This window comes from Rissa tridactyla, chromosome 2, assembly GCF_028500815.1.
Source record: "Rissa tridactyla isolate bRisTri1 chromosome 2, bRisTri1.patW.cur.20221130, whole genome shotgun sequence".
Lineage (NCBI taxonomy): Eukaryota > Metazoa > Chordata > Aves > Charadriiformes > Laridae > Rissa > Rissa tridactyla.
In genome coordinates, this window is record NC_071467.1 from 135173770 (window position 1) to 135317948 (window position 144179).

General features: G+C 38.4%; 1 protein-coding gene across 1 annotated transcript; it reads right to left on the reverse strand.

Moving 5' to 3' along the window:
• Positions 1 to 14547: 14547 nt before the first annotated feature.
• AHR (aryl hydrocarbon receptor) lies at positions 14548 to 86192 on the reverse strand. Its single transcript, XM_054191576.1, has 11 exons — positions 85653 to 86192; positions 77370 to 77557; positions 43159 to 43274; positions 39373 to 39462; positions 37462 to 37585; positions 32379 to 32509; positions 31285 to 31487; positions 29473 to 29582; positions 27847 to 27988; positions 25770 to 27033; positions 14548 to 21766 (listed from the first exon to the last, which is right to left on the reverse strand). Exons 1-11 carry the CDS (start codon positions 85706 to 85708, stop codon positions 21611 to 21613), a joined length of 2580 nt encoding a protein of 859 aa, XP_054047551.1. The 5' UTR covers positions 85709 to 86192; the 3' UTR covers positions 14548 to 21610.
• Positions 86193 to 144179: the final 57987 nt, after the last annotated feature.

Below are 144179 nucleotides of genomic sequence, written 5' to 3' on the forward strand. Positions count from 1 at the left end.
CTTTATTAAGTGTTTCCTTCCTGGAAGTCTTCTCTGTGAAGGGACGGCAGGTAAAGCACAGCCGTGCATTGCGTAACCTGGTGCAATTATGTGTTTGCTCAGGCAAACAAACAGGGCACAGAGCCCGGCCCGTTCCCAGATTTCATACTTTCCCCAAATGTTTTCACAGGAAAGAATTCACATTTCGCTTCCTCTGTTGTTGCAAAGGTTCAAAGCATTCATACTTGGCATATGGTTTTTATTTTATTTTGAGTTTTATTTATCCTTGTTTTCCCTGAATATAGAAGCCACCATAACTAAACTGTACTGTAATTCAAATATGTGTTTAACTACGTAGTAAAACAATGAAAAAAAGTAAATGAACTTGCCACTAAACCACAGCATATTTCCAAATGGAACCATTACTGCCCCACAGAATCATTACATTACCTGCATGTCAGAAAAAAATGATAATTACCTCTGTGAACATTTTTCAGCAAAACGACAATGGAGACTATACAAATATATGTATATATACATACCTATGTATAACAACATTGGCTAATATCACTTGAACTTTATTTCTCTCTATGATACCCTTGATTACACAGCCGTTGCCTTTGATTTATGTCAGTACAAGTCAGAGAAGGACTATGCCTTCCTTACCACTTACAGGCAATCGTACCACCATGTTCTCAAATGTAACCCCTCTAACAAGCATGTTGTTGATGCTGTACTTCGTATTTATCTCTGTTGTGATTTTTTTTTCTTCTGAAAAAATGATTCCTTTGTGGGAAGAAGGATTGAATTGATTTAAACAGCTGTTGAAATTTTCAAAAGTAGAAAAAACATTTATTTTCTATCATTTTCTAGTGTAAATTTATACTAAACAGATAATTTTGTCCAAAAGTGGTACTTCTGAATTGTTTGGAAACAAAGTGTACATGGCATAAAACCACCCAAACAAGATCAGAATACATAATCCAACATTTTATTCCACATGAGACTCTAAAAAATGAAAAAGGGCAATCTTCTTTATGAGAAGGGTGAATTCCATACATTAGGAAGATAATACTTTTCTAGCTAAAATAGCATTAGACATGGGATTTATTAGTGCAGGCAGATGTCAGTCATTCATCCTATTTGTTATTACTCCTTTGAAGCCAAATGCTCAATGTAGGTTAACAGAATTCCTACCAGTCACAAAAAAACACTGTTCCAACTGGAGAAGAAGACGTTGGCAAAAATATGGGAGAGTCATAGTTAATCTCATGGAGAACAATGAGCTCTTCAATAAAAAAAACAATGGGAGTTTCTGCACTGCAGTAATTTTATATCCCCCATTTAAAATGAAATAATGATCAAACAATTTGCTGTGCAGATGCATTCTCGTTGCATTAATTGTGGCAGGGTGAACAAGTTCTAACATTATGGTGATTAAAACCGATCATATTTCAATCTAGAGCTAAAAAGACTGGAAGGTTTCAGTAGATAAGTATTGTGAGACAGTGTCTTTCATCTTTCTATAGTTGGCCTGAAGCAGCCCAGGTTAGTAGTAACCAAAAGTTTTTATTGTCCTTGATAAAGATCTTCCGAAGTCTGTTTTCTAAGTGAAATGAAGCAGCAGTTTCAGTTCCATGGACCAGTAAATCTCTCATTGTCGTCAGGGGCTTTGCGGGCTGTCCCAGCACACCGAGCAGGAGTTCGGCGTTCAGGACTGTGCACTTCTCACTCCGAGAAATATTCCCCTGGAGGACAGGTTTGGGAGAGCTTGCTGTGGGAACGTCTGAAGGACAGACAGCATTAAAGTCACCCATACTAAATTAACATGTAAAACATACAAATTGTTTCAAATAATTATGCTTTTTCATTTGACATGTTGAGACCTGCTACAGACCTGTTAGAGACCTGCTGAGCATCTTCAGAGCCTGCAGGAAATGTACTGAAAGTCACACGCTGAATGATCTTACCATGAAACCAGAGAGCGTAGGAAGACTTTATCTTCACCTTCTGCACTATTTCTGTTGGTTGGTCTTTTACAAGTGAGTTATATTAACACTCAGTGAGAACCTTATACTGCTCGTTTCTGAATTTGAACCAGTCAGGAAAAAGTCTGCATTAACTTTAGAGAGTAAGCTTTGCCTTCTTTCTTTATTAGTGTAAATGATTTTGCTCTGAGTCAATACAAACCTCAAAGCTGCAAGACTTACGGGAAATGATAAGTAGGCCTCTGTTTTGCATGTAGGAGAAAAAGGTGGGAGGGAAACTCCCTCCGATTTATTTGAATGAATGATAGTATTTCTCTGTTGCCACGTTGCGCAGTGCTTGAGGTACCCTTGTTGAGGAGCTGATGCTCTAGTTGTGGAAATGACACCCTGTAGTGAATCTGAGTAGATGTACAAAAACAGTGGCAAAGAGAGGAGGGTAGGAGCAGTGCACATCCCTGTACAAATAGGCACAGGACTCTTGCCTGAGTAAAATATAGCCTTCGACATGGCAGACTGGCTGAAACAATTTTTTCACCTCGTCTGGAATCGCTCAGCCCTATCTAGATGTTATTCCTCCTACTGAGAGCTACTCTGTGGGACTGCTTAGGTAATAGCTGAGTTAGCGAGCTAAATTTGTGACGCTGGAGCATATAGCTGATACCACAGAGATATCTCAGGTCAGACTCATCCTGCCTCTTTCAGTAGTCTAGACAGATATGTAAAAGTAATTTGGGGTGACAAGGAATTATTTTCTAATTGTCCGGGAATTAATCAGTTAAATTTTTGGACAGCAGATTGGACTGCATGCCTGATACTCATTTATTGTCTTCTAACTTCAGATTCTGTAAATATCTTGCCAATCAAAACCAGCCCGTATTCCCAGAGATCTCAGGATGCTTTCGAAGAATCACTGAAAACATCACTGGTGGCCAGGATTGCTTATGACCCTCCGCCCTCCAATTACAGCCTCAATACGACCCCTGAGGAATTTCCCATGTGCTGAGAAAACCGAAATGTTCTAGAGCAGACTGGCAATTTGCCCGCTTGCTTCAATGTCCCCGTCACATCATATGCCCGGGGGACCAAAAAGAGGAGACCATATGAAGTTAACTCTGTACATTATATGTCTCTTGCAAGTATCACAGGCAGGAGCCTTAGAGGCAGATTTTTGCTTTTGCTCTTGAATAGAGGTAAAAGAATATGTTGGACAAGAGGATCTTCTTGACTATTTTTGAAGCGCAAAATGTATTTGTGGAGAGCTGGAAAAAGAAGAGTAATAATTCTAGATTCAGGAAATTTAATCTTTTAGAGTATGGGCAAAGCCCTGAAAGTCTTGAAAAACAAGGAGGTTTAAGAAAATAAGCCATATAGATACATAAACATTTTTTGAAAGTCGCTGCTCATGCTACCAAGGAAGATGAGAAACTCAGAGAGTCACTTTGCACACATGCCAATGTCACTTTCTCGTCAGAAATTGCAACTCGCTGAAGGCTTTTCACTTTGAAGGCAGGAGCCTGAAGATGTTTTTCTGTGGTGCTCACAAATAAGCTTAAGCTTGGGCAAGAATAAATTTCATTACAAGAAAGCTGACTAGAAGGCAATCAGAGAAATTAAAAGGACTCACATTAGAAGCGTTCGTTCTGCAAATGAACTCCATTTTGAATTCTAATGGATTCTGTTTTGGCTATAGGGTTGTGTGCAAGCTTGATTTGTAATGTTTTATGTACATGTAATGGTAGGTTAAAGTTACATGTTTATTAAAAGAAAAGCTACAGGGCTTAGCCAATATATGATCATCCTAGATAAAAGCTGATTCATTTTGGCCCAAGGGCAGAATCACTGGAATAAATCCTACTAAGCGCTAAAATCAGAGAGAATCAAAGCTACAAATCTGGCATGCAAGAGCTTTAATCTAGAAGCACTATATACATTGTATTATAGTTTGGATTTTAATGTACTCATTGCTTCAGGAAAAACCATCTGCTTTATATTATGCCTGCAGTGCAGAGTACATTGATTTCATCACATCTCTGTACAGAATAACAATAAATGGACTGTGAACCATTCTTCAAATAACTCCTTTAAGAATATAACAACTGGTATAATATGTCAAGGTATGAAAACATAAAGAGAATGAAATAGAATAACTGTAAAAATGCACTGGGAGAGCATGTTTCAGAACTGTATCGGTCATCTTCCATTTATTTTATTCTCCCTTTTGACAGTTGGCTATCTTCAGCTGTCACTGAAGAAATTGATTCAAAACTTTCACTTTGTTCTTATTTTAGAGATACTGTATTATATTAGGAAGAGATATTGATCTGCAACATGAAAGCTGCAGGACATGTCCTGTGCCCTTTTTTTTTTTAAGAGAAAGTTATTACTTACAACAGTAAAGAAAAATTTAGCAGAACTTCAGATTTTCAAGAATAGATTAAGGCAGAAAACATTTACAAAGCTTTATAAATTGCTGAGTTTAGAAAAAGCGGATGTCGGGTTGCTTTCTGGACCTTCCAAGGCAAAATAAAAACCCAAAAGCACAGTGCTTGCAAGTGTTTTGCAGAAGTCACTAACATGTTTTGACACAGAAGCAAATCTAACTATCTAGAACTTTCAGAAAAGGCAGAATAGACGTGACAATGGGCATAATGTTACACAAGGTGTATCACTATGCAAACATTATCTACAACACAGGGCGACATACATGGTTATTATGGTCACCGACCAGCACACAGGAAGTTCAAAGGATGAGGTAAAGTGATGAAAGTAAATACAGACAACAGCACAGTTTTCCACTGCTTTGATGAAGAATGTGTGTTGCTCCGTGCAGTGCAAGGCAATGGTATTACAGCAGGAACTCATCCCGAAAATATTGTCGGATCAGAGCCCGAAATTTCTGTAGTAGCCAAAACTGTCAAAACTTAGTCAAAACTAAGATGGACCTAAGTGACTGCATGATGTCAGGGGCAAGCCCTTAAGTCCTGTTGTTCTATCACTGTATGATCTGGGTTCTCCTACTTTGGAGGATAAATAATCATTGACAAACCATGATTAGGCCAGTAATTAGAAAATTTATCCTAGCTGTCAGAAAAATTCAATGGTGCTTGATAACTTTGCGCGTGGGTGTTATGACCAGGTTCCTTTAACACTGAAGGGCCAGCTCTGGTGACCCAGAAGTCCTTCTTAACTGGATCTGTTTATACTAGACCAGGCTCCAATATCTGAATCACTCTCCAGACTTCATCGACTGTAGGTCAAGATCTTTGCTGGCAATAACAATTGCAGCACTCACACCAAGCTCACATGTAGATTTCTAAAATTAGGCGTCTTCACGTGGTGCTTGACTCCCCACCCTTTCACTCTGCTGTTCTTTCTGTTGTGCTTTTTCAATCGTATGAGTCAGGACAGCAGTAAGTTATGACCATGCAGACTGGCTGGCACGGATCATTCTGATTCATCCATGGATCTGTAAATCAAAAGAAGTTTCAAACGCTCAGTAAAATGGTCTCAGATGCTGAGGTCTGCACACAGGGAATATGAAAACATTTTTTTTTTTGACTCAACCTTAATTAAAATAAAAGGCCTCATATTGAAGTGGGGAACTAGAGAGTAGTTACATTTTATCACTGGGGTAATCTCCAGTGCTTTGGGTCGGCCCCATTACATGACTCAGTGCTTCACAAGAGAGCAACCAGGGCTGCAGGTTCCTCATTTCCATCAAGACTTAATCATAATTATGGGGGGAGGTGAATGGCTCACTTTGGAATGAAATCTGCTCCTGCAAAGGCAGTAAAAGAAAAACAATTAAACTTTTCCATGGGAGCCCACTCATTCTCCCTGCTCAGACCAGAAAGGTCCATCGCCAGCAGTTGTGTGGGGTTGCTCAGTGCCTGTGCCATTTCACGTCGGTAATACCTGCCTGCCCCTTCTCCTGCCTGATTCCATGAGGTGGCATCGACAACGTCTGCCTATGCAGTCTTGAAAAACAGAAAGTTTAGAAATAAACTTAAGCAGTTCTGACTTCAGCAATAATGTGGCAGAGCTGGTCTATGCTGACTTCTTTGCAAGAGAAAAAAGGGGATAGGGATAGGGATAGGCAGCAACAAGGGGATGACACCAACACACCTGAACAGAGATAGGGATCTTTTTTCTATTTTTTCTAGTCCTCCCTCACCACTCACCTCTGCCCAAAATCTCCTCTTGCTCAAGCACCACAGCACGCCTGCCCCAGTCCTACTCACGTGTCTTCATATCCACCATCTCAGGTGCTTGGCAACTCAATCTCTACCTGGTTTTGGAAGTCCTGCTGCTGCCCCGTGTGCCCTGACATTACATGTGCTGGCCCATGACTGTCCGTTGCTACCACCCAGCAGCTTCTCTGGCTGAGCCTGACTCTGTCAGGAGAGAAAGGACCAGAGTATTTCTGTGAGTACATTAAATGAGCTACATTTCTTTGAATCTATTTTGACATACTTGTGAAGACGGAAAAAGCAAGAAATGTCTAATAAAAATATAGGCAATAGGAGCCAAAATTAATCTACATTTACATTTTGCTACTCTACATGTTATTTTTAGCCTGTGACAGAAAATAAGATTGATGCAGGAGGTCATAGAATCATAGAATATCTCAAGTTGGAAGGGACTTGGAAGAATCATGTTATACCCTAGACCTTCATTTTTCCATTTTGTGTACAATGCATACTTTTTCCACTGCAGTAAGCAGAGGAAGTGACCATACATTTCTAGTTCCCTTTTTGGTACCTAAAAGAAGACTATGAAACTAAATGAAATTATGCTAGCACTTTGCCTGATGTGACATTGTATATATTCTTTTCTTCCTCAATATAAGTCAGTGGCTCTCAGCAGACAGTAGAATCCAAACAAATGGAATAAATAGAAGAGAGGGCTTTCGCAAAACTGATCGAAGTCATGGGGAAAGGCTGCTAAGTGAGCCAAGGGGATGAAAACAAAACATTATGCTATCATTACACTAAATACAAAGAAGAGGCCTGAAGAACTGACCCTACCCAGCATCTGTCTGGACCCAGATGTCAGAATGTATCTGAGATGTTGAGAGTCTGGCACACATGGTCAGTGACTGCATGACTTCAAAGGACAGTCATTCGGTGTGTAGGACCTCAAGGAAAATGTGTTGTACAAAAAAACCCTTAAGTAAATGACCTTTCTGGCGAAGATCATGTTGGTATTTCAAGTAAATCAGACTGTGTTTAAAAGAAAATGCAGTAAAACCTTAATGAATGCCTCTGCATTTGGCATAAAGCCAAAGAAAAATGCTGTACCACTGCTTTTCAGAGAAAGTGAAGTTATTATTGATGGGTGTGGGATAATTATTATGCACTTCTTTGAAGCCAAAGTTTTTCAAAGGCAATTTAAAGCACCAGGCAAATTGCATGTGTCTTAAAAATAAAATACCCCTTTTATTGACAATACACACATTTGGCCAGGAGGAAATCTATGAAAGGAGCAGATTTATTGGAAGAAGTGACAGGAAGGTTTTCTAAAGATCAGGACTCTCTATAAAATACAATACTTCTGTGTGTGTGTGTGACTCTTACTGTCTGTATTCCAGCAAGCTGATTTCAGTGGGAATTTGGTTCCTGTGTTTACAGGGGTGTGTGTGTTTTTATATATATATATACAAATATATACATATAACTGCCCGATTTGCCTATAAGCCCAGACCTTGGTGCATGGTAGGAGTCCTCAGCCTCATTCACTTCATGAGGGAGATGCAGATTCTCAGTACACTACCTCTCTGCTCATATTTTAACGTTATTTAGAGTAAAATCTTGTCTTGGATAGATAGTCTGACCAATTTAATCACTTACACCAGCTAATATGGGGCCTTACATTGTGCGTATGTCCCAGGTGAGCCTTTCCACGCAGTTCTCTAAGTTTTTGAGTCACAGATCTACCAGTTTGTAAAACTGTGCAGAACTATCCACAGAATTTTTGGCCTCGTCAGCAAGCTTGTCTTTGGCCCATTACCTCATCTGCAAGCAGAAAGACTCTTCATAATGAGAAATAGGAGATAAGAGGGGAGCAGTTATGGCAGAGCTTCTATTGGAGAAGTGGATGCATCATCTATGAAAAATATCCAGCACTGTTCCAGCTAGCTGATGCTGCCCAGATACACGCAAAGCATATGCTTGAGGGATCACAATCAGCTTTAAAAGACTTTGCTTCGAAAATATCTCTTCAGAAACGTTCTCCCTCCCTCACCAGGCCAGAGACCTGGGGGAAGAAGAATTAGCATAGAAAACCGAGCTGAGTGCCAGCAGTTCCAGCAGAGCTGAAGCTCTGTGCTCACTGTATCTGGATTTCGTGTCTGCCTAAGTCAGCCTGGACCGATCGCTGCAACACCCAGTGGTTCTGGCAAACGGCCTGTCCTGTGTCACTGGAAAAACTTTCTGGTTGTCTCTCTTATCCCCTGTCACAGAGAGGGGAATGGACAAGACGCCACCGGCTGCAGCAAATGGATGATTCCCAAGGTCTTTTGCTCACAAAATACTCCAAAGCAAGATGCAACCTCGCTGAGTGTGTGGGATACTTGATCAGAATGGTTTTATATTGAAGGCTGAGCATCAGAGGCCAGAACTGATGCGCTGTCATGCTGTCACTTTAGGACAAATGCACTGCATTTTCTTTAGTGAGATGAGATTGGCAGTTTTTTGCACATAAAAATGGAAGCTGCTTCTGCATTCCAGATGCTCGGGTGATAAAATTAACTTTATTTAAATTTGAAAAAGTTTTATCAGTACAACGTCAACCAGTTATGGGCACAAAATGACTATGACCTGGTGGCAGATTTGAAAGCTAAAATGTTACTAAATTCAGTTTTGCCCTCCTAATTTCCAGGTCTGTGAGATGGTAGGTAGTTCAAACTGTTTGAATGCTGCTCTAAAAGGTTGTGAGATTGCTTATGTAGATGCCTTGGATAGTCTGTAGCTAAAATGGCATTAGATGCCTGTGCTTAGGTCCCTGAATATCTTCCAATGTGTCATTCATTGATGTGGGTAGGGAGATTGAATTTACGAGTTCAGAATTTCAAAATTTATTTGTGTAACCACTAGCTATGTATACCCTGAGTCGTTAAATGGCTGATCTTGATCTTGACCATTAGTCAAGCTCTTGATATTCTGTAAAATACAGAAGAAAGCTACATCTAGCATTACATCTGGTAACAGATCCTTTCCCTTTGCAGCAGTGAAGTATTTCAAATAGTCACTCTTCATTCCTCAGAGTTAAGAGTAAAACGGATGATGACATTATCGCTGAGCGAGAAGGAAAAGATGCATACCAGCAAGACTGTGTCAGTAGATTGCTAATACAGCAAAGGTTTCAATTTCTCCGTGAAGGGCAGGGATTACATTCTTTGAAACTACCCAGATGCTGAGGAGAGGCTGAGGAAAAAAATAGAAAGAAGGAAAACCACAAAAGCTGATTTCTCCACCTGTAGAAAAGATAATCTTCCAAAAGGTGTTTAGTTTAGAAAATAAAGTAAAAAATTCTTTCTATTGCCTCAACCACTTCAAATAGTATATCATCATTTATGAAAAATGTCTGTCTAATAGACCAAGTTATGGCAGGACTGAAATGCGGCAAGAGCCCTGCTTTTGTTCTAATGTGATATTTTCTATCTTCTCTGCTTTTTTGACAAGAAGGTCGTAGCCTAAATCAGAAAACTAAGGTTAAAAAACCCCACAACAGTCAGTTTTCTCCCAGCTTGATCCATATTCATTTTTCAAATGGGCGTAAGAGCTTTTCTGTGTTTTATATGAATGACAATTGTCTCCAGCGTCAGAGGCAGTAACCACTACTGCCAGGATGGGAGCAAAATTAGGAGGTCCAGAGGTGAAATTCCAAGCTAGAGACTGCCAGAACTGCTTTAGGTGCATGTGGAGAGCATGGTTATTTTCGCAAATATGGTCTGTATTTTTCTATATGGACAGGTAGAAGTGATCTCTTTCCTGAGGTACATAGGTTCTAAGTAGGGTAGGCCACTTCTAAACTCACCTGTCAGCTTTAAACAAGCTAATTGTCTTACTTTGCAGACTGAACTAAATCCACTGTGACTGGGCCTCCGGGTGAGGGAGAACAGTCAGAGTACGGACACAGGCAGGAATGGAGGGGAAGGCAGAAAGTCAGTGGGTAAATTTAACCGTGTGTTTGTTCGTTTGTTTTTTCCCATAGGCCAAAGGGATTACAAAAACAAATGTTGCAGAAATATTTAGAAGCAGCAAATATAGGATTTACACGCAATTTTTGTAAAGAATGTCAGATAACTTACGCTGCAGTTTGTCAAGTTCCATGAGCTAAAACAATATCACGAGCAAAGGAAGATGTATGTTCAGCTGCCACGAGAGCATCCTGATGATAGCTGGGAACACCCGCTGCAGGCTGAGATACGACACACAAAGGCTGTCAGCTAGGGAGTAAACGCCTTCCCTTTCCAATTTTTCTGGATGGATTTTGAAATGTTTGGGTGAGTCACTTCCAAAGGCTTTGTACGTTTTTCAAAAATACGCGAAACCAAAAAGAAGAAGCAATTTGGCAGGCAACTAGGAGCCCTCTAAAAACACACAGGGAAGCATCCACTCTTGGGCTGTGCACACATGTTTTTCCCATAGACTGAAAGGCCCCAGTCATGGACTAAGCAGAATCATGAATAAAAGATGGGAGAAATCCATTAAGTTGTATAGATTGCTCCCAGAGTACAAGCTAGCTCAGCCCAGGTCTGAGTGCCCCCTACACAATGGCACCTTTAACTAACCCCCACGGGACCATCACTGGACCTGCTATTACTCCCCCAACCTTCCTTAATATTTTGGTCTATCTTTCTTTCACTTTTTTATCTAACAGCTTCCTGCTGCATCCTCTTCTGTCAGAAGAGTTCTACCTTTCCTTTTTGTCTTTATTGTTTGGGACATGCAGCTGTCAACTCTTTCAGAGAATGAAGAAAACAAAGAATTCTTAGCAATGGAGAAAAAGACACTGGATAGGACATTTGACAGGAGTTTGCAACAAAATGTTCAGCAAAACCAAACCAATGCAAATCTGGCATGCATGAGGAATTTCCTCATATAAAGAAGGAGGCAAGAGATTTTCCCATGTGTGTATGTCTCTAATGCGATGAACAATGGATTCAAATAATGTCTCTTTGTCCAGCATTGACATAACGGACTGTATTCTCTTTGTCCAGCATTGACATAACGGACTGTATTCAGTTTCAGAAAAAAACCAAACCCCCAAACCCCCAGCTTGCTAAAATGAAAGGATTTTGGAAATGCAATAATAAAAATGGGCTTGTGTTACAAGGGAAAGGATTGAGGATTTTTATTGAGAACTTGCTTTCTTTTCGAGAAAAAAATAGCAGCTGGTCACCTGCCACTTCTGTTGGATTGGTGTATTTCTTTTAACTTGTCTCTTCATACCAATTATTTTATTGCATGCTGTATGGAAATAGCAGTCCTTGAATCCATACTGTTCAACTATGAAATGAGTAAGGGTAGTAGTCAAGAAATATTTTGTTCTGCGGCTGTCTGGGAGGCAGTATCTTGAGATACCTACATAAAGACACCGGCAGGAAGCAATGAAGAGTCGGAAAAGGTAGGATGAATGAAGGGGAATCTTTCTCCCAGGGAGAGCTTGTACAGGCTGACCACAATCTGGAGTGAATAGGATTTGCCACAGTTGCCCTAGTCAGACAGATGAAGCTTTTATACAACAAGGAGGAATCCTGTTCTGTCGGTGAGAGGAGAGGAATGATGCAAGAGGTCTTTGCATCATTCTGTGATTCACTAGTAATATTTCTGTTTACTGATGCAGTTGATTAAAGTTAATCAGGTGATGTACTTCTACTAAAGGCTTTGCTGTGAAATAGCAATTTTGAAGGTTCCTGACTGATAAGCAGAGATTAAACAGTCTGATCGCAAGCTATAGAAAGCCATAGGTCATAGCTTGTTTATGCAGCTCCCCAGGAAACACTCCAGCAGAACGGTGACAAGACTTTACATGAGCAGGGTAATGAGCACAATAGAGCTGCAACTCCCAGCACGTGACTATTTTTAGTTTCTAATGTGCCTAAAAAGCAGGCTTTGAGACATTAAGAATCAGAAAAATCAGAACAGGATGCAATTTATCCTGCAAGGCCAAGAATGTTAGCCTAAAGATCTCTTTAATGTGATCTTAATGGCACTGTACTGACATTCATCTGATATGAATGATTTTATTTAGGCAGACTAAAAAAAAATAAAATATCTTAAAAGCCACAGAGCCTGCACTGTGGTTACAAATGAGCATGATCCCAGAAGCAGATAAGTAGCTGATTTGCTCCCAAATGCGCAAGATCTCAAAATACATTCATGGTGGGTGAGACTTTTTTAATCTCCAGCCAGAAGTTACTATTTTTCCTCCTTCTGCTACTAGGCAAAATGTGCCTGGACATTTTACAGCGTGTTATAAATTAAAGAACACCAAAGGGACCTTTCCTCTTTATTATAGCAATCTACACCAAAACCACAGTCTGATTTTATATTGTAAATAAAACAACATATCTGGTTTCTAAATCCAGCAAGCTGAGCAGCTAGTTGTTAATGTGGCTCTGAAAAAGCATTTCATGCATGATTTAAGAAGCTGAGTGTAGGTAATTGTATCTGAAATTATACTACTAAAAATATAGTATGGTAAATGAAAGGTCAAATAGTGGTTCTTGAGGGCTGGAAGAAGGTCCTTCATCATTTGTTGCATGCTATTTTTAAGTAGCGTTTCTCAAATTTTGGGTTACAACTAGGAAGTTATAGAAGGCTTCAAAGAGGTGACGGGTGGAGGAAGTATGTAGAAGTTTTATTCCTCTAACATTGTGAGTGACGAGGGAACATGAGTGGGCTGTAATACCTGGCTGGGTATGTTTATCTTAGCCAGGGAATTGCTACCTACCTCTTACTGCTGGCAGTGGCTGGGTTCCTCCTGGGCAGAAGAATTGACTCAGGGCTGCATGAAGACTGACAGGCCAAAAAGTTGAGAAAGACTGCTTTGAGGGAAGACATGACTCAGAAGCGACTGGCAACGAGCGCGCTGAACTATTGCCTTGAGTCTGGCACCGGGACAAGGTCTCTGTTCCCAGCACACGGCGGGCAGAGGAGGAAGGGTGATGACAAGGCACAGACCCAAGACAAGTATCCTACTTTCCAACTCTGCTGTACGACTGACCACCGAGGCCTGAAAACAAAAATCAGTCTCTCTACTAAAGGTGAAAAAAGGACTATTATGAAAAAATTCCCCATATGCTGCAAAGTAGGAGAAGCTGTTGAAGTTAACACACACAGACATGTAGGTGAGATATCTGTGGTTTTTTCAGTGTTACCTGCTCTGAGTTGCTGCAGCAGGAACCAGTCACGGAAGCGCCACGGTAAGGAGAGAGGCTGGCAGAGCAGTGAGAAGTCGCAAAGAACAGTAGCGAAGAAGTGTGGCGAAGCTACAAAAAGCAGGCAACGCCAGCAACTTAGCAGCTGTTCCAACCGGGTTGTGTTACCCAAGAGGTTTTATCAATTGAGGGCTGCTACTTAAGGGATATTGCAAAGTGGACATGAGTTGACCCAGCAGTTGCCACATCAGAGCAAAACAGACACAAAAATAGTTTGGTATTTGCTTTAGGCATTAGGTGTTATAAATCATCCTGTTTACACAACTTGCTGGAATTTTTTCCCCCCACCCCCCTTAAATAACAACTGTTAAGTGATCTGTGTTTGCAAGCCGGGAAGTCAGCTCATTTTGAGCATTAAGTAATTCAGATCGGTTCTTCCAAGTTCCTGGGTGGGAGCTCACCCGGTGTGTTTGTTGTGATGCTCTACATTTGAATGCAGTCCTTCCTGCTGCCAGTCAAGCCCTGGCAGAAGGATGGTACTAGAACTACCAGGCTATTGCATAAAAGGGAGTCACGAGTTTCTCCACAATTGTCTCAGACAAGTCTGGTCTAGGAGCTTACAGTCAGTTTTGGGCTCTGCGGTGTGAGTGGCACTTAGCAACACGGTTCTCCCCGCAGTATCTGTAAAGGGGTTAAGAGCCTTGGCAGCAATTCTGAGCCGTATCCTCCTTTTCCTGTCCCGTTAGCAACTTCAGCTGTGCGCAGTATCGCGGCAGAAGTCTGGCTACCTTGTTCCATGAGGAAACAAGCAACTTCTCCAGCCATAAAACAACTATTCTTGTGACGCAGACTCCCATCTAAACTCCTTGTCTGCCTTTGCCACATGGGAACAACCTACCAAAGTGATTTGAACAGACATTCATACTATACTTTGGCTCTTTCTGCAGAAGCTACTGAGCTGTCTTCATTAGGAAGCAGCATAGGCTACGAGAAACATTGATAACATCTAAATGATAAACTTAAACTGGTCTTATTCTGTTAGCATCTATTGGAGCAGACTCTACACAAGGTTTACATGACTCTTTAGAGTAGGTAGGCAAGTATATCCATTAATACACAAATACCTACTTCTAAAAATAAATAAAAGCACTGAAATATGTTCCAGCGGTGCATCCACTCAGATCTGGGTCTTTTGCCACATGTTTCACTGTTGTCCAAATTTTATCATTAGGGAGAACTGGCATGCTGACTTCAAAGCACTTTGAACTTCCACAAGTTTTGAAGTCACAGCTGAATCAGAAAATCTGTCTTGCTCTCATCTCTAGCAAGTAACATTTTAAATGCTGGGTTTAGATGTTTGCAAAACAAGGAGGGAATGGAATCAACTTGATGAATGTGACTTCACACAGCTGTATCTGAGGGGAAAAACATGACTTTAGAAATGTGTTAATGAGGTTTATCTACATTCTTTTAACTGACCATTTCCATATTTTTGCTGCTTAACAATAACATTCTTGGACTGAGGTTCCTGCCATTGTTGTTTTACCTAGCAATATTAAAATTGAAGCATTAAGTTAAGAAAACTTTTCTTTGCCTGAGAATTTTTTATTTATTTTATTGAGAACTACTGAGGGATTGAAAGTAGACTTGAGCCATAAAGCTAAGTACATAAAAGTTTACGCGCTGATTATAAGTCTAGGTCTGAAGCTTAACGCAAGTCCTTCTTTATATTGAATGAGGTGTCACAGGCTGTTATTAGCCTTTCAAGGTTTGATTAGGTGCCAGTGAAATTAAAACATTCTTTGGCACATGGTCAGGTGCCTTCATGATCACAGGCTGCTCTGTGTGCGTGCATGTGCGTGTTACACAGCAATGGTACCACCGCCCACCAGGGACTCACACATGCTATACCATTTTGTCCGGTAATTTTAGGGACTTCTGCAAGCAAAAGACTGTTCTTATCTTTTTATAATGTTTGGCACTACTGGGAAGCCCTGACCAGCTCTTAGCATTGTATTTGAAGCTCTACTGTAGAAAGTCATTCTCCTCTACAGTTCCATTTATAACTGGGAAGAGCAATTTGCAGCTTCTGTAGAAACAGGTCTCAGAGACACTGATAAGAATATGATATAATATAATATGATGATTATAATGTTTAAGAGAACTTGGAAAATATGTGCTTTAAAAACCAAATACGGCAGCATGGACAGCTAAAATCAAAGGGAATAACCTCTCTCATAAGACCATCTATAGCATATTTCAGCTACAGAGATCCTTCATCTACTGCAGACGTAAAACCAAACCAAGTATGAAGGTCAGGCCAAGTTGGTTTTTTGTTTTGTTTTGAGTCTTTTACATTTAAATCTCCGTCCAGAACTGATGACAGTTCTCCCCTCAAGAGAATGAAAAAGATGCTGGTGAAGAATAGAATCAGTGCCTGAACTGCTGGGCCACAGACTGCCCCGGGCACTTAGCACCTCTTACTGAAGAACTCAATTGTCCTAAGCGCATGTCCTAGCTTCTAGACTAAAGGATGTATCCCTTACGCTCTCAGTTATTCATGAACTCTTTGTTCCAAGTGGAACAATTTAATAGGAGAGTTTGTTTCATTCAGGATGTCCTATGAACCACTTCAGAGACCCTGATTTCATTCACATCCTAACTCCAAACAAGGCAGAGGAGGGAGCTAACTTGAGTGTTCACTTGCCCATTAGTTCATTTTGACAGGCGGCTTTCTGGCTGCCTTCTGTTGGACAAATTTTTTCAGTATGTTCTGAAACCACTTACTGGTTTGGGCCCCACAAAGATGGAGGAAACACCTGCTACACAACTTCTCGAGGGTTTGGTCGCCAAGTAGCTCAGTGTTGCCAGGATCTGAGTGGTTATGGAAGAATCAAGGTAGCTGGCAGCCGAGTAAAGACTCTGAAGGTTTAAATTTGGCTCTTTAAAAAAGTGTGGATGACGATTCAGAGAGCAGAAAAGAATACAAATACCCTCAGGCATCTTTCAAGTACCTTAAGGGTGAGACCACCCTTTCTCTTCCTGCACTTCCCTCTCAAAACTTCAGACTGGTGTCACAAAGTAAATTCAATCGTTTCTTCTAACTTAGGTCTTACTTTTATTAACAAGGAGCCAAATTCCTCTGGCTCATACCACGTACCAACAGATGCCCACTATTCCATGTTGAGGGAAGTCTTTGTGTCCATAGTCAGTAAAAAGGGGGAAAATTGATAATTTTTTTTTCTCATTTCCTTTGTCATTCTGTAAATACAGGAGGGATTGTAACATTGAATATTATTATGCAGTATGAAGGATTGCAATTAGTCCCAACATCCCTCTGGCTTCATCTTCTGTATTTATGATTTTTTTTTTTTTTTTTATAATGAAACTCCTCAAATTTATTTGTATGGATTTTAGACATCCACACAGTGATGATCACACACAACCTTCAAAACAGTATATAAAAAAAAAATCTGTTGAAGTTATTACTTTCTGAATATTGCTTATACTTTTATTTGCAGCCAGGCTGGATTCAAGAGAAGTTAAGATCCTGTTGGCTTCAGCATAAATTATAAAAGCCACAGTAACACTAACGTTGAGAGCTTCTCCCTTTCTCAACGACTGGCTACTTTGAAAATTAAATTGTATATAGATTTGTTTAATGCTAATAACATTCCCTGCTGGAAACTTGACTAGAAAGGTTAGGTATAAAAGAAGAAACCTCATTATCCCACAGACTCATCACATCTTCAATTTCCCATCTTTGGTGGAATCACTGAAAATCTTGCACTTAGCTGCTGATGCCTTACAATTATGGTCCTTCTCTACTTGTCAGAAGGATCAGCTTCAAGAGGTGAGAGGACTTATAAAAATGTAGGTTCACCACAAAAATCAATGCACTCAAATTTGCCTGAGAAAGAATGGATGTTTTTTTGACGAGCTGTCTCAGAGTCCCTGGTAAGCAGTCAGAGTAAATATTGCTCGCTGGAGGTAACAGAAATGAAAGGGGGAACAGCGACAGTGGCCCATGCTAGAAATCATTAAATATTCAGATTATGCAGAGTATACACAAAGGGTGGAATTTCATTACTAGTTTTAGATGCCAACTTGTATTCTGGCTGCCTGAAGCTGGTTTGATCTAGTGTTACTTATTTAGCACTAGAAGTGACAGCCTGCAGGGAAGGATGCCTGGGCAGAGAGGGAAGAGGGCAGGAAGATAAGTTGTCAACTTAATCAATGGACAGAATCAAAATACTAAAAGTAGAATCAGCCTCTTATTCTAGATAGTAACTTTAACCTAAATTAATAAGCCAGTTCTCAGGTGAACAAAATCACCTGAGAATAAAACAGCTCTCCAGTTTAAGTGTGTGAGTGGGAAATGTGGTTCCTCACTAGGAAAGCGCATCTCCAAAAGAGCTATTTGAGAAAGCCTCCCTCTGCCAGAGCCTTGAGTAAGATGACGACTTCCATCAACAAACTGCCTGAGCTCACGATGCAGTGGCCTACTGCAGGTTAGGTACCACCATGGTTAACTTTCATGTTAAATTAGAAATAGAAGTGAAATTCCATACGTCACAAAGAAAATGGCTTAGTCCAGGAGAAAGTATCTCCCTCCTTCAAACAAAACTGCATAGTGAGGTCTTACACTTCAGGAAACAGGTTGATACATGGCCTGAAGGTATCCTTTTAACAAATGTGACAGAGTACAAAAAAACGATGGCCCGTGTTGCTTATATTATTGCCTGATTATTTCCAGATGTTACTTAATAGATTTGCAGCCTTGTTGAATTACTCTTGTAACTTAGCTTATCTTTTTGTGGTATGCAAGAAGAGTAAACAAGAGGACCTACATACAAAGCTCACAGCCTAGTACTGATTCTGGATAAGACATGTGTCTTAATACATTACAAGAGAATAGCGTAGTTGAAGCCAATTAAAGTCTCGCCCATCACATCACTAAACCAAAGAACTATTCTAAGTTTGGTAAACTGCATAGGGGATTACGGTGCAACATTTGGTTCAGCATTACAACTGATTTTAAAAGATCACCATGCAAAGCCAATACAGTGCATGGAAAACAGTAGTATCAGTAATTACAAATAAACTAAAAGAATTGTTTTCTTAACTTAAATCCACCATTTGTGAAATGGCAATAAACAGTAGATGGGATACCAATGGCCATCTACAAATCTGAAAAGAAAATATGCTTATTTTTAGCAGAATCTATGCAGAAATCTATTCCTGCCTCGGTACTGTTCAACTGTGAATTTACTGTCACTAAGCAATGAATATAGGAGCCTTTCAACTGCTAATTGTGGCTTACTATTTACAAAGTTTATTTATAAACTCATTTTCATGCAAGTATAAAATACTAATTCCGTAGACAAATACACATTTGTTCACCACTCTAAATTATATACATTGCATTTGCATCTAATACTCAGAGAAGTGCAAAGTCCACAGTGACGTAAATAACAATAGTTCTGTAAACTATTAGATGAGCTCTCAAAAGATATTAGGAACTGCATGATACTGTCTTTTTGAATACTGCTGACATCAAACTGTTTTGCAGTAAAAGAACATACATTTCAGCTACATTCAAGTGATTATTTTATTACCATATATTACGTCTTACAAACTTTACTGGAGATGAGCGAGAGCGCTACAAAACCATACCTTAATGCAAGAAGTGTACTGCATGGTATGTGCAGGCATAGCAAAGGAGAGAGAAGAACTGGAAAGAAAAACAAGCTAAGAAAACTTGTACAAAAATGGATAGTAATACTGACGAATACTGGGTTATAATCTTACTTATAACAGACCTGAAGGGCTAACAGAGATTGAATTTAGAAACATCTGTGCACTGTAGGTACAGTTTGGTGCAGATCAAGAGTGCGCTAATACAGTCAATGTTGTACGCATAAGATAATGCACAAAATACGCTGATATGCATATAAACAACTAATTTGTTTACAGTAAGTAGGGCAGCACAGTTGTGGTACTGCATCCTTGGCACTTAGTGATAAGACGACGTGTATTTGGTTTAACTAAATACATAAACAGGATATATACTGGTTTGTAAGATGTAAAACGTACATTATCCCTTTGAACCTTCCAGGTTTATAGCGTTTTTCTAATTTTCAAGTTCAGATGCAAACATGATACACTCGGCTAGATATGGAAGACATTTCAGATATTGGGTTAAAACAAGACCTTCGATAAAAAAAATGACAGAATCGCAAATTAATTCTCATGATATTAATTAAATCTGTTACTGCTGTCTTGTGCTGAAAACAAAATCTGAAATGTTAAAAAAAGAAAAGCAACCTTTATTTTCCTGAATACTAATTGTTTCCTTAATGTCCCTTTCGTATATGGTAATTTCACGTTAAAGAACTGCTGAAGTTACTCATCTGAAAAGTTGTAAATTAATTGGGAGTTTGGCCTACCATATTATATCACACAGAATGGAAGAAAATACGCTCCTCTTCAAAGAAACCGTGTTTCGGCTATGAAAGGATTCCAATTTTAAGTGATTGTCCTTGTATTAAACAATATTAACAACCGTCTGGAGGGAGCCAATTTACTTTTGCCTGTTTTAAACAAACTGGCTAAACTGCCATTTTATATTATATATAACAAATGTAATAAAACTGTTCTTAACATATGATGATGTAACACTTTAAAATTAACTGGTTTAAAATATTTTACAAAGACATTTTATTATATATGAACTATACAACACACAAGAGTATGAAATACTTTGAACATATACACATTTGTGTATTTTTCACGTAGATTATTATTTTGCACCAAACATTGGTGTCTGCAATTCCAGCAATCCTCTCAGATAAAACCAAACGAAACCCCAGGATGTTTTCAAGGATGTGGGTTTTTTTTTTCCTGAAAATAAAACCTATTGCAAGGAGAATGTCTCTAATGACTTTTTTCATTTCCCAATTTCATATTCTGCACAAAGCTTTTCAAATGGATCAACATACATAAAAAGAATAACCTCTCTGTACTTTCCAGTGCAATTTGCTAGGGATAAAGTTTAAACCAAAACTGACCCTTTCCCCACTACGAACATTGGAAACTGCAGTCAAAGTAAACGTCAATACCAATCGCTATTGAGACTCCTTTCCCCCTTATTTAAAACGCAATCCTTTTCAATATCCGTTTTAATGAAAGTATTTGCATAGAGCAGCCTTGTATTATTTCTAAAGAACATTATGAGCATTTTAACACAAGATAAGGCACATGTTTTTCAGCATTAATAATCTAAATCTAATCCTGAGGATCTGCTCCTCCCCCTCAGCAAAATCTGCTTTTTTAATATACCCTGTATTACCTGAAGAAAGCAGAAAAGCAGTAGAGAATAAACCAAAACTGAACTAAATTTAGCTGAACTAAATTCAGAACATTAATAACTCCTGATAATAACGTAACAAATCCACAGATAAAGAATTAAGTCAGTCTCTAAACAAATTATCTTTAGGGGGGAAAAAAAAGAAGATACAGCCAGTAGCAATGCAGACGTTAGATAAAATTCACATAATATGGATGACATTTATAGTGAGTTTTGCTAAAATAAGCTCCCATCAGAAACAAGGTAGCTAAACTGTGAGGCACTTAAGGTTAACAAGAAAAGGAGGAACGCAAGGGGTCTGTTTCATAGAAAACCTGAAGTTGCATATCATATCCTCGTATTAAGCCTTCTATTAAAGTGCTAGAAATGGAGACTTAAAACAAAAGGATTTAAATATAAAATAAGTGATCAAAGAGCTTAGTATGCATTAAAATTAAGTGCTTTTGATTCTCATGAATTTAGAGCTTTTTAACAGTTTTTAAAAAATAAAGTCTGGAATAATCCACGTGTGAAATCATCTTCCTTGTGCCATTGATGCTACTTCTAAAGTGCCCAATTATTTTCCTAAACAACAAAACCATTTGCCTTATCTTATGTTGTAGAGCATGACATAGTCTGTAGTACATATGTAATCCATACTGCAACGACACAGTCAATCTGATGGAAAACAGCACGTGCATACTTTTAGTCAGAAGTTTTAATTCCACCTGTCACTTTAAAAAGCCAGGTCTTGGATTACATATCCACCAGTACATAGTGCAACCAACCTCATATTCTCAAAATGTAATTTAGCTGTTAAAGTCTGATGCTCAAAGATAAACTTAGCAAGCTTTTTCTCAGAGCAGCCTGACACCCAGACAAAATCACAGATGGAGCTCTAGATCTGAATCACATAAATCCACTAGATGCCAAATCTGAGAAGGATCTGGGTTCTGTCGGATGATGAAGAGGCTGAAGATGTGTGGCAGTCTGTGCATTACTGATCACATCTAACTGAGAGGGATATGCTTCATTTACATTTCCTCCATTGAAACCGTTTTGGAACTGGCAGGAAAAAAGACAATATAAATAGTTAGTATGGGAAACTGATTTATTTATAAGTTTTTAAAAATCTTCCTAAAGACACAGATTGGATGAAAACACTTAAAATATAATGAATAGTTTTAAAACCTTTTTTTTTTTTGATGATGAATGATGAGAAGTTTATTTCCATTAAACACAGCCTCTGAATCATCATGGTAACTTACCCGTGTTGAAGTCAATGGGAACCCTACTTCTGGCTAAATAAGGAAACCGCTATTATCTAAAGCGTAATATAGTTTCCATTTGTAGAAAGTACAGTCTGACTGCACACTGCTAATTTCCACATCCAGCTGTTACTTTTTTTTGCAACCCATTTACATATTTTCATGTCTGCAATGGGATCCAGACTTTACAGCTCTTCCAGGAGTGCACGTGCACGTCCTATTCATAAGCTGAAGCGTACTGCGTTCAGTCCACAGGCTGAGCTGTCGGAGGGTAGGCTTTTTTGACAAACAGTCTTCGTATTGACAATGCCAAGTAAGAGCAATGAACGGCTTTCATCAGCCTTGACATAATTGTTCATAGGATTATTTTAATCATCTGATGTAATGCTTCCTGTCATCCTATGGAAAAGTCACTTTACCTACAAAATACTCCATTCAGTCATGCAAAGAAAATACAACAAAATATTTTAAACATTTCCATCATCTCTTCAGAAGTAGCTTATGTCATAAGTACTCATTCATTCAAGCTTTGTCCTTAAAAACATATATTATACATTCATTTATTCATCTATCAAAATATGCTGCGTTTTGGAAACTTTTTTTTCCTGCTATGCAAACACTGAAATTTGAACAACTGTGCACAGTTCTTCTAAGTTTTTAGCAACAAGACTACAGCCATGTGAGTTATGTTTTTAATCAAAGTTGTCATGCTTTTAAAAACAGCTACAATAACATAAACTAGGATTACTTCTGACAGAAGCAGATTATTTCAATATTCTTCATTAACAAGATGAGTACACTCATTAAAATTTCTATGAAAGTTCTCAACACAATCTAGTAATTAGCAAGTTTTCTCCTGTTTAATAAAGGAATACCGACCTTAAACAAGCAATCAAATTATTTAAGGCCTTTCTGCCCTTCTCCATCACTGAAAGTGTTTTTAGACTACATTGGCTGCGATGCTACTGCAATTACAAGTTAGGCAGAAGGTCAAGGCAGATGACAATAGACCCTTCTGGCTTTCTAATCCCCTAGTCTTTTCATGTAGAAATCGATGGGAGTTAGAAGGCTGCGGAAAGGATAGCAATCATGGCTTGTGTACCAACGTCTGTCCTCTCTCCAGACTCCAACCACTGATAAGGACGTGTGTGCGCTAAATCCAGCCACAAAGACTGCCCTACTTTGGTTTGGCTGTGTGAACGTAGGCTCAGACAGTAGGATCCTATCTGCTTAGTCGCATCCTTACTAAAGTTACCAATCAGCCATAACAATCGAACCTTACGTTTATTACCATAAGCAGTCCTATGTTCTCTCTATTTACAATAAAGAAATGTATATTATTTGCTGTCATGGCTTTGGCACAGGTGATATTTTACAAAATTACTACAAGTGCAGCAGCCATACTTCTGATTTACTAGTTCCAATTGGTTCACATATTTTCAAGTTCTTAACTCTGATAACAAGACTAAATACAATCTCTGTCATATAAGCATATATAAATATAGGGTTATCTTTCTCTGGATCAATGACATTTCTCAGTTAAAAAACCCCCCATTTCTGCATTAAAACATTTCTCAACATAACAACTTTGGTTTACACAGAGCCTTACTTTGCCCTCAAACTATAAAAATATTAATCGGCAGATGTGACTAGAGGCCAAAACTGGGTGCACTGTGATACAAGAGATGTTGGTTTTTTTCCATGTGAACAGTATATAGCAGTATGGCCTGCAAAAGTTAATGCTATATGGTTTAGGAACAAGCAGTCTCTTGCCAGCCCCCACTGCACCCAGTTGGCATACATTAAGTTTTCAACCCCCAAGGACTTGGGGAGAGCTATCAGCTATCTACGATCGCTCTTTTACAAAAGGGGTTGGGGGAATCATCCTTCCTTATCTCATCACGAAGGGTGCTCCGCTTTTAAGCTCATTTGGACAAATGTTCAGCAGTTCTCTTCAGAGGTAAACAGGAGCCAACACGCACAAGGGTAACGAACATCAGTTCTGCACTGGGCTTCTGCTTTGCAATGCAGCGCAGGTATACCATTGCAAGAGGGGCTGAATTTGCCCCTGAACAACTTCAGTAACAATAACTTTTCACAAAGTGGCCTTTGTTCATTTTTTTTAAGGACAAACAAGCTAAAGGCAATATTGTTATTGCAGTTGCAGCACAGCATTCTAGTAAATACGAAGTAATAGACGTATTCATTTATTGCATTCAGAAATGCTGTCTTAGTCATTAGTCACTCAACTTTTTACAGATAGATGAGAAGAAAAAGTAAGCTAGAAAATAACAAAGAGGGGGCGTAACAAACACAATTAAGGCAGCATAACAACAAAATAAACTACAAAATAAATGTATTCGAAACCAACCATTAAAAAGAAAGAAAAGGAATTGCTTATGTGCTGACAGTTCAAAACTGATGCACCACACCACGAGAGCTTTTGTGAAAAGAGCAATTCTATACTATTATAGGGGCGAACTCGGATGACCCTGAAACCCTATTATCAAGCACCACGAAGGACTAATACACTGACCACAGCCAGGCAACATACAGTCAAGCACTGTGCAAGCTCGCGCACTGCATTGTCAAAGTCTCTTCATGCCATTTCAGCCCTTGGGCACTCAGGCAGAAGCTATTCATCTTGCTGAACCGTCCTATATTTTAGCTAAATTTCTGCAGTTCTGCAATTATATTTTTTCCCATTAGTGAAGCAGTTTTTAAAAGGATATGTTTTGTACTTGCATGAAGCATACCAAAAAACTGGGTATATTCTACTCGCATTCTTCACCTCTGTCTTGTGTATGTTAAATGCCAGCTAATACTTTAATTCTATAAATGCTTATGCATGTGCATAAGCATTTGTAGGATCAGTACTTTAGAACATTAACTCCTTGAGGTTAAAAAAAAGTAAAAATGAATTGTGGCTCTGTATTTGAGCAGCATTAACAGAAATAAAAGGTACAATTTAAAGTACTTCAACACAGGTTATTAAGAATCAGGAACCACCTTAGTAATTGAATTTTTTTATTTCTAAGTTAATTTTATCTATGAAGAACTGCGTTTAAAACTGTAGCCTCTGCTACAGCCAGGCTGCTCTCTTCTACAGTTTATTTTGCATTCTCCTTAGCACAGTGTGAAAAAGGTCCAACTTATCTATTGTGAACATAATTTTTTCCTGCTCTTTTGTCTTCAGCAGAGAATCCTCAAGCTGACTGTCACTTATGGCAATATATGAACATATTTTGCAGTATCATCGTGTATAGAAATGCAATAGTTCACAATATTTCATGCTATTTATGTGATATTATCATCTGATACTGTAAGCAATCCTAAAATCATCAAAGAATCTGAGTAGCTAGAGAACACTTACATTTTAAAAACAAGATATTTTTCTGGATCCTTACAAAAAATGTCATGAAAAACAATGTGCCAGACTGCCATCATACCACTCCTCTAAAAAAAGGTATATAAAGCAAATTCCAAGCTTTTGACCATTCTGTTTTTCCTTTGCTCCTACTGGGGAAATTACTCGTAGGTACAGCAGACTTCACTCAACTCTTCCTTTAATACTGCCAAAGAGAGTTACCAGGATGTGGATAGGTGTACATAAAAACTTGACCAAATGCAGCTCTCTTCAATCTAATGACCAAATAAAAACAAGGACATTCACACATTGCTAACCCATCAGTTTCAGACTCAGTGGTTCAATTATGACAAACTCTGCATCCTGGTAGCCACCCAAAACAATAAAAACACAATTCAAAATGCAAGCAATATAGCAACGCCGTTCACTTTACCTTGTTCAACAGCGTTTGTTGACTTGACGTCATAGGATCGTATTGCATTTGATCCACACAGCTGGGCTGTGCTTCTTGCGTGCACTGGTACATAGACACAGCGCCTGCATAGCATGTTTGAGGAGTTAGCATAACCGACTCGGAGTTTATCCCACACTCATGACTTTCAGGGACTTGCTGCAAACAACTGAGAAAATCCTCCAAGTTGGAAGAAGCAGAATAGGTCGATCTGTCAAAACCTGCTACAGGGAAATCCATTGGAGCAAAATTAGAAAGCTGTGGCACCACCCCTGTGTGTTGCTTGTAAGGAATAAACTCTTGCCTGCACGCATAAGGGGAAGTGTTTACTTCTGATTTGTAGAACTCGGGTGCAGTGGCGTGCACGCCAGGGAACGCGTATTGCTGGGGCTGCTGCTGCGAGCAGCCAAGAGGCATGCTGGTGCCAGAGCTCCAATTTGTGAACAGCCCATTGACTTGCATATGTTTCATCTTTTGACAGAGCTGCTGCTGCTGCTGCTGTTGCTGCTCCACGAGCTGTTTCTGGTGCTGATGAAGTTGATGTGGATCTAACTCCTGCTGTACCAAGCAACCTTCATTCTGGACCAGGGGCTGCTGCTGGTTACAGCCTGAATATAAGAAGTCAGACTTACTTAAAGAATCCTGAACATAAGTCAGGATTTCATCAGTTATGTCAATGTCCCCAATATCATCCACACCAGATAACTCAGTTTTAAAAAACTCCTCATCCTGCTGAATACACTTGAGATCTTCAAAGTCAATACCCAGGTTTTTCATGATGCTGTACAAATCACTGGTTTTGTTGTCTTGAAAGAGTGCTGCACTGTCTTCAGGAAGCGGAACAGTACTGTCCTGGGAACACTCCATAAGCTCCCGTTTGAGAACGCTGTGATTTCCAGCAGGCAGGAAATTATCCGTCCAGCCACTGCTAACACCACCCCCCAGTTCATCCCTGCTGTCTGCAAAGAAGTTCCGCTCAAAGGAAAGTTTATGTGATGCTGGAGGACAGAGATACACAGACTCATCCTGCCTTAACATGGCACCTAGGAGGGAGTTTGGATCCACAGAATCATTGTGCAGCGCTGCTTTGGTGCCTTTTCCCGTCGTGCTTTTATTCTTCAGCTGAGAGGGATCCATAAGGCTCGACATAGGGAAAGATACCTCATACAACACAGCCTCACCAGTGGCAAACATGAAGGGCAGCTTCATGTTACGCTTTCGTAGATGTTCTGCCCCTTCTTCATCTCTGAAAATAAATCATATATATATATATATAGCATAATCCTGCAGTACTAAACAGTTACTGTAATCTTTTTGTCCCCTGGAATTAATATTTAAAAAATGAACTATTCTATTTGCAGGCATTTTTCAAATTCCCAGCTATTCCAGCTCAACTTGGTTGAGTTAAACCAAGAGGCAGATTATGAAATAAGGAGCTTATGACTGTAATACCACCTTTACATATTACATTTGTAATTAAATCTAGATAGCATACACCGTTTTCTGTGCCTTATGAGCTGAAATGAAAATAAGTAGGCTTTGTTCCATGCGTTATGTTTTTCTTGGCATAGCAAGTAAACGAATACTTCAGTACTGAAGTATCTCTTTTTCTCCATTTTACAGACTCCTTAGCAAAAACCTGTATAACAATGCTGAATTCCATATTATGTAGAATTTAGTTCAGCACCATAACGACCTAATTTCTTTATGTTATCTGTTGTTTCTTTTACACAACTGCAGTTGGATTTCTTAATTTTTGCTGACGAGGATACTGAATTAAAAATAGGTTGGATAGAATAACTTGGTGCTAGTAGCACTGCTCTTATTCTTTACATGAGATAAAAATGTCTAAAGATTTGCACATAAACGACTATGACACATAAGTACCCAAAGACCAGAATTCTTTTCAATGTTTGTTCAATAATTGAAAGAGCTTTTCTTTTTGGAGTTCAGGATCTAAAGGGGGTTTATTTAAAAATAAAGAATTTCTTTCTGAATATAAACAAGCTCAAAAATTTCCAGTTTTTGAAGTATACTGCTTTATGTGATGATGCCTTACGTAAGAGGTCTTTGCGTGGCAATGATGTAATCCGGTCTTCCATTTTTGTAGACAAGACGTGCGTTTGCCTGTACCCAGGCCCATCGATTTTCTTTGGTTAGAAGCCTAAATACAGTCATTCCACTCTCACCTGTCTTCATCACTAGAGTTAAAGAGTGAGCATAGTGTTTACTGTCCAGTGAACAAAAATAGGAAAATCTGGCATGTCATGAAAATAATCCCATTTGTACAGCAATTTTACAAATCTCATGTTCTCAATCACTCATTTCTACGTGGCACTAATGTATTCCTAGTGAAACAGGAGGATCGATTCCTTCAAGATGTCTGCTTTAATTTTCTGGTAAAATAAAAGCCAAAACTGCAAGCAATTGTATCCGCTACAGATTGGCAACATCCTATATGGAGCTTCATCCATTATTTCTGCAATAACAGAAATTAAGAAACACTAGAACACGTAAATAACAAAAGCCTAAGTGTCTTTTACATCTGAAAAGTGACTTTTACTTAAGAAATCAGAAAAAACACATTAGCTCTGAATCCAATTCTTTCACATTTTGACTAGTTAATGCAGAGGTACTTCATTATTTTCACTCCCACTATCACTTCACTAGCAATGCTTGATGAACATACTACATTTTTGTGGTACATGGCTGAAAAAGCTGCATTTCTAGACATAAAAACTAAATACAAAAATACTAGGAAAGTTTAAGAATACTAATAAAAAATGAACTTTGCTACAAGACTTATCTTAGCATAAGAAATGGAGAAAAAACAGTTTCAAACCAAAACTTCAACCCAAAATTTAATCCCATTCTACTCTGGCAATATTTTCTTTCTTATTCCTTACCAAACAAACAAAACCACTGATAGGCAACAGTGACTGAGCTATACCTGAAACAGAAAACCTGCTTAATACAGGCTGAGAACTAACGTACTGAGGGGGGTTACTTAATTGTATATAAGGGGACAAAAGAAAAAACAGTTTTTCAAGAGAAAACAGTAGTAATGAAGCACTACCAAAATATCCTCAAGATGTTTCTGTAACTTCCAAAGACAAATATGTTACAGCTAACAAAAAAGTAAAGAAAGAAGTCCACTAAATAGTTATATATCAGATAGCGGATACTTATTTCCTTAGCTTAAAACATTATACTTCTCTCCTTAAGTAGTTACTTAAACCAAATCAAGCTGCAGAGAATGAAAACCACAAACCTACAGGACACTGGCATGCTAAATCAGAGATTAATTTCTGTTAAAAATCTTACATTGATATAAAAATGAAATTCTTTATTTAACTTCCTAACAGGAAAGCTATCTTTGAAACAGTCCCTTTGCCCAATGGAAGTTGTAGAAATAGCAGAAGTTGGTTTGAGCAGAGAAGGAAGCAAGAAGAGCAAGACGTGACAGAAACTGGAATATAGAACCTAAAAGGGTCTAGACAGGAATATTAAATATTTCTTCATCCAGTGTAACGTTTTATAGGGAGGGAAAGATCACATGAAATGAATAGCATTTTGTTAAAGACCACTTTTTTTTTTTTTTTAAAAGAGTACTTCATAGTACTTTTTCAGTATGAATATAATCCATGCTTTGATTTTTCAGCCTTTATTAGGGAATGAAGCTTACTTCGGACATGATTTTCAGCACAATAAAGCATATCAGCTGCGTGAACAAACTGGTATCCTGTTCCTCTCATACACAGCTCTGCTTCGGTGTATCCCAAGACAATCTTTCCTCTGGAAAGTAAAAACAAAAAATTGCAACACTGCTGATGAACCAACTCACAGAACAAATGCCAAGCGAGTTAATTATGGCTAGAACATTTCAGACGTAAATGCTAACTGCACTTTCTTGCAATATCAATTGTATGCAGAAGCACGACAGTTCTAATAAAAAATACAGTCAACAAATCATAAAATTTTTACTAGTCCCTCAAGTTGCCTTCAGTGACTAGTAATGGGTTCACAAAATTATTAGATCATTAAAAAAAGAGGAGTATGTCTACAGTTCAGCTGGACTATAATTTCCATACTTTTGAAATTATTTACTTCTAGCAGGCAGCTCCCATTTGTTGCAAAGAAAGATGCTGTTTGCCTCACCCTGTTTCACAGCATATACCTGTAAGTGCTCGCATGTAGAATTAAGTAGGGTCTCAACTTTAGTTATCTAGAACTTCTTGCCTAAATTAGTATTTTTAGTAGCTTAAAAACAGGGCATTCCTCAGAACTACATCCCTTTTGCTATTGAGTGTCTGGGGTCCCCTTCAATTTGCATTTAAGCTTTCTAAGATACACCTCAGAGGAGTACTGTCAATAGAGTCATGTTTGACCTCCACAGATAACATTAGAGTACTTAACTAGAGGTCAGGGAGATGAAGAATTTTAACAGCATTTGTGTGAGCACTATGAGATACAGGATAGAAACAGTCAAAGTGACTGAAACAGGATTTGGAACAAAGAAATGGAGATCCGAAGATGGTGGTGGGGGGGGAGAAAATTAGGGATGGGGAACAATATATGCAAAAGCATAAAACATGGCAAAAATTGAAGGTTTCAAGTGAAGCATAATGAGAAAAAAATAAATCAAACACAGGAAAGAAAAGCCTGCATTAACATTTTGTTAACTTTTACTCATATCAGTTCATAGAACCCAAGAAAAACATTTTACTTTATCAGTAGACAGAATAACAAGTAATTTCACTCTACATGATCCTATAAATAGGCATGGAAATCCATATGAGAGATTCCACTGAAAATGAGTCTGAAAGCACTATTGTCAAAAATAGGAGGGAGGGGAGCAAGACGGAAAGAGGCCAAAGGCTTTTCTTTTGATAAAGAAGCATCTTAATTAGGCTTCTTGTCATATTGATGCATAGTTACATTATGTTGATCTAGTAATGGAATAGCGTTTCCAGTTTTTATATAGGGAAAAGAATGGGTAAAAGTCATAGTGGGGGAAAAAAAAAGAAAAAAAAAACTTAATCTATTTAAAAGTAAATATTTCCATTGTATTTTACATCTATTTGAACTGAAGGGGAAAATATGCATGTAAACCAAAATGAAACACTTGTTCTATCCGTTCCAAAACTAAATTTCAACCAGATTTAAACATTAAACTTTTCTTCTTCCCTAATTCATTAGTATTCTGTCTATTGGGGTTTTTGTTTCGGTTTTTGTGGTGGTTTTGTGGGGGTGTTGTTGTTTTGTTTTATAAATGATTGAGAGTCAGAAAGCAATATGCCCTTTCAAGGAAATGCACTCTGACAAGCCCATTTCTCTTTTTTCTCTTTCAGCAGGGCTGAAGAGAAAAATCCTAACAGTTCCTAAACAATCATCAATATTGACTGAAACAGTAGCCAGCTTTGTATTTCAAATACACACTTGAAGCCTATCTCATTAGCAAATTATTAGAGTATTATGCAGAATAATTTAGACCTACTTTGCATCACAGCCAGTAGGCGTGAAATCCAGTTTATGTTTTGTTCTGAAGATGAAGTTTTTGGTTCGTATCTCAAGGATAGATGGTGGCTGCAGGGGAGTAGCTACTGCAAACAGAGCAAGCTGAGGAGACAAAGTAGCACCATCCTTCCCTTTCTTGTTTTGTCCATGGAGAAACTTTAATCGTCCTTGAAAATTCATAGCCTTAGGGTGAGGAAAAAAGTAATCATTATATGTTGGAGATACTTAAGAGTAAGATATTTCTGTCACGATGTAAAAACATATATTTATTTCTTTAAGACTCATCAGATTCAAGCTTTGTAACACAGCATACAGAGAAGTTAGCAAACGAGTACAGAATACTGTTGTTATACCCCTGAGCACATCGTTTTGAGATCTATTAATAAACTCACTAGAAAAAGAACTAATGAGAAGGTTGTTTTTTAAAAAAAAACACAAACACAAACATAGAATAGCAAATGCCAACTGTATCTTCTAATATTCTAATGAACATGGCATTATACATACATACAATTAGCGTAACATTATTTCTCTTGCATTTCTGTCAGTCATTATTATAAAGTATGCAAATATGCACAACTGCAAAATCATATATAAACAATTCTATTCATAAGAAGTCACCTAAAGGGTGATAAACCTATATTTCTTCTAAAATCTACAGCATTGACAAGCAAAACCATGTATTAAAAAGAACAAACACAGACCTTTCCAAGCAAAAGGAAAACTATGGTTTTGTTAGTTATTATGACTTATTGCATCTCAAGATACCTAACAGAAAATAATCTTTGTAATACTTTTTTATCTGCAAATCACGCAGTACTTCACAAAAGCAGATGCTTATTCGTATTGCACCGAGGAAACTGAGCCATGAGAAATGAGAGAACTGGCACCTGGTTGTAACAACGTGTTAAAGGGGACACATTTAGCGTCACTAACTGAAACATACTGGTTCAAGCAGCTCAGGTATCTATGGAGACTTAACAAATAAAGGAAGTTGCTGTACATACTGTAAGGATAATGCAGATTGCCAACTTGCAAGCATGTATGGAAGTTTTTACATAACTCCATACTTACCAGGAACCCAGATGAATTATCCAGGAGGCATCGTAACCTGCAGATGAAATTCCTTTCCATAAAGGAAGAGTTCTCTGGAGGAAGTTGGTCTGGGTTATAATAGGTTGCTGGCTGTGAAAAGCCATTATCTCCTACAGGAAAGGATTATTTATAAGGATTATTTTTAGAAGAACACCTAGCGAAGGCTATCTATAACAAATCATCTTCCGTCTCATAAACAAAGTGTTAGGTCATGACCTGAGCAAGAACAATGTAAACTGGAAAAATCCTCAGAACCTACACTGATTATAACACTAGGTGAAGTATCAGTTCTTCTCATGGGATTATGTTTTATACACTGTGCTATTTGAAAACCGCATGCAATTTTTTTTTTTAAGTGGTGGTTTTTGTTCTTTTGGTTTGGGTTTTTGTTTGTTTGGGTTTTTTAATTTATTCATTATGTTTGTCAACAATCCAGGTTCTGAATCGGTTGTAGAAATTAGAGTACTCAGCAGACAGCACACCACATTTCTGCAATGGCAGGATCTGCAAAAGGCACAGTAAACGAGTATTCCGAAGTTCAGTAGATGGTATCGAATTGTGAAACTGTTACTTTCCAGATAGCCAGGTGAAAGCTGTAGCAATAAATAAAAAGAAGGGAATCACCACAATAAACCAATGTGAGTACTGCCTCTAATGGATGCAAAAAAACTCTGCTAAATAGTGAAAATGTTTCTGGGCCATGCTGATCAAGAAAACACAGTGGTTACCTCTCCAGAGGAACCTGGAGCATTTGGGTTTTGTTTGTGGGATTGGTGTTTTTTGTTTTTGTTTTTGTTTTTTTTTTTTAAAAAAAAGACTCAAAAACATGATTGACAACTAGGATAACATGACATTCTTCTGCAATTTCAGGACAAGTATTTGCTGCTAAGTGGCATTTAGAAAACAGACTTAAACATTTGGAATATAAAGTAAAAACAGAAGGTAAATCTATAAACTTATGATAGAATACGTATGTTCTGCATGAGACTACGTATACAGAGATACCAGAGCACGTCTACTCAGAGCAAATTTAGCAAAATTATCTCGTTTGTAATACATACAAAAAAAAAATTTACAAACTGTTCATTCCCTAGGAATTCATACATGCAGAAAATTAAGAAAAAACAGTGTAAAATGCTATTTTAGAGTGTTAACACTGTAATTTTAAAAGTAGTCCATATGCTCTCAGAGAACGGATTGCCATGGACAGACAGAAGAAGAATTCAGTTTTTAAGAAAGAACCCATATTGACCTTCCAGACTTGGAGATGAAGTCAGGGAGAGCAAGTCACTTAATCACATACCACATTATGTTCTCTGGAACATAATTCTGTCTCTTGGACAGATGGAAAAACTCACAGATAGGCTAGGTGGTTTTTACAATGGCAAATCAAAGCCAATGGAAAACAAATCAAGACCAAAAGCCAGTTCAAATTAATCTCCTATTAATTCAAGTGACTGAACTGGAGTCAAATGAGGTTGCTGCAGGCTCACCAAGAGGCCTTGCAACCCAAGGCCATATAAATCCAACAAGAACACCGAATAATCCAGCTTTTCAGATAAAATCAGGAGATACCTTTTTTTTCCTTAAAAGAACTGCCATGCAAGGTCAATTTTTGCTGAACAAACTTCAAAGTATAGAGAAAAAGAAAAAGGGCTGTAGCTGATAGTGCATATGAAAAGGGATAATCTGAAATTACAGCCATCCGCAGAACTATGTATTGGCCAAAGCCACCATTATGAGCTGATCCCACAGGTAGAGAAACTCAGATTCTTCCAGTCCAAGATAGTTACCACCTAACTTTGATATTAGAAAATAAATTGCCACACACATGGTTCTCAACAGACAAAAGCAAACTTAATTCCTACTGCTGCAGATTATTTTTTTAATTGCCTAATTGCTGGTGAGAATTTTCAACACTTCTGAGGCACTGCTTCTCCACAAGGCGCTGAAAAGGGCTAGAAGCTCTCTGAAGAAGCAATGAGTATAACAAAAGGACATCAAAGAAACAGCTTGCAAATCCCAACTCACCTTTCGAAAATGCCAACTCTAACATCCTTGAGAATCTCTGCTCAAAATGGTTAATACACCGCATATATCAACATTCATGAGTATCAGCACCAAGGAAACCACTAAAACACTTCTTTTTTTACGCCACCACCACCCCCCCGCCCCAAGCAATCCCAGTATTTCTGTTCCTTTTCCATTGCCATAACTTTATTCCTGCAAGACCAGCTACTACTGAGAAAGATACTGACAGCAGTGAGTAGTTTAGAGCCTTAAAGACCCTGTGTGTGTTTCTTAATCCAATTTTTTCATGGAGTTTAACCAGACTATGGGCAACTTCTTGGAGGGGACGTAGGGAAAGACTTTAATCATCAGTAGCAGGCTCCTTGAAGGGCTCTGATTAAGTCCTCCAACTCAGCTAAATCTGGCTGAGGAGCACCTACCGAGTATATCTCTAGTATCCAGGAAGCAGTGCAAGGCTTTCTGCTGGCATCCGTGGCACTGGTAGGTATGCCTTTCAGCATCTCTGCTACAGGAGCACCTCAGTGTTACTCTTTTGGCAAATACAGAGCATTTGAATGCAGTTATCTTTGAATACAGGTATCTTGTCTGGGTTCTCTCGAGCCTCTGTCAGCCTCTCTTGGAAAATGGGCAGTTCCCAAGAGTGAACAAGGCTTTGGTGGAAGAAGCAACAGTCTGTAGCTCGCTAGAGGAGGGGAACAGCACTCAACACAGGAAGGAATGGGCTTCAAGCCCAAGCCTCCTACATTTGTGAAAGGAATACTGCTGCATTTTCCCAGGCAGACAGGAGGCAGAGAGGTTTTAGTGCCAGGATCTTGGAGAAGTGACTCACTGTAAGAAGGCAGAGAGTCTTACAGAGCATCTGCAATCCCTGGAGCAAAACTACCAGTTAACACTACAGTGGTTGGACCTGTATCCCTCATGAAGCTCACGCCAGATGTCATCAACACCATGGAGCGATGTGCAGAACATGCTGCGCATTAAGTCCTTTTCTTTCTCTTTAAGCTGAAGACCATACATGGTTCCATAGCAAGCAAACTTTAAAACATAATCCAGACTTAAGGGCCCAAAGCAGATATTTGGGACTGAAAAAAATCCAAATTTTGCAAACTTCTCCAGGAACATGACAGGACTGGGAGGAGTGTCTGTGAATAGACACTCCTAAAACACAGAAGGATATTGAATGAGAAACAACCAGTCCAGGCTGAGGCAGAATTAGTTCCCAGACTCAGGTTGTAATCTGTGCTTAAACCTGAGCACAATTATAATATGTCTATAAATATCTACAAATGCTATCTGAATGTATTAAAAAGGAAATGGATTAAATTAGCAAAAATGGAGGGGATCCTTTGATCATAGCATTATCCTTTGTTATAAATCTCAATTCAGTTTAAAAATCCTCCGTGTCCAAACATTTTACATTAACTGAGGCCCCCCCCAAATTATCAGCTTTTATTAAACTAGGAACACGAGATACAAAGCAAACGATTGTTTGTTATCCTGCTCAGCACTTCCTGTCATTCAGTCAAATCTGATGCCAAGTCAACCTGGCATCGTACTTTTCAAACACAACCTTTTCTAAATTCATGTGTACTTGCTCAAGCGCTATAGAACACCATTTCACTCTAAAGCAAACAGTAAGCCACCACATAAAAACCTGATTTCTGAGGGCCAGCAGCTGTTTGCTATACCAAATTGTAATATTAACTAGTTCTGTAGCATGTTTTCAACTGGATTGTGTAGATTGATCCATAGATGATATAATAATGTTGACCATTAAATGAAAAATTGAAATATACTGAGCTGTGAGACAACAAGTAAATAACATTTGCTGGTTTTTTATTTCTCTATAAAAGTATGGCATTTCCATACTATAAAATATTAAATGGTAAGCTGTCAGAGTTTTAAAATCAAGTTGCTTTATATATGAGAGATTTATTAAAAAATAATATGGAGTTTTTCTGAATTAAAAAAAATTATCTATAAACAAGTAACTTAGAGTAACATATAGCTTTACCTACATATTTCAACCACTGTTGTGCAAAATGGAGCATTACAGTTGTCTCAACAGATCTGTTATTATTATCAGGCAGGTATATGCTTCCCGAATTACACATAACTACCTGTACCAACACATCCCTGGACCAATATGTAAGCAATGTGTTTCTCAATATAGCAGGTCACTTAAGCATCAGTCAATAACATGTGACAATCTGATGCTCTAACAAGCATACTATTTGGTCTTAAAGGATCATCTATTTAATCTTTTATTCCTCTTCCCCTTTTACTCCCAAGAGAAGTACTGGTCTATGCGGCAGCCTGCATATAACAGTGACAGATGGGGAAGAGTAAAATTCTTCCATGACCAGGAATGCACTATTCCATATATTAACACTGTAACTAGCCCATTCTTAGTCATGGAATGGATCTACCAGCCTGAAGAGCTTAAAGAAGCTGTCGTACCCAATTGTCTGCTGGCCTTCCTAAGCTAATAAATTTGGGGTCATGATCTGTACCCAGGAGCAGCAGATGTAAAAGGGAGATCATTACTTCAGAGAGATCACTTCCTCATTCAAACAGTGATTAAAGGCGAGCTGTATAATTGAGGGCGAACATAGCAAAAAAAAAAATAAAATCAAACGTCCTTTTTTCTTATGTCACCAAAAGAAACCGTCCACTTCTGACTGCCCTGTTTGCAACACAAACATGCAGGATTACCTGCTGTGCTATTTACCACAGGACTACTGATCAGGCATGTGAGACATTCAGTCATTTATGCTTCAAATTAAAGTCTTCCAGTTTCAAGCAAAATTAGTGTTTTAATGGTGCTATGCTATGAATAGCAGTGCTTATTTTAAGTGCAAAAATGACTAATTCCCACTGTTGGTTAAACATATCCATAAAATTCAAACCAGTTTAAAAGATGTTATTCCTTCCTTTGTTCGTGTAAAAGAATCTAATTTTTTTCACATACACAAATTAAAAAACCCCAACTAATTAGACAGGCAAACACAAGAGTTGGCTGTATTCTCACCTTGCACGCTTGGTGCAGAATCTGCAGACTGGGCAGGATTTAATGCCCAATGTAGCTGTCGTTGAAACTCAGGTCTGTCTTCCGTGTGAATCAATTCAAACACACTCTGGTGTATAATATCAGACTATGTACAAAAAGGAAAAAGGTGGGAATAAGAAACATATAGCAATATGATATAAGTTGCCTGGTTGACAACACTGCTATGGATATAGCAAAATCCATTTTGCTCAGAGATAGAGACATACATTTGCATGCACATGGCAAAACTTCATGAAACAATTTTTAGCGGCACAGAGAAGAATTCAGTCACACCCATGACTGCAAAGACGAGAAATAAAAATAAAAAAAATATTACCTTAGAAAAAAATAACATTACATCGGATATTTCTTTACCTGCTTTTACCTAAGCAAACCTGGAACTATTACGCTTAAGTCTTCTTTAAATCATTTAATTTTACATACTGGTAGATAAAGTCCTTGCCAGCTGGTACTTGGATCTGACCCATTCTAAGTGCTACAGGAATACAAAAGAAGCCAAAGGCCCAGAACCAAACAACTTCCGAAACCAAGCAAAGTAGACTACAAACATTGGTTTTGTTTGCCTGAAAGCTTTGTCACTCCTTAAGGATGCATTAAAATCTGTAATTATTAACCTCTCAATATCACCACCAATTGCATGGTTACAAACGTCATCTAAATGGCAAAGCTACAATAGCCGGGATCAGTGGTTGAAAGAAATTAAAGGGAGGGATACCCACCCAAAATATTCAAGAACAGCCTCAGTCAACTGAGAGGAGTTAAATTACCTGTTTTCTGCATGGATCAAAAATTAACCATTATATAAAACAGAAAATATTTAAAACAACGTACAGATCTAAAGAAATTAAGATGAGCTGGCAAAAGCAGAAGCCTAGCTCAAACTGTGCTTTGATGAAAGTGCTTTCATAGAAGAATCAGTATTTTCCAGAAATTCTAATTTTTGTAACTTTAGGACTTCACTTCTATATCATGCACTTGATTAGCATTACTATACAAATTTTATGCCAAATTTGTCTTCCAAGCTTTTTTCTTCATTCCCCAACACTGAAAGAATCTGTAACCCCAGGAACAGCAATGTTTTGCTTGGAATATTTTCTTTTACACAAACATTCCCCAATCTTTTATCGGTTAGCTAAAATTGCAGACCAAGCAGAGTTTCTTCCTATTTTTAGACACCAACTGAATCTATCATCACCCAGTACCCAAAAACATGCATCGATAACTGTAACTAAGCTTCTATCATCTTAACATAAACTAATCCCAGGAGTTCTCTAAGGAAGGCAACATGCGCCCGCTGGGTCTTGGCCTTTACTACTTTGGTAACTGGCTTGCAAGCCCAAGAAAGTTAGCCATATGTGATCTGCACCATAAATTGTAAATAACAAATGCTTGTTTTGAAATAAATAAGTAAATATATAAAGTAAATATGACCAAGAGAACACTAAAATTCTGAAGATACTAAAATCACTCAGTTGATGCTTAAAACTCTACGGCATACGGAGTTAATTTTGTATGAAAGGTTTCTATTAAAATAATTACCTTCCCATTGAATTATGTCTCACTCAGCATCATAAACTGGGTAACACCACAGTATAAATTTCAAACAGTTGTTCCAGTAAAGACTAATTAAGTGTGAAAATTTCCTATCTTGCCTAACTCAGCTTTGGAAATTATATTCCTGTTGTGTTTGGCCTGAGGTCCCATTTCAGCTATGTTAGCGGATAGAAAAGTAGTATGATTTCAAAGTAATCCATCCCAAAGTACCTAACTGAGATTTTTATTGCACAAACTATCAGATCCTAAATATGAGCAGTGATGCCCTCTGAAATTAAGCAAAATCTTTAGAAAAATTAGAGGAAAAAATATACTTACTTGTTGGAACCCCAAGTAGTCTTGGATAGTAGAAGAGACATAAAAAACCAGAGCATCGGCCGTAACAACTAATACAAAACCATTTAATGCCTGTGGAGGAAACACACCAATGTGTCAGCTTCAGAGACAAAATTCCAGATAATTATTGTGGCTGTAAGTCTACCTATATCCTAGTGTCCCAATAAAATGTGAAGCATGCAAAAACATATCATTATCTAACAGCATAAACAGAAGGATTCATCATTGCACCCCTACAGTATACCTGGCACCCCTACAGTATACCTGGCACAATGAAGAAAACAGCATCTCATGGAAAAAAAAAAAAGTTCTTTTGGAAAATTCAGGGGAGAAGCCAAAACCTGTTCATGAGTTTTAATTACTCTTGATTGTAGGAGATGAGGGACAGCGGTATGAACAACTCACTATAAGTTTATCTAATATCAAGCATCGCTCACAATGCTCACATGGCTCAATCTTTCCGTACACCCAGCTTCCCCAGCCCAATGGGGAGCCATGTCACAAACCCCTTCCCCAAATCTGTTCTATTCATAGCACAGACAGGCCTAAAGTGGACAGGAAATCAAGTGATCAAGATCCCCTATAAGGTCCAAGAAAACATTTTATGGCTTACTTAAAATAGAAGACCTCTGCACAAGCAGACTGTTGCGAGTAAACAATGTTTTTGAAGAGATTTCCCCCTTGGTGAAGCAGCAGACTGAGCGGCTCCTTACTCAGAAGTCACGCAAAGGGCATTTATCTGAACTCCCAATCAATACGGTTCATGGCAATTGTTGTGATAGCAAACAGTACATTTGTGACTTGGCAGCTCATCTGAAAGGTGCTGATTTACTTCTATGGAGTTCAGTCAAGATTTAACAAAAGGCTGTCTCGAGGGATTGAATTAAGTATATTGTGCCACTTAATTTCCTCAGCTGCATTCAAAGTCAAATTTGGCCAGCGTACTCAAAACACATTTTTTAAAACTCTTTATTATGCAAAGTTATTGTAACATAGAAAATGTAAAGTAAGTGAAGGAATCCTACATCTTACTGTAACAACTTACTAATATATTTTTCTTATAAACCAGCATCGTTCTTCCATAAACATTAACTCCCATAGCCCCACACCACGGTAACCATCATAGTTCTTTTCCATATTGTGAAGAGATATGGTTTTACTATTTATTTTCTTTTACTAATACAGTCTTAATTAAGTCAATTTAAATAACCAATTCAATGACTGGTCTTTAAATGCTGTGAACCACACCCATTTAATGTGGAGTCATTTCTTAGTCTATTCACATAAACAGCTGTGCGCTCTATAAAAACTCCTTATATAAGTTTAGTCAACTTTACCTGAATACAGTACAAGCTAAAAAAAAAAAATTAATAATAATCTGAAATTAAATAGCATAGGCAATCCAAGAAATCTTAAACAGTTACATAGAATCCTTGGTTCTGATGAAGTTCACAGTAATTCCAAGGGAGCAGAATGCGACAATGGCAGGTGCTTATGTCCTCTGCTGACCTGTTCTGCAGGGCAATTCACCTTAAGTGGCTGATATAAAAAGCCTGCAAGCTGCACAGTACCTAATTCTGGCGCACATGTTAAAATTGGTTTTTCTGCTCCGTTTCATACAAAGCTACGTACAGCTCTTGTACCGGGAATTCAACCACATTTTACAGTGGCTCTGGTACGCGGTTCATCTCGAAACAGGATGGTTACTGCAGAAATCAGATGCCTTCTGTAAGCCAAATATTCTGTAAAATATAAGTTTTTTGCCCAAAAATGTAATGCAACAAATTACTGGAAGTTCCTTAAAACATGCAGGTATTCAGGATATGCCAATAAACTGGGGATCGGTTCTGATGGAGGTTTTGGCAAAATGCAATCCTAAAATAATTATCTTTAAAGGCATAATGAAATTTCTCAGTGAGTTTATTCTTCTGGAGCACTGGAGATAATATTTGTGCTTGTGAAAAAATACTCTCATTATTCCAAATACAAGGGCAATTACAAAACTGTTCATTACTGTTGAGAATAAAAAAAGATGTCTTAAAAATTTCTGAGAGGTTGTCATTTGACTCACACTTCGTATGATAAATTGCTTAGACTGTCATAGATTATGTATCTAAAATAAGAATTTGAAATAATTTAAATAATTTTAAAGGAGATGTAGCTTAATTTTAATGAAGGCACGTCTATGTATTTGATCTCTATTTCCACCGACAAATTTCTGTTTGTTAGGAAACAAGAAAAAACATCTGATGAACAAATAAAACCAATATGGTATATATTCATACCACCTTTGCAAAAAATAGAGAGAGAATAAAAAGGAAATGTTCATCATCAGTTATAATTTATGGAAAACTCTGTGACATAAAAGACTTCCGAGCTTATTCAGAAGGGAAAGATTTTACCAATATTTACATCTTACTGATGCTCAGTATCTTCTAGAAAATCCCCACTTTCATCACTCATCATTTCTTACACTCCCTAAGAAAACTCAATCTGCATATTCATTCTTGAATTTTTTTTTATATGTAAAATATTTACAAAACAAATTCATTTAAGAAATTCAGTTATTTCCCAAGGGGGCAGAATTTGCAGGAAGAAATGCATCACCCATTTCATTTTCCTGCCGGAAAGCACTTTGCTATAGCAGTTCCCTCACGTAACTTCCATTCAGAAGTCATGAAAAATAACTAAATTTCACACCTAATAGATGCCTCCAATATAAACCATACACTGTAACTTTTTAGATAATTTCTGTTTAAAAGAAAACCATTCACCTGCAGTAATTCCATAACAGTTCTTTGCCTTTGTCATATGTCCATAACATACTTTATTAAGGTTAGAAAATTACATACGTGTCCTAGTTTAGTCAGTTAGGAAACAATTTTCAAACAGCACTATTTTACAGTAATTGTTTTGTGGGATTCTTAGAACCTGTTTTCATTTCTACCCTTTGAACAGTGAAATTAATTTTGTTCTAAGCAAACCATTGGAGCTGACTGACCTAATGATCTGCCACTTCTGATAGATACATCAGTGTGAAACCCGTGCACAAGACAGATGATCAACACATTTTAAATGGAGCTGCAGGTCACAGTAAAATCTATTTTGTGAAACTAATTAGAACATTGGAATACTTACATTAGTAGTTCTTAAATTTAAGCTAGACCTAGTATTATATAATTACATTTCATATGCTTTGACACTCTAGGACATTAAAACAGACTATAAAATTAAAAAAAACCCCTATTTTTCATTAATACTTGCCATTAGTTCACACTGTTAAAACTTATTGAACGTATTTTAAAATTTGTCCTGAACCTATACTGTGAACTCTGAGTTCTTTCAAACCACTGAGAAAGCAAGATATTCCAGCAGGTCCAAGATCTTTTAAAAAGAAATTGTTTTTTTTTAGACAATTAGTCACCAAATTTACAGTAGATGACTAATCTATCTGACCTTTAAGAGGACTGTTTCTTTATATTAATATCTTTATTAACAATATATTCAAAAATATGGGAAAACACAGCTCTAAGAAATGACTCAGAGTTAAGAGGACCCTGTAGTCTAACTGCTCTCCGAAGTCACAATTATCACTAGAGAAAAGTGCAGGAGCTGTATAATATTAACCTAAAGAAAATGAGGAAAGAATTTGACAATAGAAAACTTCCTTTTTCAATCTCTTCAGTGAATAACTGGTATGTTAAATGCAATATAATAGGGTTTTTTTAAATGTAAATCTCTGTATAATACATCCACTGCAAAACATACCTGCAGTAAGAGTTCTCCTTCCAGGATCTGCATCCCTTCTCCACGTTTTGCTGTTCTGCAGTTTTCCTGAGCGCCATTTCTTTCTGGTCTTGTAGAGTTAGAAGATTTTAATGCAACTAGAAAAAAAGAAAGAAAAAATATGAGTGATCTTTGAAAGGCTCACTAGCAATTTACGTGATGATGTGCTATTTTGTTTAAGAAAAAAAATGATATTTTAAAAATACTTATAAAGTCAATCTAATGAAAGATTTCTGCTTCATCGTCAGACTTTTTTCTTACCTTTAGGTATAACCCCCAAGTTTGTCATCCATCTCCTATCTAAACTATAATACTTTCACAACAGAATCAGTATTATTGAAATCAATCCAAATCTCATTATTTTATTCTTTTTTTTTTTTTCCTTCTCTTTCTTTTAACTATAAGGCTCACTTTCAGTTTGTCACTCTTGTTAACAAAGGACATTTCTGTTTTCATAGAACAACCTCCTATAACCTGATAACAACTCTGCTTTAAGGTATGACAACACTTACACTTATTCTTATACTACCTAATTTCAGACATCAAACTATGGTACCTCAGATATAAGCCTGCTCTAGGCCTAAAGCTCCCTTCAGAGAAAGGAGGGAAAGACACAGGAACCCTAAATGCATATTACACATTGAAGAAAAAGTAAAAAAAGCTAATGCAAACAGAAAGGCTTTTTTACTTTCTCCCCCTGCCATAGTTAAATTTTAACAATTTAAACAATTAAGTATATTTTTCCAATTTCAGATAAAATACTATAACCAGGAATCACCAATCACCATTATTCAGCTCACAAATAAATCCAATTGAAAGAAAAAAAAATTACTCAATGAACAAGGGATGAAGAATCAGACCACATTGCTACAAAGTACGTAAAAAACATACTATCTCCCATCTCTGCACTGTGTCTAATAAAGAGGATGCTGTCACATAATACTAGATACTCAAAGACTGTCTGTAACTCAGAATTTATCTACTTTCCACATAGTTCTAAAAAGAAAAAAAAAAACAAACCTCTCCAAATCTGAAATTAGTCTGAGTGGATCTGTAGTATTTAAACAGCTTAAAATTACTTGAGTAATTGTGCCTTAAACCTTTACCACAAAGTTAAACACCACCCCCAACCCTCCTAAACCCAAAATTTCTAAACTGCAAAGCAAGGGAAATTTATAGAAGCAACTGCACTTCTGTAAAATACCAACAGTTTATCTCATAACGATCATATAGACACCCTAAATACCAAATGATTTTTCAACCTGCTGAAAACCTTCATTTTTCAGCTGCTCAGAACTTTAGTCAAGAATCCTAAAGAACTCCTGCTCACTCACTTTTCAGCTATGTTAAATGATATTTTACACTAAGTATATTAACTGAAAGATAAATTATGCCTTTCAGGTTTTTTTAAGCTATCACTGCAGCTAACAAATTTCAAGCCAGACAGTTTTCATTAAAATATCCCTCAAAGGCACCGCAGAGGAAAAACATGTTCTAAAAAGACATTAACTGATTAATCAGCCAGGAATTTATCTGAGTGTTTGCTTTGAAATTAAAACCTTAATGTTCTTCTTCCTACCAGATAGCCAAAAAGTCCTGTAATAGGCCACACAAAGTTGCAATTACAAATTCATTTTAAATTCAACTGAGTGCAAGATGTAGCAATTTTTTTTTCCTAAGCATTATTATATCCTAAACGATATCTAGAAGATTCACTAAAAACCCCTGAAAACCACTGGCAGTAGAAGAAAACCTATTATCCTTTTAATGTTTACTGTATGATTATTGGGAAAGCCCATACTCGGCTTTGGAAGTTGCAACTAAAGATACCTAATTATGCTTGCCATTCTGAAAAATACCATATAAAAATACATCCAGGTGGGTTGGTTTGGTTTTTTTTGTTTTGTTCTTTATAATGTGCAAATAATAAACGAGGGGGAGGAATTACAGGTGCTTGACTCTTCTGCTCTACATCTATTATCAGAGCTCTAGAGCTCAAGCACAGCCTACGCGCGGGTATGGCTATATTCCTCCTAACTTTCAAAGCCTTGCAATAGGTACACATGAAGTTACATATTTTGCTGAACGGAAACCTTCACCTTTGCAGAAATCAGAATGTGAATGAAACCAAGCTGCTGTAAACTGAGACAGATGGAACATTGCTGACCATCTGAGTTAAAAGCAAAAAGGAAGATACAGTGGAAATTACAGCTGTATGCATCATTGGATGTGTACAACTCCTGGGAAAAAAAAACAAAAAACACACGACTCAAAAAAACCCACAAACACAAATTTACCTTGTTCTGACAGATAAATCACAGGCCTCGTAGTGCCTGCTACAAGCCACGCAGTCCTGGGAGTTTCTTCCCCAACACCCATACACACGGTGAAGGGATCGCACTACAGGGGACTTCACGTTCTGAGACTTTGGAGAGACATCACTAAGTGACAGCTCTGAAACACCCACACGCTTCTAAAGACTAAGTTGGAAAAAGGTTAACTGTTCCATCCACGGAAAGGAAAATTTTTATCATCCCTCCTCTCACTTAATAAAGGGGCATCAAAACTGAAGTGCAGATGTTGCTTAGGTAGGTGTGGTCTTCACTTGATTTAATAAAAAATAAATTGTATTTATTAAATAAAACTCAGTTTTTGTTTAGCTGATACTGAAAAGGTCGATTTCACAAAAATCAATTCAGCTAGAAGCACATAAAAATCGCAACAACAGAATTGGTTTGCAGTTAGGTGGAAGTGAGAAAAATTTAAATAATAACATAGAAAAAAAAACAGGAAAGATGAGCAAGTATTTCTATTTAGTACTTCTGAGAATAAGTGAGATATTCACATTTCACGATGACAGTCCTTTTAGTCCAGCAGAGCTAAACAGAAGTGACTGAATACGGATATTTTAGATCAACAAGACTTGATAAATTTTAGTCAAGATTTTAAAAACAGCTTGCTGAATTTCCTGCTGGGGAGACAAGACAATGGAGATGGATGATACAGAACTTTGAATAAGAAATATTTAAACAAAGGTAGTAGTAAAAACAAAATTAAAAAAAAAAATCAGTATTCAAACTAAGTATAAACTTTTCTTAAAGAAATTATAAATGTAACTTGTAAAGTTTACAATGTTAATATAATTAAGGTATGGTAATTACCAGCCCTGTGTGATTAAACTTCTTTATCAATACTTTTTAAGAAAACATTAAAAAAAAAAAAAAGACTAGTAAGATTTTAGGTTGACACAAATACAATGGGAGTAACAGAGAGAGACAAGACAGGTCCCTGACACTGAGCACCCCCCGCTACCTGGATGCCAATTTGCAAGGTGCGGTTCAAGGCTACCAGATCCCAACAACAAGTGGCCTTACAGTATGGGAGGGACACCCTGGGACGCAGTAATTCTGAAGAGAGTCACCGTGCACAATGCTGCAGCCTCAGAAATACCAGCCAGAGATACAGTAACAGATGATGATACGGAGAACTAAAGCTAAAAATCCTGAGGTAATACTACAGTCAACATCGCCTAGTTGAAAATCAGCCACATATTCTGCTGCTTCCCAGAGTCTGTTACTCATGTTGTCAGACGAAATAATCCGAATAGTTCACTGCTTTATGAGCTTTGAATCTCTGACTTAAGTACAACACGTCAGCCTATCCCCTCTTAATTTTCAGCCACAGGAAATTAAAACATGAATACTCCCATAGAGTAAATAGGGAAAAAAAATCCCTATACACACTCTAAAAGACACAATCAAATTACTTCTCAGAATTTCCTATCAATAACATGAAACAAAAAAACCCCAAACATAGTTGTTTATACCTGTACAAAAAAAAATATTTCCTGCTACGCAATTTTAGCAAGAGGACTGGACCGTAAGCACACGCTTTCCAAGTAGTTTAATGATTGTCACTTAATCCTATGCCCAGCAACAAGCATCATTTCCATTGCCTGGACTTCCCTGATTTGAAGTAAAAGCTAAATCCCAAAGACAACAAAACTAGATAGCAACATTTAATAGGTTTTCCAGACACAGAACAACATTATAGTTTCTAGTACATTTGTTTTACAATTGTGAAATGCTTTAGCACCCAAACCAGCAAATGTAAAAGATAGTTTTATATCATATCTATAAAGACAAATTATAAAGACAAAATTATATCATATCTATACAGACAAATTAAATAACAATGATAACATCGGTGGTTTACCAGCTCCTTATCTCTGGTTCTAACTGTTACTTTCAAGCGATGGGAGATTTGTACAGAGATGTAGTGTACTTTATTACAAAACAGTATATCTGGAAAAAAAAAAAAATGTGACACACAACTACTTCTTCAGGTCTGGAACAGAATTCAGGCAACTGAGTTCTAATTACTGCCAAAAGCCATCTTTCATTTTAAACCCATATAGTAGTCATTCAAAAATTATTTTCAAAACCCAAGGAGAGCAGGTATTAAGCAGTCTCCCTTCTTTCCAGGGAGTGACATTCAGTACGAGAAAGTGCTTTGGGATATATCCTAATCTGCATGAGTTACAAGCAGTGTGCTGAATCAACTGATAGTACACGATAGATGAATTTCATGAACTATTTGTTGAGATATTTAGAAATTATTCTCTTTGCTATGATGCAGAAAATCAGTATGGTTTGCAGATGCTGGAGTTGTAGGAATAACAACACATCTAGGTCCTAACTGGCCTGTTAAAACGCATTTCTCTCAATATTAGACCTATTGCTTTCACCTTTTATGGGAGAAAATTCTCAGATTCTTCCTCTCTTCAACCAGGTCCCTGAACTAAGACCCACTCAACATCAACTGTGATCACTCAGTGGATCCAGCTGGAAACAAACCTTCAAGTCATTCCCTCATTAGCTGGGACCAGCAACCAAATTAACAGATTTTATGTAATGCAATACTCTTTACTAACGACACAAACATAGCAAAGAATATGAGGAAAATTATTATAAAAAAAAAAAATTAGTCTATCCTCCATCTCATTTAATCTCCACGCTGTCCTCCAAGAGAGGCCCTAGACCAGGGTGACAAAGGCCTCTCACCTTCAAACACCTGATGTCCAGGGTTTCTATCTGGCAGATGTGCTTCCCCCCATCTTCAACCCACAACTGGCGTCTGCTTCCTTCTGGGCTCCCACTTCTGTTCTCAGCAACCTTTTGCATCATTTCCTCACTTGAGAGCCAGTTGCTTTGAAGTCCCATCTCCACTATTTCAACCACTTCAGCTTGCAAAATCAATGACCATGCAGCCACCTGCAGCTACCAGAGCACCTTCAGCTGGAATCCTGTAAACAGTGACTCCTTACTCTGTTTACCAGAAGTTACACCACCAGAATACCGTAAAACTGTCACAGAGCAAGTGCAAATACACTCTACTGACATACTCGAGGGGACACTACCCATAGTAATCGTTGATAAAAATAAAGTAACTGGACATACAGAGAATTCAGCGTAAAGTATGTGTGAGCAACTATCTAGCCAACTTTATGAAGGACATTCACACAGAAGCCTGATTTAACACACTAATGCTTGTCTACAATTACTTTAAGAAAATAATATTGTCAGTTAAACTTCTTAAAGTAATTGAGAGGCATTAAAAAATGGTTCCAGTTCCCCTTTCCGTGAAAGAAGTGACAACACTTACAATATTTGGACAAATATGCAAAAGGAATATCAGTAAAAACGAAATCTAATAAAAATGCCTTTGTCCTGTGTGTGACTACTGTTTTATGGATTATTCAGTTGTCCGGCCATAGAAAGAGATAAGAATCCCTCCTAGTAGTGTATCAGGACACTGGCAATACTCAACTCAGTCAAACCAAGTTCTATTATACTGTTTTCCTCAAATCTAGAAACTACTTAATTTGAAAAAGAGTGCATTTTGCAAAACATCAGAAAGAAGAAAATAGCTAGCAAAAATAAATAAAGGTACTTTTTTCTGTGTTGAGTGAATAAATAAGTTTTTCTAACAGAAATGAAGAAAATATACTACATGTGCTGGTGCTCAGCTGTGGGGGCCGGAAAGATTATTCTCAACTGAAACCTGCACGTTCCCACACCAAACATCTCTTATTATTATTAAAGGAGTGAAGAAATGTATGATTAAACAGACTTGCCATCTCAAAATTTGCCTAAACCAGACATGTGAATACAAACCGATTCAGCGATTGCTAGCTGAAAACCTTGATGGAAACCCTGTGAAGATATTCTGCAGCTAGAACCTTTTCTCTTTCCTACTCTTTCTTCCCCAAAGAAAAAGCATAGCAAAAAGTTTTTGAGGAGCCAGGGTACCTCACCCGCAGGAGGTGCAGAGAAAGGAAAAATCAAGATGTCAAATTTTAACTGGGCCTTTTAAAATTGTATTGAGAGGCAAAAAATTACTTAAATCAGGCTGTCAACAATTTTTACTTTTAGGTGAACGACCTGTTCAAGCTTAAAACTGTATTGAAGTAACACTTGCCTAATATCACAAGTATATCGTTAGCACATCAGTCATGTACTTCTGGAATTTAATCGTAAAGAGCTTCCCAGAACTGCATTATATCAAATTTTGGCACAGTTCCCACAATTTGGCCGAACAGGTCAAAGTTTGCAGTCAGAGCCAATTTAGACTGTTTCATAACCTTTTCAGTAGAATTACAAATTCAACTAGTCTGCTCCAGATTACTTCAAAAACAACCATTCTCACGAGGGGGATGGTTTTATTCGATTCAGCAACAAATGCTAACCTCTAACACGAAGTTCACCAGCCCAAACAAGACACCAAGGGCACTACTGAGAAAGCAGAGTTTAATATTAAAGTCTTGCCTAAATCATTAACATACGCTAAGCTGTTTATACTGGCAAAAGATCCATTCTAAGCGTGAGAAAATACATTATATATATCAGTGTATCTATATGCAACCTGAGCTATCTCCATTTCTTAAGATTATATGAAACATTTTGCACCTGCTATCTCTCAGACTGTAAAGTGAAAAATGGTTGTGAAAGTTATTAAGTAATGCAAAGAAAAAAAAATGCAATTACTGGGTTTGTTTAGAAAGATAAAACATGCATGGATTGCACATTTTGTAAATAGGTACACTTGTACTAGATAGCGTAAGCTGTACATTTCATTAATAAAACTTGCTAAAGATTGGTACTTAAGAGATGCAAGAGAAAACAAATATACTTAAGTTTTGCATTTCCTATCCCTTCATTTATGAATTCTGAATAAATTTCAAGATAGCTTTATATTGTTTATTGATATCCCACTAACAGTTGAGCAAGTATTTACAAAGTACTAAAAAAAAGAAGGAAAGGCAATGTATGATAGACAATTTCTCTTTGTTCACAGAAATTCTGATAATTCAATTAAATTTATAATTATTCCATCAATTTAGCAAAATTTTGTCATTTATTTTGTCAGTTGGCTCTTGCTCTCATGCACTCAGTTTCCAGGTGATCAGATTTTTGACACATCCTTGTTTTTAATACTGACAAGTTTTTAATATTGAAGAGCTACATATTTTCATCTTCTAATTTCAGTATCTTGGCCGCTAATTATCATGCCCTCTATTAACAATTAAACCTGAAATTTGTGATATGCATTAGCATTTTTGTTTCTTACATGTCTGAAGAGGAAACAATTTAAGGGCGTCTTCCTCATAAACTGTATTACAATTTACTATACAGCTTGTAAGTTACAGTAAACTGTGAATGGGTGAATGTATAACATGTTTTTTCCACAGTATCAAAACACCAAAAAAGTAAATACCTTAATAAAACTGTAAAAAAACCTCATGACTATTCGGACACAGTTCATAGCAATATGTGCAGAAAACAATTTACAAAACTAGTCGTTGAAGATGAATAACAGGATTTTGCAAACTTAAGCAAAATTAGGGTGAAATTGTACATTTGGGAGTGACTAGTAACAAAGGATACCTTTTTGCTCTTAAGCATGTGAATGACTGAATATACCAAATTACGACAATGCTAGAATTGCTTTCAAAGAATGTATTTTACTTTTAAAGCAGAAAAATACCAATAAAAATATGCAGGAGCTGCCTGTATTTTGACATTTCCATAACAAAAGCCAAACAAAGGGTAAAAAATTAGTAACAACGCACCTTTGACCTCAGAGGAGGACATGGTGCTTTGATTTATGAGTGTATTTTCAGCTAACGTTGAGACATATAAACATGTCTACATATTTAGGAAAAACAAGTGAAAGAAGCTATGAGCCATGGGAGACAGGTTTTTCTTCATTTGGCCTCAAAGAAATCATTCATGGTTCAAGAGAGAGAAAACGCCGTGAAGCAGCTATCACAAGAGGATAAACATCACCATGAATACTTGCAAAGAAATACTAGTAGGTTATGGCTGGTTATTTACGAGAATAAGTTTTAACAAGAGAGATGGGGAATAAAAAAAAAAAAGCCTAAAAACCATTATTTCCACTAACTAAAAAAGGAGAAGAGAATAAGGGTAAAAAATAAGTGGTCAGGTTCTGGGAATTTCCTGGGCTTTTGCAAGTCAATAACTTAACTGCTGTACAGATAAAAATCACCTACTGATGTGTAGAAATCTCTAGAAATCAAGAATTGCCAGGCATGTGTCTCATTTGCGATGCAGATTTTGTGCCAGTGACTCAAATCAGAGTCCCTCGGAGCCCCTCGGTTCCACAGACCTGCACTAAACACAATACAAGTTCTGCCCGTGTGCATTCCTCAATTTTCAGTCATCCAGTACTTTCTAGTTCAACCCAAATTCAAACCAAGGAAAACGCAGACTCATCAGCTATAGAATCAGACACAGCAGAGAGAGCACAAGTCCACCCAGCTGTGAGGATGTTCAAGTATCCAAGAAATTTTCTTTAAGGGAGGAAGAAATGTAAGCTTTGCCCCAAAATGCTCTAGCTAGAGAGAAAACAGAAAAAAAGAAATTTTCATCTCCTAAAATGGATGACTCTGAGGGTTGAAAGTGCCTGAATGCAAAAAGGTTTCAATAGATACCATCAGGAACCTTTAGGGGTTGCCACCAAAGCAACTACTAAAATAAAGCTCCATTTGTTTGCTAGACTAAAAAGAACCATTTATATCATTGGTATAAACAAGATAATAGAACTTTAACATTGCGAGTTCTTTAAGAACTGTCCTTGAAGGTTTCACAGACCATGGATGAAAACACACTTAAAAACCAAAAATAAACCAGTAAATATTTTGTCAGTATTGGAGTGAAATTACTCAAGGTACAGCTCCAGAACTTCCCGAGGGCCTGCTGTACTTACTTTTCAGACATATCTTTATACATATTTTATACTCAACAACAGAAAAGCTCAGAAGTGGTACATGTTACTTTAACTGCTGCAGGAGTCTAAAATAGTCTCTGAATTGAAATCAAGATATAACCAATATACACGAGGAATAAAACAGCACACAACATTTTTCTCAATGTCAAGTAATACGGCTTTTGAATGTGCGGTATTTCTGATTCACCTAAGAAAACCCACCTAATTTTAAGATGACCTTGGGTTTCCCCCACTATACAAAAAAGGTCCAAAAATATTATTTTCCATTTATCTGTGATCAAACACCGTGCTTAAATAATTTAGCACAAAAGCTATTTTTGGCATAAGGAAGTGTGTTGCTTGCCCTTTCAAAAGTGACATTTCTGTGAGCTCAGACCAGTGCTACTTGGTTTCCAGGTCTATGGCAAGGATGCATTTCCAATGTTCAGAGTTATAAATCATAAGATGGACAAAAACTTGGCAGAAGTATCACCTTTTTTTCTATCTAAACTTCAATCAAATTTCACTGGCCAAGACTCAAAGGGAGCCGCGAATTTCCCAGAAATTACATTTCTGGATCACAAGATTATTTATGAGACAGTAAATGAGTTCACTGTTCTACTGCAAAAAAGTATTTTTTTAAAAAAGTCTAATATTTCTGCTTGGTAAAATTCACTAACACCAACAGGAAAACAAAACGGGAAAAAAAACAGGAAAAAAAACTTTCAAAAGGTTTCAAAATCCTTCTGTACAGCTTTTGTTGATAAAGCACTTTATCCTGCAATACTGTAACATATTTTAATTTCCCTTTCTTCAGTCTGGTTTTGCTATGTTGTACTTTAACACAGTATGTATTTGAATATGTGTCTTCCATAGAAGAAGATTTTTATTTAAATTAATCATTTTTGTCATTTAAATAATTTTATTAGATGGTATATTTGTAAAAAATTTCATACAAATGCACATCGGCAACTTTTAAAAGTTACACAAAGGTGAACCAACAAGTCAGTAATTTCCTTGGCGTTTTACTGCATGTAAAGTTATGCGTTTACTGAACTGCAATTTCAATCATAAGACTCATTTATAATAAAACTAGGAGATATATTTTAATAGTTTGTTGTATTGACAATGCATTGTTCTGCTAAGTGCGTAACTACATGGGTAAATACTAAGCAGGAGGAAGAAGAAAACCATAAACCCCTTCTTTCTAGCACCTGAAATATGAGAAAGCCTCTATGAAAAAGTTCCAGCTCTCCCTGGTATTATTTTTATACCAGCATAAAGCCTCTTAGAAATGAACTTTAACCTCACTCTCCTACAGAAAGCTGAATAGGTAACAGCAGGTAACCAGGACAGGAATTAGATCTTACCTAATGAGTTTATTTGTGATGGGCTAAGCGTACTGCAACTTCCTGAGCCAGAATCTGGACAAGACACTGGGTTTCCACTGTGATTTTGAAGAATCATCACAACATTCATGGTTAAATATCCTGAAAGAGTGACGTTTTAATTGTAAGAGTCTCCAAAAGTAAGAGCTACGTTTCCTCACAGTTTCAGCCATGGCAGGGCTTTAAGGCAATAGAACTCGTATCTAAAAATGAGAAAGGCCATAAACAGTACAGCAGCTGGGCCTTAGGTATATTTTTCACATGGCAACAGATACTGTTATACTTTTCAAGTAAATGCAGGTTTACAAGCTACACTACAGTGCACACATGGGGCAAGGTGTGTGGTGGGCGAGTGAGAAAGGGAAAGCCAGAGAGGCTGAAGACCAGGAGGAAGTTATCGAATACATGCCTAAAAGTGAAGAGGATGGATGGTTTTGTGGTTCCGACACCGTCTTCCTGTGCGATGTGGTGGAAATCATACGGGCACCACCACATGCTTCATTTCCTTAACTGTGAAACCGGAATAAGAGCACTTCTAACTCCAGCAGCACCGCAAGGATAAACGCAGTAAAGATTTAAAAGTTCAGATTCTCTAACTGGGACAGATTTCAGAGGCTCATATGAAAATCATAATAGATAATATATTATTTACAGGTTATGATTTCACATTATTTCAATATCATCTTTCCTGACAACTTTAGTTTGTTACACTGAACGGTAAAGTTTATGAATTAAAGACCTATGAATGGTTATGGTCTAAATATAACAAACAAGGTAAAAAATTCAAGATCTTTCTACAGAGAGAGCAGAAAAAGAGAAAAAAAAAAAAGGTTGGACTGGATTTTATCCCAGGCACTTTAACTGAGGACTGTGCTCTGGGGGGGGTCACACAGGACAGTGGTCTGTGGTTTTGATCAAGCAGCAGAAAGCAGAATTAGCAGCAGCAAGCATTATATAACTTATGTTGTTGAAGGTTAGACTGTGACGCAAAGGGAGACTATATTTTATTCATTGCAACCCGAAGGAGGAAGGAAGGAGAAAGGCAGGGAGGGCTGAGAAGAGGATGCACTGGAGCACACAGGCTAAGCTCTGGAAGAAGAGGACTCGAGGGAAATTGGAACCTCTGCCTCCTGTCATCTGCTCTCCCCCCCGAGGGCTGCATTTCACAGAGGGCCTGTGTTAGTCCACCCACGAGTGAGCCTGTGACTACCTCCATCTTCATACAGAGGCGGTCTGATAAAACCACAGACAAACCAGGGGTGTAAGTCTTTCAAAGCTTATTACATTAATTCTAACATTAGAGGATTTTATACTAAGTATTAAAATATACCTTGGATACATTACACTGAGTATTAACACACACTTACGACTGGACATTTACTCATTTACTAGTCTCTCAGAAGAGTAACTGCTCAATTGAGTGGGAGATGTACGAAGACAGCCATGGTAAAGATAAAGCAAAGGGCTAGTCTGATTAGTGCGTTACCAGGCATATCTACCAGTTCTCACAGACAGAACCTTTTTTTTTCCCTTAAATATTTTAACGTATTTTATGTTTTTCAGATGCAAAATTTAATTAGAGTTTTACTTATGATTTAAATAATCAGTCCACTTAAGGGTCTATTCCCAATAATTCTAAATACAGAAAACATACATCCCTTTCACAGCACAAGCTTTTCAGTAAACCAAAAACTACATAAAAATTGTCTCAATATTTTCAATACTTTCATTCTACTGTTAATATACTGCCTCAGAAATCAAGGTAGATACTCAAGCAGTATTCATTAAACATCACCACTTAATTGACCCACTGATATACATAAACAAAGCAAGCTCCTGCCTTGAGAATATTGCACTGGAGGGCAACCACACAAAAATACCCAAAAGATGAGCGACAGTATCTCAGACTTCTAATACAAATTTCAGTTTCTTGTTACAGTTTCACTCTTTATAAGAGCTACATGACTTGTGTGGACTTGCAGAGGTTTGCTTTTTTTGCAGTGGAAGGGAGGGATTGAGGGATTTTGACAGTTTGGCAGTTTTTGTTTTCTGTTTGTATTGTTTGTATTGTTCTGTTTGTATTGGGGAGGTTGTTTTCAAACTATTTAGACATACAACTTGTTGTGAGAATCTGACAGCACAAAGGACCTTTCTAGAGTTGTGACACTACTTGGCCATGGAGCTGATAAGGTACCCATGATGAATTGTTACAGTATCTTGTATCTCTGAAGCTGACAATTCTATGCCACCATTTAAAAGGTATTTCCACCTGTTTCCACATAACTTTGTTCCAGTTTTATGGAAACTATAAGACTTCAGTAAATGCACAGAAAGAACGGCCCACTTCACTGACTTCATTTCACACACATTCCTTTCTTGTTTGGGAATTCCCTATCCTTATTTCTGAAGAAACTTTGACACTTGAAAGGCTGAATGTCAGTAACTACCATTTCCTCTCAAAATGCTTTCTGAAGCATATTCAACCTTCACTGTGGCTGAAATGCCATTAGAAAGCTAAGCTGGAGGTGCAATGTCTTAAAGGAGACAGCAACATTTTCAGTCAGTAACTGCTGTAAGAATTTAAGACTTGAGAGAAACCACAACACCACAGTAAATATCATAAATATCAAGATAAATCTTAAGAATACTTAGTCCCTTCCTCTTTTTTTTCTGAAATTCTAGTAAGGCTTATTTTGCTACTAGAAACCTTCAGATCTCCAGTGCACATTTTATCATGTCCGGTTTATTCCTATGTCCTCCTGTGACACCACCACCCTCCCTGGTATATTCATAGACAGTAATCATGACCCCTAGCCTTCGTTCTGCCACGCTAAACACGGTAAACTCAAGAGTAATTTCCTGTAATAATATACACTCTCTAGGCCTTCTCTGCACCTGTTCCAATTATATTTGTAAAGCCCTAACTCGATTTTACAAACTGAATGACATCTCGCTCTCTCAGATCTTATAGAGAATCTCAGTTGTTTTAAATTCAATTTGATAAATGGAGTAACCATGTATCATGGGGACAGACCATCCAATACTATCTCCAAGACTGCTTCAGGGGACTTCACCAGAATCCTCAAAAGGAAGATATGAGAGACAAGTAGTCCAACTTAACAAACAGTCTTCCTCATCACCGTATTTAAGTCCCACCAGAAAAGCTGAAAGAAGAACAACTACAAGTTTACAAAAATACTTTTCATCAGTATTTATTAAACTGTAGATACTGAAGTGAAAAAACATTCTTAACATTTTAGTAGGTGGTTTGAACAGTTATTGTCTGGTTCCCCGACTTCTGAAAACAGTTACATAATAGGAAATACTGTTTTAACATGAACAATTGTAATAGAGATTGATATGGCTGTAGGCCAGAGTACTGTACAAATCGACTTCAGAAGGCCAGATCCATATAAAGGACTTGATACATGAAATTTGGGGTTCTATACCCAATATACTACTTAGAAACCTCACAATCTCAATATCATACCTACTTCAGTTTCCTAATTTTCACTGTATGCCTCACCACGTACAGCTGCCATACATCCCTCTGGATGGGAAAGAATGGCTTGGTACCCACTTCACCCTGACTCCAAGTGTGGTTTGGAAACTAGGTGCTCTTCTGACTCTCCCTCACACGGCTTAAGTCTAGGTTCTTCTGACAGCTGGTAGCCACTGATTCTTTTACATGTCTGGATAAAGTGACATAGCCCTTTTTCACAGTATCAGGATATGCTAAACCCAGGTTCCCTTCCCCCCCTCTACAGGTGGTTCCCACTCCTTTCTTCCCCTGCAGTATAAGTAAGTCTTAAAGCTGGGGGTACAGGTAATACCTGCTCTTTCTGTTGAAAGTTTTCCATCATACAGAAAAGAATAAAAAAAGTTTCCCAAACCTGAAAGTTAAAAATCAGGAAGCAGGCTCCCAGCTGGGGCAGTGACCGCAAAGGCCAAGATCAGTCCCTGATCCAGTCTCCACCGAAAGGGCCATTCCACTCTTACTGGATGGAGGCTTCGTGGGAAATGCATCTCCTAGTCCAGAAAACTCAGTTTTGAAAGGACCTTAGATCTAATAAGTTAATTAAGAGAAACCAAAAGTCATTTAAATAGGGAGCATACTGAATTAATCTTGACAGCACATTTCTTATGATGTAAAAAGTGTTTTTTTTACAGATAAGGCTACATCAGTAAGGATATCTGCCCACAGAGTGGACACTGCAACGGAGAATTAGGATTTTGGCCTCTGCATAGAAAGAAAAACAAAAACAATCTTAGAGCCAAAGTTTGATGGCAGCTTTATTTATAATGAATGTAATAACGTGCATACATTTGCTCGTCGAACACCTGCATGATATTAAACTTGTTTTTACAGTTACATAGATTGTTCAGGTTCTTACCAAGATAAATGTACTTTGGTTTCTTTGCTTCAAAATTTCAGTTAGAAGTTGGTGCCATGCCTTTATCAAGTATATTCAGATTCATATTAGAGTAAGCACAAATCAACTCTTATTCTAATGGTGCCATCTGTCTTTTTTTTTTTTATAATCTTCTGCCAATACAGCGGAAGATCAAATAACGTAAAATCTAAACATGAGGTTTCACTTACCCTGCCACAAGAAATAATGTTCAAGGTGGCAAAGACAGATCTGTTTGATAATTATGTATTTTCTGCTAAATTGTTCCATATGCTTAGAATATTTGGGATTTAGCCAGGAAGAAAAGCAAAAGCACTTCTGGTAGTTGAGCAGTTCCTCCTCAAAGTGTGCATCAAGTTGTCTTTGCACAACTGATTCTTACATAAAAAGATTTACATTAACTATTTCAGTTCATTATGTTCACCAGAAAAAAAAACACCACATAACTCCAAAAATGCATGCATTTAGCTTAACAGTTTAAAATGAGAGAAAATTGTGCAAAAATACTTTGAAATGCACTATTGAAAGTTTCACTCAGTTGACTCCATCTGCTTTACTAGGCCTTTAGAATTATGAACAACATTTATAAATATATTCCTTTGTCAACTGTCATTAATGAAAAGATACTGTTTTATATAAACAATCCAGCACAATTGCAACTATTCACCATCTCTGTTTAATCTTTTAATAGAAACTAAGTTTTACTCCCATGTTTATAATTTAAGACATTTGCTTTAGTTCTAAAATTAATCCATCTAATTAAAGATTAACTTTGATAAGACAGAATGAGAAACTATAATTAGTTTTAATATGTCAGTGAGGGAAACACATAGCGGACAGATTACAGGATGACACGGAGCTCTCCGTGGGATTCAGACGGTGACTAAGAGGAACCCCACTTCCTTCCTGCATCCCAGACCTTTGTGGAGGGGGAATCTGAACTCATCAAAACTCTTTTAATTAGCGATTGTAAACGACATCATATTCTGATTTTCTTCTTCCCCCCCTTCTCCAAATATACTGCTGCCATGAAGTGTTTCATACAAATGAGTACCACTTGATTCCGGGCACAGCTTTGTACTATCTCCCAGACACTAAAGTACGAAAGAAGGAAGCACCATGAGAATTTCTGGCAAAAGCTATATGCATCTCCCTTACTGCCTTGCACGTCACCATTTCTGTAACAAAACTGCCAATCATAATTTAGGGAATTAATTTCACCTTTACATTTAATACATCGCGTTAAGTTTGTAAGAAGAAATAGAAAAATGTTTCTATTTCTCCAACAGAGATAAAAACTTCTTAAAAGAGTTGATAGCACTCGCATACAAACAGATTTTGGATACAGTTTATTAATTCTGCAGTTCAGTTTCAGATATCTGCATTCCAAATGAGTATGAAGTTGAATGATCCTCATTCTGACAGCAAAACACAAGTAGCAAGATGGAAACAAATGCAACAGTTCAAATTATGGAAGGATCTGATTTGTGAAGGTAGGACAGCCATCAAACACTATCCCCAGCTTGCTTTCCCACCTGGAAGGGGACATTACTAGCTCTACAACTTGGGTAGCTTTAACGGGGACATATTTGCCTTTAAGCTATGATAGTTCACAGTATATGGCACGCATGTAAAACAAAAACAATAGTTCTTCCTTAATACAGCAAATAACAGACTGCTGCAACTCAACATTCATAGCCACCCAGCTTCAGCCAGTGCAGCACAGCTCAACTGCTAACGCAAGACAGAAGCCCAAATAAAGTTTAACAGAACAGGTTTAGTAGCATCAGCTGCAACCTCTAATTTTGTAAGCCCCCTTTGCATACATTAAATTATATTTGCAAATGCAATGACCAAATATTAAACACCGCTGAATCCAACATTACATTTATCATCAAAGAGACCAGACAACCCCTACTATCTTTTCCCTACAAACGTTATTATTCCATAAACAGCTCTTAACTCTCTCTGACCCAAATTTATTCAATTAAAACTAGGCTGTGCAAGGCTGCTAAAAAGTTAGTGATTTATGTTATTTTACCAATTTAGGAAAAGTGAAATGAGCCTGTACTGTCTCCAGTTTAGTGGTACATATGTGTATCAACCACTAGCAAAAAAAAAAAGAAAATATAATAATTTCACCCTGCTAAAAGCATAACTTCCGACTGGTCTCTCAGGTATGTTTAAACAGAAAAGTTCAAGTGCAAAAGGGAATTAAAAAGCCATATTAATGGTGATGACTATACTAACGCGTGAGCAGAGGAAGGTACCAACCTGTACAAAGCTAGGGTAGACACGGTCTGTTTTGCCTAAAGCATATCAAGAAGCTCTGAGATGGAACTGATCTTATTCAGTCACATAAAAAGACAGATGCAAAATTGCCAGGCATTCGTTCTTCAGGACAGCCTGGCTTTCCAAGGCAGACAAAAAATTATCACATTGCTACGAACTTTCCTAGCCTACTTGTAGCTTTAGCAACAAAAGAAGTTATTAAAAAAGCAGCATCTATAGTATCAGATTTGTTTTCCTGCTCTTCAGACATGGAAGGTTGTGAAAACTAGCAATAGTTGCCTCTCTCCTCAAACATAACTGGCACAATTTAATGTGAATTATAAATAAACTAGATGGAGTTCAGTAATGTATTTCTTAAGGAACTATGGATGTTTAGTCTAGTTAGTACTGTAGTAATTTACAACCTTCTGCTTTTAAGTACCAAATGGCATTTCCATCCTTAGATCCTAGTGCCAAAAAATCTACTATTTCATTCCAAACATTTAGCAGTATTACACTGACTATGCATACATAAACATATAGTTGCCAGCTTTGCAGAATAAATTCAAGTGACAAGGTACTTGACACCCAACCTGTTCCCTGGAAGCAATTTACTCTACAAGCAAAACAGCAATAGCTTCTGCTATAAACAATTCATCCTGCTCATAAAACTAAAAATAAAATTTGGGCATCACAGCCGATTACCACTTTCATTGTTGCATGGCAGAAAAATACAAAAATAATCAGCTTTTATAAAATTATTTATTATTTGCATCTCTTAGCTCTATTTATCTTGTGTGTGTAACTTTGTTATACAGAGTCTTTAAGTGGGGTGATGATTCATCTTAAATTCAATTTGAGAAGTGTGCAGTCCATTATCCCATTCAGAAAGGAGACAGCAACCTTTATTTTCAGAAAAGTACATAGAAAAGATGACATAGTAGCAATGTTGTATTTGAACTTACTGCATCAGCTAACAATTTACTAGGTTGAGATTAACTTTTGAGTTACCAAGAAGTATCATTTAAGTGTAAATCAGTTAAGGCTATTATCAATGCCTTGAGAGGAAAAAAGTTCCACTTCTGGCAATAATATATATCTAAATATAGTAAATATCCCACAATATGTATTTTTTTTATTTCCTAGCTTGATTTTTGACAAAAAGTAGCATTTAGTGAAACGTTTTAGTGCTTCAGTTCCTACTGATTTAAACAATGAAGTCACAAACAAAAATACAAAGCTATTAAAATACAGAACTGATTCCCTAGACATCTCACAGATGCTGTCAAAAGAGCTACACCCTCTGTTAAGCATTAAGTTTCTAATTAAGCGAGATTAAATCCTCCTATGTCATATCACAGTGGTAACATTGAAAGCGATAATCTTGACTGCGTATCTTCCCAGAGAACCTTCCACACAGGTATAGATCTGAAGTATGCCTATGAGCACGTAATGGTATGATTTGCAGGTTCAAAGTCCCTCAAACATGGAGTTCAAAATCTTGATGCTAGGAATGGTCCTAATAGCACCTACTGGGTTCTTCTATCAGAGAAGGTGAATGGAAAGGAGAGAATCTGGTCATGACATATAGTCAGTAAACATCTACGTAAAGACAGCAATTCCCTCCAGGGAAAGACCATGGAGCCCGAGAAGGATGCCTCTAAGAATCATGTAGCTGTGCAGACAGTGCTCTGAGTGAAACCTGAGTTAGAAAATCTGAAAACGTCTGAAATGCAGCTGTATTCTCACTGCTGTAGCTTGCTAAAGGAAAAAAAACAAAACAAAACAACACAACACCGACAGAGAGAGAAGAATTAAGGCAATTCTTTCAAAAGTCTCTTGTACCTTCCATTTAATTTAATATGGCTCTAATTTGACATTTACTTTAATATGGCTGTGGGTATGGGTTTGGCTAATGCAGCCAAAGAATCTTCAGACTACTTGAAAGGTAACTCAAGTATGAAAATATTTATATACAGTGTAAATTCCCATGTTTTATTTTCATCCTGAAAGGAATGTGACCCATTTTACAGAAGAGACCAACTGTAGGCTTGGGGGCCATTACCAGAAGGGAGACAGATCTTTTCCCATACAATTTCACAAAGATGAGATCCCATAAAGTTTCAAACAGCACATAATTTTGAACAGCACTGAAAGATTCTCCAAAGGCCACTTTCTCTAAGACGTGTTTAAAGCACAAGTGTTTTCCAAACAGTTATAACCATCTCACAGTGTCTCATTTGAATCTCCCCCTTTCCCCTAATACTGCCTTCTCTCCCGGTTCATTTCCATTTATGTCCCTTAATCAGACAAGTTCTCCACAAGAGATTATAAAGTAATTTACATAGGGGCTTCCTGTGAGAGAAGAGGCAAAAAATGAATATGGCTATATTCCTTCCTAGGACACTTAGGAGCTTCAACTGGGAAAATAAGGGGAAGGGCTAAAAATGAGAGAGAGTCTTAGCTATTTATCACCAGGTTAGCGGAAGGCATGAAAAGACATCAGATAATCTGTCCCCACTCTTGCACTTCATATAGTTTCTCCATTAAAAGACAGAATAAGAACTATCTATAAAATGTTAATAGCGTTCCCCAAAACATGTCTTTGTATATAGATAGATAGATGTATATAGATATAGATAGCAACTCGTTTGAGCCATACTATTCCAGAGATGAGACGCATTTCACAACACAAGCTGCTCCTCAGCATTGCTACCTGAACTGGTAAATGGAAACGTAAGTAAATGGTAGCACCAGAAACACATCTCCTTCACACTAGACAAACATAGACAGGAATGGATGTTGCAGGTGACATACAATGACAGTCAAGTAATTTGAAGTTGGGAGGTGTGGAATACAAACACCTGACAAGGTTCCTCTCAAACACAGCCATATTTCCCCATTTTGTGCAAGTGTTTTGTTGCATTCTTCTGTTTTGGTCTAATTCAGATGGATTCAAATCCTGCAAGAAAAAAGCTTGTGTGCACACATAACAAGTAGAGCCTGATGTCATATTATTTTTAAAAGTTCACCTGCTCAGACACTTCCTTTTCTGTCATTAGTATCTCTAATATTAAGTTAGAAGAGTCAGTATAAGGCTCACTACGTTTTTTACATTATTAGTAATCCAGCTCTTTGCTTGAATTTTTCCCCCCCCTATATAGCTTATAACAGTTATTAGGCTATTCCACCATTCCATCTTTTTCCAGGCTTCCTTATTGCTTAATGTAAAATGTTCTTCTTTGTTAGTCTCACTGTGCTTCTAAACTTCTCATTTGTATACACAAATTTTATAGCTTTCCTCTCTCTTTGACCAGGTGTCTGTCTTATTTAATTCTCTGACCAAGCATCCTAATGATTTTATAGAAGTGTCCTCTGCTTTTATCCAGTCTTGGCTCCAACTGCCTTTTTTTTTTTATTAAACAGTCTATATTTTACTGGAAAAGGATTTGCTGAAGAGGTCAAAAATACAACAACAAATGCATTTCATGCATTCTTCACTTCTTGAAATTGAAATTTTACCCCAATTTTTTATTCTGAACATACCCCAAAACACATTTTATAAGCCGGCAGCTTAGATTCATTTGGTGAAGGGTGATTCTGCTTGCATACACAGGCTTGCTCTCACAATTTTTTTTTTTTTTCCCCTTAATATCGAAGCCTGTTATTGTTTACAAAAGTTAACCTTTACTTGGCCTGCACAGCAAAACATGATCGGGAGGGGGTTTTAAAGTCTGTTCCCACTACCGCAAGCACTTTCAATTAAGCAAGCAGAAGTTGTGTTTGAGAAGGAAACCACATTGTACAACATAGTGCTCAAGAGGCCAGGCAATTAGCCACATTTGGTTTTTTTAAATATTTTCTCAGTTGGTGTTTCTTTCTGTATCAATAATGCAAAAATGTTAAAACAGCAACAGAAACACAGTAACTTATCATGAACTAAAACTGCCTAGTAACCTTTTCTTCTCATATGGTTTGAGAGAAGCTAATGTCTATTTTGCTCTTGAATTCTGAAGTGAGTTAAATATTTAAGTGCTGGGTTTAAAATGTTTTCAAAATATACAAATCAGACTAAACGCAATTGGAAAACCTGCTGACAGTGTTCCTCTAAACTCCTCCTAATTCAGCTCAAATACACAAATCTCATAACATCAGCAGTTTATCCTCAAAAATTTCTTGATAGAGGTCTCTTGACTTTTGAGGTACCAGAAATATCACAGGTCTGGGGGGAAAAAAAAAAAAATGACAACCCAAAAAAATTCTAGCGCTAGACCCAGTGAAATGAAAAACTAGCATGAGCATCAGCAGTTCAATGCCTGAGCTCTTACTGTTTTCTCCTCCCACCCTGAAATATCTACAAACTGTTGGCTAAATCCCACTCCTGAAGTCACAGCTGCTACTGTCTATAAAATTTACTGCTACCAAACAGTAAAGTTGTATTAGCAACTACAGAAAAATTATGGCCAAAAGTAACGAATTGGGGTGGGGTATTTTTCCACATCTGTAGCATTAATTCCATTTTCCATACCTTGCATAATACTGAAGTCCTTCATGTGAGACATCAGAAGAGGGATAGTTTATCAAGTTAGTTACATGGCAGATGATGTTGATCAACCCCACTGGCTTACAGAAAAATGCCAGCTGCAGGCTTAGAGCAAAATGCTTTGCAAAATGTAAGTTGCAGAGTAATTGAATTCTTCTCCCTCCAATATCACAGCCACATAGAGTCAGTGTTTCTTTTAAAAGCATGAACAGCAGCTACAGCATTCTTAAACAAGACTGAAGTTATGACATTGAAGAAACACACTTACTGGTTTTAAAGGCACTTTACAGAATGAAGACATTAGATTTTACTAGATTTGCCTAACAAATATGCCATAAAGGTATAAAGACATGTTTTAAAACATTCACATAACCCGAGCACTTGAAGTTTAACCAGATCGTATACGAGATTTTCCTCGGCTTTCATAGGATACTTTCTTTTGTCCCCTTCCCAAAACGCAGCTCAGCAGGCCTCGAACTGTCTGTTGAAGCAGATTGGTGTTTCTCATATAACCTTTAAAAGACTAAAATAAATAAAAAAATCTGCTGTTAAAGATCTGAAAAACCATTATACACCACTGAATTGCCCACAATACAGATTAAAACCAACTCAAGCTCTGCTACACAGGACAGCTGAACTCAGGGTTTTTCTATGTTCTTATCCTTTTTAATGTTGCTTTTTAAAGAAAGAGTAACAGCACTATTAAGCGTGGAATGTTAAGTGTTTATGCAGTAGTCTCCCTTAAATGAGGGACATATCTTCAGTTGCCACAAAGTGGTACTTAACACACTGCTATGTTTTCTTAAGTAGAAGGAAAAACCAACAACCAAGTTGTGTATTTTTTTTTTCCTTAAGTGACTAACTGAGTGATGCTGAACTTAGTTCATAGCGGGCTAATTAATCACTCCAGAAACACCACATAAGTCACCACGTGCCCACCTCCAAAAATGAAACTTCAGTCATTGCATTTGGAAGACTCAAGTCTTTGTTCCCACAAACACTTGCACTACCTAAGGCAGATGTTCCTAAACCGTGCTATGCAAGACACTTCGAAGTTACTTTATGTATGCGGTAGGCATTAGAAGCCACTAAGCCAGGGCTGGGGGGAGAAATAAAGAGGAAAAAAAGAAAAAAAAGTCAGAAGCTGTCGCAATGATTACGTAATAAAACCACATCTCCTTAAAGCCTTCAAGCTTGTGTGTGCTTCTTGCTCAGAATACCCCCATCAGGCTCCCAAATTGGGAGAATGTAAAAGGGAGACAGAACAAGACTTTTATGGGGGTTGAAAGGCAAGCAGTCATTTTTGAGAGCAAGAAGCAAGCAGAGGGTTACAGGACCATGAAGTGTAGGATCAGGAATAAACTATGATGTCTTTGTCTGAGAGGGTCAGACAGTCAGGTATCTATATGCTGTCTGGAAATTTATGAGCTTCTAATACACCAGTGATAGTTCTCCTCAACTTAAAGTAGAGCCTGGAGATGAGAAAAAAACAACCCTGAAGAATGACTGTACATGACATACCTATAATGCAGCAGAACAGCAATTAGCGTGCAGTACTTTTACAGCTAGCCAGTTGTACCTACTCACCTGATGCCACAATTTTAGTTCAGGATTTTATTTTAATTTTTTTTTTTCCAAACACACATAGGGAATAACACTTTACTTTTGCTTTTATCATTCACTTTAATACAGAAAAGTAACTATCAGGAAGCATGCAGTTGTTCAAATTTGTCAACTCTCACTTGGGCTTTGAAGCTTAACAACCACATACCAAACCATATACTGCTTGTGGTTTCAAAATTTAGAGGCAATGAACTCTGGTTCCATAACTATCACAGAGATGTCAGTCACCTGCTGAATCACCAAACCCATATCCTGGCACACCCGCATTTCTTCTGAGGTATTTCCCATTCAATTGCTTGTCTGGGTACATCTTCCTTGCTTGTACAGAAAAAAAAAGTCAGCGAGAGGTGCATGCTTGTAAACTGTAACCTACCATCAGACCTATTAATATGATACTGCTTTAGCCACAAAAAGGGGAGGAAAAAAAAAGCTTGCTAAATTTTTTTGATGTGAGGGAAGTGATTTATTTGCTTGTGGAATGAGATCTACAGGAAGTTGAGCCTAGATGCATAGAGGTACCTACCTATCATGTTCTTGAACCTTCGGTTCCTAAAGCAGAGTTTTCTTTTCCTATAACTTAATTTTTCCATATGTTAAAACAATGCAGAAAGTTTATAAGCATAAAGCTAATCAGACATTACATAGTGTTTAAAAACTATCATCCATTTGTTATGATTTTCATTTGTAGAAAAGACAGGTTAATACCAAGTAGAAAATGACAGTTAATACCATAGACTTTTTTTTAATTAAATCACTAATTCTGAAACAAATGGTTAAACTCCTCCCTAAAAAAAAAAAAAAAAAAAAAACGTAACAACCTCTTATCAAAATAACTGTTTCTCAGTTTTACACATCAATAGTCATTTTTTTTTTTATTATAAAGCCCAGGAATCTAAAGTGATTTTTAAATTCTCTTTACAGTTCACAGTTATTTTCTCACCTATCAGTTTCAGTGAGGAACTCTACTCACTCAAACTTGGACCTGGTACTACTGAAACAGCACCTTAACTTTGGCTTCACCCAACTGATGGCTCAATTGCACAGTATTTTTGCCTGGGGAATTTTCTCTATGATTTTAACTAAAAAAAGGAAACAGTCAATCACATCCCACATATGAAACAGGACAGTTTAATTATTCTACTAGTAAAATGTGATGTTGAGTTGCGCCACTGTTATATTAGAAGGTATGGAGGTGGGTTTGGAAGGTGTCTTTACAAGACCATTCAAGTCCAACCCTTGCTCTATAAGGGTATTAATGAATAACAACTTTCTAACATAAATATCTCTTATTAAAATTGAGGAAAAAAACATGCATTCCACCAAAAGAAATTAAGTTGTCTTTTTATGCCAACTCAAAATTTTTCAGCAATTTAACAGAAGACTTTCTGCAACGATTGAAGCACAGCAAAGGAGTCAAGTAGGCTTTGGGAGGGTTGCTTGCTTTCCAGCCCAGGACTGTCTTTTCTCTACTTGGGATATTGGACATATTCCCAGCTTATTTCACTGTCAAGGCCCATGGATGTATCCTGTTAACGCCACATGCATGTCCTCAGTTTGAGAGAGGAGTCCTTCCTTGTCCCCTGCAGGAACCTCTAGTCACCCCCTGCACTTCACAGGTTACTGTTGAGGTCGACAGTTAGACCTCAATTGTACTACAGAGGGGAAGAGGAACTGATCACTTGGGACAGAACCGGAGGGATGCTCTGGAGAGACCCTAATGCACCAGCTTGGTGATACAAAAACAGTAAGAATCAACACTGAAGACCTTGTTAAAGTTATAGGAAACAACATCCACCAGTCTCCCATTGTCCACAAAACCAGGCATCATTCATAAAAGGTAGTCAGGTTTGTCAGGCATGATTTGCCCATAGTCTACAGATGAGTAAGACTAGTATTCTCACAGGGTAAAAGCTGAGGAAGAACTTCTTCGCTTAACTAAGGCAGTAGCCATTTCAGAGTAATATATCCATGTTACAAGAAACACTGAGGAATTCAAGGTAGCTGATGTTCCTTACACTGAAGGTAAGGAATTCCAGCAGAGGGTCCCCAGCCAGCTAATACAGCTGGAGACAAGCAGAGGAAAGGGGGACACTTCAGAAATACACAGGCTGACGCATTCCTAAAACTTCTTACAGCCACGGGGCCCAAACCCTGCCTGCAGGAGAGCGTAAGTTTTGCGTTCTACCCTCAAATGCTGATGAGGTGCATGAAGAGGGGAAACTTTTTTTACCTTCCACATCACTAGGTATAACTCATTAGCATTTATGCCACCTGATTCACATACTGACCAGGAATTCATATTTGCATTGTTATCCTTCTGAAGGATCAGCTACAAAATGCATATTAGGCTCCACCTGTCTACAAATATTCTCATTAAACAGGTCAAGAAAGAATATTAACAAAAGCCTTTGGTATCAGTGTGCTGTATGACACCAGATGCATTTCAGCATCCTTTAGTATGATCAAATCAGCAGCCTGGACTCTGGTTAAGATGCTACATACAGCACCACACAGACCATGACACTATCAAAGCAAAATTAAGAGCAGTTGTGAGAAGGACAAGATGAAAAGACTGCGATTGTTTGTTCTAGATGCATCTCTCATCATTGTCTGATGAAAGTGCACCAAGCAACAACTGGTATAAGCAAGGGGAAGACTGGGGGATACCCTTACCTTTTCCTCCAAACACATGAAATATTTGTGTGTCACAGTGACTAATTTGTCAATAAAGAAAATAGCTTGTCAATAAAGGAAAGATATCATCCTTCACGTTGTAACTCTGATGTAGACAGCAAGAGACCAAAATGAATTCACTACAACTGAGTATTTCCGTATGAAAAGCTAGTGTCTCCTGCTGGCCCACAGGACTTGTACCACTGAAGACATGACAATGGAGTCTGATGGGGGAGTCAGAATATTTGACCAGCCAGGCCATGGACTTGCTCCAGTAAATTCCTACTTTATGCAATCAGTTAGAATTTGTCTCGAGGGGCCAAGTTATGTATGTCTTTCAGCTTATTAGATGTTATATGATGCCACGCATAAAGTGTGCAGTGCTGAGCAATTCAAAAGGCACATGGGTTGAATTTCAAGAGGCAATTATTCAGTGGAAAAAAACAAGCATCTCTTTGTTCAATTAAAAACAGAGTTTAGCATGCATCACTGAAGGCGACTAATTCCTATTTGTGTGTCCCCTTTAATGTTCACAGCTGGCAAACAGCAAACCTACATTTTCTTAAGGCAGTTCCCTATATTCTGGTTCTTACAGTTTACTTCATTTAAGTTTCCAGAATAACTATGGTAAGTTTTATCATTAACATAATGCCTTATTAAAGTCCATCACTGCACTGAGATGCAGGAACACCTGTGACGCTTTCCACAGGAAACATTTATCAACACATCATCTGAAACTCTGAAGAGCATTTTTGAAATTAGTTATTTCTTTTACCTTTTTTGAAGTCTCTTAAAAAGACATTCTAAATTAATCCATTACAACAACCAAGCTCTGGTAAGTAGAATTAACTTCTAGCTATCTAGCTAGATTTCCAAAACGATTCACAAAGTAATCATTCTTTAACCAGTTAGTGCCCTATCAAAACACGTATGGAGCAGAAACTGGTTTAACAGAGCTAAAGTTTTTGTTTACTCAGGAAAAATAAACACTGTTATAACTGGCTAGAACTGTAAACATCTACAGAGCTTAATCATACAAGCAAGTCGTATTTCCTTATCAGAATACAGATAAAGTCAAACAGGAAAAGCTAGGGCATTTCTCCTATCAACAAGCACATACAGGAGGAAAACTCCTGAGTCATAATGGCACAGGCAGCATTAAAAGCTATTACAGTATTAATAGATTATTTGTACACATTTTTAAAGTGTATTCACACTGAAGTCTTAAATTACCAGAATGTATTTTTAAGGTCGTAGTCAAGTAAGCTATACTAGTACAAATAATGAATCACGAAGTCCACGGAAGCCAGATGTTGAGACACTGGTGCTACCTCCGATTATACTTCTCCACTCGAACTGTCTTTGGAGGAAGGATCAACAGTCATTGTGGCTTTAATCACAAAAACTCCAAATCTCATTCTTTTTAGGTGCCACAGTATAGTAATAAAAATGTTAAGGATTGCAAGATTTGGAATACACGGATTCAGAGAAGCAGTGGGTACTTCCTGAGGCCAGGCTTTTTACCTTGCTACCTGTTCTGGATTTGAATATCATACTAACCCTAACAATGTCAATCTGCAGAACACTTACATGGTTAGCATAGGATAAATTCTATTTTAGGCTCTGATCTTGCAAACGAGAGAATATTCACTGCAACAGGTATCCAGAGCAAAGCCCAGAACAGTATGCTTAAAACTAATCTCCCTATTAACAAGGGCTATAGAGAAAAGACAAGCGCTCTGCATACTGGGACAGGGTTTTCAAGAAATTTTACAACAGCTTTGTGGAACTTAAGAGGCTCCTACACTGACTTTCCATATGCCTTTGATTAAATAATACATACAGGGCAGAGAAGAAGAGATAACCTTTTATTTCTCTTCCTTGCAAAGGGAGTTTGAACAATTATTAACATTAATCACTGAAATACTACGGTGTGAAAGGAAAAGAATACCCAAAGAATGCATTAACTATCCATATTTGTACGTGGTTTCTCCTCTTTATCCTACAAATATATTGACATATTGTGCTCTTACTTTGTGATATAAACAGAATTTTCAATTTTAGATGTTTGGTTTGGGGTATATTAAAAATCAAATATATCAATCCATAGGGCTGCCTAGCTGCATGATGTGCCTAGTGACACAGCGCTCCTAAAAATAAAATGTTTCTGAGCAAGCTAAGAATGAGCATGTAACAATGAAAACATACACATTTAGAGATTTAAAGTGATGTCACAGCTATGTGGCTCTCTAATCATTATTTTTGAAGATCAGAATTTAGGACTTCAAAGCCTAAATCCCTACTTATGTTCTGTTACGTAAAATACAGGCTAAAATAGCCTGCAGCAGACAGCCACAAATGGCCAGTGTGAATCTCGGGGGACTGGGGGCAGGCGGGGAAACATTTGAAAAGAAAAAAAAAAGAAAAAAAAAAGAACAAGTACAGCAGTGTGGAAGAGCAAGCATGGATTAGGAAATAACTTGAATGGAACGACAGCCCGATACTGAAATAACCATACAATTCCAAGGTTCACATTTTGTAATAATTTTGGATTAGGGCCAGGAGGGAAGACAGTACAAAGGGAAACACAGTTAGTTTGTTTGGGGTTTTTTCAATTATTTTTTTCCTTCAACTCTCAGATAAGATTCAAAGCAGCTCACTTAAAAATGTGAAAATGAATTCATATGCATGGTAGAAATACTGAACACAAGAAAAGCTAATTAGACAGAGAACGACATAACTTCCAAGGCAGGAAATGAAGCAAATTTAAATCTGAATAATATTTTAATAGGATGATATATCTGCTAGAAGAATTACCAAGAGATGTGGTGGATTCTCCATTTAACTACTTCACATCAAAATCAGATGGTGTTCTACAAAACCCACAAACAATCTCTCTCAAACTCTGGGATGTTTTGTACCTTGGGAGTACAAAAATGGCTCATGACTGAATCATTGAATCAAATACCACTATTCAAGCCTACCAGAAGCTGCTGGCAACAGTCAACTCCTATATGGCATCAACATAAACAGTTGAAAGCAGTAAGTGCAGCCTGACTACCTGGCTCCATCCTGGAGGGCTTTCGCTTTTCCTGAGTTGGGAGTCAGGAGGGGCTATGTACACAGCAGGAGGAGCAGGGAAAGGGTAATGTGAAAGAGAAGTCACACTTTCAAAAAATACACTAGGAAAGCTGCGTTAGACAAACAAGACAGGTAAATATAGTGACAGTCTGAACTAAAAGCAAGTCAGGCCAGACCTGCTGTATTATCCCAGCCTTAACGAGTTGAGTTTTAATCAGTTGGTTTTGTACTTCAGGTTTATGTTTCAGACTGCCACCTAACCCTTGGCAGAAAAGATATCTATACGCGCTAGACTGCAGATATGTTGCAGCCCTTCTCAATGTGACAGAATACATACATTGTCTCCCACTTTGCCTGTCTTTCCCATCTGTACATCTTATCTTAAGCTATACTCTCCAGAGCAGGAACCACATACAGTCTGTTCTCTCCAGCACACAGTACGATAGAACAGCGGGCATCACAGGAAAAATAAAATCTATTCTTTGATATAATGTATGTGATGACAATGGGTGCGTTGCGAATTTAAGCTATGTTATGCCAAGGAATGTGTGTTAATTATATTACAAAGTAAAATTAGGCAATGCAAACTTACTGGAAAAAATTCTTAATTATTTTGTTATTGCTCTGCTTGCCAGAATCACTTGCATACAACATAAGAAACCAATTCTAAACTAATTTTGAGCAGAAACTTTCTTCTGTAATTGCAGAATACTGTCCAATAAGCAAGAGGGAAAAAAACACATACTTTAAACCACAGGAATTCTTAGTGAAATGGATGAAAGGATAATTAATAAGCAACATGTTAAATTTTGTTTCTAATATATAGATAAACACATGTAGCACGGCTACTTCATTTTAGATTGTGCAAGCCTCTCCTTAATTCTCAGTATACCTTTAAAATGAAAAATCATGCCCCTAACATTAAAAAAAGCAATCAATCATACTAACTGTACTTTTATCCCTTTAATCTAACCGCTTCACCAAAACCCTGGGAAGACTCATTATAAATGTTCTTCCTTACAGCTGAAAAGCACTTAAATGATTATCAATTCATCATATCAGGACCAAAGCTAGAGGCAAAAGGGCTTTTCCCTTTAGTATACATGGGGAGCACAGGCTATGCCTAAATGATCATCCAGTTGTGCTCCAGATGCTGAACTCACACCAACCTGCACCCACACAAAGAGCTGTTGTCCCATATTCCACTCTATATTTTTCACCGCTGATTGCACACATGCATGGGCACTTAGCATCAAAACGGAGTGACATAATACCAGGACAACATATAAAGTCTTTCTTTACTGGCTGTCAGCAGATACCTGCCTGATTTATCCTAGTCTCTTAGAAATAAAAGGCTTGCCTTAAGCCACTTTCAGAAAGCATCTCACAGGCACAAAATAAACACTCCAGCGGTGATTTAAGCTAACCTGCTTGACTTTGAGGACTGCTAATCCACTTCAGTACAGGCAGGTAGCATCGCACAGCTGAGAACTGACACCACCTTAGATCACTTCTTAGCTTTGAAATCACCACACAAGAACTTTGACTTTATAAAGAAACAGACTTGAGACATTATTTTAAGCCACTACTGAAATTTCCTTCTTGACTACAAGGTCAAATTCATACATATAAAAGCATGCCAGAGTGCTTGACATGGGGATACAGAAAGCCTTCTGACACCACGTGGCCTTGAGATTAACCTGACCACACACAACTAGTGTATCTAAAGGGTAATGATACAGAAGGATCACTTTGCACAAGTTCACTAACTACAACAATCAAAAGCAACTCCTTAACAGAATACAATCACCAACAGAAGAAAGAAAGATGTTCTGAGGTCATGGAAGAGGAAAATAAACCATACACCTATTTTCTACAACCTGAAATATGGTAAGCATGCAGAAGTCTAACACATTTCAGTCAACGCTATGGAAAAACTCATCTGTCTTTAGCCCTGAAGACAATTCGGTACCATCTTAATGGCTGAGGGCAGGGGAAGATGCTTTTTTGTTTTGGGTTGTTTGTTTGTTTTGGTTTTTTAATATACACACACTTAAATTTTAAAGTAACAAAACCATCCCTTGTAGATGTCTAACTGAGGTACATTTATTCAAATTGATGTAACTCCTTGAGATGTCTTGCACAAAACAGGTTTTCCCCCCTTCCCCCAGACTTCCGCCTTCAGAAAATAGACATTCACTCTGGATTATTTAAACTTGGAAAAATGCAAGTGTTTTCTTTGAAAAAATATCTATTGTTACAGCAAAAACTTGGGTTTCCTTTCAAGCAAGATCATATGATTACGCGTTTATATTTTACTTTCCGCAGGAATTTACACACCCCCCATTTGCATCCTGTTATTCATTTAGCGTTTCCCTTTACTTCAGCATGCTGCGTTAATAAAGTGGACCTGTTGGCTCTGTCTAGGCACTCAAGGTGACAATCAGTGCTCACTCTTGCATTTGTCAGATTTATTCTATAGGGCTTTCCGCATATATTTAACAACACAAATCATTGCTTCAGAAAAACAGTTCTGTGAGAAGCACTGCATAGACAGATCATGAAACTCTGACCTAGGGGGTTTCAAGGTATTTCTGTTAATTCTGTACTTCAAAGCACTAATTTCTCTTTTGGAGAATAAGTTTCAACTGAAATAGATTCCATGTTATTTAAGTACATTGAAATAGTACAAAAGGTCTTACTGTCAGTACTGGATCTGTCAGTCATAGATTGGTTACTCTTGCTTATCTTTACCTTAGTTATTGATGTAAGCCTTTAAATACCTTCAGACAGATACTGATTACTAACCTGATTTAGTCCTACAGTTCAAAGGCCTAAAAAAAAAGTATCAAAAATCCTTTTTCTGCTAAAAAAGGTAAGACAGCTTCTACTGAAGCTATTCCATCTGAAGGTGTATGTTAAACTTGCTTCATCTTACACTGTTCAAAGTGTCTTGCACAAGATGAGCAACATCAAATTATTTATCTTTTCATATTTACCAGGCTTTTTTATTTTATGGAAACTACAGGAAAAATATTTGTAATGCACCTAGAATATGCACTTCCTTGTTGCTTGAGAAGTCCTTTCCCACGAGGCAAATCAAAATTCTCCTACTTAATTCATTATAACACAATTAAATACCCAATACTCTACAGCTGTGGTCCAGTATGGTAGCATTAGCTACATATGTTTGTCTGATGTGGATACCGTCTTAATAGTATGCTACTGAGTTGAAAACACAGGTTAAGTTTGCTTCAATTCTGGAACCACAGGAGTTAAATTGCAACCTGAAATGCAAATGTAACTTCTCTGTCACTAACGCACACCTAACGTCACCATTCTAAATGGCTGAAAGCTACCTTCGTGTTCAAATTAGAAATGAGCAACTGATATAAATTTTGGTGTGAAGTGATTCTGCCTGACTCTTTACAGCCAAAGACATGAATTTTTTTCCTATATAGAAATCATAGTCTTAAATCCCTTTATTCCAGGACCTTCAAGTCCATTTTTTTGGGGGGGGGGGGTGTGTATCAAAAAATCAAGCACTTCCATCGCATCCCAAGTAAGGCAAAACACTTGCAATCTTCCATTTGTTTCAGACCCATAATTTTTCAAAAAAGAAATCAACACACTTGCATATATTCTTCAAACAATAAACCACAGTATATAAATTTATAAGCACTACTAGATTGAAGCCACTAGACACAAAAAATGAAAATAAGTGTTCTGCATTCCTGCAGGAAAAAGTGGCACTATCTTAGGCGGTTTTAGGTTTCTTCAGTCCATTCATCCATGATATGGAGTCACTATCAAGAGACTGAAACATGAAATCTTAAACTGCTGGGGACAGAGGTTATTTTAATATCCAAAAACCTTAGTAAAAAAACCAAACACCAAAACAAAAACAAAAAAACACAAAACAAAACCAAAACAAAACCCAAACAAAAAAAAAATCCCACCATACTTGCAATTTAATATCAACTCCATTGCAAGCAAGATTCCTTAATTACAGCTGATCAACACAATTCCATCTTCAGCATAATATTGTAAAACTTCACTGACTGATAAAAAAAAAAAAAAAAAGGACAAGCACTTAAATAAAAGCTCCCTGCTTTATTCCAGCAATGAAAAGGACCAGACTACTTCTGCCTTTGAAGAAACTGGCATGAAGCCAGCCATCCTCTTCTCACCCTGCAGCACAACTCCAGTAGGGAAGGAGAGGGGTAGGACTCCTTGGCCAGCTCCGAGATGGTGTAAGACGACACGTGTTTCTGGCCTGATTAATACTCCGAGCACTGCTGTATCACCCTTGCCAGGGCTGGGGCCAGGGAAAACCTGCCCACACAACTGGAGAACCTCAGCTGTCGTCTTAATGCCTCACGCCCTGCATTAATCAGGGCTTGAACACAGGACAGACTTTGCCTCTATTTCTTTAGAAGTCGCCTTTGCAATAAACTATAGGAAGGGGCACTAGCAATCACTTTATATCAAAACAAAGTCATTTCTGATGCATCACTAAGCAAAACATACAGCTGATGGGAACTCATATGACTTGCTTTGAACAGTAATGGTTTTATGAAGTCGATTTTGAGAGGGGAAAGAAATAAGTCTTCTCAGTGTCTTTGAAAGTCTAAGGAAAAGAACTGGAAGATTCATTAAGGGCAATATTACTTCCAAATGCAAAGCTTTGAAAGGCTGGTGATTTAAGTGAAATATAAGTAGTTACGTTTGGTTTTCAAGAAACTGGAAAGCTTACTTTATCCAGTTACATTGTATATACCCAAGAAACTGGATGTGCCATTAAAATACAGATAAATTAACGGTTTTAAGTACTTAAACAGCTGAAATCAGCATACAGCATGAACAGAATTTTACAAGCAGTCCAAACCCAAATAAATTCCCAGCTCTTACCATCAAAAAAACTTTTGGCTCTCAGGTAACTGACGCTAAGCCTAAGCACAGACAGCTTATCCAATTTGGCGATAACATCTTGAGGGAAAGGCAGAAGGCTGGCCAAGCGGTCCAACTCTGCATTCAAGCGGTCCCTGTGTCTCTTGGATGGATTGGACTTGACTCCTTCAGCTGGGGATGGCTTTACTCTGTGGCAAAAAAAAAAAAAAAAAAAAACAAAACAAAACACAAACACAATATAAATATCAGTTCCCACACAAAATTAAGGTAAATATTCACCAAGCCTAATGTTACAAATTGTCTTTTAAAATTTAACAAGCAAAATGTTTTTCCCAATGACTTCTGCTTCCCATCAGAAAAATAAATAAATATCTAAGACGGTTTAACCTCACCTCCAATACACACGCTGTTAAATGAAGCGGTTAGAGCCACAATAGCTATCTGAACAGGTAACGAGCATTTGAAACCTTTGACATTCAATGCTTTTTTATAAAAGCTTCCCACACTTTCACTCAAATGTCACATGAATTCTTCCAAATGTTCCTATTAGAAACAGTTCACTAACTTTTAGTAATATTTGTGTACAAATGCATTTGACTGTACACTTTTTCACTTCAATTACAATTTTTCACAAGTGTCCTTAATTTCTGTCAATGTTTGGAATAGGCTACTGTCAGCTGAATACAACAAAAGTTTTGGTAACTTGTTAGACAACGAAGCATCCGAAACTGCACAAGAAAACAAGAGATACAGTTCAGTCAGCAAGTAGAATCTTTGTAGCAAACACTATTGAGCTTATCCTTTAAGTCACCTCCTAGCTGAAGGCATTTCAATTTCAATAACGAAGGGATGCCTTTGTACCATACAAAGTACAATTTAAAAAGCTTTCAGTACATAATGAAGTTTTTGGAAACTTGCTATTTTCCATTCATATCCACCCTGAGCTCCAATTCCAGATACTTGGATACTCACACCTTCCCACGTACGCAGAAGTCCTCAGAACAGGTTTAAACCCCTACTCATTTGAATTATAATTAGTCATTACAAGCCAACACTGAAACCAAATAATTTATCTCCACAAGCCATAGTACATTTTATGATATTTATTAAACAGTTTTCTAATTAAGGAGTGATTCATGCTCACTTTTCCAGTATTGCAGTTCTACTTGAGACCTGCAGCAGTTACCAATTTGTGCTACTGTCATAGGAACGTTGGTTCTGCAAGACTTATCACTCACAAAAATAGCGGGCATAAAGACTTTCAGCAGTCAATTTCTTCAGTATTTCATTTAGTCTGCTTCCAAGCTTCATCCTCACATCAGTTTTACGATGAGAAATTGCAAAAGCTACAATGGTTTTACCACAGCTGAAAGTAAACCATACTGAAAAATAATTTCATTTTTTATTTCCAGTCAAATAAGTAGCGATAGAGTAGACATTCCTATTTTTAGCTTGTTTTTACTCGATGTTTCAATTACACTTCTTATTAGTTTAAATTCAAGCCCTTCTTTTCACAGGCATTGTTTATTCAAGTGTCTCTTGTCAAAAACTTGCTCTTAAGTCTTGCTGCCTGTTCCCTACCACTACGGCTGCCCTTTGCACGTTAGAGGCAGCTCCTTATGCGGAGCCTGGGAACTTGAAGATGCCGTAATACAAAATGTTGTTAACATAAGAAATATAGTATATCAGCAGCAACTACTTACTCCCCAGATGGATAAAGTTAAGCTTGCTGTGGGGTAAAGATTGTCTATAACACGGTTCTAGTAGAGCTTTATCCTAAAAACATTGGAAAAGTGGGGAAAAAACAGATCACAGAATCATAGAATCTTCATGGTTGGAAAGGACCTTTGAGATCATCGAGTCCAACCATATGCACACAAAAAACAAAAACAACAAAAAAACCCACCCCTACAATCTCTGCCACTAGAGATGAATCAAGAAACATGAAAATTCTCTCTTAAAAAAAAAAAAAGAAAAATATAGGTTCATCGTCAACTGCAGTGGATGACAAACTAAATATTCAGTTAGATGCGTGTTTCAGTCACAAGCCCTGACTTTGAGATCTGCAGCTCACCATATCCCCAAGTGTATATTAAACTTAAAACTTAAAATAATTTAGTAAAGCTTTCTTCATATTCTCTTATTCTGGCAGAACATTCACTTGTAAAAGCCATTTGATTAATGCAATTTAAATATAACCCTAACAAAATAAAGTTCAAAAATCACCAAACATTACCAGTAACATTAAAAGCTACTTCATAAATATTTTTTACACATTAAACTGCCATAAATGAGACAGAATAATAAATTCCAAACTTTAAGCAGATAACTGTTGTATAACAATCAGTGAACAGCTCGCCACTATCAAGTCAAACAGGTCTGTTTCCAAAAAGTGGAGGTCCCCATGGAAAGCATTCAAAACACACAGTCTTTTCCAAATGAATCAGCACTAAATACCAACTTTTCTATTTTCACAATTGTGCTGCGCTTTGCTTAAAACTTCTATAAGCAGTTCACCAAGGTAATTGAAACTATATGCAACTGCACAGTTACCTCGTCAAGTTGCTAGTTAGACCAAATTATCTTTGCTTTACTTTGTAATGATTTCTCTTACTTCCAACTGGTTCAAAGCATAAAGATTTTCTAAACGTAGCATCCAATATTTCTGAATATTCACTTTACTGGTATTTGCAGCATAAATCTTACCATGTTCTCTCCCTCCAAACCAAACACTGATTTTCCCTAATCTTCCCTTTTGTCACTGAACTAAAATCCATTATATAAAAACGGATCCCTTAGTGACAAAGGGAATAAGGGCGGAAATGCCGGGGGTATAAGTAGCAAGCTAAACCTTTTTCCATCCACTTATGTAAACCCTTGCTGCTAAAGACAGCCCTAGCTGTGCCGCAGAAAATTATCTTCAAGGAAAATTACACGCTATGTCATGATTAAAGCCACGCATGTGTTTTATTTAAAATGGGGGAAAAAAGACAAAAAAAGACTAAAGGAGGGAATGGATTTTAAGCTGATCTTTCAGTTCTTGATCTTTTACCTTTCACAGGAAATTTGAATTCCCTAATCAAAGGCCAGAGGTCTCTGTACACTCAGCGTCCCCGAACTGAGCTACAGTCCTTATCAACCAACAGCTGCAAGACTAGCAAGCACTCTTAACTCTTGTTTTAACAATTCAAAAGGATTTGCCATCATAACATTAGCTGACTACTATTTTCACAGGTCTGCTACAGACTATTTAATCAGAAGTTCTCACAACACATGCTTACCATGTGCACCTTCACCGACATTAACAACACTAAATTATTAAAAAGAAAGTGCACAGGTACCTGAGTCTTAATTATTATCAAAAGACCAAAATAAGTTTCAATATTAAAATGTTAATTTGTATTTTTTAAAGGGAAATTGAAACAGTTCTTTGAGAAGGTGAAAAGAAAGCATAAATTTATTTTGTTCATAATATGACAACAAAAATTTTGAAGAGAAGGAAGAAAACCCAGCAACCAAGCACTGAAAAGCATCGTACCTTATTAACAAGACTGAGGTGTGAAATGACATCAGGAAATAAAAGAATGTGCAAGAAGAGCACTAAAGATACAGTGACATTTTAAAAATTTAATTCTGTTAAAAAGAACTAATTAGAAGCTCATCAGAACTGTTTAATTGCTTAGGAAAAAAGGACATAAGGAAGAATATGTATATTAGCTATATATTTAATCTTTTCAGCTACATATAATTTTTCATCTCATATTTAATAGTACATGCAATAACATATTATTCTTATGTATATTATTTAATTTAATGCAGGTCAGGGATATAAAATGCACTAGTTACCACTAAGCAAGTATTACAATAGGTGACATGGTCCAAAATTATCTATTTACTTTAGCAAATGAAAAATACTTCTGAGCACTTATCTTTTATTGCCCACACTGAATTTACAGTTACTCAAAATTTAGCTGAAAATTCCTTTGGAAGCAACAGATGACTGATCTCTTTGATCAAAAGTTGTTGGCAATCTATCTTGAAGGGGCAAGACACCCTTTGCAGTGGCTCCTTCAGCAGGCGATGAAACCAGCAAAGATTTCGGCTGCTGAAGGGATAAAGTTGTTTTTACTAAGAAACCTCAACCAGCGCTGTGCTACTCATCTGATGCTGTGCAACTGTTTGTCCTCCAGTAGTAAGCAGAGTTCTAACTTTGCTTATGGTGTTTTGGTGTATGAAGGACTCCACAAGAGTGACAGAGACAGCCAGAGCACCAACCAAGAATGAAAGTTTCACACCCAGTTTTAATATATTTCATTACTGTTTAAGATGACAAGCCAAGATTATTTGGAAAAAAATTAAAAAAAATTAGTATGTTCCTATCTACTTACTGTGTTATCTACATTTGTCTATTCCCATTTGCTACAGATTCTCTTTTTAAAAATTATGCTTTTGCAAGACGCATTGACCAAAACCTAACCAACAGAAAAAACCCAAACCTTAATTTTAAGTAGCAGCCTACATGTAACATACAGGTACCCCAAGACTGACAAATTTATCATTTATATATAATAAATTTATTCTACATATGACAACAGCTTTATTGCCTGTGTTTCAAATAAGAGGTACAAACTGCTGTTTGTAGCAGATGCTACAATCTTTTTATGATGATTTTTCTTTTCTGACGAACTTCTATTTTGAAAGCTTGTTCTGGCAATTCTTATTTGTTTGCCTTGAAAGAATCCATAAATGGTTTAATTTTTTAAATTAAAATATCTCTACACTGCTTTCTGAAATTACTATATCTACTCACAATTAAGGATCAACCAGTCAAACATACTTCTCTGGAGTATTTAATATCATAAATACCTTTAAGCTAACAGAACAAAATCATATCATAACTTCTCATTTAGTCTGCTAAAGAAATATGCCATTCCGCTTTTTGTGCCTGCTTAGTATGGTGCAAACATTTAGACCTCCTCACCCCGTTCCTTGTCTGTAACATTTATGTCCTTCCTTGTCTGTAACATTTATGCAGTTATGGAAAACAATTCCTATCCAAACACTACAGTAAAGAAGAACAAGGCAAATTGGAGCTAGAAGGCAGAAAAGTGGAAAAACTACAAGGTGGAGCTACTTTTATATAATATCCTTCACCTAATGTTAGAATCTATCTATAGTAAAACCCATTTCCATGAAATTTGCATTTTATCCTTCCTACTCCAATACTAGTATATTAATTCAGCAGTTCAGTTAATCACTAGAAAAAAAAAAAAAGAATTCGAGACTTTAAAAAAGGAAGAAGAAAAAGCAGGGGCCACCCATTGCTCCCCAAGTTTCAGTGGGGACCGAAACACCCCACAGACGTGCTGCCACCAGGGGGACTCGCAGTATTCAAACGTTAAATGAGGAGGAAATTCAAAGACTCCAAGGTTTTGAGAGAGTGATTTCTGTAGTATATTACATGCAATTGGAGTACACATGGTTCAGCGGGCTTTTTTTTTATTTTTTAGATGACAAGATAACAAGATGAACTGCAGAAACAGTTGCCTATTAAGTTCCCCCATGATTGCTTTTCTTTTTCAGCTGTGATACTGTATTTCCCTACTGAATCAAAAAAGCACATTTCAACACTCAGCACTGTAAGGCAATAGCCCGAGTCTCCTTCTCAAGTGCAGTTCTTTACTTGGCACATAATAAAAATAGGGAGTTGCAGGGGGGAAGTTTCTTACGCTAGTTTTGAATTACTTTAATTCAACTACAGGCTTTAATAAGTGATTTGCACCTGAAACAAGTAGTATTTCTTCTACTTCATTTTTTTCCCATAGCAACTACGGCATTATGTGAATAGCTTCTTCCATTTCTATAAACTAGCTGCCTATTGCCACAGGTTACCAATTACCATGCTCCATTCAGAGTTACATATATGACAAATAAATCATTAGAAGAACTATCTACAGAAACAGTCTCTTCTGTAAAAGATACTGGTCCCAACAATGTGTCACCTCTTCCTTTTTTTGTTTTTTTGTTTTTTTTTTTTCTTTTTTTTTTTTTCCCCTCCCCTGAAGAGCTACGAATTCTACTTGGGGGGAGGAAATGCCAACTTCAAACAGATTAAAATCACAGTAGTGTCAAACCATAGGACATGAAAACACAATACTGGAGCTGTTCATGAAGTTTAAAATCTTTCTTAACCACCAGCAAGTATATCTTCCTTCCCTCCTGCAATCATTTACAAAAGCTTATTGTCTCTCCCACCTTTTTTGGCCTAAAGGTATGGTCTGTAATTAGCTACGTGATAAATCAGAGCCCTCTGACCCACTGGCAATGTTCTGTAAGGTTGGTCTAACAGAAGAAGCAACCAAAGAGCATAGCCATTATGAGGAGAAAAGCAACACAGAAGCGAGTTACATACGAGACAGATTTGTCTTGCATAAACATAATGTCTAGAAACACACACAAGGTGGGTTAATAATCAGCCTCTGCTTCAATTTATGAGTGAGGAAACTATTTTAATATGAAAACTTTTATTTTAAGAAGAAACACTTACTTCTCCCTTTGGTCCTAAAGGGCAAAGTCCCTCAATAGATAAATGGTTCCCATTAATAATAGAAAAAGGCTTCAAGTTCAACTAATCAGAGAAGCTCAGCCAACTTACATAAAGAGGAGATGCATGGAAAAGGATTACTTACTTAGACACTGTAATAACGTAAAAGAGAAGATTTCACATCCTCTAACCAAGACTAACCACAATTTAATAGTAAGCCAGACATTAAGTGATCTTACCAAAAAGGCAGCACACTTCACCCTTTCACAATCAGAACTTAAGATTTGCCTTTAGCAACTAATTCACCGATACATTTTTCCTTCAAAAAACCCCACTCATTTCATTCTTAAAATCCAGATCTACAGCGTGCATTTAATTCAGTACATCTACGTTTTTGTTTGGAAATGAATGGTCAAAAAAGCAAACACTGCTATTTTCATAATGAATAAGTCTTCTAGCAAGGGATTTTTTTTAAGTGCATTTTTAGACACACTGTGTTAATTCCTAGGGTGAAAACCCAGCTATGTACATGCATTCATTCTAACAACTCCAACCGTAAAGAAACAAGCACTCAAGCTAATTCCCCTGCCCCCAAGACAGTTGTCTGCTATAAATCTAAAAACATATCATTCACAATAGAATTTCATTAAATATTTGTCATTCTCTCCTTTAATGCTTTTGTAGTCTTGGCAGTTATTTCACATCTACAGAAACACCCCGCAGAAATACACTGGGATTTTTTTTGAGCTTTGCATCACGGTTGGCTTATTTTTCTTGCAACTCAGTAGTTTAGCTTTGCTACTTTTTATGACCTATAGATTCTCGACTTTCAGCTGAAAGTGCAAGTTAAGCATCTCCTCCGGCCTGAGAAAAATCACTCTCATGAGACCCGTCTTTTAGCAAAGCATGCAAAGCCTGGCAGTCAAAGCTACAGCAGGTGCATAATATGAAATTACTCAGGTACTAAGCTGTTCCCAGTGTTTCAAAAAAGAGGAATTAATAAACAAAAAGCCACCATACGGACAGACTTCCCCCCCTCTCTCCTCCCCGCCTCTTTCGACCGGTCTGCAGCGCTTAGGTTTGGTTGGAGCCGAACAAATAAAAACATCTCATGTAATACCGGAGGGTTAAAGCCGGTTCAGCCCTCCCGGACCGGCTAAAAATAGCCCTAAAACGGTGGGAATCGGCCGAGCCTTTCCCGGCTCCCACCCGGCGCTCGCCGCTGAAACACCTGAGCCGCCGGCGGCCGCGGTGCGGGGGGGAGCGGAGCGGTGCGGGGGGGAGCGGAGCGGTGCGGGGGGGAGCGGAGCGGTGCGGGGGGGAGCGGAGCCATCGCTCGGTGGCCGGCCGGGGACGGCGCGGCACACACCGGCGGCACCCACCAGCGGGACCCGCTGGCCGGGGGGGCGAGCGCAGCCGCCGCTCGGGAGCCGTCACCTCAGATGCCTCCCAATCTGGGTCAGCCGGCTGCGCGGCCGGCACCGCTCCCTCCTTCCACCGCCCCTACGCTCCTCGCTTTCTCTTGTTTTTAAGGAGAAAAAAAACAAAAACAAAAAAAGCAACAAACACCCTGGCGGCACCCCCAGGCACCACCTCTCGCGGGCGCCCCTGCACCGCACCGCGCCACCGGCCGACCCCGCCGGGCCTCCCCGGCGCGGTGCGCGGCAGGACGACGAGCCGCCGGGGAGCCGGTCCCTCCTTCCCTCCCCGCCTCTCTCCCCTCCCGCCCCGCCGCTTACATTTTCTGCACAGGTTTCCGCCGCTTGCGACTGGCGTAGGTGACATTGGGATTCATCCTGCCGCGGCTCCAGCGCCCCGCGCCACAGCCTCCGCCGGCCGGGGGCCGCAGCCGCCGCCTTCCTGCCCGCCTTCGCCCCGGCTGTCGGGAGGGGGCAAGTCCCACCGGCGCCGCAGCCCTCGCCTCGCTTCGCTTCGCTTCGCCCGCGGGCCCCGGCCCTGCTGCCCGCAGCGCGCTGGATCGCTGGCAGCGGCGGTGGCGCCTTCCCCAGGCGGGCGAGGACGGGAGGCGGAGGCGCTACGGGGCGGGGATCCCAGGTGATCGGCGGCGGCTACACCCACTCACCGCCCCCGGAGGGCACAGGTGTGGGGGCGGCCGGGGCTTTCCAGCGCCGCTCGTCCCGCGTCTACCCCGCCGAGGCGACGCCGTCTCCCGGCCGGTTCCCTCAGCGGCGGCGGGAGGGTGCGCGGCGGCCTCTGCACCCCGGCGCGGCCGCCGTCTGCTGGCCGAGCGCCTGTCAGTGTGCGCGGCGCCGGGCCGGGCCGCGCCGCCCCGCCCCGCCCGGCCCAGCCCCACCACCGCTCCTCCCGCCGCCGCCGAGCTCCCCCGGCCGCGTCCCGCCCCGCCCGGCTGACAGCCGCCGCCGCCCCCTCGCCGAGGAGGCCCCTGGCGGCGGCGGCGGAGGGAGGAGGGGGGCGGCCGTGCCGCCATGTTGGGAAGGTCAGGCGAGGAGAGGGAAGACTGGGGCCGCGGCGGAGGGGCTCGGGGGTGCGGAGGGAGTCGGAGGGTGGCCGGGGAGCGGTGCGGAGGGTGCCCTCGGCAAGGTGAGAAGGAAGGTCCGCTCCGAGCGCCCGTGTAGCCCTAATAGCAAAAAATAACCGGGGGTTGGGGGAAAGTCACAGCGTCCGATTTTGAAAGAAAAATGACGCTACCGCAGTGGCGCGGTGATGCGCGTGTCTGTCACCCACCGCCATCCCCAGGGCTGCCACCTCCCCCGCTTCCCCGGGCGGGAACCGTGGCGGCTGCAAACCGCCTGTCAGAGAAACCAGAAATAACAACACCCCGCCGCCCAAAATCGGGCCGGGGGGGAGCCGCGGTGAGGGGTACCTAGCAGCGGGGGGAGGCGGCGGGGTCCGCCGGGGACAGGGACAGCGGGACACCTGGGGAGGGAAAGGAGGTGACCGGGGACGGGGCTGCCACCAAGGCGAGCGGACCGGCGGGGCTTCCCGGACGAGGACGTGGTTCATATCTCGTTAGGGGATAAACCCCTGAGTAATTGCACTGACGTTTTTAAGCTAAACGCTTATTTTAAAGGAGAGGAGCAGCAAAAAAAAAAAAAAGGTGGTGCCAAACTGCTGACAAATAAAACCATCCGAGAAGAGCCCCCCGTGCCTTTCTGACCCGCCGCCGCCGCCTCTCCCGCCCGCTTTCTTCCCCTCTTTCCCTCCGCCGCCGCCGCCGCAGAGCCCTTCCCCCGGAATAACCGCAATAAATTGTGTCTCGGCGCTAAACCGGGAGCCGGGGAGTCGCCCTGGGTAAACATGAGTTGTCCGCGGTCACGGCGGAGCCGAAGAGCCGGCGGCAGCTCCCCTTCTCTCCCTTTCCCCACGCACCCGTGTCCCGCAGAGCCGCGGCTCGGCCCCGGCCCCGCCGCTCGGTGCCCCCGCAGCCCCCGGTGCCAGTGGTGCCTCTGGCGGTCTGTCCGCCCGCAGGGGCTGGCCGGGCCATCAGCATCACACCAGCGGCTGGGACCCCGCACCTTCCAGGTATTACCCTGCGGTAAAAATAAAAAAAACGTGGGATTGGGCAAAACCCGGCCGTCCCGCCGCCCGGGCCTCCTCCTCCGCGGGCGCCTGCGGCTGGGATTAGGCAGCATAACCCGCGCTTGTTTACCAGTTTAATTGCTCGGGTTTAATTGCCTGGGAAGCTATGCCAGATGCAGAGTACGCTGAAGCCACAACATGCAGATAAAATTAATTTGACTAAACCTTAATGATGTTAGCATGCCAGGAATTGATCAAATGATGTTCTGAAAAATAAGTCTTCAGCATACAAAATTCATGAAAAAATATGGTAAAAGAATTGTGCACCTTATGAGGTCGGTGCCTTGCAGTCACATTCCTGCCACATTCCTGGCCAAACGCCTTTGCAGAGGACATCAACTATTTACTAACTTCTTTCTCTCCTCAGTCCCTTCCCTCTTCACTCTCCTCTCTCTTCACAAGGTCTTACCAGCATCCTGGAAAAAAAGGTGGGCTTACTTAATTGCCTTCTCCAGCCCCTTTCTTCTTTCAATTTTAGGGCTGAAAGTGGAAATGAATGCATTTTCTTCACTCCAAACCCATCCATCTGTCCAAGCACTCAGTTTCTTGCAGCCTAAACTTCCCAGTCCCTTTCAGTACTCTTTTCATCCCTAGCCTCTCCCTGCTCACTGGTTTCTTCCTCTGTCAACACAAGCGTGCTGTGATGGCTCCATACACAACATAAATTGCTGCTCTGCTTTCATTCTTCTCTTCAGCTACATTATCTTTGTGTTGAAAGCTTACAGGCATTGTTTAAGGCTCCTCTTCTAATTTTTAATTTAATTGCTTCCAGTCTGTCTTTTACTTCCTCACTGAGATTGAACAAAGTCTCTAGCAACTTCTTATTCTTCACTGGACTTCAAGATCTCATCTCTTTCTTGATCTTTTGTGCTACTTAGATACTGTCAGAGACATCCATACTTACGCTGTCTCATCTCCGAATCTACTGGGGGCTACATGAAGAAGGAAGTAGGCTTTAGCCTCCTATGGTGGACTTCATCTCCCAGTTCCATTCTGGGGCCATGGGAACTTGCATGTTACTAGTGAGGTACTGTGCTTACTCTTCAACTCCCTAATTTGGGAATAGAGAGCAAGGAAAGCTCATGTTGCTAGGCAGAAACCACATCTTCTGAACATTTGCAATCCACTGCCCGCTATTGGAAATCCACTTCTATGGGTCAGCCACCCATTTAACAACAAATATGACATTTCAGATCTTCAGCACACAGAGAATCACAGAATGCATGGAGAGCTTCCTTATGTGTCACTGGGGCCTTCTAGACAGGGTTGTCTAAAAATTTCTATATCACATTATCCGCAGCTTTTGTAAATCTGTCCTCACCTGGTGTTCTTTCTGTCTTATGTTCTTTCCTCTGATAATTTAGTTGCACTAAAGATCTTGCCTCATATTCAGTGTAAAACAAACAAACACTATACAACCAAGATTCAGAAATCTTAGAACCTTCTTTACAGCATAAGTTTTTTTGTTGGGCTATTGTTATTATTATTCTTTTTTGTCAGGTTTAACAACACATTTGGTCTTGCAAAAGATGACTCTGGCTGATGTCATGTAGACAATTAAAAGGACTTAATTCCTATGCAGATCATTTTCATGTGTATTAGCTCTAACTAGTCTCTTCTCATTTTATCTCTAGGCTACTACCCAGGCGGCTTACTAGGTCTAAAGACTACATCTTCCCCTAATAAATTCTTTCAAACCACTAGTGATCACTTTTCTCTTCATTGCTCAAATCCAGCATTTTTGCCTTTATAATCATGAATCGTGATGCCATCCAATAATGAGATTTTTAAGAAAAAAGTGTCTGTGCATCTAGTGAACCATGCCTTTCCCTACCACCAGCATGTGTGAGGTGCCATATTAATGAACACATTCTTCTGTATCCAGTATGCTTTGTGGTTATCATCCTCTGAAGCTTCCAGAGCTCTCGCTTGTCAGCAGTCGTGTCTGTTGCCCTGACTCCCAAACGGGTGATGTTCACATCAGTCTTGCCCCATTTCTGCTTCTCCTGCCCTGCACAGTCCCCTCCTCAGCTCTGTCTCCTGGTCCCTCACTCATTTCACAAGGTGCGAGCAGTTTGGAAGGGGGGACTTTTACTAAGCAGACAGAAATTCTTGAGTGGGCTGGAGTTTTACAGGATCATCACGAGACCAACAAAAATCTTGTCATTTGGAGGAATTTATAAGAATTATAAACACTGCTTGTTATCTTAGGGTCATCTTTGACTCATTTCTAGTCTTTATCCTACTTTTTCTGTCCATGGCCAAAATTTTACTTCCCTCAGCTTAATTCTGTCTGCTGACTTGTTCTAGCTGTTTCCTGTGCAAATAATGCAGAAGAAATCTTTTGACTATCTGTGATTTCTTTTCTGCCTCCCTAGAGGCAAGGAAAGAGGACTGTGATTTTAAATTGTGATTTAAGCAGCTCAAATTTTGAGGATATACAGAACTACTGCCGATTTAGGTGTTATTTTCCATACATCTTTGTTCTGCTAAAGAAGAATATCTATGGTAACTCAGATGACTCTGTACCCATTTCAGGGAAGTAGTCCTCTGGGGAATTTGAATTAGAGTCAGTAAATAGCGGACATACTGATTCTTTAGTGACTGTCAAGGTCTCATGAACATTTTACTGTGAGGAACCAGGAATACTGATGGAAATTCTGCCCCACTTTTTAAAACTTAAACAGAAATAATTATATCTAGAAAAAAGAAACTTGGTAATGGGACTAATAGCACACGGCTTTGTGATGACTTTTCTTACAGAAGCCTCATTTGCAGGTACTAGTTGAACTGTATACAGTTTTAATGAGAACTAGATTGATGAGAAACTTTTTTTTCTGTCTATTTGTGTTTTTGTCAATATAGGACAGAACCAGCACATTCTTTTTTTCTCTTCTCCCATCTCCCACCTGGCTTCCCGCTCCCACTCCCCTTGCAGGTGCTTCTGATAGGCCAGTGTTTAAAATTTCACTCGAGTTTCTATTGAGTGTTTAACTTTGGGTCCATTTCCAGAACTTGAAGAACCATATAAAGGATGAAAAATATGAAATATAATTAATATTTGGGCAAGTAGACTATGATTCTCACATAATGGTTAGTGCTGAAAGGTCTTTGTTAATAATGGTGTTTTAATTATTTAGAATTCATTGAATTGGACCAATCCAATGAAATCTATAGTCTTAATTGTTCCAACAGTGTCCAGAAAAAAATCCCAAGTAGACAAAAGACACATTTAGAGACAGTGTTCAAGATTTTTCCACTTTGAGAAAATTTGAGAAATTAATAAGCATCATCTGTGAGGCAGCATCATGGTTCTGCTCACATCCTAGGATGCATAAAATGAAAAGCATGTTTCACCTGTAAGCACAGGAATAAAGGAACAATATCATTAGAGAGTAAGTATAAAAATCAGTACATTGCTTACTGTTCTCAGGTTTTCTCTTGTATACAGAAATGAGCAGAAGAGAAAAAGTATATGGAAACTTCCTCTCAGTTCAAGAGAACTCTATTTTTTTAATCTAAATCAAAAAAGTTCTGAAGAGCTATAGAGATATAGCAAGGAATTTGAATTAACTTGCCTGCCTAAAACATTCATCAACCCTCTTCCACCATTAAAAGCATTAAAAGTAAATTTCATTATATATAGCTAAAATAGTCTCATGTTATCTTCCCCAATGAGCTTCATGGTTTTGCCCTGAAAAGTAAAGAGCCACTCATTATTTTAATCCAATGTAATCCACTCCTAATCAAGTACTGGAGAGCCATAAAGTAATCAGTGGTAACAAGTCATCTCTTCCCAAGGGCAAGTCAGGAGGACTTGGTAGAGCCTCTTAACCAAGACACCAGCAGTTAGACACCTGTATGGCCGACCACCACGCCTTCCTTCTCCCCTCCTTCCTTGTTGAAGGGGTAAGCTAATGTTTGTTATGTGAATATACAAAGAGTTATGTCTGCAGCTACAAAGCCATTTAAAGAAACATACTGTTTCCACATACATTGGACGATGTTTCTTTCAGTCAAACTGTCAGGATCATCAAATACCTTCTGTTCCCAGGATCCTTGCCTGCCACCGAGGCTCACTGGCACACAGCGAATCAGACCCGTATTATTATATTTCCTTAGTTTCCAAACTAAGGTGGCTGCATGCTAACCCCTGAACTGCCCCTGGGAATGATGCGGGAACATGCCAAAACTGTGTAAAGCATGATTTTGACCATTTAAAACTACCGGTGACTGAGTTTTAATGTCCAGGAAGTTCCATAGCACTCATTAAATTTACTAGCACAGATATAACCTTAGAGTATATTTCCAATGCTTTTGGCCATAAATGTTACAAATAGCCTACAATTATTAGTATGCAGAAGCAGGAAAGTTTTGATCACAACAGTAAATCACCATGACAATCAGCAAATGTGGGCAGCATATGATCCAGCTGCAGCAGCATATGATCTTGCTGCACTAAGATCTTCTGTGCTGTTATATGCAGAACAAATACATGAAGAGCATGAAGAGCTGATCATTTTCGAGCTGCCCATTTTCCTTCTGCTTTGGAAACACTGCTGAACCCTATTTATTAACAGGGCTTTGTTGCTAAATTGGCTTATAATATTAACTAAACCTGTGGTTTGAGAGAGCCTGAAACAAGCTTACAATTATGATGGCTAACCCAGTAGGCTGCAAATTCTCTTTCTGCTCTCATTAAGAGGAAAGGGTATACACAAAGTAAGACTAATGAGTAAAAAAAATGATCTAAATTAGAAGTGACAATGTAGTTGCCAAGCCAGAGTTTAATTTCTGTACCAACAAACCTGAGCTAGTTTTAATAAATATAGCTAAATTATATTAGCTAAATATAGCTAAATTTAGCCTTATAAAACCTTTCCGTGATTAAGACAAGCTACAGGTATTGTATTAATGGCAATTGTTTCCTCCCTTTTTTTAATGGGACTTCCTATCAAATCTAGTAGGTATACATAGAGAAGAATATGAAAAAACTTCAAATAGATACACAGACATCTGAATGCCAAAGACCAAGGCTAAAAACAATATGAAATTTGCATACACAGAACATGAACACAATGTGTAATTAATAATAAACAAGAACAAACAAACCAGAAAGCCCAAACACAGTGATTTTAATACCTGCTTAGGAAATTGCCTGCTTGAGAACAGAAATGTTGTATGTGGTACTGTTTTCATTGACATGAGACAAAAGGTAGTTGTTCAATGAGCCCATAGTTCTGGAAAACACAGTGAGCTGTACCTGTGTCATGCCTGACAGATAATTGCCCTACCCATCATTTACAGCCTTCTGTCACAAGGAGACCACATCCTTCCGGGTAACGTGTCCAGGGCTTATTCCTAGAGACTGCTTCTCCATGAGCAATTGTAATTTTTGTAGGTTTTGTAATTTAGACCTGTAGCATCTTTCCCCGTCCAGAGTGACTACAACTTTCCATCATTCCAACAATAAATTTTCTTTGATTTCAGCTGTGAGTGAGACACCTGAGAAAGCGAAGAGAGGAGAGCGGACAGTGAGGCTGTTAGGGCAGGAAAGTTGGGAAACAACTGTCTCTGGAGAATTAAAGCCAGCATGAATCTAGAGAGCTACCACATTACTTAGGCCAAACAATAATACTGGAGAAAGGGTAAGAGGAGCAGGTATCTTTGCTATGGGAAACACTTTTGTTCTACAAATAGTAGTCACGGCATGTTATTTCTTCGCAGCATTGCAGGAGAACATGCATGTACTGAAAACTGCCCACAAACCGTTTGATATATTGTTTGCTTTATCCTTTCTTTTTTTTTTTTTCCACATTTATCCTGTTAAGTGTCCTAACCAGACTGTGTTTACATGTATCCCTAAGCAAGCCACAACTGTTGCTAGCTATATATCATCTTTATAGTCCCATTATCTCCAGTTCTCTGAATTCAGTCTGGCCCACAGAGTAACTTGTAGTATTTAACACTTGCTGGGAATGAGTCTTCTGAAAACCTTCAAATCAATGTGCCCTGCATGCAAGATAAATATTTAGCTCCTCAATTATAGTGACTTACCTGTTAATTTTCACAACTAGCTATGTAGCATCTGCTTCAATGTAGAGCCTCAGGTGCTGTCTGAAAAGCAAGGTTTTAACAATCTCAGCTATGCAGAAGCTGTCTCTTAAATGTTTGTGTATTATAGACATACAAAAAACCAGACCAATGTCTAGAGTGTTCCTTTGCAGTTCAGCAAGTTCTTTAAATATTTTTCTGTTTACACTAACATCATTGAAGAAACTGAATTAGAAAACTATCTGTCTGGTGAAAAAAGCAGTTCTTCTGTTTCTTGTAACGGAAGTTGCCTTATTTATAAATTGTATTCTCGATTATATGCTTAACTTTGTGATGTCCCTGACAAATAAAATACTGAAGTAAAAAAAAAGCTATCATGGGCATTCTTTGTAATAAAAGATCTTCTGAAAATGAGTGCTTATTTTTAGTGTATGTCTTTAATCTTCTAGAAAATAGGAGATAAAAACAACTTCAAAACCTGCACAGTGCCAGTTTTTATGACCGCCAGTGCTCTTAGCAATTCCAGTGATCTCAGCACAACAGTGTTCAGAACTGTTTCCTCAGTGTTTCACACACATATTCTTGCTGTGTCCCTGTAGCTACAATAGGTTGCATCACCAAGAGGCCATGAAACTTTAGAAGTTTATCATTTCCCCTAAATAGTCAATGGAGCTGCTATCTAGTCTAGCTGCCAGAGATCAAAAGTTGCTCATTTCAGAGGTATAAAATATTGCTAGTTTATTTCTGAGGACGTGTATCTGGAGTCAGTTCACTTTTCTTTCAGTTCACAGTTCTTTCATAAGGAAGGCTTACTAAAAGAGATATCCTAGAGGTAGCTGGACTCCAGCAAGCATGAATTTTTCATCCAGGATTTCTCTTATAAGAATTTCCTGACTCTGCACTTGGTAAATTTGGATCTGGGCTCTTTCAGGTTATAAAATTAAAGGTGAGGTTTGCCTAGTAATGGGCAGCATGATAGATGGTCCTTCAAAAGTGATAACCCTTGATTGATAATCCTTGATTGGAATCCTTTCAAGGATTCCAATCCTTTCAAGGAACACGTTACAATATTAAAAATAAAGCGGGATTTGAAAAGAAACCCAACAATAAGCACAGAAATTGTGTGAGGTGGTCTCATCCATGCTAACAAAAAAACCCCCAGCCACAAGGTGGTCTCAGCTGACCTTCAGGCTTGGTTTAAGGTGGCCTGTGGCCTGCATAATGGCCCAAGACCAGTGTGATTGGTTTTAAGCATGTTTTCAAAGATGGAAGAAATTTCTGATCTTGTTGCTACCCCAAACCTAAACGAATCAGGAATTACAGTTGAAGGTTACTTCAGTTATTGAAGTTATCTTTTTAAATAAAATGCAATGACTCTGTTACATTTTCTTTTTTCTGATTTCTAGTAAATATTCCTGCTAAAATTATATATAGTTATAACAATATGTAGTAAATTGAGTCGGTGTTCCATTCAGTTCTCTAATTCCATCAGATCAGAAAATCTGGCAAATAGTCTTGTGCATGCTAAGTAATAAGAGAACATCATGTTGGTTTTGGTGCAATTATACATTCATTACCTGCTAAAAGTAACTAAGCACCTCTACACAATCTTGAGACTTTTAATAACATAAAGTCTTGTGGCATTTTGTCAGAGTCACAGACCTTTTAAAGACTTACACTCTAAAAGTGGGATTCATACAGTACATTCCTTGAAATGCTACCAGAATTGAACAGGAAGACAAATCTGGAGAAAAGGAAAGAGAATAAACACAGCAGACAAGGAAATCCAGAAATAACAATAAGCCAATCGTTAAAAGAGTTGCTTATTGAAGAGAAAACTGGCAATGGCTAAGAAAAAACTTGTGACCAAAAAGGAGACTTAAAAAATTAGAAAAAAGGAGACAAAAAAGGCAAATTAGAGTTCCACTAGTAGCTCATAGAACCATGGAAGCTATTATTTCCTAATAGTTCATTTAGGAAAGTGACTCTAGGATCTAGAGATCAATATGTTGTTACGTTAAAAAGACCTTTCGTAGAGTTTTTCATGGCAGTAATTACAGTGGCAGAGCGCCATACAAGGAATTCTACAAAATTAACAGTGTATGTGTGCCTGAGCTGCAGTATCTGGGTCATTGCCAACATCTAGGCTCTACATAATTGCCTATGTAGATATTGCCTTTTATGCCCATGTTCTAGAATCAGCCAGTCCAAAAAATGGAGAAAGAAGGGGAAAGATATGGGATATCTTCAGCTTGTTCCCTCTCTATGGGAGCCTTTTGGCTGCGCAGAGCATCTTGTTAATTTGTAATAATTCTTCCTCAGTGAAGCCCTCAGGGAAAGGCATACACAGGGAAACCTCTACCTCCCCCACCACACAGTCCTTCTGTAGTAAACCGAAAAAAGAAAGCCTTTCTAAAAGGAGACCTGAAAACAAATTTACTTTGGGATATTAGTCTTCCTGTAGGAACTTCTCCCTGGCCACAATTGTTTCAGCAGTCCATGTTCCAGAATGTTATGGCTAGATAATGTTTGTTCAAGATGTATTGCTCCCCTTGTATAAAATATTTAGGTCATTCCCATAACATTCTCAATATGTAGCAAATATGTATTTCATGGTCTCCATTGTTTAAGGCCAAAGTTTGAACTAAAGTCATGACAACATTTATAATGGACACAATGAGGCAGTTATCTTGATCAGGGCAGAACCTCATAGTTACCTTGTGTGTGTTTTCCCCTTGTTTTCCTTCCCTTTGTAGCTACACAGATGGAAGAAACACAGCTCAGTGGTTGGTTTGGGTTTTTTTCCTCCCTTCATTTCAAATTATTCTATTGTAGCCAGAGTAGAACAAAGAAAACTGCCAGTTTAGGATTTTTGGCCTAAAATGTTACTGTTCTTATGGTTGGAAATATGGTTACTTTAAAATCATGTCTGCGGGTCACCTGAACTGCTTTTATTAGATGAAAATAGTATTAAATACAAGAATTTCAGGTATGTTTGTGCCATTCTATTCCTGCTATGGCTATTGATGCTCTGACTTTGCTGAGTTTGTTCCTTCAGCATCTATGTACGCTCTACCCGCAAGCAGCTGAACAGTTGCTACCACAAAGTAATTTCCCACAGACATGATTAGCGACATTGAACTTGATGATGGTGCTGTAGGTAGCTTAGGCTTGTGGGCGGCTAGAACAACCTACCATGATCCTCTCCAAGTTTATTACAACTGCAGTCCATAAGCAGTGTAAGCTGCATGATGCATATATATGCACCAAATTATTCTACAAAGATTTATATATGCCTAACATACAATCAGAAAAACAATAATTCCTAACATCAAGCTACATGCAGACATAGAGCAGAATTTTCTGCAAATGAACAAACGGTTCTGGTTTAAGCCACAACGTGTTGCAGGGGAGGGAAAGGAAACAATATGATATCTTTTTTGATGTTGCATTACTATTATTAACTCTAGGCATTTAATGGAATTTCTTGGTACTCACATGGTGTAGGAAAGCCAATATTGATAATATTTGATATATTTTGCTCATTTAATTGAGCCTCTTTCACACTGATAACATATTTGCATGTATCCAAACAACAGAGTTACTACATGTTTTCAGAGATACTTTATAATAATGACATAACTTACAGAGTGAGCTTTGAACAGTAGTCCACATTCTAACTCACCTATGTCTTCTTTATGAAATAAAACATTATTTTTGAGTAGCTAGGTCATTTCCGTCTATAAAAAGCACAGAAATCACAGTGTTTAGTCTGGTAGTATTTCCCAATCCCTTCAATCTATTTAGCTTAACAGATGTACAGAGGCACACAGATGGAAACAAATCAGTCCTTTTCAAGCTTGTTGTTCAAGAAAATAATCAGGACAGCAAGCTGATGACACTGCTCCTGTCTTCTCTCATAACTGAAACTATTGCAATGGTGATATAGGAAGAAAAATCATATTAATTTCTAAAAAACTATGGCTTCCATGTGGGTTATCTAATATCCAGCCTATCTTCTTCTCAGAAATCACTCCGATTTAAGAGAACAGGTGTCTCTCCTTGTCAAGTCTGAGCAGTGTACTGCTTTGCAAAGGCTTCTGTTGAAATTAATGGTTCATCCAAATGGTGGGTGCTGCTAGTCCCTGAGCCTGGGTGCAGCTGCTGGCTGCATTCTATGGTGGGATGAAGTGAGCTGCAATTCAATATCATTTTCTCTGTTCCTCTTCACTTATTTCCTGTATTCTAGTTTACACTGGAAGAAGAAACACCAATAGGAAGGAAAGTCAGCGTGTGCTGAGCATCAGGGCAGCTGAACTGTAGGATCGATTGCAAACTGCTCTAGGTCGGTAGTCTAAGCGCAATCCAGGGAGAGATATTACTGAATATAAAGTGAACAGAAGCTAACCAACAATGAGTACTTTCGCAATTCCATCATGCTTTTCTAAGGAGTGATAGGATTCAGAAAAAAAAAAAAACAACCCCAGTGGTGCTCTATGGTTTGATGAGCAGCCACCTGTATTGCCAGATGTACAGATCCTCAGGCTTTTGTACCTTTCAAGCCGGTATTCTGCAATCCACTCACTCCGACCAGCAATCAGGTAACAGCCTCAAACATTCATCGTGGCTCACTCAGGAATTTCAGCTGGGATTTGGACCCTACAGGACTTTCCTTGGGGGAACTTGTCATGGCATGTTTGCGCTGACAGAGGGCTTTAGAAACAGAGTAATTTATATTACTTTTTGCAAGGTAAAACAGCCTTTAGGAAAAGTAGTGAATAAATCAATCCCCTTTGTGAGCAAATCCCACCACTGAAAAGAAAACAAACAAATCACTTTGTTGTTTTGAACAGATATCAATGGCACATTTTTGATAGCTTCTCCTTTCTTTTCAAACTTCCTCCTGTTTGAAGGATTCTTGAGATTTTTTGTTTCCCCTAATCCGAGGATTACTGACTTATCCGCGTTGTATTCCTCCCAAGCACTCTTATCCCAATAACCCAATGTGCAAGCACTATTCTCTGTAGCTTTGAAGAGGTATGGGGAGGTGGTACCCGCACCTTTTATTTTACTTTTCTTTCTCACTTTTTTAAGTCTTCCTTTATTGCTTTCTTTTCGTCTAACTCTGAGCTGTTGAACAGGCAGGCAACAACACAAAGCTAAACACATCAGTTATTGAAAGTACCTCCATCACCCTTTACCAGAACGTGTTTTGTTTCTTCTGCAGCTGTACACTGCACAAAGACACATTCATGAAACCACACACAACTTTGGTTATTTCGAAGGCACGGGGAAAACAAGCAACAAGAGCAAAACAAGCAAAAAAATCCAGGAGTAGAAATATTCTTTTTAATCCCTTTCTTACTGAAATTAAACTGTAATCTTCAAGAATTATGTCTAAATTAAGAATGATGTCTAATATTCTGATGTCTAATATTAATGTCTAATAAATTAGACATTAAGAAAATGTCTAAATTAAATACATGGAAAGTGATACTCGATATAATTAAAATACTTTTATTTTTTAGTAGTTCTTATGGCAATTCTTACATGCAGTTTTACCTACTGTCGCTCTTATTGTGTTAGTAAACAAATACAGAGGCTGAAATTAGAAGATATCAATAATTAGAGGATATCCACAGAACACAATGGAAAATTACAGGTGTAGTGTCTAAGTTGAAACCTATTCTTATAATGTTGACTCAATTTTTTTTTTCGGGGGGGGGGGGAAGTGGGAGAGAATCAGAAAAGTGATTGATTTGGGCTGAACTGAAACAGCAATAATTCAGGCTTGCTAGAAAAATGAACATTTCCTTATCTCCCAGCCTCTTTTCCAAAAGAAAATTCTTTCATTTAGGTGTGGGTTAATGTTTCCAACCTTTGGAGTAAGCACTAAAAAGCACTGCAATCTTTTTTTTTTTTTCTTTCAATGTCAGTTGAAACAAAATCAGGATTAATGCACAGTGAATTTGATGAAATAAGTGAATCTCATACACATAATAAATTAACTACTTGGATCCAGCTTTACTCAAAATGGATGCAAATTTGCCTTTTGCTATGGGTTTATACATAGGGTTCGTAGAGTACCATGCACAATGAATCCAACACAGATTCAGAATTCAATTCAGGCTCAGATTTTGAATGGAATCTCAGGCACACTGTCCATGTGTTAACTATTCCATTTGAAGCTATCAAGCTGAAATAAATACACATCAGTTTACATTCTACATAATAATTAATTAGTACATTCAAATTATCCTGAGAAGTTGAGTCTTGAAAAGTCAGAATTAAACTGAACATCCTGCCTGAAATCTAACAAACATGGAATACCTTACATTCCTTAACATACCACGTTGCAAATACAAATAACACACAATACAGGTAATAACAAAACCCAAACAAAACCCCAGTAGCAATGTATTGGTGCCCAGTTGCCAAATTGCTCCTGAAGATCTATTGTTACTGGGTGGAAAACAATAAAAAGCAGTAGAAAAGTTCCCATGGAAATGTTGTTTTTAAGGAATTGTTTCTTTTGAGTGGTTATGCTGCAAGCAATCACATAGATAATAAGAACACTAATTTAAATAACTAATAAATAGTTCCTGAACCATAAATACACTGCACAAACCCTGACTAGGCAAAACCCTAAGTCATGCCTGTTCGCCTTCATTCCAAATTTTCACCTTGGAGGGAAACGAAGCCAGCCTCCCCTCTCAGTTCTCCTCATAGGACCTCCAGGAATCAGGTGTTTCAAGCTCAACAGAGGCAGTGAGAAAGCATGGGATTTTAGGGGTTGTTCTAAGCAACTTCAGAGGGCAACCACGGTATGAAATCCACATCTATCCTATCAACCACCGTAGCAAGCATTTAAAAACTTCTATAGTGAGTGAGCTAAGATTCATAAATCCATACAGCTTTAGCCTTAAGGTGAAGTTCTGACGGCTCTGAGATTTCAGCATGAAAACTGCAAACTCCTGTTACTAACAGGGGCTTGTTCACCTCAGTTTGTGAAGAAGGAAAGAGAATATTATTAATATCAGTGTAAATCCATGTTATATGTATGGTACAACTAGCTAGTTATAAAAATGAAGAGATAGATATGTCCTAAAATATAATGCTGGTAAGTAATCATAGAGCCAAGCTATATGGTAGGAATGGGCCAATAAATTTTAATATAAATAAATAAAGTAATAAATCGAAATAAATAAATATAGTATCATGAAAATAAAATGAAAAGAGTAACCTGGAAACAGCACACAAACTCTTTCAAAAATCAAGCCAAACTGATGTAAAGCTTGGAGGCAATGAAGTAGAAGGGAGGTTAATCTGATCATGCAGCAGTCCTTATGACCCCTTTATGTTGATAGGATCATTCGTCTTAAGAGGAATTAAAACTTACGAAGGAATAAATATGCTAAATTGTGCTGAGATGAAAATGCTTATCAAATCATATTTAGCTGAAAGTAGCTGTGCTGTGAAGGCTGCCCATGAGACGTCACTTGCCATTACTGCATCACTACCTGCTTCTGAAGGCAAGGTGCTGATTTTGAACAACCTGCTTCTGCAGGAATCTATTGATTTGCTCAGTGTGTTGCCTCACTGCTTCAGTAGTCTTCTCTCTTCTCCATCCTTTAGCAGACCACCACGAAGCACCTAAGTTTTCCATTTGCTTCAAGTAAAAATAATGCTAATGAAATATCAACCAGCTTGCGTTCATGACTGGTCTAAGTTTGGCAGACTGAAATGAGTAGGTGCTATTCAATTTTCGTATCATATGTGATGCAAAGACCTGGATGTTTCAAGAAAATTTGAATTAAGATGCCTATAATTTAAGATTTTGAAAGAAATCCAACAAGTCTACAATTTCTGGTACAGATTGTGAACACGAGATCGTGCATAGTGTGTATAAACACTGAAATAAAGTTAGAAAGCTCAATCAGCTTTCATGGTTTGAATCATCTGGAAGGCAAATGACATTTTTACAAGAACAGCAAATGGACCAAATAAAAGGGAAAATAGATGTAATGAAACTAGTTAAGCAAATATTTCTCTTCAGTTACGATCGATTACTGTTAACAATGTTCACTTCAAGCCTTTAGCTCATTACAATGGTGTCTTCCTTTGGACACAACTAATCAAATTGCCTCAGCATAATTTAATTCTTTTGGGCTTAATAAGCTTAATGCTTTATATAGCAGTGCTAAACCTAACAACTGTACAGAGTTCTGTACATGGTAAGAGTAATTCGTCATCACATAAACCACCAACCACCGTAGCAAGCATTTAAAAACTTCTGTAGCAAGTAAGCTAAGATTCATAAATCCATATAGCTTTAGCCTTAAGGTGAAGTTCTGACGGCTCTGGGCAAATACCTCAATTTAGACAAAGCTATAAAGTACTTCAAGCCAGATTTCAAAGGTGTCAGCACATGGCATGACACAAAAATATTTGTGCAAGAGAAATTTCCAGGCACTAAAAATATATTTCCAAAGCACAGATGCATTTTTTTTTCCTTTTGCAAGACTCCGCAGCACAGTACATACTGCACTCTGCACACGCAAGATGCTCAGATGCAGTTTCAGAAATGTTTTCCTTAAAGTAAGTTATCGATGGCTTGAAAATAAAAACCCTCAAACAGTTCCTTACTCTCTTCCCACCTGTGAAAATTTCTCAGTATTAATGCTTTCTGGGAGGGAGGTGGGGGAAGGAAGACAGCTCATAGATACTTTTTATCATAATGCTGAAGTCTATATCTGTATCTGGTAAGCAGTATATAAAAAGGCAAAGTGTCATTAAGTCTGTTTATCTTTTTTTTTTTAAACCCAAAGTGACTTCTGAGTATATTGAAAAATCTCCTCTGAAAAATCAGCCAACCTTTTATTCAAAAGATAGAAGATCTCATATGTATCAATATATTTTTAAAACCTTGTTTAAACATAAGGATCAATATTAACATTGATATTATATGGTTAAATTCGCCATTTATATTGGAGTATAGCTACTGTTATTAAGATACAGTCACAATATCTTTTGAATCTGGATTTCTTTTCCTAAAAGGTTTTCTTAAAATTGAGTTCCATTTCCTCTCCTACTATAAAAGGTCAGTTCCAGTAGGACTACTTCAAATATCAATAACAAAATTTTCTGCCTATGCTAGGTAGCCACAATACTTTGGATTATTTTGTATTCCAGTGCACCTTCTGCAGTATTTGCTTTCTCTTTTTTTCTTTCTTTTTTTCTTTTTTTTAAACTGCTTTCTTTGTCTTGTACAATAGAAAATACCAGAGTTGTGAACAGACCTGAACGTTTCAGGATTTTGAGTCATGATGTAATTGTACAGTTTAGTGTGTGTGAATTATTCTGCAGAAAAGCGAAACCCATTTGTATGGTTTTCAGGCTTATGCAACTTGCTGAACTGACATTTGAAAAATACATTTGACTCATACTGCCTCCTACTTTTGGGAAAACTTCTGGAGCCCCACAGTACACAAGAAAAGAAACCTGCGCAGACCTTTTGAGTTGACTAGGCGGTGTGACCAAGTTTAACGGCTTCCCATCCCCAAACATGACACCGTTGTCTCTCCTTTTACTGCCTTTATAGCAACTGGACACGAACTTATGGGGGAAATACTGAGTTTAAAGTTTGTTCCAGACAGAGCAGCAGAGAGATGGATCCCTCTTTGCATTAGACAGTTGGGAAGATATTGAAGGAGGCATCAACGAGAATATAGTCCCAAGGCCAGCGTGAGGGTGTGAGGGTAATGTCATGGGTAAGGGTGTCAGCTCTCTTGAGGACTGAAGCAAAAGAAGCAAAGGCTTCCACCATGCTGGGGAGTTACCTCTTCTTCAAAAGGAAAAGTTTGCCTGTCCCACTTTATTATCCATCATAATACTTCTTTATTTCATCTAAAGAGACTATAATGTCAAACAAATGCTGCTAATTGTTGTAAGGTTCAGTTCTCTTTACTGCTTTACTTAACAAGGGAGAGTGGAAAAATAAAAAACAAAAAAAAGGTGTGACTATAAATAGTCATTCCTTCATGCAACTTGATACATTTGCTCATTTTATTATTTTTACCAAAAGAAGGGAAACCAAGCAAAGATTAAAAAAAAAAAAAAAAAAAAAAGAGGAAGAATAGTGAGGTAAGGTGTTTCCCGAATTTTGTCAGACTTCTTTATTCTCAGAATTTCTTTTTCTTTTTTTCACACAGAGTCCACACAGAAATACACTGGCAGTGCTGACAAGTCCACTCAGTTCAGGTTTGCTTCCCTTTTCCTTTTAACATAATAAAAATGGTAACAACAATAACAAAGATATTCCAGTCCTCTAGTTTCACAAGAAATTCAATAAATATCTGTGACTGGTGCGTACAAAATAAAAAGAGAGAAATACTCTATTAAATCATAGCCTTTTCCTAACCTTGAAAAGATTTCTACTATAGCTTTAGTAGTTCAAGAAGACCTTTTTTTTTTTTTTTTAGTGCAGCAATATGAAACAACTATTTAGGAAGATGGGAAAAGATGTAAGGCTGAGATCCAAACCTGCTATTCAAACACTCTCAGGATCTGCACACATTCAAATCCAGATATGAAAATCCCTGTGTGTCTACTGACCCTAACCTAAACACTCGCTCCAAAGAAGCTGGTATGCAAAATGAAAACTGATTGCTACGGCTTAACTGTGTTTAATGATCTTTATCATAGTTTTGAGAATCTAAAAACCTTGCGTTGCAGGAGACCCTTCTAAAGCTCTGAATGAGGACAGCACCTCCGCTCAGGAATACTGATCATATACACATTTCGCTTTGGGAAAAAAGAAAAATAATAAAAAAACCCCAACATTCGCATTTGGACCTACGCTTTCCTAAACAGGGATGGATTTTAGAAGACTCTCAGGAGTTTCTCCAGCAGATGCAATGTCTGGATTAGTGTGCCATTTAACTTGTCTGTCATGCCAGGGAATGTGTAAAACGGACAACATTGTTTCTTTAACCACCACCCAAGAGCATTCTGTCTTTTGATAAGAAACAATACAAAGAGGAAGCTGAATTCTCTTTCTCCTCATCTGTGTCCAGAATGATTGGATGTCGTTAATCTCGCAGGACTGGCGGTGAGAAGACTGGACAGCTGTAATGATCCCATTAGCATGGAGGAAGCTAGGCCCAAAAGCGGAATAGTCAGCACATAAACTAAAGGAACTTTATTTGATCGTAGTAGTTAGAAACAGGAAGGCCTGATTACAGATTAGAGAATCCAGCCCTATGCTAATGTATGGTATAGTCACCAGACAGAGGTTGTAGCAGATAAAAACTATAAGATATCTGTGATACTCTAAAATATATTTAATATAGGAAGAGTATCTCCTGTAAAATGAATTGAAATGCAGAAAGGAAAATGAACAATGGTTATTTTGACAACGTGTACCTTGATCCTTATCTTAGGGGTTATTCAATGATTTACCCAACACAGGTGTGTATGTAAATCACCTATGGGACTTCTGCTTTTCACTATGTAAATATTGTCAAATATGATATTCTGGCCTTTATCTTGTGCTTCTGTGTTGTTCCTGTAACTGGACCAGTGGGAGGGATGACCAGCTCCTCAGTGTCTCACTGTAATCATCAATTCTCCAGAGAAAGCTGCTCCCTGCAAATCAGAAGCATTCACTCCACTCAGGTGCTTTCCCACAAAATCCTTCAGATGGGAAGCTTAAAGTAAGCCTTTAAAGGGATCAGATTGTGCTCCTGGGGAGTAGTTGCTTTTATGTTCTCTTCTTTCTCTGAGAAAAGGATCAGCAAAACATCTGCTGTAGGGTATCAGGTAGTTAGAAGAAGAGGCTTTTGATAGGCCTAAAGAAGAATGAAGGAGAAGACGAATCCTAGAAAATGGCTAAGTGGTATTAACATGCTGCTTGAATGTAGTTTTGTAAACTACCAAAGATACTTCTGCCATATATACCATTATTACATACAAAAGAGAACAAAATTTAGCTTACTGTAAAGCAAGAAAGTAAAAATTATAGGTTTTGGAGTAGCCTGAGAAACCTTAAGTCTTCCTTCTTATGTAATTCTTGAGAGGTCAGAATAAACATAGAATGCTATGGAATAAGATAGCATGTGATTATTTAATTGAAGCCAATGTTGTAATAGGTATATACAAACGCAACCTAACACTACTGGTATCTTTTCCTGCACTATAAAGCTTGTGTTCTAGACTTAATATTTTGCACTATGCAGTCCTTTCTTCAAATATTTCAGTTCCGTATCTCATAAAACTTGGGATAGCCCTCAAACCGTTAACTGTAAGACACCTCAGCTATGGAGAAACTTTGCAACTGTGATGTAGTTTTATGCATGTTTTCATCATCTGAGAAAAAATGCCAAAAGGCCTAATGGGGTAGGTAAGCAAAATTCATTCCCATGGAATATATCTACATTGTCATGTGTGTTTAAATAATGCCTGAGGAAAAAAAATTACTAAAAAAATACTAAAAGAACCTTATTTAGGATGTAAAAGGAGCAGTTGAAATGCAGCTCTCATAGATTATGAAAATGACACTTTCATAAGTGACTTGCTCTGCAGCAAGTTCTGGGTTACACAATCACCTCCTGCTACCGAGGTTTGGTTGCTCCCCCTTCAAAGTTCCAGGAAAAATACATGAGAAAGAGAATATATTGAGACTTTGTCAAAAGTTTTGTGACAGTAGTCACTGATGTCTGGGACTGTTTCCAGTAACAACTGCCCTGAGGAAACAGCACAATCAGCAGCTATGAAGTCCAAAAATTAGAAATTAGTTTGGCATAAAAATCAGTAATTTGGAGGAAAGGAGCCAACTGAAGAGCACTCTATGCATCTGGCATCTAGTGAATAGCTGCGCTGTATGGCACGGAAGGATATTGTGGACAGAGATTTGAAACAAACTGGAAGTAAGTGGCTTAAAACCTAGCCTTCTGGGGACCGAGAAAGATTCTGTGCTGATAACAACATGGAAAAGCTAAAATATGAGGCTCCTGGGAAAAGGGTGAACCACAAAAGACCACAAAAGAGACATTGCTAGGAATATGACTGAACAGAACTAAGTATCATTTTCCAAAGTCTTAGCATGCAGACAAGCTAAACTCACATCTCTCTTAGTAAAGAAAGCAACTGAGATTATGAATACATTATTAATTACTAGACAATAGAAAAAAAGTTATTTTTAATTTGCTAGAAATATGGATCTTAACATGTCAGTTTTTGAACCATTTTCAGTGCCAGTGAGAAACAGGGAACTGGGATCTACAGTATTAAAAAGACTGAAAAATGATTTAATATAGGGCTTTGTCTAGTGTTAGATGAAAGAAGGTTGTGAATAAACTAATGTTCTTTAAGCCCTAATGGGATTAAGGCAGCAACATGATGCAATTTGATTAATCTTTCCAATAAGAAGTTGAACACATTTGGTTTTCACTGCCATAAAAGAATCACTCTTTTCTAAGTGTTTTTCATTTTGATGGAGTATCCAATATAACATGATGTGGATCAGCTTAAAGGCAGTTGTGTTTGATTATTTTCCTCTCTTTGTTTATTATGGTCCTACTGTTTTTTTAAATAAAAGGATCTCTGCAATGCTGAGGAGAACAAATTCAAAAGCTGTAATTAACAAACTCTAGACATGGGCAACTCTAAATGTATACAAATATAAAAGAAGTCTTGAGCCAAATCGGAGCATGATGAGTAAATTATTCTAAGAACCATTTCTTAAGTATCATCAGCAATGCCAGACTGCAGGGAACAAATCGTAAATTGAAAACATGACCTTATATTTTCCCTAATTGCAAGCACTGAAAATTTACAGAGCCTGACCTGCTATTAATTTTGACATCCTAAATCTCTGTTAGAGAACCTTTGACCTGGGTCCACGATTCCCTTTTGTAAAACCTGTGGCCACACTGGTGTTGGGTTTCTTCCCTGCCACACTGTACAGGGTGATGGGCATGTTAACTATGGCCTGCAAGGCTCCTTTGGCCTTCAGCAAGAGCAAGTTCTCTACTCTTTTGCCTTCCAGTTCTTCAGCTTAGCCTCTGATTTTAGCATTAGAGTTTTAACCAAATGTTCGCTCATGTTTTCTTTGTCTGGTCAGCTTCTCATGGAAGAGTCTACTACGTTCATAAGCAGGCACTGAACATTAGCACATGAACATTGTCCTGAATAAGTGTTAATGTTGATCTCAGAAGTCCACCTATCTGACAAAAAGAGAAGGTGATATTTCTATTTTGTCAGACTACAAGTCGGTAGTTTCACATATACAAGAAACAAAAATCAAAATAAAAGGCAAGTGTGGGGAGACAGTCTTCTTCAGCCACTCTCAAATCCACAGCTTCTGTACAGGCTGAAGAGCCCCCAAGCTACCTTTGAAATATAAACATTTACTGGTGGCAAAGAAAATATGAATTTTCCTTGGGACATTGCAGTGTAAGAGCCAGGTCGAAGGATTCAGAGAGCAGAGCTTTTTGCTGCTTTCAAGTTGTCAGATTTAGCTTGTGCCAAAAGCCACTGTGGTCCCTGGTGAAAGTTAAGAGGCTGTTTACACCTCACAGAGAGAAGAAATTACCCTTGGCTGTTGTTTGTGAGATGTTTCCTGCAGCCAGAATCCTTCATAGTCCAGAAACCTGGTTCCTCTGCCCTGGCACCCAGGCAAGCTCCCTCTGCTGGGGACTTCACCAGCTTCATGAGGAAGAAGTTCAGACCTTGCTTCAAAAGCCAGAACCTTACCTCAGTATTGAGGGCATTCTTCCCTTGTCTCTTGACAGAGCGAGGGATCAGGAATAGCTGCCATTGCTCCCAGTTTAGGCAGACTTGGCAAAAAAGAGCAGCATTTGTCTCTAAAATGTCTTTCTTTAAAGCTATGTTTAAAAAAAACATGTGCTGCCAGCGTTCAGGGCGGGGAAGGAGGGAGGGGCTGGGTGGTTATTATTGTTAATTTAAAATTTAGATTTGAGTGGATGTATAGCGAGCAGAAAACCTTAGTCTTTTAAGGCAGGTTTGCATTCAGTGCTGCCATGTTGATGCTGAGGTCTGCTGTACTGCGGCAAAGGATTTTTGGTTTGGGTGTTGACATTTCAGTTGTGCATTCTTAGTATGCTCTAAAAAGTCTCTAAAAAGGTGTCTGACACGCCTACCATGCTGTTCCCCTTTACACAAGCCCTGACATTGCACGGTGGGCATTTGCCTGGATATATTTCAGACCAAAGCAGCCTAGTAATGCTTTAAGGCTTACTCTCCTGATCCGTTCATCCATCTAATTCAGACAGGGGTTGTACCCTTACCATTTTTGTCAGAGTTAAATACTCGGGCATATCAGCTCAGAAGTGAAAATTTCTGCCATTTCTTGACATTTATACCAAAGAGATGCTAAACCACTTGATAGACAAAACGTTACTATATTTGTTAATCAGATAACATGACGGAAATCTAACCGCGACTGAAAAATCATGTTTTCGTTCTAATACCAAGTTCTCACTGATAGAGCCAAATAGAGAAATATAGATCTGAAACTATACCCATTGCTTCTGAAGCTGACAAAATCTTCAGTGCGATTTCTCCCCCCACTGTATCTTTCTGTACTCCTGTGGCTTTTTAAATCCATAGGCTCACACACCCACGCAGAGCAACTAAATGAATCATTTTCCTCCACGACTTCCCCCATGTCTACCAATAATAAAAAAAAATCTTTTAAAATTGAATAACCAGGCTGTTAGCAGTCAAATGTATAAAAATGAGAGAAAAATCAAGGAAACACGACTTCTCAAAATGTCACCAATGCCATAAGTTCCATAAAGGGCTTTGGATGAGGTCACAGTTGCATATAGAGACAGTGTATGTTATGCTGATCCGACTGTCAGTTCCCTGTCCAAGGGAGGCTCCCTCGTAAGAGCATCTGATCACTTCCATACAAGAGTAATCCCATTGAGGTAACAGGCATATATGATTGTAAAGTTTATCTCAGCCTATTAAAATGTCAGGGAACAGGGAAACACCCACTTCACTCCATGACTGCTTTCTCCAAGCATCTCAAACCAAAAGCATTCTTTCAGTGCTGGCTATTATCAAGAAAGCATATATGATACTCCCACAAACTGCGCAAAAGTGAGCTCCGTTTCAAACCGTAAAAACAATGAAATCCAAAGAAAAACAGTTAGAGAAAATCATGGCACCCCACCACTGGGGAAAGTCGTAACCAATGATGAAATAATCTTTCTTAGGATCATAGCTGAATACATCAGTCTTTGAATACCATGCTGCTTACCAAACATACTTCTGCTTTTCAGTAGTAGGAAGCAGCCAAAGGAAAAAAACAGTCTAGGAGGAGATAAGACATCTGTTACATTAACTACTTAGCTGTGGGAATACATTTTCACATGTTTTAAAGAACCAGCCAGGATATATGAACACATATTTTTATTTCCCGTATTCTCTAGAATCTAGAATGCAGTTTGCACTTCAATTTTAATAATTAAGAAACTAAGTTGAGCTTTCTGGTGGACAAGTGAGCGTACTATCTGTTACCCCTATGTGTAACATTGGTTTTAAAAACTTATTTACATGTGAGTACAGGGCTATTTTCAGCCACTCTATTTTTCTCTCTTTTCTTGTAGAAGTGTAACTTTTTCCTGTAACATGATACTGGAGAAGAATTTCTTTTCAATTGTATTTTATATGCTATGTGGAGCAGGGGGAGCATGTGCGTCTGAGGTTTTGCAGCGGGTGTGCGAAGAGAAGCTGTGAAATTTCTGTTAAATGAGTGAAACTGAAGAAACGGGAAAAAGAGAAGGCTAGGTATGAAATTACACATGTATCTTGACTGGATGAGTACTTAGTTACCTAGAGTGAAGTCTGTTGCAAACATTGAGGCACCATCCCTCTGTTCTTGACAATTGCAATGGATTTTCTTGGGATACCTAACAAAGCAGATGAGGTGCTAGCCTTAGTGACTACTGAGGAATACTTATACACAGGGAAATTTGGAAGTGTGTTAGGAGCTAGCACACTATTTATTTTCTTCTGAGAATTCGCTCGGGTTAGAGCTCGAGAAGAATTTGAAGGGGAGGCACTTAAATGCAAGAATGGATTTCAGAGAGATCTGCCTTTGTATTGTTTAAACTTAGAAAATGCATAGACACAGCAGAAGAAAATGCATAGACACAACACAAGCAGAAGAGTTGGTTTATACAGTGCTGGCTGTTACTGACTGGGACTATCTCAATCTCCTGTAAATAGCTCATCTTGTTATTGTCTTTAAGCAAGGCTGCAGAGAGGTGTTTTACCCTTCGAGTTGGTTAAAAAATGGTTAAGCATCTGCCAGCTGGTTTTCTAATGAAGAATTTGTGGCAGGAAGATAATGGTCTTTAAATTCAAATTTTTGCTTTTCTCCTATCTTTCTTTTCACTTTCACTATGCAAGAAGCACATTTCTTCTGTTTTATATGTCTTTTGACTAAGTAAGTAAACCAAATATCGTAATACAGCCAATAAAGGTATATAATACCAGAAAACTCTGACAGATTCTTGTAGACTATAACCACTTCAGAGAAACAGACGTCTCCCTCCCTTCATTACCAGCCTACGTACGTGGTGCTTTCCCTAATGCAGTTAAACATATCATCAAAACCGCAACACTCAGGTTTCATTGGAACAAATTATAATCTGAAAGAAATTCATTATGCTTTCTACACTCCCATGTGATACCCACGCAATATCTGTGCCATTAAAATAAAGTATCAATAATTAAGAGGAAGCAATGTACATCCGCAAAGATTACATGCGTGTGTGTGTGTGTGTAAGAAGTAATCTATTGGTAAGAAGTATTATAGTCACGCTGGCATCTTGTAAGGATGTCCATCAGGATCTGCAGCAGGACGGGTGCACTCCAGCAGTACCTCTTGACCATGGTTAAAGCTGGAGGCTCATCTTTCTCTCTAAAACAGGTGTTACAAAGAAAGAAGCAGTACAAACTCCTACATGGTGCTTGCACTTTGTGTAGGTGAAAGGATAGCTCGTTCTCCCCAGTTTGCCCACATTTGCCTGCTGACGTGACAGCTAAAAAGAACATCAGAAGGGTAGTTTTATCTCTAGGTCTGGCCGTGGTGTACTGCACTGTTTATGCACTGAGAACAGGAATGAAATGTAACGTGTTCTTATGTAATAGCAATTGTCCGGCAAAATTTCTCTGGTGACTCGAAATTAGGACTGAAGCAGAGAATAAAAACATTTTGAAGGTATTACTGACTCACCCAAAAGTTTGGCAAAGCTTTTAACTGAGAAAGTAATAGAAGCTGTTTGAGCAGCTGATGATATCGAATTCTGTGGCACTAAAAAAAAGCCACAAGTTTCATCTTTTTAAAATTCTTATGCGTAAAAATTGTTAGTATATTAATAATGTCATTACCAATGTTTGCATTGAATACAAACATTTTGAAGTTCCTGTAGATATACCAATATACAGTGTTCCAGTTAAGGCAGCCTGAATTTCAAAATACTCACAAGTTTGCCTCTCCATCACAAAGCATTAAGGTTTTTTTTCATGTGAAAATTCTCACACCAAACCGATGTGGAATTCCAGTTCTCTTCCATGTTACAACACGCAATGACAGTGTTGTCTCGGCCACGGAGGGATTTCAGGAAGCCCATCGGTATCCATTGCTCTGTATTGCAAACCGCAACATCATTTCTCCAGGAAGGTAGTGTTGAACTGCGGTACTAGTTCTACTGGTTGCAAATGAAACCATTCAGTTTTGCGCACATACAGAGCAAGGAACAGCTGTTTCTGTCTCTCTCCAGGTGGCATGGGTGTACTAGGCAATCTGCAGGTGGTCCTGCATTTCTCACTCAGCTTGCTGGTGCAGGCCCGGGCTGCTTTGAGATTGGGAATCTGAGATGGGACTTCAATTTGTTGAGAAAGAGGTTGCATTTCTTATCTAAGAGAATTGTCCAGGCCATCAGGTGTTGAGGAGGGTAGACATCGGTTGGATTGGTAGACATCATGGTGCACACAGCAGAAAGGTCAGGGATCTTCTACTCCTTCTGGGAGTTATTGAGAAAGCGGGTAGAGAAGCACAAGGATGCAAAAGCGTGGCTATCTGATCTAGACATATGAACTCTATTTGGAAGCTTGGGAGATGCCACCAGCAATAGGTGGGTCCTGTCAATGAGTACTCGGGTTGTAACATGTTAGACAGTTCCCATTACAGCGCAGTAAACTGCAACTGAATAAGAAAAACTCTCTGCTCTTAGGACATAAAGCTGGATTTCCAGTTGAACAAGTGTCTCTTGGTATTTTAAGGAGCCTTTTCTCTATGTAGTAGAAATGATTATATTTTATGGAATAATAATTTTGATTATATCATTTTAAGTGATAGAAATAGTCTGTTCTGCAACAAGACTAATGTATACAACTACAACCTGGAAATTATGCAAATCATACATGGGCAAATATCACATGAAGCCTTTTTTTCTAAACAGAAAAAATGTTTGATCATACAATTAGTGGGTGATGTGCCAACTCAACTGCAACTGTGGGAATAGTATTGTCACATGTCTTGTGATGAGTCTATTCTTACTGGAGGAGGTTATAAAGAATACATATTTCATCCACACACCACAAACTATCTACATTTCAGCAGATGTTTTCTCACAGCAGAAATTTTAGAAACAAAAGCCAATCTTTTTAACCACAAGATATGAATCACACTGCAGTAGCATGAAAACCAAGGTTTTAATATGATGCACATTCAGAAATAAAAAATAAAGAACAAAGATAGCAGTCTCTCATGATAACTATCATTCTTAAGAATGTCTACAGGAAATCTTGTTTGCTCTATGAACAAATTAAACTTTACAGTTTACTTATGAATGAGACTGATTAAATTCTTCCGTCTCTGAGTAAAAGGGTTTTGAACCATTAATTATCCTTTTTTTGCAGGTAGTTCTGATTTATATTTAGTCTCATATTTGAAATTATGTCTCACTGAGTTTTATGGAACTGAGATGCTACTTGCACTTAAATTTTAAAATTGAATACTTTGGAATTTACAAAATTTAAAAATTAATTTCCATTTCTTGAATCCTTCCATCCCTTTTTGCCAGACCATTTCTAGATTCTCATTCTTTTCTTCTTGTAGCACTACAGTTTCATCGTTCCATGACTGGAGAGTAACAACTGGCTTCTATTCTAACCACCTTGTATCTGTGGTTTAAAAAATAATAAATAAAAAATCTGAGTTTCTGGGCATCTTTGATTTTAAATAAGGTTTGTTACATCCCAGCTGCTAATTCTGCAAAAGGATGTAACCTTGCAGGGAGGTCTCTAACCCGGTCCAGCTGCCTCTGCTCTCAGTATGACAAGGATAGGGAAGGCAGCACCAGCATCAGCGCAGCATGGTGTGCTGGAGAGATGCTTTGTTGGCCGGTGCTGTGCTGTGAGGTGCTGCTTTCCCAGCGTTTCCAGAGCTGGCTCCAGGACAGTGCTATATGCTGGGGGTACTGCGCCTCGCTCCAGCATTTCTCCCCCTCCTTTGTGCTTGCATGGTGTTCAACACTTCCCTTTCTTCCCCTTTGCTTATACGCTCATCCTGCTGTCCTCTCCAACACACAGTACTTTTTCTCAGTACTAGTAGTAGTTACTCAATATTAGCATTTTTTAATTTCATCATAGAGACTGTGTTGCAACTGCGGCATAGATGGGTGATGAGGGAGAGGAGATTCAGCACTCAAAGGAGAAGGTGCACACCCAGTAGTTACACAAGTTTGCTGGGCCTTGTCTTCATGAAGGAGCTGTAACCCTGACCCACCGGCAGGTTCTTGGTTTACCTTCCACAGACACCTAAAGTCTAACACACGTCTGAACATCCAACAGACATTGGTTTGAGGTTAGGAGACACAGATCAGTGTGTTGCAGAAAGTAAATGTATAGAAGTGAAAAAAATCTGAGTGTTGACAAATGTACATCTTTTTTTGTTAGCAATCAGCAGAGATACAAGCAAATAAAATTCATCCACCCTCTCCAAATTATTAGAAAAATCTCTGTTCTGGATCTATAGTTCGGTCTCATCACACGTTTTGAGATTTTGGCCTGTGGAATACAGGATGGTTTGGCAGAACAAAGAATATGTTTACCCTCCTTTCCTCCTTGTTAAGCAAATCTGAATTATCCTGCATTTAACGATTAGCAATGACATAATAAGCACTTATGTATTTAACAAAATCCTAATTAAAATTAAAAACATGAAGTTAATACTTATATCCTTCACTGTTCTTACATACTGCAGGGCAGAAACTAAGCAAATAAATAAAAATGAATGCAACAGACCTCTGCCTTCAGCTAAAATTGGGATTATTAATGCATGCAGACAGGTCAAATACTGTTGTGGTTTCACATCAGTTTCTTCTGTTTTACTTCCATATTTCTGAGAGCTTCCCTTAGGTAAGGAACACATCTGTTTATGTCTGAAAACAATAGATGTGCTCAAGCTGGAATGTGGAGGAGGTTTCTCTTCACAAAACAAGCACAGCACTCTCCTGGCAGGCTTGCCAGAGGGCACAACATAACTAAGAATATGAACTGCTCCACTTACCATCTCTATACAAACAGAAGATTTTTCTCCAGCATGCTCTTGATGATACCAGGAGAATGTATCTGAAGCTAACACTGGAATATTCCCATTTACTTCCTGACACTGGGGTAACCTATCCATCAAACTCACAAAAGCAGGTTACAGCCAGTGTAGTATTATTCAGATTATTACACTGCAAAAAAGAATAATAATAAAAAATCCAATGTGCCATATCATCAATAAACTTATGCATGAACAGAGCAAAATGCCGGCCACCCTACAGTCAGAGTGTTTTTGTCCTCTTTTTTAATGAAATTAATAGTTATCCTTAAATGTCTGCAACTATTCATGCAATTAAAGATGCAGTCTATTGAAAATTAAATCAGGTCTGCATTAACGTGTTAAAAAAACCCATTTGGCCAGGCTTTAAAGAATCAATCATGAAAAGGTTACATGTGCACTACTAGTACGAGATCAGTGTCAGAGATAATACCTTGGCAATGATATTTCCTTCAAGCTATGGTGAGAAGAGAAAAGTATATTTTTAGTGCAGTCATTAAGTTAACATCTTTCATAATTAATAAAGAATCATGAGTCAGTTTCTGGGAACAGCATTAAAGGAGCTTCAGTATTTGAAGAAAGAGAATTTGGGAAGTCGTGTGATATTGTGGAACTGCATTTCTTAATAATTCAGACAAGTGATTTTAAGCAACTTTGAAGGGGGGGTGATAATTTCTTTTAGTAAAAGTGAATCACAGAAGTAAGGGATGCCGGAATCTGACAGTCAAAATGAAACATCACCAAATTATACAACTACCAACGTAGTCCTGCGATACAAGCAAACCACAGGTTTCTGGCAAGTGTTTTATCAAGAAAACTTGGGACTAGTCACAGGAATACAAAGCACAGAGCTATTAGCTTGTTTCCATGAAGACTTAATGGTTTAGCAGGTGATACTGGTTAGAAAATTACTGCTTTTATATACATGCGTATTTATATGTATGTTTGCATAAGTTTATAGCATTTGTTTAAGATTTCAAACACAGTTATTAAGAAACCAACAGTTATGGAAATCCTTCTGTCTAATTTGTGTGCTTACTTCAGATGTAACTTCAGCAAAAGGTTGGGGTTGTAGCCCCTACTTCCAGGACTGCTTTTGGTTTTGTTCAGTGATGATCTAATATAAATACACATATAATCACGGCCATGGCATTTTAGTTGTGTCTCTTATCAGGATACTCCAACTGCTAGGCTGGGCCCTCTTTCACCTGCTTTCGTTTTCACCCCATGACACCTCCATTGCTGGCAGCATGGATGAATCAGCTTCATCTGCCAGAGCAGCGTCTCACTCAGGCGACTACTCAGCCTTGTGGTTAGGACACCGATACAGGAGCTCAGCTTCAAGTCTCTCCAGTGTGAAGCGTCCAGTACTACCCACTTCCTATGGCAGTATCAACCTCCACCAGGGTTATCAGCGCACTTGAGCATATCAAACCTCTCGCGTTTTCCTGCAAGACTTTGATGAAGCAGCTTTCTACCCACAGGAACGCTGAAGAGGAGATCGGTGTCCCTCTCTCTCCAGGACTGTCACTGTGAGCAAATCTTCTGAAATGCTGAAAGTGCTGGGGGGAGGGGAGGGGAGGGGGGAAGATGTGAAAATTCTGGAACGTTCTGAAACTTTTAGTCTAAGAGTATCATATTCAAGATCTGGCAGTCCCTGAAATGGATGAAGTAAAACTAAAGTTCTCAGGTCTTCTTTTGGGCATCGTTCAGGCAGATCCTGCTCTATTTTATTATGAAATTTCTTATATAATCATGTCTGGTAAGAAAGCTAGTCCTGTTTGTATCAAGGAAGAGGAACTAGATCCTATGCTATATTTCCATGCTTCTCTAATTTATTTGAGCATTACTTCCTAACATTGCTTCAAAGGAAAGGAAAAACAGATTAGTATATTCCCTTCCATCTTCTCCAGCCAAATTAAACTTCTTCCCTAAGACGTGTTCATCCATCAGAAGGTTAATAGTGACAACAGTGCATTTAATAAATGGTACCTTTTATTAAATAAAAACTAAAGAATTCTATGAAGTAGAGGAGAAAGTAAATGTAAAAGAAGGAATAACTTATCTTCTCATCTTCCTTTTCCATTCTGCTTTTTTGAAAGTCTTCCTGAAATTTTTATCTTTGTCTCACATTCCAACTCTATTACACAAACACTCTCACTAAGCCTTTTTTTTCCGCTAGTAATCTTTTTTCCCCCCTCTAGCACAAAGATGAAAGGCAGGTAATTTGTCTGCAGAGTCTCCAGAATGATGAGAAGCCGGAGATTCTGTGCACTGAGGAAGTTTTGTGCACACATGACTAAAGAAAACATCACAGAAATATGTCTCAGTGGCACAAACACTATTTGGAACAAGTCCTTGATCAGGTCCTATATTTAAGGTACTGTGATGAGAAAGTAACAGTCTGTATTTTACATTACAGCAGAATGTTTCCGAAGGCAAAAAAATAGCAAAATGTTTTATTTTGCGTGGGAATAAGAACCCCAAAACAATGATCGTGTCTTTACAATCTTCCAGAATAGAAGTAATCAATCCTCATCCTTAAAAGGAAGATTTATGAGTATACTTTGGTTTAATTAGCTATGTAAATATATTCTTCCTAATTTAGGAAGAAAATTTGAAACATTTGTCCCCAAAGAGACAAACATTTACTTTTTGAAAGCTGAACACACCCACACACTGCTTTCCTGAGCCTATTACAAAGTTAGAGGTGGAAGTTGTAATAGACACATCTGTGCTCTTGTCTTTTGATAGAATTTCAGCCCCAAGTTTGGAAATAGCTGAAGACGGATTACTCCTGCAGGTGAAGTAAATAGGTCTGACATGAGCAACAGAAGCAGACAAACCAAATTACTTTCAAAAATATATTCTTTTATCTAAAATAAGTCGTACACCTGCTTTTTGTTTCTGTTGTTTTAAGACTGACTCTTCACTTGAAGAGAGGTTTTCTTCCCTGAAGGGGAAATATAAAGAATGGGAACTGATAACAAAAGACAACAAGCTTTACAAATGTATCCAAGGGACACAAGCGCACAGTGCCTCAGGGGCAGAGTGGAAAAAAAAAAAGAATAAATCGTTTCCAGATATTTCTAAATTATCATCAATGACAGTCTCTGAGTAAGAGGTGACATTGTTTTAACTTAATCTCCTCCCCAACAAATCCCCAAACCCCTCTGACTTAAGAAAAATCTTTCCAGTTCCTCTGTTTTCTTTCACGTCTCAGAAGGGAACCTGAGGTATAACTGAACAGGTAGGTAAAGAAAAAATTAGCAGAAACTAAAAGCTACTGTTTCACTATGCAAACCAGTCTGAGACTTTCAGTGGAGCTCCTGGTGAAGCCCGGGGTGTTCCCATTGACAGCTCAGGGCAGGCACCGGCGGAGCCCAGCTGCTGCCAGACTTTTCATTGCCTTTGTGCTCTTTCATTCCAGAGACAACCAGTCAACACAGGTAATTCTGCTCACATTGAAATAACTCAGATTAAAGGATGGCCTTAATAACTGCGCTTATTCTGTTTCACAGGATTGAAGGAAATGCCATTTCCCTGCTTTCCCCCCGCCTCTGTTATTTCTTTTAATTTTAGAGCGCCAGGCAACATCACATCTGCACAGTATAACCAACAGGTGACTTCTCAGAGATCACCTCCACCCCTTTCCCCAGCTCTTCTTCCAGCCACATCTCCTTCACCAGTCTCCCTTCTTACACCCTAGCCTCCAGCGCTGCCAGCATGCCCTAAAGTGTTTTTTAAAGACTTAGTGGACTGTTGTAGTAAAAGAAAGTGTAGTTCAAAGGCTATGTTTACTATGCAAAACTAACCCTTGTCAGCTATTTCCCTGATAAATCCCGTAACAGGTATGTGAAATACAGTTGTCTCAGACATCTGGGTTGATTTATTACATTCACAACTTTTCAGAACATAAGCATACTTCAAAAAAGTGTTTGCTAAACATATTTGCCTTCTTTATTCAGTGAATAATGTTAAAAATTAAGCTAAGGCCAATGACGGCTGCTCTGGTTTATAACATGAGCGGTCTAAAACAGCCTTCCCCCCCAAAAAAAACCCTCAGAATATACTATCATCAAGCATTTAAAAGAAGAGAGTAAATACTTGCAAGTACAATATAACATTGACAGAATTACACTAGGTTGCTTTCCCTTATGCATATCACAGGCTCAGACCTGCTTTGCCTCTGCTGCTGTGCAGTACTTTAACATGTTGGTGTAATTACATCGTGTGCCTGACTCTCATCTGGTCATTAACTGGACAAAGTAAAACAGCTTCAAAATGCGGGTTTAAGGATCAATCTATGAAACATGTAATTCCATGGTTTCAGATAAGAATCTTAGTTTAAACATTTTCATGCTGATTTGGGAGGAAAGTAGAAAGCAGGAAGAAGAAAGACACACTTCTGCAGGTGAGTTTCTCTGTCATCAAAATATAGGTCTTAATTTAAGAACATATATTGTGATACTATTTGGTAATGCCTGAAGGCCAATAAAAAATGAAGCCCTGCATGATTCTGTCTAGCATCTATACAAATAGAGACATAGGTTTCCTGTAAAGCTTATGAAGGAAATAGAAAGGGAAGACCCAATGCAGAGGAAGTGGTAAAATAATTATGTATTCGAGCTGTGTGAAGGAAGCACTTTCATGTTAGTTTCACAGAATCACATAGAATCACAGAATGGCAGGTGTTGGAAGAGATCTACCTTCGGAGATCACCTAGTCCAACTCCCCTGCCAGAGCAGGGTCACCTAGAGCAGACTGAACAGGAACGCATCCGGGTGGGTTTTGAATATCTCCAGAGGTGGAGACTCCACCACCTCCCCGGGCAGCCTGTTCCAGTGCCCTGTCACCCTCAAAGTAAAGAAGTGCCTCCTCATGTTCAGATGGAATTTCCTGTGTTCCAGTTTGTGCCCGTTGCCCCTTGTCCTGTCACCAGGCACCACTGAAAAAAGTCTGGTCCCATCCTCTTGACACCTGCCCTTTAGACATTTATAAGCATTGATGAGATCCCCTCTCAGACTTCTCTTCTCCAGGCTAAACAGACCGAGATCTCTCAGCTTTTTCTCATAAGAGAGGTGCTCCAGTCCCCTGATCATCTTTGTAGCCCTGCGCTGGACTCTCTCCAGTAGTTCCTTGTCTTTCTTGAACTGGGGAGCCCAGAACTGGACACAGTATTCTAGATGTGGCCTCACCAGGGCAGAGTAGAGGGGGAGGATGACCTCTCTTGACCTGCTGACCATGCTCTTTTTAATGGTCCCCAGGAGACCATTGACCTTCTTGGCCATAAGGGCACATTGCTGCCTCATGGTCAACTTGTTGTCCACCAGGACTCACAGGTCCCTCTCTGCAGAGCTGCTTTCCAGCAGGTTAACCCCTAACCTGTACTGGTCCATGGAGTTATTCCTGCCTAGGTGCAGGACCCTACACTTGCCTTTGTTGAACTTAATGAAGTTCCTCTCTGCCCTCCAGCCTATCCAGATGTTGCTGAATGGCAACACAGCCTTCTGATGTGTGAGCCACTTCTCCCAGTTTTGTATCATCAGCAAACTTGCTGAGGGTACACTCTGTTGTCTCATACAGGTCACTTACGAATATGTTGAATTAGACTGGACCCAGTACTGACCCCCTGGGGAACACCGCTAGTTACAGGCCTTCAGCTACACTCTGCGCTGCTGATCACAACCCTCTAAGCTCTGCCATTCAGCCAGTTCTCAATTCACCTCACTGCCCACTCATCTAACCCACAGTTTCTGAGCTTACCTGTGAGGATGTAATGGGAGACAGTGCCAAAAGCCTTGTTGAAGTCGAGGTAGACAACATCCACTGCTCTGCCTTCATCTACCCAGCCAATCATGCCATCATAGAAGGCTGTCAGATTGGTCAAGCATGATTTCCCCCTAGTGAATCTATGTTGACCACTCCCAATCTTCTTATTGACTAGAAAGGACTAAAGTAAATAGAAAAAAAAAATTATGGAAGGATGTTGAAGGAAAGAGGGTAAGAATTAAAGTGTAAAATGAAGCTGATGAAAAAACAGGGTGGTAAAGAGACAGTCATCACAGGACAGAGTAAGCGTAGCCAAATCCGGGAACATTATCTGAATGGCAAAGCGCCTGATTTGATTTTCATGGATACATCTGAAAGTTGGGCACTTTGTTACACACTCCTCTCTGATTTTCCCTAAAATTTCGAGTAGGGAGATTAAGGGGACCTCATCGATCTCAATGGCTCTAGAGCTGGAGCCTCTTCTGCACTGGATTGCTCTCTGGAGATGCTGGTGATAATGAGGGGCTTTGATTGCAACCGTGGGATCCTTTTGAGTACAGGTGGTACCAAGTATCAAGAACATTAAAAAAAAATGTGATGGAAGTCAAACACACAACAGATATGAATCCTATACCTACAAACAAACAAATTTAGAAGGTAAAGAGATGACAGAGCCTGGGTAAAATAAATCACGCAATTTCCTGCTGTGCATAAAAGCTGTTCTTTTTGTTTGCTCATACTATTTTATTTGTGTTGTTTTTTCAACCCAGAAAGATTCTCTAAATGCAACACTTCAATAAGAAATAGATAATGCACAGCAAACAAGCTAACACCCTGTGTATAGTTGCCTGAAAATTCATGCAGTGAGACAATCACATACATCATAACACGTTGCTGACTCATTGCTAGTGCAAGAGAAAATAATTTCCCCTCAGGGACAATAATAGCTTATCTGTTATCTCTCATCTGCAAAGCGAAAGAATAATAACCTTGAAGTCATAGCAAACGATCTCCACCTGTGACACTGATGAAATACTGAGGTGAAGCTGGCCAGGTGAAACTGTAGAGGTTGCAGCTGTAAAATAAAACCATCTGTCTGGAAAAGTCTGTCTATTCAGACACAGGATTTTGTTTGAAGAAGGTAAACAAAAGGACAATGTTCAGTTATGATTTCTGTGGTGGAATATAATGAGTCAAATAACTAGAGTGTATGTTGTAGCTGGGGAAAAAAAAAAAGAGAGACAGAAAAGAGACATCTTCTGTCTGAGTCTGACATCTCTGAGAAACAAGAAGTTCCTTTTCTGAATAAGTTTCTCTTCTTAATAACTTCCTAAACTCCCAAGGTATACTTTTTATTTTGCTCCTTAACTAAGGAAGTAAAAGCAAAAAAATGAGAAAAAATATTGCACAATATCACAAAGGAAAGACTGTGTGTGTTTTAGAGATGCATCAGATCAGTCTGTAAAAGCAGAAACTTTGTACTTGTGAAATTTAAATGTCGGTATAAGCACTTACTATATTTGAAAACATGTAAATGCTGAATATGTATGTTTGGGTTAGCTCATCAAAACTTACAGAATTTTTCTCACCATTGATCCAGAGTCAGTAAAACTTTACTGCGGTGCAGATTGAGGCAACCGTGTGCTCCTCAACTTTGTTCAGATGGGCTACCAGCATGGTCAGATAGATCGTCCCAATACTTCCCACTAACTGTGTACAACTTCAGCAAAGGTCTTTAGAGTGAATCAGTCTCCTGACTCAGGGTCTCAGTTTAGTGCTGCCTTGCTGTAGTTTTATTTACCTTGCCCCAGGTAAGGGAAGTCCACCAGCACAGGCATGTACATTTGCTGTACAATCAATTTTTGAAAATTGAGAATTGTTTTGAATATTTTGGCTTAAATTTTCATCCCTGGATCCGCACAGAGATTCTTTCACCACTATTCAATGTAATAGCTATGAAAGAAGTAGCTACTTAGCCCCAGTAAAGACATCAATAACCATTGATTTCCAAGTTGGGAAAATGTATATATGATGTCATAAGACAGAAAGAGAGTAATAGCTAAGAACATTGTGTCCTTGCTTTGAAAGCTTTTGCTGGAAGCAAACTTTTACGATTGAATTCAACTTAGAAAGGAAAGGGTATGGAATAAACCAAGATCTTTCACAGTTGAATGTGCTTCTGTAATTTAAAACATGCACCAGAAAAGTCAAAAGTCAAGAAAAGTAGTGGTGGTGGTGTTCCCAAGATAATAGCCTATGCGCTAATTTAAACCTACTCTTTATTGTGCCCTGGGATGGCAGCCAGAACCAGTTTTGAATTTGTTAATTTTCTTTTAACCAGAGTTAAACATTTCACAAAGGGGTTATTAGAGCTTAGATGATAAAAAAGATAAATCATGCAGTACAGTGCTTCTCTTCTGTGGCAATTTGTCTCGGTAGAAATGCGAGTGTAAATACAGAGCATATCATGTTGTGAGTCTATAAGGCACACTACATTTTCATTGTAGCCGTTATGTTGTCACTATGTCATAGCCCTAGATAATCCTAAAGCAATTTTCTATCAGCATCATTTGCATATTGCAACTCAACTATTCTATAAGCTTGGTGTTGTAATGTACATGACGACAACCACAGAGGCCTGGATAGATTATATTACTAGACTATCGCCAATTCAATGGAATCATTTAATAACAGAAAACAAAACTACAGCCATTACAGTTTTTGGCCATAGATACCCAAATGTTGCTCTAAATATTCACATCTAGAAGTGTTCAGATGGAAAACCTGCAAGATAAATATCTTCACTCACTGTTCTAAAACATTCCCAGGCTCTTTGGGGTCCTGCTTACTCAATGCGTGCAGTTTGTCATTTAGTACTGAACAGACAAAACCAGCGGAGTTTAAAGCTTCTGACAGGGTGGATCTGGTTCCTGTCCACTTCCAACTGGTGTGTCAAGGCATCAGAGGCTAGACCTTCAGCTGGTCCAGGCCTTATAGAATGAACTCCCATAGCACTAAGAATCAGTGCAGAACAAACTTTATGTGTATCTTTATAGTAAATATTTTAATTTTTGTGATTAAACCCATTCAAAAGTGACAGTCTGAACTTTGGTGTTGCTTTTGCAGCTTCTGTTTAAAACAATTTCAACACTAATACTGATGATAATGACTGTACACACAGACACTGAACCTATGTGTGCACACGTATACACGCACATGCTCTGAGTAGGTTATCTTGTTCCCTGTAACGGCCTGCCATTTCTTACTTTCACTTGTGGTGTCATGTCTTAAGTTTGAGGGAGATCCCAGTTGCTCAAATTAGCATATGTTACCACTTCGTTTTGCTTGGTTATCAAAATCCATACGTTTATTCACAGTAAAAGATACTGTAGTTCATTTTCCACCACAGTGTGTAGCTCAGCATGTGCTTACAGGGTATGAGTTCTTGTGAACTTTGTGAGCAAAACCCAGACCTCCCTGAACTGCGCTGAACTTAGTGGTTCTGCTGCTGACCACTGAGTTCATACTTCTACCCTCATCCTTTCTGTTGTTCTACAAAGGACCTGGACACTCTTTAACTCTAAATGACATTATCTGAAAGAAACAGCAAATGCTGGTTGTTAGAGCTTCCTGTTTTCACAGTGTAAGGAGGTCTAATAACAATCTAATCCTTACCACACGCTTGCGAATGCTGTGAAGTGTTCACCTTCATGCGCCATCTTAAAACTATTGTAATTTTAGAATCTGGAAATAAAAGCCAAAAATCAGAAGCAGAACTCTCTTAATGATTCATTGGTGATTCAGAGTGTGTCATTTATCCTCTATTTGTTACCAAGGGAACTTGACACCCACTTCCTACCACATCATCGCTACAACTAAAACAGTGTCAAGCCACAATATTACTTTGCTGCTGTTTATGACTGCTAAATGCCAACTTCTTGTAAAAAATTACTGTGTAGAATAGGTTTTCTTAATATCATCATTAAGTTTTATGGCTTAGAGCTATCAGCGGCCAGCTAGAAATCACACCGGAAAAAACCGATATAATCTGCAGCTTCCAATCTGTCTTCTGCAAAACCGTTAAATTGGTTCTGCGAAGTGATTTGAACTATAGTACACCCTGAATGCTTAATCGTGTATCGGGGGTGATGGGCTTTTAATGAAATATTTTCTTGGCTGCTGAAACCATTTCAACAAGAAATAAGCTAAGATCGGAGGTACTTGAAAGTGGTTTTCTGGTTTATAAAAAATGTTCTGGTTTTTTTTTTTGGTTGTGCATTTTTAATGCGGTTTACATCCAAAATAGATTAAATCAATCTTTTTCAATATTTTCAATGAACTGAACTCTTCCCTTATGTTATTCACTGCCAGTGAGACTGGCATTCCTGTCACCAGACGAGAATAAAGAACTGAAGTGACATCCAACATACTTTAACTGAAATTTTTTAGGCTCGAACACTGGTCTCCAAAGAAAACATCTTGCTAAAGATTTTATAGCCTGGTATGATAAAGATATTTCAGACCTGTCCTATACTTTCTGACACTAAAATCGATTTAGCTGAAATGATTTCAAAATTCTTTAGAAAGACCACATGGACTCTAGACTGACCTGTGGAATCACTCAGTGATCTCCTTTGCATTCTTCAGACAGATCTCTGTCTACCACTGTAGAAGAAAAAGAAAGGTTGAAGAAAAGCAGTTTCTTAATAAACAACAAAAAAAGGTTTATGTTACCTACCGTGGTACTTATCATAGTATTACAAGGTTTCTTGTGTGGTTTGCCTGTTGGCGATCCTGTCCTCACTGAGGGCTGGCCCTTGCAAATTGCTGGATAGATCTGCAGTGGGAGCATTTCCTTATCACACACAGAAAATTGGTCTTGAAATCTCTTTTTGTATCAGCACAGAATGAATCTGAGAAAAGCATGGGAGAGGGAAAAATCTCCACACCCTACTGGCAAGGGCGCTTATTCCAAAATTGGAGTTCAGAAATTCTACACGGAAAGTCTGTACTTTTTTCAATTCAGGGTGACCTGGAACAAAATCCTTGCTTCAGAACAATCAGAAAAGTAACTTAAACTTGTGTTTTCTACCAACAGAGTATAACCTACTTCCCAATCTAATCTATGCTCTGTGGCATACTTTCACTAGAAATGCTTCTTCTTCTCAACCATTTTGTAATTTCTCTTTGCCAAACCAAAACTTTTTGGTTTTTACTAAGTTGCGTTTTGGCAGAAAGAAGTCTTGGCAAACTAGATTCAGTGTTAAACACGGTGGCCTTGGTCCAGCAAGGCACTTACTTTCATAACTCTAAGCAAAGACTTAGCTCTCATTGCTACAGCTACTGGAGATTATATGGAGTGTTCTTTTAGTGTCAGGCCTAAGAACTTAATGAGAATATATTCAAAGGCAAACATAAGACTATGGTTCAAAACAACCATGAGTAACCTGTTCTAGGAATTCATTAAGGTTACAATGTTTTGGTTTAATTTGTCAAAAGCAATTGCAAAATAATTGGGAAAATATTTTTTGAACTTTCTGTTTATAGTTTGTCTCATTACTCAAGAATTAAAAATTAAAAGTTCTTTAAACTACTATCAAAGCCTATTACCTGTAGAAAGAATAACTCTGTAGAACAAGTAGTATGGTGATGGAGTACAATTCCCTTTTATGTATCTTTTCTTTTTCAATACCGTACTGTACAATGTCTTTTTGCAATATGAAAAGTAAATGTACCTAAACATACAGGTATTTAGAAAAGCTATTTGCACTTTGATGAGAAGCTGTACAGCTTTGTAACTGTTAAATATTTGAAAATACAAACATGGGGGCCATGTGAAGACCAGGGTTATTTATTTCTGTATTCCCATAAATGTATGAATAAAATTTGCTTCTAATCATATCTATGTTTATACATATGCATACACATAACCTGTTAGGAAAAGACTTCAACAAAAGATTTAAATGCCTACTTTTGCATTCTGTGTTTTTCATCTGAGAAAATATGCATCTCCTATCTTTTTTTGAGTTTAAATCCACTTGAGATAAAAAGCATAATAAACAAGAATAATGAATAATGATACGTATCTAGATAATAAGATAATAAGCAAGTATACTTAGATAATAAGCAAGAAAAAATTCTTTTAAGCTTAACATTTGTTGTTAGGCTCTCCGCGATGTAAGAAACAGTTAGAAGACGATCAGGTTATATTCTTCAGGGCACAATATGGTGTCTTTCTGCCAGCAGAAAATATTTTTTTACTGGATTTTCACAGCAATGCATAGTTGGCTAGGTAAGAGCCAATGACTGAAGCTGGAGTCCTCTTCCAAGGTCCTGATGCAGAACATCTTTCTCCCCACAACTCGTCTTTCCATGGTCTACTGCACACACTAGCATACTCCTTTAACTTGTGAGGAAACTGAGGCAAAGAGAGGTCATTTGTCCAGCCTCAGAGTAGATTAAAAGAACCCATGTGAAGAATGGAGAGCCAGTGGCTCTCAGACAGCTTTTGGATGCCACATCCAGGACCTTGAGGGCTCTGCTAGGTGGGTGCTGACAACCAGAGAAGGAGAGTGTGTGGCACACCAGCCATGGCTTTATATGAAAGACCTGGAGGCAAGGTTGGAGCAGAGTCCTGTGTCTCTAGTGTGTTGGAGGGAAATTCAGGGAGGAAATATAGTAGACTTCAAAGACCCATTACATTGCCAAACTAGCAAAAAGGAACCTAATTATAACTGTGAATGTGGCCAGCAGGGTCAGTGGTCCAGCTGGAAACCAAACTGTTTGCTTCATGTTCAAGTTCCCTTGAAGTTCCCCTGTGTCAAATGTTAAGCATATTTTAGATTATAACTGTTTCTTAACACAATTTTAAGTTTTAACTAGTTCACTTGAAACCAACAGTAAAACTTCTATTGACTTCAGTGAGACCAGGACTTGACTGTAATCCAGGACCTGAGAACATTTCTTACGTTTGATAAGGACTCCATTTGATCTCAGTTTACTTGTAAACTTTCCTTGTTGATCTCTTCTGAAGGAAGGGATCTGCACCCATAGAAAAAAGGATAATCCTGGGTCTAGTACTTCTGAGAGAACAGACCACACTCTTCTGAGTCTTCTCAATACTATTTTCATGCCTCCAAGGGAGGCTGAATAGCACACCCCTGTTGTGAAACTTTGCTTCACTTACTGCTAGAAAGAATGCCTTGGGGTTTTTTCCACTTTCCAGGCATCAGTTATTGTAAGCTCAACTTAAAAATACAAAATAATGTATTTATTGTAGTCTGAGCTAAGGATAATTTTCTGTGTCAAGGACGATTTATAGATAGAATGTTAATGAGGTGACATTCACCTCAATGCTGTAAGCTGCTCATACATTGAAGAGATTTTAAGGATGTGATTGTCATTAAGGTGCTATCATTATCTTCTAATACCCATCTGTACGGCTAACTTGTTTTTGGTGGTCAGACTGGGTAAAGAATATTAAAATTTTGTTACATATTCTTTCCTGTAGAAATACCTGTTGGCTGCATTCAGATCTAGCAGCCCTTCACTTGACTCTTTTCTTGAAAGAAGGGGTCTTTCCTTGGTCCCTTGGCATTTTCCCAAATCCTCTCTTGCAGGAACAGTTACTTTTAGATTCCACTTGTGCGGCCTTGTCAATTCCACAACAATCTGTACCACCGCTGAAAAGAGGAGGGCTGATGTCCTGCTCCCTGCCAGCTCTAGTCTTCAGGTGGCTGCTCCGGGAATGAGATCAGGGATTCAGACTGCCTGAAAAGTGATCTGGTGAAAGCAAAACCAAAACAAATCCAGGAAGTTGCACTGTGGCTGGGTGGAAGTCGCTGTACAGTTGTGATCATAGCAGAGATGGTGTTGACTGAAATTTATTCTGAGGTTCAGCCTGCCACCCAGCCAGAAAACACCTCTGGCTTCAGCCTTGCACAGAGCACCACTTACAGGGGCCCAAAAGAAAAGGATGGCTGTTTGTCTGGATCACTGGGTGGACAGCCATCTATCTTAGCGTGGAAGCCCATGGTGTTGTTGAAGGCATTCATGCTGCTACCTGCTACAGATCTCCGCTTTTACACATATCCGAAATGTTTGCTAACTTTGAAACATTTCGGACGACTGCAAATAACACTCTTTTGTCTCCCTGCTCCATTTTCATCTCAAAAGGAAATGAAAAACAAAACAACAGCCAGGCATTTTCAAGGTTTCCCAAGTAAAAGTTATGGTGTATTGTGCATTGTTATGTAATCACAGTCGAAATTAATGTTTTGGTTTTTTTCTTTGGGTTACTAAATCCGTGCTTTGAACTCCAAGTGTTGGTATGCATTAAAGTCAGAAAAATATCAAAAGTTCAATGCTCGAAGGCATGTATCCCTTTTTAGGCAGTGCTCAGGTCTTGAACTTTGGAAGAAAAAAATCTCTATTTTTCTAATACTGCTGTGACTACATCTGCAGCTGTCAGGAGATCTATATCCAATAGCCCAAAAGGCATTTTGAGATAAGTTAGGTTTAATTTTTAATGTGAAAGATATAGTCTGGTCCATTTTTTTAATTCCATTTAACCTCCATACATATTCTCCTTTTCTCTTATATTACCAGAAAAGACTGTCAGCACTATCTCCAACATAATTTCTGACACAGCATATGGACTGCTGTTATAGAACTCTGTGTGGAATATATTTTCTTTATACATCTTTAGTGTCTTATGCCAGAGCTCACTAAAATGATTCAAAAACATCCACTAAGGCAACACATACTGGAACAAAGAAATATTTATGGGCTGCTTTACTCAATGGTAGATGATAGAAGAATATTTAAAAAAAAAAAAACAACAAAAAAACCCAAACCAGAACAGTAGCTATGTCAGTTAATGTTTTGATCCAAACACCAGTTTTTCTTGGATGTGGGTGAAATAGCTGCCTTTGCAAAATATACCTTGTTTTGTGCACATAACAATATATACTTTTTCTGTATACTGCACCTGCTCATTTTAAACGACAGCTATAGGTAGCCACTATTTTGTTGTAAAATAATATTTTTCCAAGGAAATTTTTTTAACATGAAAACCTATTTTAAGAAGAAATCTGTTGGGTTTTTTCCTCTATTTTTTCTGCCTTTTTATAAAAAGATATATTATCAAGGAATCCTCATTTATCACAAGTGATGGGTATGTGAGTTTTATACCTTACACGAAAAAGGGCTCCTCCAAGAATGTAAAGCACTGTAATACTGAGGGAGGGGGCTAAGTCTTTCTTGGGGTAAAGCGCTGTTCACAGAGGGTCACTGACAAACATTTTGCAGTCATTTATTTTTTCCTGATGTCACCATTCTTCATATTAAACTAATGAAATGCTTATTTGGTGGTGATACATCATAATGTGTCTTGATAAAGACCAGCTGCTTTGGTTGCAAACAGAATTGTCATGTGAACGTGTCTTGGCCACGTGCAGTCACTGATTGAATGGTTGGATACTCTGATAGTGTGGAGACAAGATCCGATCGATTCTTTTTGTCTGAAACCTTTGGTTGAAAAAGTGAGGACTTGCCATTACTGAAATTTTTCACCAGAAAGATTTTTATCTTTCCAGAAATATTTAGATTTTTATCTCATATTTTATTTTGATATAATATTTTTAAGTCCAATGTAAAATTATTTTTAACTTTTAGCAATAAGTGAAACTATGCCTTGAGTTGCATTTTACATTTCAATTATCTTTCTGTAACCCAAACATTATTCTAAACACAATAAAATATAGAAGTGAAATGTACAAATAATCTTTGTTTCTTAAAACTGTCAATGAAGTATTTTAATCGGGTTATGAGAACTAGAAGTAGAGAGAGTTAGTCCACTTTGAGTTGCAATAAAAAAACGAAAGAGAATTTTATCACCCAAAAGAGTCACAGCACTGGTTTTCTTAAATTAATGGGGCTGTATCGAATCAGAAGGCCAGGAGAATAGGAAATGTTGTTAAGGTGCTGATAGGGTGCAAGTAAAGGTACTGTCAAATTATAGCTTTAAGTCATTCCTTGAACAAGAAAACTTAACTAGTTTGATATTTCAGCTAACTCTCTAGTCAGATTTTCAAAGTAATAGGTCGGAGCTCTAAAGAAATATCACTGAAGTGAGCCAGACCTTCCTTTTGACCATCGGTGTTAGAGTCGGCTTGAACAGGACTTTACTCAAAGAATGATTTTACCCTTTCCATCATGAAGCTGCACCCACCGGGCAGCTCAGCAGCCCCGGGAAGCACAGCCCATTGCAGCTTCCTGATACTTTGTGTGATGTTTTCAAGAGCAAGTTGAAGTCCTGGCCCTACAATTGTAGTGAAATCTTCGTTGATGCATACTGGGGTAGTTCATTCCCAACTGACAGACCATTTTTACTATTGTATCCATAATATGACTGTGTTCTTTTTTGTTCTTATAAAACTGGCTACCCAAAAAAAGGTGACTGAGCAAATTGTGCTGCAATGACTGACCTACATCAAGAAATATAAATAAGATCTTTTAACTTCAAAGACCTAAAGTCTTTTTAAATTGCTGCGCTGAACAAATTAGATTTCTATGTATCTCATGTTCCTCAGGCTTCTAATTGAATTAGTAAATGAGAACAATCTTCCCATTTCATCTAAGTGAAACTATCTTGGGTAACATTGCCCTAGTGTATAGCTGCATTTAGGTTAGGTAGTGGCTGAATATTTTTTCATGGTAACTAAATCCTTTAGCCAGCAGACATTACTGTGGGATTTAAGAAAGATTAAACTTCTAGGATCTGCCAAAAGCAATAATTAAAGTAACTAGGATCTGCTTATATAAACAACTGTCATTTTATTTTAACTGGGACTTTTGCCTTTTACTAGTGTCAAGGAGAATAAGCTTTTAATAGGCTCAACTTTCAAGAGGTTCCCTTTAGTAACTATCTTTTCTGAAATGCTAGTACAAAACTTTACTTTCATACTCTGCCCCTCCTAAAACAAAACTATAAACTCTTGAGAATGAATTACTGAGTGATAAACCAAGTTTTGAGCAGAAAAAAGCCCTGAAATTTCCATGGAGTAAAAGATTTCCAATGTAGTAAAAAGATCAGAAACATGAGAAGGAAAAGGAACGGCTGTAATGACAAAGAAAATAGTCAACTGGGGAAAACCAAGTAAAAGCTGTAAGCCTAACCTGTGCCTGAGCTGCCTGGGTCCTGAGTGCTCGGGACACTCAGCCTCTTGCCCTGTAAGTAGGTATAAGTCATCTCATCATGGTTGCTTATGAACTTCAGTGAACTGTGAGACAAACGCTCGTTTCTCCAGGATGAAGCCAAGGATATGGGCAGGTTGGGCAGCAGAAGGCTTGGTTCATGCTAGGAGAGGTGAGGTCTGTCCCTGAGTAGAATAGTGGACTCCTGGGAAGTGCATGCTCTCTCCTCCTCTCTCCTCTTGATCTCCTTCCCATACCACACAAACACACACACAGAGCCTGGATCTGCCCTGAGCAAACCCTGAAGGTCTCTCATCAGGAAAGCGAGGTGGGCAGCTGAGGAAACGGTCCCCATGCCTCCCTCAGAGTGCAGGCAGGGGATCAAGGTTCCCAAAACTCAAAGTGTGTGCCCAGCCAACAGGGGCTCCCCAACTACTACACAACAAGGACAGACATGGCACAAACCTCCTTCTTTGGCTTCTGTGGAGACCCAGATTATGGTTTCATTGATTGGGGGCCCCTCACATTCATTTTTCCCTTCTCTGGAGCCCCAAACCTTGCCTGTGACTTCCTGTAGGTTCCAGTGAGCTCCTGTCCAAGTGCTCCATGACCACAGCTCCCAGTTTTATGAAGTTATTGGGTACTAATAGGAATTCTAGGATGTGGCCCATGACCTGTTACTTTTAGCATGTGTTTCATTTATGTTTCTACTTTTCATTGCATTATTTTGGCAGGAAAAGAAGGAAAAATTTCTGTCAGGCTGCTGAAAACCCATTCTTAGCCACCCAGCACTTATTTTTCATTCTCCTTTAAGTCCTGCTTGAAGGACAATGGTTTTAACTCTATTTTCCTATCCTTTAAGTAAATTAAAAACATTGTATTAAAAACAATGCCAACAATGTTTTCCCTAATAGATGGATAGACATACAGACTTTATTGGCATAATTAAAGGCAGACTGGTCTTTAAAAGCTAACAATTTCCACAGAGTCTGAGAGTCTGTCATTGAATTAAGAGGAAGAAGTACATGTATTTCATGATCTCTTTGTTGAGGACCTGCCCTCAAAACTCAGTGCCAAGTTCCTAGGTAAGTCTAAAAGAGTCTTAAACCTCCCTCCAACTCTCAGCATGCACATTATCCCAAGCAACTTTAAATCTGACTGAGTTAGTTAAAAATCTGGCTGGTGAAAATCACGCTCTGAGGAACTAGAAGAGAAAGGTGTACAGGAAAAACTACAAGCAGGAGGGTGTAAGAAATTTGAAATTAGAGACCACCAACTATTTTTACACAGATTATGTTCTGGCTTCTTGCCAGTTAAATTAGCAAGATTTTAAACACCCACATAGCAGATGCTTTACAGTCTTGGAGAGATTTACAAATGCAAAACATGCAGTACAGGGAATTTCAGATACTATTTTGCATGTCTTTTTATAGAGTCAATTACACTTTCTTTATAATCAATTATGTATAGAATAATTGCTGATTATTGGCTCCAGATGCACAAACATAGTGGTCATGAATATCGTCTCTCCTCCTTTAACCTGTCTCCAATCTGACACTAGCACGTCCCCCTGTCAGAGATGGAGACTCGAAGACTGGTCTTTCAATAGAGAGGATAAGTGACAATTGGACTATACTTAAAGTTTTGTTGATTCTGGCATTCAGTGACCACATCTCTCTGTCACCAGTTCTCACAGCTATACAGTACACAGAAGTGGGTAGAGCGGATAAGTTTATTTGGGAAGCGTGGGCATTCCTGTGGGCTACGCTGACAACCCTGCAGTGTTGATGTAGCACAGTGTTAACCCAGTTTGTGTCTCCTTCCCTCTTTCCACTACTTCTTTGTACCTAAAGCTTCTGACTCTACTGTTCCCTCTCTTATTCGTCTATGCTTCAAAAGCTTTATATCACTAAACTCAATGTTTAATCTTTATTTTCCATGTACATCATCCCAGACAGCCTGTGCACAGTTATGCCTTGCTCAAACTGATCTAAAAATAAAACAGTTAGGGAAAAAAAATGATCAAAACCAGGGTGTAGTTGGCCCTTACTAACCTACAGCTGACCAGGATCACTACATTGAGTGAAACGTAACAGCCAGAACCTTGAGTAGTTTTCTGAAGTCAGGGTAGGGAATTCATTCTCAGCTGATAAGTTCTTTCTACCGTATTTGTTACTGGCATAGGGGACAGAAGATTATAAACAGGGAAGAATTTGCTGGGTTACAGCCAGAGCTTTTACTGTAACAGAGAAATTTGTTGTTCCCTGGAGCATATTTATTTTCTTTAAGGGACGGAGGACAAATGGTGCATTTCCATAGCTCATTGCCCCTATCTTACTTGAAAATACTGAAAAAAAATTGTTTTAAACATGCAGACATTGCCTGCCTCTTGGGACTGCTTTTGCAGATTTAAAGACAACTGAGGGCCCACATGCCTTGCAAGGATAAACAGATATTTTCAAAAATTTGCCTTTGGTGAAGGAATTACACCACACAATGTGTTCACTTAGCCCTCACTAGGTAGCAGCAAAGCATGGGTAAAGCATGGATTATTTCTTCAGTGCCCCTGTTTATATGTTATAGGTGTTAGGGGTGCTCACTAGTCACTAGCACTTTTCATGTTCAAACTCCCTGATGGAGAGCGTCTGAGCAGAAGGGCGACAGAGCACTGTTTTACAAAAGTGCTGTTAACCTTTTTACTACAGATCTGCATGACTTCAATAACATTTTGGTACTGGGGCAGTCAATCCAGTTGACCGCGGTTATACTGCTTCTATCACACAGTCATACAGTCATACTGCCTCTGTGATCTCCTTTAATATCTTTATATAGAGTTGCACTGTGCGATGTGGGCATGCACAATTTAGCTAATTAGCATGACAGACGGTAAGAAACTTTCAGAGCAAGTGGAATTTCTCGTGATGAGAAAATCTCCTGCCTTGGGCCACAACAAAAAAAAATCCTACAATATATGCCTAGAAAAAATAACAGTGTGCAGGAAGGTGTTAACTTGTAGCTTCCTACCTATCAGCACAAAAAGCTGTGAAAACACAGCAAAATGTTGGGATGACAGGAGGTAGGTTTACCTAGGCCAAGTTCAACAAGCTGTTGCTGTAGTCAGTGTGTGAAATACGTGCTTATAAAATTCTAGTTATGGAAAAAGAAACGGTCAAACATCTGTCCATTCCCTCTTTCAGAAATGTCAGCACAACACAAGTGCCTAGTGTTTATAGATCAATGCTCTGCCTCAAAATCTGAGTCCATCTAGAAACTAAGTGTAAGGAGCGGTCATCTTTGCTGACAGCTGGAAATGACCACCCTAGTATTCGGAATCTTACCCAGGAAAACTGAAAACATGACATGTCATCACCACACAAAGCGTTAGGTACTGATGATCATACGACTGTAGGAATGTTAAAGGAACTTGTACAGACACGCAAAATAACACAACTTCAGAATATAAAAAATACTTCTGGGAACAAGAAGAATCATCCAGCCAGTGGTCCACTGACCTGAGAATGTTGTTGCCAGGAGCACGGCAGCCTAACTGTGAAAGAAGACCCGTGAAATTCCATTGTTTCAGCCTCAGCAGGTGAACATTTACTTATGTATTCTCTGAATCTGGAGGAGTTATATCCCCAAGGGACACTCAGAGTTTGATTTACTAAAATACAGTGTTATTGTATAATAATAGTGTAGTCATACAGGTAGCAGTGCCTTCAGTTAGCGCAGTCCTCACCCTTCCTTTCAGGGAGCAAACAGATTTACAGCTGCAGTCATTTGTCAGAAGATGACCAAGCTGAGCAGGGCTGTGAATTAAAATTATCAGAGAATTCATAACAGAGGCAAAGAAAGCCCAGGAAGTGACCCAAAGGAGGGCCAGGTTGAAATTCTGGAAAACACCAAAGAAATGTATTGCCATTTCAAAATAAATGTATTTCCATTTCACATTGAACAGTCTTTGTATCAGGAACTCATGTTATTTCTTCATACAAAATATCTTATAACTATGGAAACTGTCAGTCTAGCTTAATGTAAGCTTTTGTTAATTTGGTGCTCTTCTTACTAACTTCTTGCAGAATATATTATGGATCTCTCTCTCCAGCCTGTTTTGGTTGTAGAATTCCTTAAGTACATGTAGAACATTACCAGTAAAAGGCTGGGAAGTCGCCTAGCTTGCCTATTCCTCCAGAATAAGTGTGTCCTAAAGTTAAACTTTAATAAAGCTGGCTGGGGACCAGGGAACCAGCTTGCCCATTTCATTGGCAAACTCCTCTTTTGTAGCTTTCTGAAAAAAAACATAAACTGAAAGTGCTGGAATGCCCCAAGAAAAAAAAAAAAAAGACAACCCATAACTTTAAGGTAATTAATTTCAAAAAAATTAGAGCAACATGTTCCAGTTTTGAACATTTTAAATGTTTCCACTTTAAATATTAAAAACTGAGTTTTCTTAATTAAAAGAGTCATTTTAATAGAAAGAGGGATCATTCCATGAAGGTGTCAGAGAAGCCTGTTTCTGATATCACCAAAAAAAAGCTATTTGGTCTCTTTCAAATTACCTGACTTACAGTTTTTAAAGCAAACTCAGTTTTCATCCAAATCATTGCAGTTCTCCAGCCTTTTGATTTATTTTTTTTTTAAGCAGCAGTTCCCCTTAAACCATGCAATACTTGTAGAAGGCAAATGGGAGAGTGTATGTACATAAATCATGTGCAAAGATAGGAAAGTTTACCTCTGAGTGACCTTCAGCCTTTCATGTAAGCACCACATTCTGGATGGACACACTTATTCTAGAGGAACTGACATCAACTAAACTTGAAATAAAATAATTACAGTACTTTTTAATCATGTAAGACATATACCTTATTTATCGGTGCCGTTTAGAACCTGATAAGATTAGAAAATTGAATGAATGCTGACCCCACTCACTTTCTTATGATCAATGTAAAAAAAAAAAAGAAATTCTGGCAAGAGAAAGCAGAGAGGACTTGTTGAGTGATGGATAGGCTTTGTTTGGCCACTACAGGCTGTAGCAGTTGTCTATATGATGGCACTGTGGGGGAAAACAAAAGCTTTGTGAAGTCAAATTGCCAGTGATTGTGCAACCTGGAGCCATTTTGTTGTTGCATTTGATGGAAGACAATCAATCCTGACTGCATAAATGTACCTCAATTTCTTTTAATGTTGAAGAACAATAAAACATGTATATGCGAGATGTAAGGAGTATATTTTAGGATTAGGAACTCTTTGTTTTTGCAGCGGTTTCAGAGCACCTTTTAATAATTTGGAAGAATGTTTTTAATGCTAACTATGTCTGGCACCATGACACTGCCAGGTCTCATATTTCAAGTATTTCATGATTGCCAAACACATGTGCAAACTAAGGACGCCAGCAGGGAATTTAAGGTTAACTTGTTCTTTTTTTCACATTAATACTGTTTGTTTTTTCCCTCCACCTAATCCCCAAGATCCAAACACTATCATCTTTAATTTTGATTTCTTATATGTTTACATTGAGTTGGAATAAGTAATAATTTCTTCAAACTGCTCAGCCTATTTTCACTAGTATAATGAGGTCCATTCTTTTTGCACAGGGAATGTGCAATTTACACAAGCTAGACCAGAAGTTTGCATAAATGTCATGGAAATTTATTCTTGTTTTACAAATATGTAATGTAAACACTGTTTATATTGTACTTAAGGTGCTCTGAAAAGTAACTCAGTCATCTGATCCGAACCAATAAGGAGGGAATGGAGTGCTAGAGGATACAGTATTTGCAGAGAGATTTTCATAAGGAGCAATTGGTTTAGCAAAAAGAGCAGTAGCAAAATACTCAGAGAGGGCCAAGCCCTGAGTTCCCTTCCTTGCCTTAATCGCAGGGACTAACACAGGGGCCAAGGGTGCTTTGAGCTTTCCTCAATGTGTGCCAGCTGCCACAAAAAGAAGTTTCTCTGAATGAAAACAGAGCACCAAAAACTGGGTGCATCAGTTTCAGTGGGAGTTTCACCAAGATTTCAGCCTGTAAGAACACTCCAATTTTGGCTCTGAAGAAAGAGCTGTAGTGGGAAAAAATTTAAGGAAAATTAAATAACAGTAAACCGAGTATCATGGCCTGGAAGTAATATTTAATGAAGAGGTGCAATATGAAGATTATGAGGCGTAGAAGGGAAAATGATGCCATTTAAATACCAAAACCTCAGGGATATACTAGCTATTAAATGAAGATGAACAGCTCTACGTCTGTGCTGGACTTGAAACAAACCAGGGTTTATTGGGATCTGCTTAAACTCTCATGTTTGACTGCTGATCCACAGCTTACTCCACAACACAGATGCCTAATGAGCAGATATCTATGTTGGACAACAACATAACTGAACATATTTAAATCATTTGCTGAGCAAAATAAAATTTTATGAGAAAGGAGAGGTGCAGAGATGGCTGAAGGGCCAAATTCTGTTCTCAGTTACACATACGTAATTCCACTGATTTCAAATTCATGTACTTGCATGTAAACTGAGAGCAGATGCGGGGAGAAAAACAGATTTGGTCTGAGTTTGATCTGTCTGCCGAAGTCCGAGAGGAACCTTGAGAACCGGATTTCTAAAATTTGTTTTTGTGTTTGTTTCACTGAATGAGATCAACCTGAACATTAAAGGTACTATGAATCAAACAATCACTCATGACCGCTATTAATTAACTTTAGCTACATTAAGTATTTTTCTTCAATGCTGAGAAATTCTGCATCAAATGCAGAGGGATCAAAGTGTGTCTAAAACACAGTGGCTCAAATTCTGCTTTAATCTGCCCTAGCAGAAATCAAACGATTTCTCCCGATGTGCACGGCGTATGATATATTGTTAGGCACTAGGAGATAAGCAAGCAAAATGTCAGCCCTTTTTTGTCACAGTTTCCAGGTGACACTTGCAATCTCAAATGACACCACTAGAATGGGTCAGTACCTATTTACTGAAAATGAAGCGAGAATTTTACTCTGATATAGTTTCACCAAGCTTGTCACTAACTGTTTAGGATAAATGCTTTTCATTATCTTCGACATAGTTTACACTGAGGTAAACAGTATTCTCTCCTTTGATAACGCTGCAAGCTCAAGAGTTTTGTCGGTGCTGCCTTGTGCAGGTTATAGATCAAAAACAAGACAAATTATACTTTCCGTGTAGGAGAAAGGAGACTTCTGTGGGTGGTATAAAGACATATTTATATGCATCAGTCCTTAAACGGGAAGCAATCCACTTAGATAAAGAACTTTATGTATTAGAGCAAACGGGTTGATCGCTACAGTAGCAAGCTTACAGAGTTTGCATTCTCCTACAATATTCTGTAGCCATAGTGTTTATGAATATTCACATCAAAATTCATCTTGCAGGGAATTATTTCCTTCTGTGTGTGGGAAATTTAGTTTTTTCCTTGGAAGAATCAAGTTTTAAGTTATTTGTTCAACAATGCTGACATCTTTTACAGCCCAGGTTATTATTTCTTAGTGTAAACCAAATATAAACTTTATGCAGTTTGCTTCCATCTGTATCCAAATTCACATTATGTTTTTTTATTCTTAATAACTGGGGAATACCTTCAAAGAGCACAAGGTAGTTGTGGAAGGGAGTGTTCTCTGATTTTAGTTTTAAATGATTTTGGCATGGGACAGATGTTTTAAAAGATACGTATCAAAAAGATAAGACACAGAATGATGCACCTTCGATAAATTTACATCAAGCCTGGTTGTTTATTGCCTTCTCCTATTTTAATGTAATGGCCAGAATCATAATCCTACATTGAGAAGCAAAATTATCTGTGTATTAGAAAAGGCGGCTGAAAATTTAAAGCCCTGAATTTAGTCTTCTGTTAAATTAATTAAAGAAAAAAAAAAATCCCTAAATGTGACCTAACCTTATGACCCAAATCCACATCAGACATACTTTTTTGGTATGCAGATCTGGGATACCATGTTGAGTTTATTTTCTTTTCAGCCTTTGCTGAAGATACCACATGCTCCAACATGATCTGGATTGGAGAGCTTTTTTTTAGAATATGTAATTCGGTTTTGCCTATTACAAAACAGTACAATGCCCACTAGATCTTCAAATCTGATGCTTTCCCTTTCATATGTTTCTGAGTAATGTCATTTGCTATTGGTTGCAACACAATTGGTCACATTGGAAAGAACATGCTGAGCTGCAGAAGCCTCGGATTTGACCTATTGTGGTTGCTCTTGTGTTCTAATACAACATTTGTTAATACTGCCATGAACTATTCTTTAAGAGAGAATAACAGCACTTAACTGGCTTGTAGGCATACTTCAACTTGCGGATACGAATTACTTTCTTTATCATCCCCAGACACCACAGATCAGTCCTTTAAAAAGACCATTTTCTCAGACACTTTGTTCCATGAGAATGCTTACCACAGGGCATAGGAAATACCTCGGTAACAGGGAAGAGACACCCAAAAGCATCCTCAGTGTTCGTGGGTTGCCAGTAAAATAGAGAAACAATTATGCAGGGGGTTATGATTCAGAGCCACTGACTCCGTTGTAACAATGTCTCCTTTATCATTTCAACATAGATCATAGTCTCATGCCAAGAGAAATTGCCAAAAACAATCAGAAAAATATCCAAGCAGGCATTTGGAGCAACAACATTAAAGCATATTCAGAGAGTGTGTAATGCGCACTCGCACCCATTTGTTATGTCGTCTGGGACTCAGCGACCTTTTTAAAGTAATTTCAAGTCCTCCTGGCTGGGCTGAACCTATTTGCCATGCTTTAGTAACTTGCAGTTCTGAACAGTTATTTTTGTTTTGGGAGAGAAAAGCGTTTTCTCCAATAAATGTCTGTGCGATATAAGCATTACTGTTTCTTCCTGTACGTACCAAGATTCTGAGTACAGATTTGACAGGTTTGGTCATTGTGACAACCTCAGAGCAGTGATGAGCTCAGAAGCCCCAGTCTCTCGATAGCGTAGGACTTTGGGAGTGAACAGCTGCAGAAAAAATGCAAGTGCAACCCTGTGAAAAATGAAAAGCTCTTTCAACAGGTTACATGTCTTCAGAAGAAGAAATTGCTTATTTATGCACCCTTTGCAGCTCCTAAGTGGTTCCTGCAGAACTCACTGTATCCCCACCATTAAGAAGACATGCATACTATTTGCTGTAATTAGTCAGTCATAAGGTTTCCTCCTTATCTGCCTTCTCCAATTAATATAATTAGCCAGTAACAATTTCTGAATAATAACTGCTTACTAATATAATAATAAATACCAGGGATGGAATGTTCAAAGGACCGTAAGGAAGTCAACTCCCATTGAGGGTTGTGTTTTTAAAGGAAAGAGTTCACACGCAATTGCTTTTATGGAGTATTACTCACTAATTAGTAGCAAACCGAATAGCAGATTCCGCAATTTATGGAACTGGCTGGTAGCTGAAGCACGATTTTCATCACAGTAATAGATTATTGATTTTAGAGGAGAAAATTACTTCCCTTTTTCTTTTTCATTAACAAAGAGTCAGATGATTGGAGAAAAATTGGATTTCTAACTGCAACCGTAGTTTGTGTTCTGCTGTACTCAAAACTTACATTGAACAGGAGGATTGTTAGACTCTCCCTGATGTCTTTAAATTCCTTCCATAGGGCTTTAAAGATAGGGTTTAAAAATATTGAACACTGATGCAAAGACGAGTTCTCAGTTTCTACAGACCTGGTACGATCGGGCATCAAAGCCAATTCACAACCTCCTGCTAGTCCTAGATCACCAAATACATCAAGAAGTTTTCAAGCGCTTGATTATAGGCACATGGAATCTTTGTAGACATCCTTGAGTCTCTCACTCATCAACCCAGGGCTTACAATATGACAAAGGACAATTTAGGAGAACTCCAGCCTTCAGGAAAAGATGGGATGTGCTGAAGAGTCTAAGATGGCACCAGACACTTATGACTAAGCCCAGTAATCTCTTCTCAAAGACAACCAGGGAAAATAGCTTCCCATTTTAGCAAAAGTGAGAATGCAAACTTTGCTTAGGACCAGAAGATGAAACCTCAAGCCAGAAAATAAAAGTAGTTTGGTGGTCTGTGCTACTTATGGTTTAGTCACTTCTGGATATTTTCTGAAGTTGTCTTCCCAAGAAGTTCAAAATGTCTGTGCAAGTTTCCTGGGAGTAGTCAAATTACTCAATAACAAGTGTCCCAAATTCCTATTATGTAGGTCTTATGTTTGATCTAAAATCGCTTACAAGTCCATGCAGACACCTTCAGACACCTTCAAGCCAATGGGTTTCTGATTTCAATCAGAGTAAAATCTGTACCACTTCAAATTATATTCTGCTTCTCATAGGCGTCAGATGGCATGTGAAAAATGGAGAATGGCCATACCTCAGCCATGTCACCTCCTTGTCCCTCAGCCATGCCATTTCATATAGAAATACACTCTTCAAGCCTTTTCAATCTTTAGTGCTTCCAAAGATGGTCTTTTCCATGTTTCCATAAAGCTACTTAATTTATCAGCAAGCTATTTCACTTCCATTTTTTGAGACAAAAATAAAATGTTTTCAATAAGATAACCACCTTAATTACTCCCTATATCTGCGGCCTACTGAGATAGGACAGTTCATAAAGCAATAACTGCCTACAATTGGGGTTAAAGAAGTGTGGAAAATATGTGCCTCACTTCCCACTGCTTGAGAATTCCCTTCAGAACAAACTCAAATGTTGGGGGCTAGGCTCTAAAACTAAGATTGTTTTAAAAAGCACAAGAAGTTACATAAATCTATTCTTTTGCAAGAAGTCAATAATTAAATCAAGTAAATATCTAATTCCATCTCTCTTTCAACTAAAGTATTTGATGTAAGAAAAAACATTTATTTTTTTAGCCAAGCAGCAAGCAAATGCCTTGAAAAGGTGCTAGTTGGTATTTTGCAGAAATATGTATCCAAAAGTCTTATCTCCCTCCAAAGAGCCAAGCTTTTGAAAGGAACATCTGCTATGAATTTTTTCATAGCCTAGATTGTGGACTGCTAACTGAAACTGTTGATTTCTTTCTTCTGCCAACAGCAAAGTCCTTAAACCGATGTAATTACTGTATTGTATAAGCTACAGTCATGCTTACACACCTGCATACCTTCATATGAACAATGCTTTTGGGACATGACTTAAAAATACATCCATGACAACCAAACTTCTTCTGCCTTTGTTTACTGTCTGGTTGCTCTTTCCCTCATTTGAAGTTTCCCAACAAGCCTGGCCTGAAATGGAGTTTATTCCAGAGGGAAGAGTGGAAAAAAAGTTAATGATGAATAATTATGTTGTTTGGAATCTGACATTCCCAAACTAATAAAGTCTTTAGAACAAGAGGTAGCAAATATTCCAGTTTTCAGTGTCTTTACAACATCATTGAAATGGTACGTAATATCAAAAAAAATTGCTTTCAGTAAATTGGCAATGGCACCCAGTGAAACTTATATAACTGTCTGGGTTGAGAAGAATACTTGTTTGAATGCCAGTGCTTTCCCAGATTGTGTCAGACACTCCTTTCATGGCTGTAAAAAAAAATACCCAGAGCCTTTCCCATCGAACGAAAATAAGCTGATATTCTTAATCTTTTCATTAATGCTAGATAACAGGGAGCTACAGAGAAGATTAGCTGAACTTCTTCATGTTATCTGTTGAAAGGGTCCGCTGTTCCAGTCCCAGAGCTTAACAAGATCCATAAAGTAGAATCTGAAACAAGGAGGAGCCCGGCATGTCAAGAGTCATCTATCGTACAATTCATTTAATGCAATCCTTTCAACAGCTATGCTGCTAAAGACAGGCCAGCCATGTTGCCTTTTAAAAGGGCTATTTTTGTAGAACAATGTTGCCCAAAGCGTTTCCTGCTCTTATCGCTCCTACAGCAATATGTCTGGAGCTCATTACCAGTAGCTCCTACTTTCAATAGTCAATCTTTTGCAAAAGATGTTCATTCATGTTTTCTCCCCTTCCCCACCAATTTTCCTTGTGAGTTATCTGATAATATATCACTGTTGC

What these genes read in the sequence shown, in the direction of transcription:
- AHR (XM_054191576.1), bottom strand. Translation starts at nt 85,708, where the DNA reads ATGAATCCCAATGTCACCTACGCCAGTCGCAAGCGGCGGAAACCTGTG. An exon ending in ACTACTTGGGGTTCCAACAA is followed by an intron (nt 37,586 to 39,372) that starts GTAAGTATATTT and finishes TTTTGTACATAG; the next exon opens with TCTGATATTATACACCAGAG. An exon ending in ATAATTCATCTGGGTTCCTG is followed by an intron (nt 31,488 to 32,378) that starts GTAAGTATGGAG and finishes CCTCACCCTAAG; the next exon opens with GCTATGAATTTTCAAGGACG.